The sequence below is a fragment of the Odocoileus virginianus genome, chromosome 3 (genome assembly GCF_023699985.2).
Source record: "Odocoileus virginianus isolate 20LAN1187 ecotype Illinois chromosome 3, Ovbor_1.2, whole genome shotgun sequence".
In the NCBI taxonomy this organism is placed as follows: Eukaryota; Metazoa; Chordata; class Mammalia; order Artiodactyla; family Cervidae; genus Odocoileus; species Odocoileus virginianus.
Genome location: NC_069676.1, coordinates 34,766,173 through 34,880,994, shown reverse-complemented (window position 1 = coordinate 34,880,994; position 114,822 = coordinate 34,766,173). Strand labels below are relative to the sequence as shown.

The following is a 114,822-nucleotide window of genomic DNA, read 5'->3' as shown; positions in this document are numbered from 1 at the left end:
CTTCATCCAGGAAGAGGGGGACTTGGATTCACTATCATCAGGAGATGCCTGAAGCACCAAGGTTCTTTCACCCCAAAAGATGATTCCAAAGCCAAGGGAGAACAAGACAGTTCCACAGATGTTTCTTGCTCTCTGTCGAGAAAGTGTGCTGCATGTCTGCATCTGTGTGATTGTTCCATAAAACAGGACATTGTACTGTACAGCCTTTTACGCCTTTTGAATTGTGTGCTAAGTGAATGAGTGAACTTTTCCAAAGATAAATCGAAGCTGTAAAGTGCACAAAACTATGGCTGATTCATGCTGATGTTTGATAGAAACCAATGCAATACTGTAAAGCAATTATCCTTCAATTAAAAATAAGTGCACGCATGTGTACTAAGTCAATTCAGTCAATTCAGTCCTGTCTGACTCTTTGTGACCCCGTGGACTGTGGCCTGCCAGTCTCCTCTGTCCATGGGGATTCTCCAGGCAAAAATACTGCAGTGGGTTGCCGTGCCCTCCTCCAGGGGATCTTCCCAACCCAGGGGTCAAACCCGCATCTCTTGCATCTCCTGCATTGTCAGGAGGGTTCTTTACCATTAGGGCCACCTGGGAAGCCCAAAAAATAAGTAAATAAATAAAAATAAAAGTACACAAAAGAACACAGTCATTGTCAGGCACCCTAGCTGGGTCCAGGCAGCTTCCTGTCCTGCCCCAGTGTGGCTGAGGCCAGTGGCCTGCCATTTTCCAGAGGAGCCTGGCTCCAAAGCTCCGGGAGAACGACGAGGGAGGGACCCCAACCCACAGTGGACTCCATATGACGGGCCCTCCGTGAGGGGCAGAATGGCTTCCAGAGCTGAACCTTGACCAGAAACCAGAAGGCCTCTCCCTCCCACCACCCAACCCTCCTTCTGAGTTCCCACCTCAGGGACACCCACATCCCCATCACCCTTGATGCCCCCTCTCCTTGATGCCCCCTCTCCTGAATGCCCTGCATTCAATCCAATTCCTGCATCTCTTACATTTATTCTCCATCCTACATCAGGCTTCTCCTCCCCCTGGCTTGGCCCTCCTCAAGGGCTCCCTCCCTTCCTTCTCTTTAATCCAGTCCTCTCAACCAAAATTATCCCTCCTCACTTCCTCTAATCACCTCCCTCCCCTGCTCCAAACCTTACAATGGCTCCTTTTGCCAAACTGCACAAAAAGGCTTCACAGGGACCATCCATACCCTGACTGCCACCACTGCCCCCGCCCCGCTGCCCCCAGCTTCCTCTCGAACCACACCCTGCCTCCCTCCCTCACACCTCTCCCTACAAGAGACCCCCCCACTTCCCCTCACTCTGCATATGAAGAGTCCTCTTTCTGGAATGCCCTTCCTCTCCTTACTGCCTGGTCCTCCCTGGTGAGCAGTTCCAAGGTTATGTTTCCTCCCGACACTCCTGCAATGTTCCAGGAAGGAGCTGAATTCCTGTGCCAGCCCAGAGACCTCACGAGGTGCTGCTCAGATCCCAGCCTGAACCCTGTGGCTCTCAGGGCCCATTAACTTTTTGCAGATCAGCCTCTCCCTTTCAGACCAGGAGAGATGTGAAGGCAAGGTCCAGGTCTGATTCATCTCTCTGATCCCAGGACCGAGCCAGGGATGAGCCCACAGCAAGCTCATGGGGCATTTCTGAATTGAATGAATGAGTATGCCAGTGAATCACTGTAACCCCAGTGGCCTGATGTGGAACACACCTGAGAGAGGGGGCCAGGTGTGAGAGGTAAGCATATAGGCTAGAGAGCTTGGGTGCAGATTCAATGTAATCTCGGGCAAGTAAGTTAAGCTTTCTGGGCCCCAGCTCCCCCATCTGTAAACTGGGAATAATAATAGCACGTACAATACAGGGCCTGTGGGAGGCTCCCACTGTGCCTGGCTCAAAGTAAATGAATCAAAAACGTCAATTTTTTTTAAATTATTATCATGGAGGAATAAAGGCACACCCCATATTCTGCCCTGGCCAGCCTTGGTCACTTCATAAGCCCCTCTCGGTCAACAGCCCTGAGACAGCCAGAGGGACCCTGGCTCCAATCTGGCCACTATCTTCTGGGCTTGGCTTGCTGCAACCTGCCATGAAGTTCCAGCCTGAGCCTTCCCCCTTTAACTCAGAGTTATGTTTGCCCCCACTTTGCCCAGACCTGCTGAGGCATCGACAGGGTCGGTAATTTTACATATCTGCCAACAGGACTTACTGAATGGTCCAGTGGTAAAGAATCCACCTGTCAATTCAGGGGACACTGGTTCAATCCCTGGTCTTGGAAGATCCCACATGTTGCAGAGCAACTGAGTCCATGTGTCAGCACTACTGAGCCTGTGCTTTAGAGCCCAAGTTCTACAACAAGAGAAGCTACCACAATGAGAAGCCAGGGCACTGCAACAAAGATTAGCCCCTGCTCGCCACAACTAGAGAAAGCCCACGCAGCAACGAAGACCCAATGCAGCTGAAAATGTGTATATATGTGGAATAAAGAAGTTGTGGCATACACACACACACACATATATGTATATACACATATATGGAATACTATTCAACCATAAAAAATAATGAAAATTTGCCATTTGCAATAACATGGGCGGACTTGGAGGGTATTATACTAAGTGAAATTTCAGACAGAGAAAGACAAACACTATATGATATAGAATTTATATAGAATTTTAAAAATAAAACAAACTAGTGAATATAACAAAAAAGAAACAGATACAGGGACCAAACTAGTGTTTACCAGTGGGGACAGGTAAGGGGAGGGGCAAGAAAAGGGTAGGAGTACAAACTACTAGGTAGAAAATAAATAAGCTAAAAGGATATATTGTACAACACAGGGAATATAGCAAATATTTTGCAATAGTTAGAAATGAAATATTACCTTTAAAGATTATGAATCACTATGTTGCATACCTGAAACATATAATATTGTACATCAACTATATCTCAATAAAAAAGTAAAAATCCTACACGTTTTATGATTAAGACATCTGGGCAGGTTCACTGACTTTTCAATAGAATATTGATTCTATTGTGCCAGTTTCCAGACCCAGGTCTCATGATATTGGGAGTTTCCCCTTCCTGCCTCTTGGGACTCAGCAGCCATGCTGTACGGGATCCCAAGCAGCTCCGTGAAAAGGTTCATGTGGAGAGGAACCAAAGCGCCTGGCCCACAGGCCCTTCAAGCTCCCGCTGACGGGCAAAGCCCACCTACATAAGCAAGCCATGTGTGTGAACCACCCTGAAAAGGTCCCTCCTCCTCCATGAGCCATCCCTGCTGAGCCCTGTCCAAACGGCAGATTGCTCAGCATAATAAATGACTGTTGTTGCTGTTTGCCAGTGAGCCTTGGTGTGGCTTGTTTTGCAGGAGTAGATAATGGGAACACATCGGGTGGAGTCTCTGAGGAGGTGAAGAGTCAGCAGAGATCTGAGGGGTGAGAAGAGATGCTGTGTGAGGAGTGGTGGAGGAAGGCTCCTGTTAAACAGGGACAGTTCAACACCGTCCTTCCTTAACCCATCAAAATGATGGTAAAGCGTTTAGAACTGGAATGAATTGATGAGAGACTATCAAGCTAATGATAGCTTGATAGACTGATGAGAGATTACCAAGCTAATGGTGGTTCAAACCAGAGTAAGGATGGGGGTAAGCAGCACCCACAGGCAGTGAAGTGAAAGTCGCTCAGTCCTGTCTGACTCTTTTCAACGCTATGGCCTGGAACCCGCCAGGCTCCTCTGTCCTTGGGATTCTCCAGGCAAGAATACTGGAGTAGGGTGCCATTTCCTTCTCCAGGGGATATTCCCAGCCCAGGGATTGAACCCAGTTCTCCTGCATTACAGGTGGAGTCTTTACCTTCTGTGCCCCCAGGGAAGCCCAGGAAACAAGCTCAAAACCACAACAAGCCTGCAGGATGGAAGGTTAAGACGCTCAGAAAGCAGAGGTGTGCAGTGGCCTGAAGGCAGGAAACTGGTTGCATAAGAAGCAATTCAGATTCCGAATATTACTTCCTCATCCCCGCCCTAGAGCACAAAGAGGCTGCTTCCTGGGGAGTTTGAATCAGACAGATCTGGATTCAGGGACCCTTGGCCTGGTGGAGATGGGGGCACCAGAGCAAGACAGGGCGTTAAGTGAAAGAGCACACCCTCAGTGGTGACTCCCTCGTCTCCTCTCCCCCAATCAGTCCCAAGAGCACTGACCAATATGACCTCTCCCCCAACAACCAGAAATAAAAGATTAGAGAACGCTGACCCACCTAAGAGAAAACCCCTACAGATTCTGAAATGTGGGGCCTCTGTTGGATCCTTCTACATCCAGGAAGCAAGTCCTACCCCCAGGTCTCCTGTCAACTTTGTGGAGTCTCCTTCTTAGTCAGGGTGCTGTACTAAAAACTGCCATCTTTTCAGGAATTTTGCAAACTGATTGGGATTATGTCCACAGCTTGAAATCAGCAGGGATGGAAGTATTTACACCATGGAAACAAGCCAACACATCAAATCATTGAAACCCGCTGAAAAACCCAGACACTGAAAAACCCAAACTAAATCAAACAAAAATACGAAAATAAAGCATCCTGAAATGTGAAGTCAATTGGGCCTTAGGAAGCATCACTATGAACAAAGTCAGTGGAGGTGATGGAATTCCAGTTGAGCTACTTCAAATTCTAAAAGATGATGCTGGTAAAATGCTGCACTCAATACGCCAGCAAATCTGGAAAACTCAGCAGTGGCCACAGGCCTGGAAAAGGTCAGTTTTCATTCCAATCCCAAAGAAAGGCAATGCCAAAGAATGTTCAAGCTACTGCACAGTTGCACACATCTCACACGCTATCAAAGTAATGCTCAAAATTCTCCAAGTGAGGCTCCAACAGCATGTGAACTGAGAACTTTCAGATGTTCAAGTTGGATTTAGAAAAGGCAGAGAAACCAGAGATCAAATTGCCAATATCCGCTGAATCATCGAAAAAGCAAAAGAGTTCCAGAAAACATCTATGTCTGCTTTATTGACTACGCCAACACCTTTGACTGTGGGGATCACAACAAACTGTGGAAAATTCTTAAAGAGATGGGAATACCAGACCACCTGACCTGCCTTCTGAGAAATCTGTATGCAGGTCAAAAAGCAACAGTTAGAACTAGACATGGAACGACAGACTGGTTCCAAATTGGGAAAGGAGTACATCAGGGCTGTATATTGTCACCCTGCTTATTTAACTAAAATGCAGAGTACATCATGAGAAATGCTGGGCTGGATGAAGAACAAGCTGGAATCAAGATTTCCAGGAGAAATATCAATAACCTCAGATATGCAGATGACACCACCCTTATAGCAGAAAGTGAAGAAGAACTAAATAGCCTCTTGATGAAAGTGAAAGAGGAGAGTGAAAAAGTTGACTTAAAACTCAACATTCAAACAACAAGATCATGACATCCAGTCCCATCACTTCATGGCAAATAGATGGGGAAACAATGGAAACAGTGACAGACTTTATTTTCTTGGGCTCCTAAATCACTGCAGATGGTGACTGCAGCCATGAAATTAAAAGACACTTACTCCTTGTAAGAAAATCTATGACCAACCTAGACAGCATATTAAAAAGCAGAGACATTACTTTCCCAACAAAAGTCCATCTAGTCAAAGCTATGGGTTTTCCAGTAGTCATGTACGGAAGTGAAAGTTGGATTATAAAGAAAATTGAGCACTGAAGAATTGATGCTTTTGAACTGTGGTGTTGGAGAAGACTCTTGAGAATCCCTTGGAATGCAAGGAAATCCAACCAGTCAATCCTAAAGGAAATCAATCCTGAATATTCACTGGCATAAAGGACTGATGCTGAAGTTGAAGCTCTAATACTTTGACCACCTGATGTGAAGAAATGACTCATTAGAAAAGACCCTGATGCTGAGAAAGATTGAAGGCAGGAGAAGAAGGGGATGACAGAGGATGAGATGGTTAGATGGCATCACCGACTCGACAGACATGAGTTTGAGTAAGCTCCAGAAGTTGGTGATGGACAGGGAAGCCTGGTGTGCTGCAATCCATGGGATGGCAAAGAGTCGGACATGACTGAGCAACTGAACTGAAAGCAACTCAGAGGCTGGTTTTTGTTCTTAACTTTGTAGTATTATTTGGAATGTTTATGATAAATATTCATGTTACTTTGATAGGGAGATCACTGTTACAGGGTTCTTCCAGGTTGTATGAACGATACAAGAGATGGCCCCAGATCAGGTGAGGATGAGCTATGTCCCAGGAATTGAAAGAGGGACTGTGAGGGTGGAGCCCAGAGGCAGAGTGGAGAGGGTGGGAGATGGGGTTGGAGAAGGAGACAGGGGCCAGACCATGCTGGGCCCTGTAAGACATGCTTTGTTTCATTCTAAGATAAACAGAAGCTTGTTTCAGGGAAGCAGGGGAGTGATGGGACTCATTTACTTCTCTTAAAGATCTTTCAGCTTCTGTGCCAGTGGACTGAAATGGTGTCCCAAGGGTGGAGAGGAAAGGTGAGAGTAGGGATATATTTTGGAGACCGGATGTTAGGAAGTCACATAATTTAATCTACTCTGGCAGACAGAGAAACTGGGGCTCAGACTGATCCGCTGAGCATCTCACAGCTAAAAGCGAGAGGGATTCAAACAGAGTTCTCCAAGCTCAAGGTCCCTGTCTCTTTTATGCACAGAGGGAAGGGTGCAGTCCTCACCTTCTCCCAAGATCCCAGCACGAGAGAAAAACCCCTGTTCAGCTATGGACTCAAAATCTTTAAAACATTTGCCCTCTTATACCCAGTAATCTAACTAACCTAAAATAAAGAAACTTTTTGCAGAAAAGTTGTTCCTCACAAGCGATGATTTCTAACCTTGGAAAATGGAAGTAACCTAAACATGAAACTCAAGCAAATACTAACAAAAATGTGGCCAAGCCCTTGGCAGAATGTTTGGCAGCCATTGGACATCACGGTGATGAACAGCAAACGTTGCCACGAAAGAAACAACTACGATGTGCCATACCCTGGGCTGGGTGCTATTTAATGCTCACAATAACATTTCAGGGTAGAAACCATTATACCCACTTTACAGATGGGGAAAGAAAAGCCCAGAGGAGTGAAGAGCCTTGGTTGTGCTTGCAGAACTGAGAAGCTACACAGCTGTGCTGAGCAGTTCACTGAACGTCCCTGAGCTTGCTTCTTCATCTGCAGAATGGGAACGATACCTCCAATAAGTGATAATTTGGGTGGGGGCAGGCTAATGGCAGTAGAACATGCCAGCTCAGTGCCTGGCATACAGTAGGTGTTTGGCAAATGCAAATCCTTCCTTTTGCATCTTGTGGGGCCACCTTCACCTTCTGACTGCTACTCCCAATGCAGTCACTACAGAAACTGCTCCTGTCTCTCCCTGTGCCCACCACCCTGCCCATGCCCTGAGATTGAGTGTAGAGGTCAAGAACAGGGCGGGGCTGTTCTTGTGGATGACGCCAAGGACTATATTTCTGGGTCATTATCTGCAATGGAACTCTAGCCAGTGCCCCTGGGGAAGCCGCTGTGAAAACCCCTGGCTTGCCAAGGTCCCCAAATATGATAGCGGGGGACAACCCATGTGCAGGACAGCAGGGTTACACTCAGCCAGATTGGGAAATGCCGATGGACCTGGTTTCTTGGGAGGAGTTAGTAAGCCTTCAGTCCTCAGACTCTTGTGTGCTGAGCCAGTTATCAGTGAGACAAAGATTATTCCATGTGAGGTGCTGGCATGATGGAGTTGGGACTCAGTTCCAGGTGGTGCTAGTGGTAAAGAAACCGCCTGCCAGTGAGTAACAGACGTCCCATCCCTGGGTCAGGAAGATCCCCTGGAGGAGGGCATGGCAACCCACCCCAGTATCTTGCCTGGAGGATCCCATGGACAGAGGAGCCTCGCGGGCTACAGTACCTAGGGTCACATAGAGTCGGACACGACTGAAATGACTGAGATTGCGCATGCACGCACATGGTAAGGAACGGGTGACCTGGGAGCCGGTTGGGGACAGGGATGGCAGAGGGGACAGAAGTGGTGATGGTGGTAGGGGTGAGGTGGGGATGGATTCAACAGTGACCCTTGTGGTGATGCGGGGGTGGGGAGGATGCAGTTGGAGGTGGTGGGCTGACAGATGAGGACAGATTAGGGTTTTGGTGATGCTGACAGGTTCCTGGCATCCATCGTGTGAGCAAAATTCAGGGCACTTAACCCTGCCTGGATGAAGCTAGCCCCGGCAGCTCCTTGGGGGTATGATCTTGGACTTAACCCCTTCACCTCTTTTTCTCTCTCCATTGCCCTCCTTTAGAGGTGCACCCAGAGCCACAAGACCATTTGCCAGTAAGTGCGCACCTCACCCAAATTGAAGTGCAATTAGAAGATAAGAGATTCCTGCCCTGGGCTTCAGTCCCGAAGGGAAGGGAGCTGGCAGGGATGGCCAATGTGACTAGAACTTTGCACCCATTACCACTGAGTTCTTAGCATACCGCGGTCCTAGACAGGAAGGGGTGTGACTCAGTAACAGGATCAGAACGCAGAGCAGGACCTGTGTTTTCTCCTCTGTTAGGCTTCTGGTTTTCTCTTCCCCTTGCGCCTCGCCCTCCCCACAGGCCTGTGCAAAGCCCCGGGGTCCAGGCAGAGGTAGAACAGTCTTAATCAGGGGCTTCATTCTGCAGGGTCCCTGAGGCCTCCACCCCCACGTCCCCTTCCCACACCCAGCTCTACTCATCTTTCATCAAAACTTCTTCTGACACATCCTCATGGGCCCTGAAGAAGCCTGTGACCCATCCTCAGAGCAGTGTCGTTTTGGGTAGGGCACAAAGTCTTTCCCCTGAGTTGAACCCGCCTCGTTCCCCGGGAGGGAAGAGAGGGCTGTCAAACCCTTTAGGCCTGAGTCCCAGGGAAGTTCCGGCTCCTGCTCAACACGCCACTCCACCCCTCTGCCTCCCGGGTCCAGTGCTCCTTCTCCCCGCCTTGCCGGGCCCTGGGTTTCACCCACTCTTGCCTCCTCCTTGTCATGGGAGACACATGCTCACTATAGAAACACGCTCATCTGATCCTCATGAGGCCAAAGTTCTAACAGTCTGGATTCGGTCACCTGAGAAAAATGCACAGAGCCCATGTGAGCTGGGAAGACACAGCCTGAACCTGCCCCAACAGGGAGCCTTCCTGCGTCACTGGCACGGCCACTCCCACGCGCAAGCCTCCACTGTGGCTCCCGCTGGCTGCGGAACCCACTTCCTGTCTCTCCCCCAGGCGCCAGGGGAAGCGAGCTAGGGCCTCACAGCAGCTGGCTCCATTCTTCCGCCTCCAGACATTTGCATATACCCTCCCCTCCGCCCAGAACACCTTCCCCAGTCTTCTGCATATGTGCAAATTCTGTCTATCCTCCAAGGCCAGGTGGTGTGGAGCCAAGATCAGGCGTTGGGGCCCCTGCACTGGCCCCTGAGCTTCTGGTAGGCCAGCAGGAGTAAGAGACGGAGCAGGCACAGATGAACAAGTGAGTGGAGAAAAACAGATAACCAACAAGGACCTGCTGCACAGCACAGGGAACTATACTCATATATTCTGTAAAAGCTATAAGGGAAAAGAATACGAAAAAGATTATATACATGCGTGTATGCATGCATGCTCAGTCACGTCCGACTCTGCAACCCTATGGACTGTAGCCTGCCAGGCTCCTTTGTCCAGGGGCTTCTTCAGGCCAGAATACTGGAGTGGGTTGCCACTTCCTTCTCCAAGGGATCTTCCAGACCCAGGGATCAAACCCCGTGTCTCTTGCAGCTCCTATATTTGGCAGGCGGGTTCTTTACCATTCAGCCACCAGGGAAGCCCCGTATGAAGATATATGTGTATATATAACTGAATCACTTTGTATATATAGCTGAATCACTTGAGACGAATACAACATTGCAAATACTATACTTCAATTTAAAAAAAAAGGAAGTGAATGGAGTCGCCCACGGGTCTGACTCGGGAGGGGACCCGACAGAGCCCAGGCCAGTCCCTTCCCCAGGCCTCAGCTGTGCGTGGCAGCCCCGGGCGGAGGCCTGAGAGGGAAGGCGGCTCAGCCTTCTTCAGGGCCCAGTCCCTCTATGGCTGAGCCCAGGGCTCTGCTTTGCTCCTCTCTACCTCTCAGTTTGGCCTTCTGAAAAATGGGACTAGGCACATTCTAGAAATTACAGCTTCTCTTCCCCCAACCCCTCTCCCCGACATCCCTCTATGCCTCCCCTTTCCCTCCCCTCAAAAGGTGCTTGAGAAGGGTTCACAGAGGACGCGGAATTAGAGTGACTCTGGCCTCCACTCCCCGAGACAGGCAGGCCGTTGGGAGTCCCGTCAGGTTGGGAGAGGCATACCCACCCCCACGGCAAACAGCTCTCAACAGCCCACGGCTCCAAGACATTTTAGAAGTTGGAGGTACTGGGGATGGGGATCCCAGGACTGCCTGGGGCCTCCAGGAGGGCCAGAGAGAGGTGGCCCCCCCTCGCCCACAGGCGTGTCCCCGCAGGCTGGCTCCACCGCCAGCCGTACCACCACCTCTAACTGACCGCAGACGCCCACTTTCGCTTTCCCAACTTCTCATTCACTTCTCATAGGTATTTCCCATCTGGAAGGAATCCACAGGGCCCAGAGAGGAAACCCAGGCCCAGAGAAGCTCAGAGAGGGATGCCCCAGAGGTTAGGCCTAGACTGATTCCCAAACCAGGATTCCCTGGCAAGCCTAGGTCTGGGGTCCACTTGATGCCACCAGAGCCCTCCTGCCCCAGCTCCAGGCTGCTTCCCTGGCAAACACACATGGAATCAGATGGCCTTGTGTTTTGATCGCTGCAGTTCACAGGCCCCAGGCATGCCCTCATCCTCCTGCCTCAGTCTCCTTCCTGAGAAACAGGGTTTGGACAAGAACCAGAGCCCACACAGGGGTCACAGCCTGTCTCCACCATTTGGATTTCAGTGTTTTCCAGGCCCCGGCCCGGCCCAGCTCTCAGCTGAGTCTCTACCTGGTTCCCCAGGACAGAGATGTGCCAGGGCCTCGGGATGTGCCAGAGCTTGGGGGGAGGGTGCCTGCGGTGAGTAATGGCTGGACACTTCCTAGTCCAGCTGAGGAGGCACCGAGCTTCGTTACTGACCACAGGCCAAGCTACTTGGGGCTCTCCAGGGTCTTTCCTGCACTATAACCATCCCCATTCTACAGATGAGGAAACTGAGGCCCCGAAGAGCCACAGAGCCCACTCAAAGTCAGGATGGAACTGCAGTCTGAACCCAAGCAGTTGGAGTTGGAGCCCAGTCCTTCTTCCTTAAGGGCTGGTGCTGCCTGCCTCAGCCACCCTGTCTTCAACCCCTCAAGCTTCCCTTGAAAGGGGCCTGAGGCAGGTGAACTCACTTCTCTAGGGGACCTGCCTCCCTTCTATCCTGAGAAGACACCTCTTGGATCCAAATCGCCTAAGGCCTTGGAAGGAAAGGGGGCCATCAGGGCCTTGGGAATAGGTGTTACTAGCTCCACGCTGCAGAAGACACCGACGCCCGTGGCCAGGCTGGGACTCGTTCCAGGTCCACCCACCTGGGCCCCAGCGCTCACTTCCTCCACCCAGCGCCCCCACCCAGCTGAGGGGGAGACCCCCCAGAGCTCACCATGGCCCCAGCGACCCCCCTCGGTCCATACCCCTGGCCAGGAGACCCCGCACCCCTGCTGCAGAGAAGCTGTGCCATCCCTACCTGCGCCCCCAGGAGGGGCCCCGGAGGCAGAGGATGTGCGCTGTGGCCAGCTGGGCACCGTCTGGGGCCTGCAGTGGCACAGTTAGCAGACTTTGGCACCATCTCCGCCTCCCCTGAGAAATCATTAACCCTGAGAGTGACCACACCTCCAGGGATGGGAAGGACTACTCAGGAGGCCCGGACCACGGCTGAAGAGGGGGGTACCAGGGCAGGACTGAGGCGAGGAGCCCCTGCTCCCAGGCCCAGAGGCCTAGGTCACGGGAGCCAGTGCCCAGCAGAGCCTAGCCCACGGGAGGTAGGAACTGGGCCCCAGCCCTGGGGCAGGTGTGTGTGGAGGCGGGTGACATCTGGGCTCACCATCTCCTCCCTGCTACAAGATCCCTCAGTGGCAGAAGACCTGTGAGGGAGGTGAGAAAGGCAATAGGTTCTGGGAGGGAAGTAGTAAAACAGTGTGATAATCAAACATGAGGTCTTCCGAGCGCAGTAAAGGCAGTCGTGATGGGTGCCCTCCTTTGAGGCCTCCAGAGGGTATCCACTGTCCCCCAGGGTTCATCCACCCCCCACCCCCAGCTGACTTTAAATATTTTCCCAGAGCCTGTGGTCTCCCAAAAGAGGCAGAACCCTGACTCCTCCTCCAGCCTCTCAGGCCCAACCATTCCCGTGTTGACACTGGAGAAAGGGGATCTTGAGTCCTTGGGGATGGGAAGCTTAGGGAAGTGACTTCCACTCCCTGAGCCGTGCTGCCTGTGTCTGGACCATGGGGTGCTGGGTCCTCCTACCCTAGGGGCAGGTGAGGGCCGCCAGGAAGACACTCAGTCCAGTAGGGGCATTTAGTGAGGCCTGGAGTAACCAAAAGAGACCGTGAGATGCAAATACACTCTTAGTTCCAGAAAAGTCCTGGGGGGGAGAAGGTCATGCCTCCTCAGAGGAGCTAGAATCAAATTTATTGAGCACCCACAGTATGCTTTATCACCAACTCAGTGGACATGAATTTGAGCAAACTCTGGGAGATGGGGACAGGGGAGGCTGGCGTGCTGCAGAAAAGGATCATGGGGCTCAGAAAGGGGAAGTGACCAGAAGCCAGGAACTGGCTCTGACGACAGCACCACAGCCTTCGATGAGGGAAGAGTTCTCCCGCCCGCCTCAGCCCTCCCCACGTCTCCTCGCCCAGCAGGGCCTCCTCCACACTTCCTGACCACCCCCCATTCTGGCCGCTCAGCAGCCCTCCCGGCTTCCCTGGTGACAAGACCCAGTTTTCCTCTGTGGAATCTCCTCACCCAACCCCTCTTACCCCCATGGAGGGCATATGATGAGGCCTGGCACAGCACCTCTCTGGCCAGAGCTTCTGGTTTGGGTTTGGGCATGTGACCAAAATTGGGTCAGATAGAACCGATGAGACTCAAAAGACTTTTGTTGGAACTGTTAAGAATAAGAACCTCATTCCTACCCACTGGGATGTCCAAGCTCTGAGAAAGTGACTTCCAACAGCTGTCTGTCTTACCATGAGGAGAAAGGCTACTGAGAACTAATTCAAGACTGAGTTCAAGCAGAACTAAAAAATGGAGACACATGAATTCCTCATGACTTATGTGGGCCCCTGGATATAGCCATGCCTGAAGCCATCACCACAAGACTCTTCAGTTACTGAATCAATACATTCCTTTTTCTGCTATGTCTGGTTGAATTAATCTGTCCTGATTATAGTGCCCTTAAGGCAGGAAGTTCCTCATCCTGACACCACCCTACCCAGATGCTAAGGAAGGGGTAGAGACAGAGTAAAAGTAAGAGAGAGAAGAGTTTGAACTTGGTTTGGCCAACTCCCTGTTAAGCCTCCTGGAGTTCCCACTTCTCCCCATAGCATGATATTGGACATCTGCATTCATAATTTGAAGACAATAGTATTACTTACTTCATAGGATTCTTGTGAGGATAAAACCAGATCACTGAAATACTGTTCCTGGCATGGGGCCCGGAACACAGCATGGACCCCACCCACCAGTTGTCTGAGCTCCCAGGGCATTGAATTCATAGCTTGCTCAGCACACATGTCGCTGTCCAGTCATCATCCTGGGTGGCCTTCTCCTTGTGGGCTGGAGTCACACTTGACTTACACTCAATAGATATATGTATCAGGCATTTATGATATGACAGACACTTTAACAAATGTTTGTTCCCCAAACCCCCATTTTAAAACAAACTATCAAAATACACATGCTGTGTGCACACCCATGTTCATAGCAGCACTATTCACCATAACTAAACAAAACATGGAAACATTCCAAGTGTCTCTTGACAGATGGGTTTGTTGTTCAGTCGCTCAGTCGTGTCCGATTCCTTGTGACTCCAATGGACTGCAGCACACCAGGCTTCCCTGTCGTTCACCATCTCCTGGAGCTTGCTCAAACTCATGTCCATTGAGTCAATGATGCCATCCAACTATCTCATCCTCTGTTGTCCCCTTCTCCTCCTGCCTTCAATCTTTCCCAGTATCAGGGTCTCTTCCAATGAGTCATCTCTTTGTATCAGGTGGCCAAAGTATAGGATGCATAAGCAAAATGTGGTCTATACATACAATGACTATTAGCCTTAAAAAGGGAGAGAATTTCAACACATTATGATATAAATGGACCTTGTTATGCTATGTGAAATGAGCCAGTCACATAAAGACACAAACTGATTCTACTTATTGGAGCTATTTAGAATAGTCAAAATCGCAGACAGAAAGGAGAATGGCACTTACCAGGGGCCAGAGAGGGAGGAATGCGAAGTAATTGTTTAGTGGGTAGAGTTTCAGTTTTGTAAGGTGGTATGAGTTCTGGAGATGAATAGCAGTGACACACAACAATATGAGTGTTCTTAATACAACTGTATATTTGAAAATGGTTAAGATAGTACATTTAAGATTATTTTACCATGATTTTTTAAAATTGGAAAAATATGTGCCACAACAAGCTTAAAAAGTGAAGAAACCCGGATGAAGGAAAAACCAATGAAAAAAATGAGGACAATTTAGCCCCTAAAGAGTCCATAAAACATTTAAATATTTGCCTTGATGTTCCAGATAATTGTCAGAGGTGGGCCATGAATTGGGTTCTGAGCCTCCAAGCAGGCAAGGCAAAGAGGGAAACATGATCTGAGATCCATTAAGTCCAACATCCATCCAACGCACATACATACATACATAGAAAGCAAGCTCACTAGGATCTGGGAGTTGTGGTGCAATTCCTAATACCTAATAGGTTTTACCTCTTGTGTGTCTCTAAGAAAAGGATGCTACAGGATGTTGGATGGTACTTGACATGACTATTATAAAGTAGTTGCTAAGAAACCAGGTTCTTAGGATCAGGGGCCGAGTTTAATTGTAATGAGGCAAATTACAGAATCTCCTGAATCCTCAGTTTCCTCATCTGTAAATTACGGGTAATGTATGAAGCCTACCTCAGAAGGATGGTAAGGTGGTAAGGATGAAAATGAAGTCACGCACTTAGAGTCCCAGGTACAATGGCCAATGCGGAGAGAAGGCTCACAGAACGTTAGTTCTGTAATAGTGTGGTGAGATCACTAGGGGCCTAATTGGTAGGAGGAGAGATGGGCACCTCTGCCCAAGGTTCCAGGCCCACCCCAGACCAAGGGAGGTAGCCTGGTCTCTCTGCCTAGGACCAGGTAGGGCAAACCCCAGCCCCAGCCCCTGCCCTTGCTCCCTGCTCTGACCCCTGGGGCCAACAGCTCTGAGTCACTGCCCTGGCCCCTACAGGGTGTGTCCTGGCCTTCCCAGACCTTTGGTCAGTGTCTGGATGAGCTGGGTGTGGCCAGATGGTGCCTTTTCCATCTCATGGGCACCTGTCTGCCTGCCACCAGGTGATCTGAGAAGCTCACTGGGCTCTGGGCTGTAATTGAGGGTCTGCGTCAGTTTCAGGAAGTGGCAAGTGGCCAGGCACAAAATAGGCCTAAGGGGTCAGAATATGAACTCAGATGACCTAGGTCCTAATCGTCTCCCCACTGCTTACTAGCTGGGGGCCTTGGGCAAGAGAGTTCATCTCCCAAACTTCAATGTCCTCATCTGTAAAATGGGCACAACTGCAGAAGCCAACCCTTAGGTCTGTTATAAAAAAATAAGCAAGAAATGCGCTAAAGCACTGGGGCTTCCCCGGGTGGTGCTAGCGGTAAAGAAACTGCCTAAGCTATGCAGGAGACACAAGAGACATGGGTTTGACCCCTGGGTTGGGAAGATCCCCTGGAGGAGGGCATGGCAACCCACTCCAGTATTCTTGGCTGGAGAATCCCATGGACTGAGGATCCTGGCCGGCTACAGCCCATGGGGTCACAAATAGTCAGATGTGACTGAGGCAAGTTAGCACACACATATGCACTAAAACACGAGCCTAGGGCAGTGATAGAGAGGAGGTAGCAATCTGGACACACACCAGGGTTCTTCACAGCCACTGTCTCAGGTGCCTGGTTTTTAAAAGCTTTTTTTTTTTTTTTTTTTAAGCTGGAAATAGAACTGCCATATGACCCAGCAATCCCACTTCTGGGCATACACACCGAGGAAACCAGATCTGAAAGAGACACGTGCACCCCAATGTTCATCGCAGCACTGTTTATAATAGCCAGGACATGGAAGCAACCCAGATGCCCATCAGCAGACGAATGGATGAGGAAGCTGTGGTACATATACACCATGGAATATTACTCAGCCATTAAAAAGAATTCATTTGAATCAGTTCTAATGAGATGGATGAAACTGGAGCCCATTATACAGAGCGAAGTAAGCCAGAAAGATAAAGACCATTACAGTATACTAACACATGTATATGGACTTTAGAAAGATGGTAACGATAACCCTATATGCAAAACAGAAAAAGAGACTCAGATGTATAGAACAGACTTGTGGACTCTGGGAGAAGGCGAGGGTGGGATGTTTCAAGAGAACAGCATTGAAACATGTATATTATCTAGGGTGAAACAGATAACCAGCCCAGGTTGGGTACATGAGACAAGTGCTCAGGCCTGGGGCACTGGGAAGACCCAGAGGGATCGAGTGGAGAGGGAGGTGGGAGGGGGGACTGGGATGGGGAATACATGTAAATCCATGGCTAATTCATTTCAATGTATAACAAAAACTACTGTAATGATGTAAAGTAATTAGCCTCCAACTAATAAAAATAAATAAATAATTAATTTAAAAAAAAAATAAAAGCTTTTTTTTTTTCTAATTGTTATTTATTTTTGGCTGCCCTGGGTCTTCGCCGTGGCGCACAGGCTTTCTTTTGTCTGGGCAAGCAGAGGCTGCTGTTAGTTGTGGTGCACAGGCTTAGTTGCTCTACGGCACGTTGGAATCTTCCCAGACCAGGGATCAAACCCGTGTCCACTGCATTGCCAGGTGGATTCTTAACCACTGGACCACCAGGGAAGTCTCTCTAAAAGTTTTGATCAGAAAAACTTCCTGTTGCTTATCTCTTCTGGCAATCTACTCTGTGCACTCACTATATGCTCAGAAATTGATCAAGTTGAAATCAAGCCCTGACTTGTCCTGTGGTGTCTGGCAAGTCATTCCTCTCTGAGCTACAACTTCATCTGAAACATGGAGTGCCCCCCTCGCTCCCCCACCTCAACAGTGTATGGCTTCAGAGGTGACCTGGAGAGCCTGGGCCGAGCGTGTCTCTTTGCTGTGCGTGTGTCCAACCCCTCCTCAACCTTCCAGCTGCACACACCTTTGCAGAATACAAGTTTCCTTCATCACTCTGTCTTACAGCTGAGGAACCAGCCCAAGGTATTAATATATAAACAGCCGCTCGGTGTCAGATTCACGACCTCCCATCCTAGAAAGAACTTGAGGACCCATGAGACCAACTCCTCACCACCCCAGACCTCTGAGCCCCTTCCCAGAGCACACGTTCTCTCTAAAGGACCCCTTCCACAGGGCTGCTCTGCCACAGTTTGCACAGCCCATGATGGGGAGCTCACCTCTTCCCCTGACCTTCACTCCGTGGCCCCAACTGTGTTTGTTTTTATGGAGTTGAGAGTTGCCTGACCACTTCCACTGGGCTTGATTTCAGGGAGTAACAGGCCCCACTTCCCCTCTCTGCTCTGCAACAACGTCCCTAGAGCCTTCCCTCAGGTTCTTCTCAACACCTCACCACCACCATCCCGGGAAGGGGTCACAGCCAGGAAGACCTGTGTTCCCATTCCAGCTCTTCTCAGCCTCAGTTTCCACATCAGGAAAATAGGGGGAAGTAAAACAACACATGGCTGTCTCTGAGACGGAACAGGCCTCTGAGCCCTCCAGGAATGCGACCCGGTGTCACATGGCCCTCCTGGGGTCCCCTGCCTCTTCTGTGTCCCCTCAATGGACAGGGACTGATTGCTCACCTTGTCCAGGCACTGTGCTTGGCGGAGGACACTGGCCGGGGGGGGACAAGCATCCCTGCCCCCACAGAGGGAGTCTCTGCGACAGCAGAGTAGGTCAGGCCACAAGGAAGGAAAGGGAAGCCCCGGTAGAGGGAATGGTGTCCAAAGCCTCACTAAGGAGAGAACCTGGCTCCTGGGAGAATTGAAAGATCAAGGTGGCTGGAACTCAGGGATCATTTCTTCAAAGGATTGGGTTTCAAAAACCATTGTACATTCATACAATGAGTTACTAGCCATCAAGTTAGAAAAGAAAGTAAAACAAAATAACAACAAAACCCTGCCTGTGTTCATTGCAGTATTATTCACAACAGCCAATACTTGAAAAAAACCTAGGTGTCCAGTGATGGATGAATGAATAAACTGTGGTATATACATATATACATATATACACAATGGAATATTCCTCAGCCATAAAAAATAAAGAAATCTTGCCATTTGTAACTACATGGACAGACCTAAGGGGCACCATGCTAAGTGACACATGCTAAACAGGGACACATGCTAAGTGAAATAAGTCAGTTAGAGAAAGGCAAGTACTGCATGATCTCATTGATATATAGGACTTTTGTTTAAAGTCAAATACATAGAAACAGATTGTAGAATGGAGGTTGCCAGGAGCTGAGGGGTGGGGGAAACCAGGAAGTGTTGGTCAAAAGATACAAACTTTGAGTTACATAAAATGAGTAAGTTCTGGGGATCTAATGTATAGCAAGGTGACTATAGTCAATAATACTGTATCTACCTTATACCTGAAAGTTGCTATTGAGAGTAGCACAAAGCAAAACAACAACAAAACAACAAAATGCCAACTATGTAGGTGAAGGAAGTGTTGACTAACCTTATTTAGGGAAACGTTCTGCAGTATATACATGTATTGGATAATACTGTACACCTTAAACTTACAAAACGCTATATGTCAACATCAATTAGATCTCAATAAAACTGGGGGCAAAAAAGAACAGACTAGTGATACCTACCGCAGGTTGGATCTCAAAAAACATGATGCAAAACTCAAAATGGATTAAAGATCTAAATGTAAGACCAGAAACTATCAAACTCCTAGAGGAGAACATAGGCAAAACACTCTCCGACATAAATCACAGCAGGATCCTCTATGACCCACATCCCAGAATTTCAGAAATAAAAGCAAAAATAAACAAATGGGACCTAATGAAACTTAAAAGCTTTTGCACAACAAAGGAAACTATAAGCAAGGTGAAAAGACAGCCCTCAGATTGGGAGAAAATAATTGCAAACGAAGCAACAGACAAAGGATTAATCTCAAAAATATACAAGCAACTCCTCCAGCTCAACTCCAGAAAAATAAATGACCCAATCAAAAAATGGGCCAAAGAACTCAACAGACATTTCTCCAAGGAAGACATACAGATGGCTAACAAACACATGAAAAGATGCTCAACATCACTCATTATCAGAGAAATGCAAATCAAAACCACAATGAGGTACCACTACATGCCAGTCAGGATGGCTGCTATCCAAAAGTCTACAAGCAATAAATGCTGGAGAGGGTGTGGAGAAAAGGGAACCCTCTTACACTGTTGGTGGGAATGCAAATTAGTACAGCCACCATGGAAAACAGTGTGGAGATTTCTTAAAAAGCTGGAAATAGAACTGCCATATGACCCAGCAATCCCACTTCTGGGCATACACACCAAGGAAACCAGATCTGAAAGAGACACGTGCACCCCAATGTTCATCACAGCACTGTTTATAATAGCCAGGACATGGAAGCAACCCAGATGCCCATCAGTAGACGAATGGATGAGGAAGCTGTGGTACATATACACCATGGAATATTACTCAGCCATTAAAAAGAATTCATTTGAATCAGTTCTAATGAGATGGATGAAACTGGAGCCCATTATACAGAGCGAAGTCAGCCAGAAAAATAAAGACCATTACAGTATACTAACACATATATATGGACTTTAGAAAGATGGTAACGATAACCCTATATGCAAAACAGAAAAAGAGACTCAGATGTATAGAACAGACTTGTGGACTCTGGGAGAAGGCGAGGGTGGGATGTTTCAAGAGAACAGCATTGAAACATGTATATTATCTAGGGTGAAACAGATAACCAGCCCAGGTTGGGTACATGAGACAAGTGCTCGGGCCTGGTGCACTGGGAAGACCCAGAGGGATCGAGTGGAGAGGGAGGTGGGAGGGGGGACTGGGATGGGGAATACATGTAAATCCATGGCTAATTCATTTCAATGTATAACAAAAACTACTGTAATGATATAAAGTAATTAGCCTCCAACTAATAAAAATCAATGAAAAAAAAAAACATGATGCAGAACGAAAGACGACAGCATTTACACAGTTATTCCATTGATATGAAGTTCTAAACACACACACAAAAAATCTATCATGTCAGGAACCAGATCCATAGTTATGACTGCAGGAAACTGACTTGGAGGGGGTAAGAGGGAACTTTCCAAAGTGATGAAAATATTCTAGATCTTGATTAGATTTTAGTTATACAGAGGTATACATTTATGAAGAATGTACACATAAGATTTATTTTACTGTATAGCTACAAAGTATATCCTAAATTAGGTTTTAATGTAGTTCGTATTTAAAAAGAAAAAAACAAAACATATGTTTGCTAAAGGATGAACCAGAGTGAGGTAGAAAGCAGGTTCCGGATGCTAGGCCTGGACAGAAATCCTGAGTCTGTCACTTCCTAGCAAAAATCCCTCAGCTCGCTATACTTCAGCTTTTGAATCTATAAAACAGGGACACTAATAATATTCCCTCACTGGGTAGAATTCAACAAATGCAAGCTTTAAAAAGTAAGTCGGCCTAGAGGCAGCCGAGGTGCCAAGTCCTCGGCTGAGGAAAGAGGGCAGCCTCTGAGAGTAAGGTGTGCAGGGACTACAGCCCCCAGCACGACCCTGATGGAGCGGGGCGCGATGGGAGTTGTAGTCCTAGCCGGCTAACTACACCCTAGGATGCAGTCGGCGGGGATGCCCTCTGGATCCTAGGCCTGAGCAGGTATTCCCACTTTGGTCCAGGATGGCTCCAGCAATGGACAGAAGCATTCTTTTGTCACTAGAGTCTCCCTACATCCCGAAGGAGGTATCATCATTCCCATTTCACAGAAGAGGAAACTGAAGCTCAGAGAATGACCCACAGAGAGGAACCGAGATCTGCTGATCTCAGTCTTTGCTCTTTGTATGTAGATCCTTGTTACCTTCTCCCGCGCGCGCGCGCGCGAACACACACACACACACACACACACACACACATTCCGAGGCTGAGGGAGGGGAACAAACTGTCCGCGAAGCAAAGGTTCTTTGAACGGCCACGGGCTCGTATTATCTTTCCTATTTAGTCATTCAGCCAAGGTCACACCGGTAGCAAAGGGGGCACCTGCGGTGCCAGACCCTGTAAGCCTCGCCCTTGCGCGCCCTTTGCCGCCTTACACTGAGTGGGCGTGGCCGAGACACGCTCCGCCTCCTTCCACCCTCCGCTCCCGCGCGCTTGGTGTAGTCCAGGTACTTCCATACGTGCGCGGGAGCGAGGGTGAAGCTACGTAGCTGCTGTAGACCCCGCGCGCGCGCGCGCGCCCGGGTGAAGAGGTCTGTGGACCGTTCCACTACGTCGGGCCAAAGGGGGGACCGCGGCAGGCGGCGCTCGGGCCGCAGCGGGACCAGGACCCCGGGCTGCAGCGGGAGCAACGCGCCGGCCGCCGGGTGGGGTTAGAGCCCTGCTACGGCCCCAGGTAACGCACGGCCTGGACCCTGCGCCGTGCGCTCCAGGCGCAGGGTCAACGAGGATGGAGCGATAGGGGGCGGCAGTGGGCTAGCAGTGTGGCGCAGGGACCTCCAGCAAGGCCAGAGTCCGCCGGGCTGCGTCCGCTGGGCGGGAGCTTGCTGTCCTGGGACTCTGGGCCAGAGCTGCTCTGCCCGCTGTCTGGTGTTCCAGTACGGGGAGCCCCTGGGAACTACTAGTCCCAGAGTGCCCTGCGCTCCACGCATGCTCTGATCGCAATCCCTGGCGAGTCCCGGCTAGAGCTGGAGCCCAGGAGTCCAGGACAGACTGCAGTGCTTTGGCCTCCTTAGCGCTGTCCCAGACACTACCAGCGCTCCTTGTCCCAGCTGCTGGGGATCCAGCGCGACCCGAACCTTGCCCTGGGGCTGCCTCGGGTCGGAAGAACAGACCACTGCACGCCAGTGGCGTGGGTACTGCTTTGAGGGTAAAGGCAGGCGCGGGGGCTCCAGAGGATCTGTGTCTTGCCCAAGGTCACACACTGTGTTGCCTGAGGGCTATGAAGCCCGAGTCGAGATGGATCCAGGGCAAGAAAGACGATGTGGGTGTAGGAAGCTGGCCTTGGTTGGAGGGCAAAGGGGGGATTCAGCTGGACTCATCTCCCGGGAGTTGCCAGGCTCCCAGATTCTTGCAGCGCCCGATTTTCGCCTCTGGATGCTGTGGTGAACCATACCGGCTCCTTCGTTTGCAGACCCTATGGGTTCCACGGATGACAGCTATAACAGGGAGGGAGTCAGGAAGCGGATCCCCTCCCAGTGCCCTACCCACAAAGCTCACACATTCAAGCACGTGGTATCTTCCAGGACCGCGGAAGATGTGCACACAGTGGAAGCCACTGTTGTTGACTCACAGTCACCCCTATTTTCACTGGACAAACTGTGAGCCTCATAGAGGTGGCAGCTTTCTCATAGTCTAGGTGGGCTGGCTTCTGAGACACTGCACTTAACCATCAGGGTTTGCCTGCCCTCTCAGTAGCCTGTAGGAGATGAACAGCAGGGCTACACACCCAGTGCTCAGGAAATGGCATCTGTCACTAGTGCTGTCATCATCCTGGTTTTACAGAAGTGAGACTGAGGAAGAGAGAGGCCACATCACTGACCAAGACTCAGAGCTGGGGCCAGAGTGCTGCAGCCTTGATCCCAGACCTGTGAACACCTTTATAGACACGCCATCCTCCCCCATATGCATAAATGGTCTCTGCTTTTTAGGGCAACCAGAGCTTAGGGCTCAGGTGTGTTCAAGCCTGCCCTAAGCAGCAAGGACTTGGCAGAGTGGGGCCTGTCAACCCCTACCCTGGAATGTGAGGCTCAAGGCTGATGCTCTGGGGTAGCTGGGAGGTCTGTGTCCTGAGCTGGCTTTACCAAGCTGTGCTGTGTGTTCCTGAACCGTCCCTCAATCTCTGTGTTCTGCCAGCTTCACTTGGGAAGGCTGCTGGGCCCTGCATCTGGAGGAGGGCTTGAGGGGTTTTAGAAAAAAGGAGTGGAGTACTTTCTGACCCCTGATGGAGGGAAGGAGGCAGCTAGCTGTCCAGGCTCTTAGGTAGGCAGGTAGAATAGGGGAGGCCCCAGCAGGAACCATCTCCTGCAGAGTCCTGGGGTGGAAGCCGGAATGTAGGTAGCATCCAGTATTTTGCATTTAAGGGACCAGGGTTCAAATACCTCTCTGCCATTCTTCCGGTCTGTGATCTGGAGAGGCTCTTTCCCCGAGGACATCTGTTTTTGATTACTGGACACTTGGAGACCCTGTGTTGGCATTTGCATTGCATGAACCAAACTTAATGTTGGCTTAAAATGTGACCCCATGTTTGCCCCTTGATGGCTGTGTAATGGTGGGTGAGTCATGTCCTCTTTTGCCCGAGCTTCCTCATCTGTAAAGTGGCGCACACAGTGATACCTAGGTCATTGGGAGGACCAATGAGATGATCAGGGTCAGATTTACCCAGATCATGCAGGAGACTCCAGAACTCCAGTTTCTCCACAGAACTTCATGGGAGGTGCTTGGCCAAGCGTGAGCCATCCCCACCAATCATTTCTGGAGCTCCCTGGGCCACACTTTGGGAACTGGGTCAAGGGGAGTCATTTCCTGAGCCATTTTCTTCATCTGTAAGATGAAAGTAACAGAACCTGCCTTCAGAGGGGTGGGGGCGGGGTGGGGTGATGAGGGTGAGGCACACAGTAGGTATGTAGGCATGGGCCCACACTGGGGTTCCAAAGCAGAGGACTCATAAATGAGAGGAAAGTCCAGATTCCTGACTTCCCTGGGAAATAGCGTAAAACTGAGCCTCCTTCCCGTTTGCTCCAGAGTGATTTTGCATGTGCCCAGGAAAGATTTTCAGGTCAGAGGGAGACGTGTTATTGGCCTCTGGTCCTGGGGGCGGGAACCTTGAGGGCTGTGGGGATTCGCTGAGGGCATCCCAGGGACATAAACCAGAGGGTCACGTGTGAGACAAGGCAGGACGAAGATTTCCTGGCCTTGAAGCATCAGGGGCAAGGAAGAGCAACCCAGAGCTCCTTCCTTGGGCATCCACCGTCCACTGTGAGCCAGGCCTTGCTAGGGGTAGAAGGAGCAGCCCCATGAGATGCTTTCTGCTGTCCTGATGCAGTGTGATAACAGACATGCTGCATATTGTAGAAACCAGGAGACAGGTCAGGAGAGGCTCCGAGCAGGCAGCCTTTGAGCTGAGCCCCTAAGGTTGAGCAGAGTTTGGTCAGAGGTGAGTAGGGGATGTTGAGGACACTTTAGGCAGAGAGAATGGCACAGTCAGAGCGCTGGTGTCTTCAAAGGAGTAAGTGGATTATGGAGCAGTAATTGGAGTCACTTCCTGTGTGGGGTGGTGTCCGACTCTTGCGACCCCATGGACTAGAGCCTGCCAGGCTCCTGTCCATGGGATTCTCCAGGCAAGAATACTGGAGTGGGTTGCCATTTCCTTCTCTAGGGCATCTTCCCGGCCCAGGTATCAAAACCAGTCTCCTGCATTGCAGGCAGATTCTTTATCAACTGAGCTATGAGGGAAGCCCAGAGTATTAGTCACTCAGTTGTGTCCAACTCTTTGCGACCCCATAGACTGTAGTCCGCCTCTGTCCATGGAATTCTACAGACAAGAGTACTGGAGTGGGTAGCCATTCCCTTCTCCAGGGGATCTTCCCAATTCAGGGATGAACATGGTTCTCCTGCATTGCAGGCAGATTCTTTACCATTTGAGCCTGGTAAGGATTCCCACACTGTGGCCTCAGGCAAGTTGCTTCCCTTCCTTGAGCCTCAGATCCTCACCTGTAAAATGAGATCCTCACCTGTAAAATGAGATTACCTCTGTGGTGTCTCAGTGAAGGCTGAATGTCACTGCACTTAAAAATACTGAATCTTCTCAGGCAAGGAGATTACTGCGTGAGACATGAAGTGGTCATGACAGGGCTGTGTGCAAATCAAACGGCATGAAGTGAAGGTCAGGGTGCATCTAGGCCTGAATTCAAAGATAGGGAAGTTCAGCACAAGCTGGAGACTTCACAACTTCCTGTAAGAGGTGAGATGGGAGCCAAGCTTCAAGCATTGCATTCTACCAATGCATTCAAGGAATGCATTGGTAGAAAGGAAGCGAGAGGCAGGGAAGGCCAGTGGGAGCACAGCCATGGCTGTGGAAGAGATGCTGGGGAGAAGTGAGCCTGAAAAGTTTGCTCAGGGAAGCTTGTCTTGTTAAGCACAGCCCTGAAAGCTAGGCATTAGGAAGCCATTGCAGGTTCTACCCCTACACAGGCAAGCAGGGGTTGGTCTCTGTAAGCACTTTGAGTGTAGAAGGATTTTCTGATTGCTTTTACAGAGTGAGAAAAATAAAAGATTGGAAGGGATTTAGGGGAAGGGAGAGTTGCTGTTAAGGAGATGGTTAGAGAAAGGCACCCCCATTTATTCTCACGCACCCATATTTTAATTGTGATGGAGAGAGTTTGGCATTCCAGGTAACATCTGTAGCATGCCTCCTGAATTTGATCTCTTGTCCCTACAGGTCTGCCAATAGCACCTAGACACCATTTTCAGTTTTTGTGTTATTGGCTGCACATCCACAGTATGGTGTCAGATTGTTGTTGCGCTAAACATTACTTGGATAGGCATGTCTGTTCCCCAAACTTCCTTCTGGGTTGTTTCTACTGGATGCCTCTAAAGGAACACAAGTTTTAATGACTGGAAATCCTTAAGACATACTGTTTTGCAGTAATTTTCTCTAGAATTTTTGGTAGGTTATACGGTATAGGTTTTTTTTTTTTTTTTAAACAGCAAACATACAAAAGCATATTGAATACAAAGTTTTTCCTTCTGGCCCAGTGCTCTCCCTTCAGTTCTCCATGAGGGCAGTTATTAATGTCTACTGTGTATCCTTCCAAAAATATTCTATTGTGATATTGAATATATTCTATTTTAAAAAACATTGATACTGTTACACTCAGTTCAATATGTTTCAGTTTTGAAATCTGGGATTATGAAATATACCAAAGAAGCATAGACAATCACACACAGGCACACGCCCAGCAGCCCCACTACACAGGCTTAGCAGATGTTTTAACATTTGTGCTGGTATCTCGTGTAGGGCTGATTCAGAAGTAGCCCCGTGTCAAGTGCAGCTCCATCTAGAGGAGTCTAGTTATGGATTATGCGCGTACTTTATATTCGGCCTGTTCCCAGCTCTTGAATATTTTAAATATTACTGATTTTTCTCTCTTCCCCCCGCCCCCCGTCGATATGGAGGTAATACCTCATTTTATATAATGTCCCCAGGCAGACATGGAGGCAAAGGGGAACGAAGCTCGGCTTTGTATTGGATTCAAGCGTCACCTCAGCAGTGTGACCTGGGGTGAATGACGCTCCTCTTGATGTTCTTTACCCCTTTGTAAAATGGGCAGGTTGTAGTAATCTGTGTTATAGGAATATTGTAGGAAACTAAAGACTTCATTGGGTTTAGTTGCACTGTCCACCTAGGCAAGCAGCTCTCCCACGCCTCATCTAGAGCAATTAGAGCGCAGGTGGCCTGGAGAATTCCATGGACCGAGGAGACTAATGGGCTACAGTCTAGCGGCTTGCAAAGAATCGCACAAGACTGAAGGATTAACACTTCCTTTTCACGCCTCCTACTCTAGCTTCAAACTGTTCCCCGCCCCTTTCCCTGGCCACGCTAGGGGCGGGGCGGTTAAATGTGTTTGTGACGTCAGTGCGCTCCGGGCCAATCCCCCTTCCCGGCAAGCGTTAGCTTATTTGCATGACTTGCCCTTTATTGGTTCGTTGAGCAAGCCAGGCCCACCCAACTATTTAAAGTCACCGCGCAGTATAAACAAGGAGATGCGGGGCGGCCAGGCCATGATGTCATCGCGGCGCAGTAGCTCTCGGAGCTGACGTCATCTCCGGGGAGGTTGCCGGCTCAGGGCTGTTAGAGCTTTCCTAACCACTGAGGCTGGCTTAAGGGGCCGCTCTTGCCCCGTCGAAGGTCTGGTTCATTGCACTTCAGTGTCCCAGGCGCCGCCCCGTCCCGAGGAAGGGACCATGACACAGTAAGTCCGGGCTGCGGCTCTCCCAGCGGGACCCGTTTCTCGGGCAGGGAAACCACTTCAGAAGCATGAGTGATTCGCGAGTTTGCAAAGCAAGTTAGAGTTGCAGCCAATTTGTCTTACCCACCTAGAGGGTCTTCCATCTTTAGGTCAGGCCATGTGGCCCCGCCCCTTACTTGTGATGGCTGCGGTCACTTTAAGTGAGGAGGTGGAGACGAGAAGGAGTTTAAAAAAAAAAAAATCTTCCTTCAAGATGGCGACCCGCTAATCACGTGCCGAGTCCCGGCGGGTGATTGGCTCTTAGCACCCCCGAGGGGAGGAGCTCTTGACAAGGGGCGGGGCCCTTGCGGGCAGCTGCCGGCTACTGTTTGCCGGAACCTCCCGGCGCGTCCCCGCGAGTCCCCCTCCCGCCCGGCGCGCGACCCCGCCGCTTCGAATGTTGTGAATCAAATGTGGGGTTTGTTACATTCCGCTGCCGCCGCGGACAGTTCTTAAAGGGCCAGCCACAGGCAGCTGCGCAAACCCGGCCGCGTCCTGCACTGCCTCCTGCTTCCCAAGGGCCTGGGCTGGCCACGCGTGGGCCTCGCGAGGCAGACGCTCGGCGGACAGACAACAAAGAGAGAGGGCCCCGGAAGGATCCGGACAGCCCCCGGACTAGGGGGTGGGGAAGGGAGCACATTGTTCCGCAGGGCGGGGGCTCTTAAAGGGTCCAGGCAGCATACTCCCACCCCCACCTCCGCCCCCTGCCCAGCTTGGCCGTTCTAGATCGGGAACAAAGGAGTCACCGTGAGGCCGAAGGTGAGTCGGGGACTGAGCCCCCAACTCCCGATTTCTGCATCCCTAGAACTCCTGCCCCCCTTCCCCTGGGACTGGGTATTGTGATCTAGCTGGCTCTGCAGGAGTTAATCACGGGCAATTCGGAGTGGGGACGGCGAGGCCTCTAGAATCCGGGACCCCTCCCCACCCCCAGCGCCCCCCAAGGCCGGGCCGAGTCTCCTTCTCCGGAGGCTGAGCGCTGCGGTTGGAGAGGAAGGAGCCGCCCCCTCCCCCTGCCGCCGCCACTTCCTTTGTTGTTGCTTTTGTCTCACGCCGAGCACATGGTCCGGGATCCTCGGTTCTTAAAGTCACAGCGCTCTGGCCCCGACGCCGCAGTCTGGCCTCTCGTCCCCGATGTTCCTCTGAGCACAGCACAAAGGAGTGAGAAGGGGGTGAGGGAGGCCCCGCTCTGGGCGAGTATCCGTACCACGGCCCCCTCCCCCACGCCTGTCCCCTTTCCCAGGGAGGGTTGGTTGAGGAAGCTCCCCGAACCCCGCTACCTGCGTCTGGCCCACATTGAGAAGGGGCTTGCCTTTAGGGACACTGGTTACCTCCCCCTATAATGTGACCACCCGGTTTCTTGCGTCTTGCTTATTGAGGCTTTATTTGGGAGCTCTGGGAAGGAGAGATTTCCACCCCCATTTTACAGTTGTGCCAACTGAGTCTCAGAAGGGAAGATTTCCTTGACCAAGGTCACCCAGGGAGTCTGGGCTGGCGCACGACTCTTACTTAACTCGGAGCCTGGTGGTCCTGCTCTCAGCTGCCACGAGACACCACAGTTGGGTAGCTCTGCTTGTCCTCCAGGCAGTGCTGGGCCCAGCCTGCCTCTTTTGGGGGGCTGGTGGGAGGGAGTAGGGAGGGATGCTTCTCAGCCTGCCTCAGTCTGCTCCTCTCCTCAGGGCCTCACTTGGCTTATCTGCAGAACAGCCCCTGTTCCTGCAAACAGCCGCCAGGCCCAAATTATATGTTAGGGTCTCCCTCGACCAGGATGAGGACAGCTGCTTGGGGCACTGAAAGTGCCTGGGGGGGGAAACGGGATGCAAGATGCAGTCCCTGCTTCTGGGCAGGATTGGATTTAAGGATGGGACCTTCAGGACTCTTTTGCAGAGACCTCATTAAGAGCCCAGCCCAAAGGACGAGTGGTAAAAGAGCAGTTAGGTGGTGGCTTTGCTGTTTGACCTTGAGCAAGTTGCTGGCTCCAACTTTGGGCCTCACTTACTTCTCTCCACGATAGGGCTCATCAGGATGCCTGAAAGAGAAAGCTCTCCTGATCTCCTTTAGGGCCCGCAGTAGAGATTTAGCATTAGGTAATTCTTGAGGGTACTGCTGATAATGCAAGTCAGGGTTAAAGAAGCCTGGGCCTAGGTGACCAGCCAGGACTAATTCTGACCCGCTTTGGCTTTATAGTCTAGAGTAAGTTACTTCCTTTCTTTGGATCCCAGTTTCCTCAACTGTAAAGTGGGTGAGTTCCCCCTGGGCCACCTCTGTTCCCAGTCAGGAACCAGCTGGGCTATTCCCAGAGGGATCCTGTCTGACTTTTTGATAGTGTAAAGCTCAGCTGATAACCTGAGCTTTACAGATCACTGCAGTGGACTTTGGGGAGTTCTTACCAGTCCCCTGGGAGGTGATTATTGGCCTGTTCCCATTTTACAGATAAATAAGCTGTGGCTCAGAGAGAGGAAGCAAAATGCCCAATCCTCAACCAAGACTACCAGGTCAGGGCATCATGTGTTAATAAAATGCAAGGGTTGACACTGCCACTTTTGGCACCATTGGCCACAGCTCGAGGGCTTCTGTCTGGTGGCTGGATTTCCCAGCTCCTCGCCACTTCCCTTTCCTGCGCTGTGGGCGTTTTTGAAGAGGCTGGCCAGAGCAGAATCCCATGGGCCTGGGCCTCTGTGGTTCTTCACCCCGAGCCTTCACATTGCCCAGCCTTCAACAAGATAGCCTAGCAGTTGAGGCCACTACTGTGTCCCTGGGCACTCAACTGTAGCTGACTGGCCTTGGGTCTCACTTCTCTCAGTGAGATCTCATCCTCAGTGTTCCTACTTCTGAGGGTTGCTATGAGGACTTAACTGGAATGGCACATGGAAAGTATTGTAGTTCTTGTTAATAACTCCCCATCAGCAGGACTGAGGTCTCTCAGAATCTCCGAGGTCAGTTAGAACAGAGGTTCTTAAGCACTGCCTGTGCTATAGAAACTTCTGGGGAATTTGGTGGAATTCCAGGCACTTTTGCTCCCCAACCTTCCTAAGATTCTGATCCAAAAAGTGTAGGGTGGGTCAGGAGTTTGTTGTTTCAGTTATTTGGGGGTTTCCTCTGAGTCTTTTTTGGCCTATGTTTGCTCAGCTGGATCATCAGCAGGAATCGAGGCTGTGTGCGTGTGTGTGTATACATGTGTGTTAGGATGTGCACTTGGCCCACACCGGGGGCTACAACCCCAGTCACCTGTGGTGGACAGGCGGGGAATGGGTCTGGGGTGGCCTGGAGAGAAAGCTCATGCTCAGAGTGAGGGAGTCAAGCAGGAATGAGTGACCAGATTTTCTGCTTCACCACACACAGACACACTCACACTCACTCACTCTGAAAGGCCAGATTTTTATGTAATCTCCCAATTTTTAATCATTGGCACTAACTTCACTGCTGCCAGACTGATTACATAGACCTTAGGCCTAGGTTATCAGCTCTCCTGGGTGCATTTACCACATCAGGCCTGCCCTGTGCTGGATACAATCCACTGGGCCTTGTCCACCCTTCTGCCAATTGCTGGCTGGGAGGAGTGTGAATTCCAGCTCTTCCATGGCCTTGGGCCCTGTGCTGTCTTAGCAGGTAGAGAAAAGTCCTCCCTTTCAGGCTCATTGTGAAAGTTAGGGCCCATACACATAAAGCCCAGCTCAGAGGAGAGAAACAAGGAGTTGCAGGGACAGTGCACACATTCCTAACTGTGTGAACAGAGAGGCAGCACTTGAGGCTGTGTGTAGAGGAAGCATAGGAGTCTCGTTCTATGGAGGCGGGGTCCCAGTGGTAGGAACAGCCAAGGGCTGGTCTTGCTAGAGGTGCCCTTTTGCTTTGCAGGGCCTGACAGATTCCAGAGCTTTCCCTGCCAGGGCCTCATTCCAACCTCTGGAGTTAATACCCCCGCCCCCCGAAACCTGCCCCTCCTGGACCCCAGCTCCTGCCCCACCTCGTTCACACTCAGCTTCCTCCCTTAGGTTTAGGTTCTTGCTTCCTCTTTTTTTTTCTCAGCAAACCCTACCTCCGACTTGCGGGCTGTGTTGGGTCAGGTTTGTACCACCCCCTCCAACTCCCTCCAACCCCCTCCTCCTGCCCCAGAGGGCCTGGCTGCTTGCCAGACCCATCAGTCCATCAGAGGTTGACTGCGTTTATCGCTTCATTGCGTCATGCCAAAATTCTTGGCCTGGACCCTTTCCCGTTGGCAGCAGGGTACAGCAAGAGGCTTGTAGTCAGCCCACCTCCCTGCTTTGACACTTCCTGTGGCTCCTTGAGCAAGTCCTTTCTTTTCTCTGAGCCTCAGTTTTCCCTTCTGCAACATGGAGCTAACAGTTCTTTGTTTTAAGAGTAGGTGAAGTCTCACTTGGGTGGGCACTGTGGTAACAGATTATGGAAAGGAAGTATACTGTTGATCCTCTCTATCCATAGGTTCACATCCATAGGTGTAACCAACTGTAGATTGAAAATATTGGGGAAAAAATCCATCAAGTTGCAAAAAGCAAAAGTTGAATTTGCCCTTTAGGTAGCATTTATATCATATTTACTTAGCATTTATATTGTATTAGGTGTCATAAGTAATCTAGAAATGATAGAAAGTCCAGGGGAGGATATGTATAGGTTATATGCAAATATTACACCATTTCACATAAGGGATTTAAGCATTCTCAGATTTCGGTATCATGGGAGTCCTAGAACATGTACCCTATGGATACTGAGGGATGACTCCTGACTTGTCTTGGACTGAGAACCCCCAAGGGCAGGAACCAAGTCAGAATCTCTCATATATAAGTAGTGGAAGGAATGCAGTCCTTCTTGAGCCAAGCAGATAGAAGGGAGGAAGCTGGAATCCCCTCAGAAACCCCACTACCTGTAGGTCATATTTGTAGACCCTTGCACCACGATAGGGTTCCCTGAAGACCCCCCTGGAGCAAGCCTTACACCAGAGCCATCTGGCCTGGAAGCATGTGAGCCAGCCCTCTGGACTTCCTGCAGGCCAAGCCTCTCTGATCTGTCCATCCTGAACCCCAATGCCAGAGTGCAGTGCTTCCAGGGGAGCACAGGGGTGTGGCGGGCGAGCATGAGTGGGCTTCTGGAACCAGGGTGCGGAGGTTTGATGCTCCCTCCCTGACCCCTCGTGGAGCAAGGGACTGGACTTTTCTGTGCCTTAGTCCCTTTGTTGGTTTGCCTCCTAGGGTCGTGTGCCCTGGCCCAGCCCCTCCAGCCCTCTGCCACCCCTGATGCAACCATGGGCTCTGGCAGTGACTAGGTGGGCACCCTCTGCCCTGGGGGGCCAACGGCGATTCCCTGCAGGACCCAGCAGCAGCCCGGGCCAGTTCTGGGGAAGGTAGGAGGGAACCTCCCAGTCCTGTGGATCCTGGAGCCACTGGCGTGGGGGCTGTCAGCCTGGGCTGGGCACAGGGGCCGGGGGCGGTGGGCCCAGGGCCCTGAGCTGTCTTCCTTCCCCAGTGGGTAGTGGACGTTTGGCTTCTTCCGTGCTCTGTGAATGAGCGGCCCTCGTCAGTGCTACTGGGGCCTCCTCTCTGTGGTGCAGCCCCAGCCGCGAGGGCCCCCTGGCCAGCCCGCCTGCCCAGGATGAGCGCTTCCCCTCCCAGCAGCTGCCGCCCCGACCAGCACACCTCCCCGTAGAGGAGCGCCGAGCCTCGGCTCCTGCCGGCGGGAGCCCCCGAATGCTGCACCCAGCCTCCCAGCAGAGCCCGTTCATGGTTGATCTCCACGAGCAGGTAGGCAGAACCCCCCACCCTCGCACTCCGCCTTGCCGCCCTGGCCTCTGGCAAGTCGGTCCAAGGAACAGAGGAGCAATACCCTGACTTCACCTTGCTGAACTCATTGCTCTGTTTGGGGAGGCATATTTAGCCCTGGTGTACAGGTTGGTACATTGAAGCCCAGAGAAGGGAAGGACCTTCCCTGGGGCCACACGGTAGATGAGTGACAGAGCTAGAGAGCCCCTCCTGGGTCCCCAGAGGACTCTCTGGAGCTTGGGGCAGGAGGTAGCAGCCAGGTCTACAGTGGGTAGGCCCCAGCTAGAGACGGGAAGAGAGCTGGCCCAGCGGGACCTTCTCACCTCGGGGGCAGCCGAGTGGCCTCCCCACAGTTCTGGGTCTCTCTCCTGCAGGTGCACCAGGGACCTGTCCCTCTGTCCTACACAGTCACCACGGTGACCACCCAAGGCTTCCCCTTGCCTACAGGCCAGCACATCCCTGGCTGCAGCGCTCAGCAGCTCCCAGCATGCTCCGTGATGTTCAGCGGGCAGCACTACCCGCTCTGCTGCCTCCCGCCCCCGGTGAGTGAGTGCCCCCCCAGGCCTCCTGGCCCACCTCTAGCCCAAGGCCTCGGGCTTGGACCCGTAGCAGAACTGAGCTGCACTTAACGGCCCTCACCCAGGCTCTCAGAGTTCTCTCGGCTCCAGGCCACAGCCTTGTCCAGAAAAGCGTTCATGTATTCATGTCCAGTGGAGGGGCGTTGCAGAACTCAGGGATGGCCCTGCATCCCAGGGCCTGCTGTATGGTTTGGAGTCGTCACTGTGGGCCTTCAGAGCAAGATGTCCTGCCTGGGAGGCCTAGGCCAGGGTTAGATGGTCCAGAGGACTTCTCCCCGGGTGGAATGGGCCCTGGCCCTGGCCCTGATCCCACAAACCTAAGACCCAACCCAGAGCCCAGAAGAACGTTCTCCAGCCTCTGCCCCCTTTCTCAGCAGCTGATCCAGGCGTGCACCATGCAGCAGCTCCCGGTGCCCTACCAGGCCTACCCGCACCTCATCTCCAGTGACCACTACATCCTGCACCCCCCGCCGCCGGCCCCACACCCCCAGCCCGCTCACATGGCGCCTCTTGGGCAGTTTGTGTCCCTGCAGACACAGCACCCACGCATGGTGAGTCCCGGCGACGGGTCCGATGCTACAGGGGATGGTGGGCAGGGCGGGGGCCAGGGGACGCCCCTCGTCACTGACTGCCAACGCCCCTCCCCCCCACTTCTCCCAGCCCCTGCAGCGCCTCGACAATGACGTGGATCTCCGGGGGGATCAGCACCCCCTGGGGAGCTTCACATACTCCACCTCGGCCCCCGGCCCTCCCCTGTCCGTGCCCATGCACTACCTGCCCCACGACACCCTGCACCAGGAGCTGTCCTTCGGTGTGGTGAGTGCCGCCCCTGCTCTGGCTGAAGGTGACTGGGGAGACAGGCCCGTGGCTGACCTGCCCCTGGCCCCTCTCTTGCAGCCATATTCCCACGTGATGCCTCGGAGACTGAGCACCCAGAGATACCGCCTGCAACAGCCGCTCCCCCCGCCGCCCCCACCGCCTCCCCCACCACCGTACTACCCCAGCTTCCTGCCCTACTTCCTGTAAGTACCTGCACAGCTGCTCCAGAGCTGTGGGGCTATTCTCCTGGGGCCTTTAGTGGTTAGACCCAAACAGGGTCCCACAGAGGTCCCAGGGCTGCTTGAGCCCCAGCACCCCCACTAGACCAGACCTGCACACTCACGCTCCCCAATGGGGTCCCTGATGTGAACAGTGCAGAGTTCTGGGCTTGGTTTCATGGCGGGAATCAGGGGACCCCCCCCTCAATGCTCTCTATGCCTGCTGCCCTTGACCCTGGGCCCACGTGCTTGTCTCTCACTAGCTCGATGCTGCCGATGTCACCAACAGCAATGGGGCCCACCATCAGCCTGGATCTTGATGTGGATGATGTCGAGATGGAGAACTATGAGGTCCCGTGGAGCCCGGTCCTGGGAAATGGGGGCCTGGGGGACCTCCAGCCCTGGCCGCCGCTGACTCTCCCCTCCTGCCCGCGTCCAGGCTCTCCTGAATCTGGCCGAGCGGCTGGGAGATGCCAAACCCCGTGGCCTCACCAAAGCGGACATCGAGCAGCTTCCATCATACCGCTTTCACCCGGACAGTCACCAGTCGGAGCAGACGCTGTGAGTGCCCTGGCCACCTCTTACACCCCCCGCCACCCCCAGCTTCTCTGAGAGCACAGATAGGGTTCTGATTTCCGGGGGAGGGGCTTTGTGCCCTGCCCTGAGTCTGCCTTTGCCATCAGGGTGGGGGTGATGCTCTGTAACTCCTCCTCCCAGGTGTGTCGTCTGCTTCAGTGATTTTGAGGCGCGGCAGCTGCTCCGGGTCCTCCCCTGCAACCATGAGTTCCACACCAAGTGTGTCGACAAGTGGTTGAAGGTAAGGTTCCCATGCTGGCTCCCAGGTGTGGGGAGGGAGGAGGGGGACTGGAGGGCTTCCCTCTGCGTCCTCTTTGGCATCCAGAAGTTTTTGGTTCCACGCAGGGAGCCAGGTTCCCACCAGGCAGCAGAAGAGCCTCAGATGGGATGGGGGTTGGGCAGGTATGGAGTCTTGACATACGGCTGCTTCCCCCCAGGCCAACCGGACGTGTCCCATTTGCCGGGCCGACGCTTCCGAGGTGCCCAGGGAGGCTGAGTGAGGCCCCACAGCCGCCCCGGAGAACCCTGCCCAAAGCTCTGGAAACTCGGGGGGTGCCCAGGGAGGGCGTGGTCCCGGCCTGCCCTGCCGTTCCTGCCTGTCTCTCCAGAGCTGGTGTCAGGGTCAGCCCGAGAGAAGCCCCTGCAATAAGCCCCTGCATTTGCCAAGCTCCAAAGACTCCTTCCCCATCTGCCCACCAGGGAGCAGCCTGAGCGTCCGTAACTCAGCCTCTCTCCTGTTTGCCCTCGGGTCTGTCTCCTTTTCCTGCCAGCACTGGGAGCCAGGGTCCATTCCCCTAGTGTGGCCGGTGGGGGTCGTTGGCCCCAGGATGGGCAAAGGGGGAGCTGTCCGGGTCGCCTGGTCTCTTGCCCTGCAGTGGCATGCCCTCTGTGCAGGTGGCACAGACAGGCGTGGACAGATGGTGGCAGGAAGCCCAAGTGGGTCCTTCCACTTTGACCCCAGGCTGACTCAGGCAGCCAGGCTGCTGTGAGGGTGGGGCTGGCTCCCTAGAGGGCCCTCAGCCCAGGCACGACATTTCGGCCACAAGCCCAGGCTGGGGAGCATCAGAGCCAGCCTCCCAAGCAGGCGGGAGGCGGGCTCTGGGCTGCGGCAGATGGGCCCTCTGAGAGGGCCTGGGCCAGGCCAGGGAGAGCGACCGCCTGTGTTGCGGGTGGCTGCCCTCCCTGGCAGTGACGGTGCCCAGACCCGTGCCCGATCTCCCCTTTCTGTCGTTTTGCATGAACGTGAGGAACAGCAGTTTTTGTTGATCATTTGGCCCCAAATCGCGTGTAGGATCTGAGGGTGTGGATTTTTAAACAATCTCTTTTCTTTTGGTTTAATGGGGGGGTATAGGGACCAACCAGGACCAAGTGCCCAGGGGGCAGGGAATGGTCCGCGCTGTACCGCCTGGTCTACATGCATGTGCGCGGCTGGGGCTGGGCCGGGTGGCTGGCGGTCGTGGGTGGGGTTGGGGGGTCTGTGCTCAGCTGATAACTGCCATGCACTGTACTGCACACGTCCCCAGAGCCTACCGGGACCGTACGCTTTTCAGGGCATTTCTCCCTTTCTAGCCAGGACCTGTCTCCCATCTGCCCGGGCGTGTCTCCTCCAAGGAAGTCTGGGAGGACCTGGGTCCAGGGAGGGTGTGGACCCACCTCCAGGGGCCACCTCCCAGCTTGAGCCCTGCCCTCCAAGGTCTGGAGGAGCCCCCATAGGGTCTGGCTGAGTTCCCCATCCTTGCCCTTGTGGTCCCATTCCTTCCCTTCCTCACCCCCAGCTGGGGTTGCTGCCCTGAACGAACCGCGTGTGGGGCCGGCACATCCTAGCAGGCAGCCCCTGGCGCCTGCTGCCTCAGGGATGCTCCAACCACCCTCGTTCTCCAGCAGCGGCCCTGGCTTCCCGCCACCCCCCAGCCTGCCATGGGGCCCCATCAGCCTGGCCCCACCCCGTGGAGAACCCAAAGTCTTACTGTATATAACTCCAGGTGACATTTCTATATTTATAGCAGTGTTGAAAACCCCACGTTTTACACAGAGAACCACCCTCTCCAACCCCCCTCCCTTCCCCACCCCCAAAAAAGGTTTTCAGAACCCTTTCCAGTTCCTGGGGCAGGCGGAAACAGGCTCACGGATTGTGTGTCGGCTGCAGCAGTGATTCCAGCGAGCAGCTATTGGGGGGGAAACATTAAAAAAAAAAATCACTTAAAAAAAAAGATTTATAAGACAATTATTTAGGATGTTTGTGATTTGCCGACCTTGCTATAGATGCCATGTTACCAATGATTTCCTGTGGTGGGGGCTTGTCATTGTTTACTGTTTTATTTACCAACTTCTGGCCTAGGCATGACAGTGGGCTCCATCCCCCAGCCCTGGCTGGGCCCAGCACCTGTGTTGTGTGTTAGAAAGGTCTTTTATATATATATATATAATTACATATATATATATAAACATGTAATTTGGGGGGGCCCTGTTCCTTGCACATTTTACAGTTACCTCATTTTTCCCATGTATGTATTTGAGAAAATGCTAATATATAGAGAAAAAAAATGGTTCTTAAAGCTTAAATGTGTGGTTTTTTCCATTCCATTGGATTCACATTGGTTTGTAGCATTTAACATAACTAGTATGTTGTATTATATATGTGTATACCGATTGAAATTTTTAACAGATTTGTACTTTTTTTAAAATGAAAGTTGCTAGTTCTGCTTGACCAAGTAGTGCAATCATTATTTTTTTTAATATTGTTGCTGATTTCAGAGGGATATTCACTAATAAATGTATGATGTATATCAAGTATTGCCCAAGCTGCTCTTGGCTGCCTGTGTTCTTACTGTTTTAATGTGAAGTAGGGCAGGGGGGCATCAGTCTGAGAGTGGGTAGGGGCCTGGGATGAGAGGGGCAGAAAAGGTTGTTCTTTGCTTTGGAACCTTAGGGGAAATGACCTCTTGATGGAGAGGGGTCTGCAGATCCAGTTGAGTGATAACTTACTCTGAGCCAATCTGCTTCACAGGCAAACTAGGTAGGATTCTGTTGGCAACTGACAAGACTCCATCTCCCCGGTTTGAGGAAGAGGGCACTTACTAGTCTTGTCATTTACATTCTGGAGGTAGGTTTTGCTTCAGCCTGACTAGATCTGGCTCAGTCTCGTCGTAAGGAACCAAGGTCTCACTTCATGTTACAACTTTGTTCTGCATGGTGCTTCCTGGTAGCTCTAGCTTAGTTTAGTTCAGTTGCATCCAACTCTTTGCGACCCCATGGACCGCAGCACGCCAGACTTCCCTGTCCATCACCAACTCCCGGAGCTTACTCAGACTCATGTCCATCAAGTCAGTGATGGTATCTAACCATCTCATCCTCTTGTCCCCTTCTCCTCCTGCCTTCAGCCTTTCCCAGCATCAGGGTCTTTTCAGATGTGTGAGTTCTTCCCATCAGGTGGCCAAAGTATTGGAGTTTCAGCTTCAGCATCAGTCCTTGCAATGAATATTGAGGACTGATTTCCTTTAGGATTGGCTGGTTTGATCTTGCAGTCCAAGGGACTCTCAAAAGTTTTCTCTAGACTCTGAAGTTTGCTCTAGCTCAGTGCCTCCTAATTTAGCATCATCTCCATGCAAAAACTTTTTTTTTTATTCTCTCTAATTAGAATTATTAGTAATTCTAATAATTCCTGGTCTGGAGTCATGTTAGACCAGCAGGTTGTACATGCACTCCTGGACCCTGTGCTACCGTTAAGGAGCTAGAACAGCATGACTGGCCCAGCTGCGTTACATACATCCCCACCCATGGGTCCCACCGAACCTACAAAAATTAAGCTGCTCATCCTCAAGCTTATTGGGGATGAAGGGCCTGAGAGCCACCAAAGGGACCAGACTGGTGAGGTGGAACGTTCCTCCTCTCCATGACGGTGTGTGGTGTTGCAGGGCTGCCTACTGACTTGTTCGTATGTCAGAGCAGCATGGTTGGGAGCAGGAGCAGCCAGCTGGGGACAGGAAATCTGCTGCGTCTGTGATGTCACCATCTGTGACCTTGGTCAGGGCACTTGTCTTTCAGCCTTTGAATAGTTTGCAAATTAGGGGACAGACTCAGTTGAGTGGTTCCCTAAGTGTTTCAGAGAAAGTCCTATGAAACATAATAGGGTTTGTGCAAAAAATTGCCGTGTGATAAGTTTGGGAAATTCCATGTTGAGAATCAGCTTATATCACAGGGCTTCTCTGCGCCTTGTCTGTGCCGTTGTAAATCTATAGCAGTGGACACACTCTGGGCAGCATTTCCTATGTTGGGCTTCTTTAGCCACATGCAGGTCCAGGTTGCATTCTTGAGCACACTGGGGCATGGAGAACTAGACCAGTGGTAGAAGCTGAGTTCCCAGTCTGAGCAAATTGTCAGATGGGGAAGTCTCTAACCTCTTGTTCAGTATTTCAAAAGCCTGTAGGAAACAAAAAACCACAGATAATAACAATTGATGCAAAAAAAATTTTTTTGGACAAAATTCAACATTCGTTCTAAATAATAAAACTTGACAAGGTCATCTATACAAAACCTATAGCTAACATCACTGTTTATGATGTGAAAGACAACTTGCTTACCAATCCTGAGATCAGGACAGGCAAGGATATCTGCTTTCATCACTTCTATTCAACATCATACTGGAAGTCTGAGCCAGCACAACAAGGCAAGAAAAAGGAAATGAAATCAGGAATGCAGAAATGGAAGAAATAAAACTAACACTATTTGTAGATGATATGATGAAGATCTATGTAGAAAATTCCAAAGAATCTACAAATACCTAGAACTAAATGAGTTTGTCGGGTTTGTCAGGCTATGAGATAAGTAAACAAAAAGTAATTGTCTTTCAATATACTAGCAGTGAACACGGGGAACTCAAGAATAAAAACCTGATAATATTATTTATAATCACTTGAGAGAAAAATGAAATGTATAAATCCAACAAGACATAAGACTTGTATGTTGAAAACTACTAAACTTTGATGAAACAAGGCAAGGCCTACATAGAGAAAACTGTTGTATTCTTGGATTGGAAGACTCAGCATAGTGAATTGTCACTTCCTCCCAAATTGATCTCTGAGTTTAATTCAATTCCCATTAAAGTCCAGCAAAGCTTTTTTTCCTGACATACTGACATGCTTACTTTAAATTCTACATGAAAAAGTCAAGAAACCAGAGTAGCTAAGGCAATTTTTAAAAAGAATAAAATGAGAAGAACCACTCTTCCTGATTGTAAGACTTCCCTGTAGAGACACATTAATCAAGACATTTTATCAGGAGAGGGATAGCCAAATAGATCCACAGGACAGAAAAAAAGAATGTAGAAATAGACCTGCAAGCATACAACCAACTGATTTTTGAACATTCAATGAATAATTTTTTTCAACAAATACTCCTGGAGTAATTTGATACCCATACGCCAAAATCACTGTGGATGGTACCAACATCAATTTTCTGGTTTTATACAAGATGTTATTGTTGAGGGAAAGTAAATGTAGGTAAAACCTTTTTGTAATGTTTTTGCAACTTCCTATAAATGTATATTTTTTGCAAAGTTAAGAAAAAGGGAAATTGGATAAAGATTTGACATTATGAATTAGAGTGAAATTATATTAACCTTGGGCTGCAATTCTGTCACTTAAGGTGTGGTCATTCTGGTTACCTCCTTTCTATTAAAAGCTCTGCCTGCCACCAACTACAACAATGCCTGGCCCATGGTGGTGGCCATTTGGGGAATGAATGAATCGGCAGTTATTTTACTAACAGTTGGTATAATTGGCAGCATCCTTTCAAGGGTCACATACTACAAGGTGTCCTTGGAAGGAGGAAGGTGGATCTCCCCAGGACTGGATGTTTTCTCACCATGTTGGGGCTCAGTGTCCTTTGAGCTCAGCCTGTATGCTGACATGTAGAACCTTCAGGGCTCTTCTCTGGGCACAGGGTGTAACAGTCTAGACACTCTATAAAGGCAGTTCAGTTGCCTCTGAGTCCTCAAGGCCTGGTAGGGTTCTTGGGTTGTCATTCAGCAAAACTGGCTGAATACCACTGCCCCAAGCCAAACGCTGTTCTAGGCCTTGGGGAGGCTCCAGTGAATGAAACTTAAGTTCCTGTCACCAGAAAACAGGCATTCCAGGAGAGACAGACAATAAAACAAACAAAGGGAAAAAAACCCCCACTGTTCCAAATACAACAAGGGCCATGAAAGAGAATGGGCACCTCTATATAGGACTTTCAGGAGAGGCAACCAATATTGAGATTAATGAGACCTGAGTGTTGAGAAGGAGCTAGTCAGGAGAAGAGCATTCTGGAGGGAAGGAACAGAATGTGCAAAGGCCCAGAGGCAGGGATGAATTTGGGCAGGATGAAGTTGGAGAGGAGGCAGGGGCCAGCTCCCAGTGTTTCATTTGTTCTTCCACACCCTGAGTTGAGGTATTTATCATCTTTGGCTTTTATTTGGAGGACCTGAAGCTCAGAGAGGACCGGGGCTAGGCCCGGGGAGAAAATGGGAGAATCAAGATAGCCTTGTAGTCTCCACTTGTAAATTCTCCCAAGTCATAGAATACACTTCTGAAAAGCCCAAACGGTGGCCTCTTTGGTCTCTTCTTCCCCTTCTTCCAGACTCCAGGCGGAGCCTCTCCCACCGCCACCAAAAACTTCCTGGATGAACCGGGAGTGGAAGGTTTCTGTCCCTAGGAGGGGGCCTTTGGGGGCTGGCAGCCGCAGGAGGAGTTTTGTTTATGTTTCTTTGCCAACATGCCCTGTTTTCACCCCCTGCTGCTGTGCTGTTCTCTGCTTGGAAGACCAGTCGCACTCAGTGAGCACCCACCACACTGTCGTTTTTCTCTCACGATCCTTCTTCTATGTTCTTGACTGTGAAACTGTTTATACCTTCCTCCCTGGGGCAACTGGGGGCTGACTGAGGCTTGGATAGAGGCGCTGCCCTGTGCCCCCTGCCCCCTTGGCCCCTGAATCACACTAAGATGCCTCGGGGGCTTTAAATTCTTTCCTGCTGGTACCATGCTCCCTTCCCAAAGCCCAGCCTGAATGTCCCCTCCTCAGACCCCTCCCTCAACCAGAGCAGCCCCACTCTACTCTGGTTTCCCCTGCACACCACGCGACTGTCTCACCTGTTAGGAGTCCTGCTGGTTGCCCCATGACATGGCTTCACCAGACCAAGGGCCGTCATATTTGCCACATTCCCGGACCCTAACGAAAGGGCAAAGACACAGTAGGCATTGGTGAGGGTTTCTGAGTGGATGACTGAATGAGTGAATACATGAGTGAGCGGCTGTTAGGAAAAACACATGGGACGTTGACCCCAGCCCCAGGGCCCAGATGATTTTATACAGGCCCTGCCCTCTCCTTTTATGGTCCCAGCCACAGTGAAATTAACTCTTCTCTCTCACATTAGTTTTTGTATGATGATGTCCACTCCCTGGCCTCCACTGATGAGCTGGGACACACCATCATCCTCCAGCGTTATTCTGAGCACAGATGAAGTTTCTGAGAAGTGCAGACTGGGAAAGCCATCTGAACGGCAGAGGCTCACGGCCGGCTGGTCAGATTCAAGGCCGCAGCAGATCACCGGAGGGGCTGGTGCCAGGGCCCAGATCAGCCAGAAACCAGCCACATCTGTTGAGGATAAAAGGATTTCTTTGCAGTAAATATATAAACATTTTAGGTGATTCTAACCAAAGTATAAGCAGGAAAGAAAAAAAACCTGAAGCAGATATGCCAAAATAGCAGTGTTAATTATTTTGAGTGGTAGGAATGTGAACGATGGTTATTTTCTTTACATTTTTCTGCACCATTTTAAAAGAAATGGCTCTGCCTCTGCTGTATGGGGCACAACTAAAAACAAAAACCCCAATCTGCTTGCGTTATGCTCCAAAGGTGAGAGGCTTGACATCTGAATGTGCCTTCTACCTGCGACAACCCCCATCCCACAATTGCACTCCACCCTTTCTGAGACTTGGATCCCACCCTTTCTGAGGTCTAGCTTTCCATTCTGGGACCTACCTCTAGTCTTTCAACACATGTTTTTTCCTTAAATTAGCTACAGTGTGTTTCTTGTAGTTGTTCGCTAACTACAGACCTCTTTAAAGGGCTTCCTGGTGGCTCAGATGGTAAAGAATCTGCCTGTGACATGGGAGACCCAGGTTTGATCCCTGGGTTGGGAAGACCCCCTGGAGGAGGACATGGAAAGCCACTCCATTATTCTTGCCTGAAGAATCCCATGGACAGAGGAGCCTGGCACGCTACAGGTCCATAAGGTGGCAAAGAGTCAGACACAACTGAAGTGACTAACTACTTTTTAACTACAGATCTCTTTAGAGATAGACACCAGAAGGTAAGAACTACATGAGCAAACTCAGGCGTGTGCAGTACTGTGTGTCTAAAATGGCATACTAGGCCAAATATGACTTTCATCTACTCTCCTGCCAGGACCTGGGTGATAATGAAGCCAGAGTTACACAAGAGTCATATCAGTATAATTCTGGAAGACTAGAATCATGTAGTCTAGGTACTTGCCTTCTTGACAATCAGAGGAGTTCGAAAAATTGACAGCATGTCGTTGAAAACTTTTCTATCCTATGTAAGTTGTCTTGGCCTGACTTTAGGCAGGCAAATGCCTGGTGTGGAAATAGTCAAGAGATCTGTGTGTGTTACTTAAGTGTGATCGTATGGAGGAATAGAGAAAAATGAAATTATGAAGTTCCACCAGGGCCCCAGAGTTGAGGCCCCGACTTCTAGGCTGGGGAGCTGAAAGTCTCTGGATATTCCCACATGAACTCTGTTTTCAGAAACCACTTGGCAGCAGTGAGGGAGGTAGACTAGTAAGTTTCATGCCTACTACCACAGTGTATTCTGGTCTTAACTTCGCCTGGGCCCTCAGTTTGCTGAGACAGGCTTCTAAGTCTTCCTACACTCTGTCTTGCTCTCTAAAACAGACTTTTCAAATCTCTCAGTCTAATTAGATCTCTGGCCCCATCACTTTCATCACTCTCCCCAACCTGACAGAGTGAACAGACATCATCACATGGGGACACCCGTAACTTGTCTTCAAACCAACATTCTAGAAGTCAGAATGCACTGACTTTTGCTCCCATCCTTCCTCCTAAGGCCAATGCCTCCCCCACTCCGGTGGCATCTTTCTCTATTGTCCCTCCTCTGTGCATTTTCAACCTCTTTCTCTAAAATCTCTGCTTTTAGCATTTAAACATAACAAAGTCTCTCCTACTTTAAATAACCCTTCCTCAGTCCTGGTTCCTATTTCCCCCCATACTTTTCACTGACAAATTGTTACAGCTGCCTACATTTGATCTTCCCACTTCACCTCTTACGCATTACTTCTGTCTCTGACACTATCTTCCCCCATTGAAATAGCACCTTTGTTCCTAAATTTAGTTTTTGGAAACCTGTAGCTCAGCTGGTAAAGAATCCGCCTGCAATGCAGGAGATCCTGTTTTTGATTCCTGGGTAGGGAAGATCCCCTGGAGAAGGGAAAGGCTACCCACTCCAGTATTCATGGGCTTCCCTGGTGGCTCAAATGGTAAAGAATCCGCCTGCAATATGAGAGACCTGGGTTCAGTCCCTGGGTTGGGAAGATCCCCTGGAGGAAGGCATGGCAACCCACTCCAGTATTCTTGCCTGGAGAATCCCCATGGACAGAGGAACCTGTCAGGCTAGAGTCCATGGGGTCGCAAAGAGTTGGATATGTCTGAGTGACTAAGCACACATAAGCACATTCTCAATTTTTCACTCTCCTTGACCCTCCATATTTAATCAACCTCCTAGTCTTGGCCACTGTTTCTCCTAAATAGTGCTCAGTCCATCATTAGCCTTTCTCCATCCCTTTTCAGTTCAGTCGCTCAGTCGTGTCCGACTCTTTGTGACTCCATGGACTGCAGCACGCCAAGCCTCCCTGTCCATCACCAACTCCTGGAGCTTGTCAAACTCATGCCCATAGAGTCGGTGATGCCATCCAACCATCTAATCCTCTGTTGTCCCCTCGTCCCCTTTGCCTCCTGCCTTCAATCTTTCCCAGCATCAGGGTCTTTTCCAATGAGTCACTTCTTCGAATGAGGTGGCCAAAGTATTGGAGTTTCAGCTTCATCATCAGTCCTTCCAACAAATATTCAGGACTGATTTCTTTTAGGATTAACTGGTTTATCTCCTTGCAGTCCAAGGGACTCTCAAGAGTCTTCTCCAATATCACAGTTCAAACGCATCAATTCTTCGGTTCTCACCATCCCTAGGCCGCTCCTGATATGTAACTCCATCGTGTCACTTCTTACCTTGCCCTCTCCCATCCACTCTCCCCATAGTGAGAAAGTCAGCTTTCTAAAACCCTAGTCCAACCTGCCTCCCTTGTTTAAAGCTCTCAACGGCTTTCAGGATAAAGTGTGAATTCTTTAACCTCTTCACATATTCTGACACCCAACCTGTGGGAATGGAAACAAGGCAACAATTACTGTGTCAAATATCAACTGGGCGACTTCTACATTCCAAAAGGTCTTACAGAGGCCAATGAAAATGGTAACTAAGAGGTCATGGGGGCACTTCCCTGTGGTCCAGTGGCTAAGACTCTGGGCTCTCAATGCAGGGAGCCTACATTTGATTCCTGGTCAGGGACCTAGATTCCACATGCCACAACTAAGACCGGCATGGCCAAATTAAGTAAAGTTTTAAAAAGAGGTCATGGGTGACTATAAGAGATGATAAGTGGAGATGAAAGTATAATTAACAGGAGGTTAACGAAGAAGGGGGGCTGGTTGTGCAAACTATCTTGGAAGGGAAGGAGATAGGGCGGTGATTTATGGGTAAAGCAAGGTTAAGATTTCGTAAGGGAGGAGATGCCAAACAGTTTGTGGTAGAAGATAAAGCAATCCAAGCAATTGAAAAGGGAATAGTTTTCGATAAAGATCTGGTGATCATAACACAGATGGCGTCTGACAAGAGTATAAAGTAACTTTTCTGGACTACAATTTAGAGATAACAAACATTTTAAAAAGTAAAAATTTCCATTCCTTTTTGACTCAGTAATTTCACTACTAGAATTTTTTTTCCTGAGAAAATAAACATGGACATGCATATTTAGCTATAGGGATGTTCATCAATTTATTATCTAGAAAAGGAAACAAAAAGTTTAACAACCTAAATGTCATAAGAGGCTTTTGATCAATATGTGGTACATCTATTCAGGGAAATGCTGCATAGCCATTAAAAAAGATATAGAAGAATGTGTGAAATAGAGATAATTCAATATTTATAATATCACCCCATTTCTGTATTAAAAATGCTTTTATATGCAGTGAAAAGTCTGGGAAGATACACATCACAATATTAACAATGGACATCTCTGGACAGTGTGGTTATAATAATTTTTTTTTTTTTGCTTCTTTGAACTTCCTTAAATTCCCATCATGAAAACAACTTATAAAATTATACAATCGTACATGCATGCATGCTCAGTCGAGGCCGACTCTTGCGATTCCAAGGACTATAGCTCTCCAGGCTCCTCTGTCCATGGGATTTTCCCAGAAGGAATACTGGAGTGGATTGCCATTTCCTCTTCCAGGGGATCTTCCCAACCTGGGGATCAAACCCATGTCTCCTGCATCTCCTGTATTTTCAGGTGGGTTCTTTACCACTGAACCACCTGGGAAGCCCATACACACATAAAGTGAATCCATTTATACAAAGTTTAAGAACAGGCAAAACTTCTATGGTGAAAAAAGTCAGAATAGTTGCCTCTGGAGGCCACTGACTAAGGAGACACACACGGGGACTTTCTGGGGGCGAGGAGGTGTTCTGCACCTTGGTTTTGGAGTACACTTGGGTAAAACTGTATCAAGCTGTGGATTTATGAGCTGGACATTTTACTGTGTTAATTATATCTCTTTTGAGAAAAAGTACACCCACAAGACAGAAGAGAAACAGGAAGCAGGTGACAAAACAGAACAATTTTGAGGTGAAAAGAGATGAGGAAGTTCTGTGACAAGACCTCATTTTCTCAGGAAGCAAGATGTTGCAGTAGGCTTAAGAGTGAGTAGGATGCATGTGGGCTTGGATTTGAGAAAGGGGACACAGTGATGCAGTGCCAGTGGGGGTACAAATACGTGAATTTCCCTGAGCTGAATCAAAGGAGGGGGCACCAACCCCTAGGGCTCCTCAACTCACTGTGATACATGCTAGGATTCTGCAGCTGAAGGAGCAAGAGGAGGGAAATCAAACAGCTGAGTTAACTTTGGGAATTGTGACAGTCACTACTGGGTTGTAGTGAGGAGAGATGTGAAGCCAACATATTCCAATAGGGACACTGAAGCAAGAAGGGGACAGAAAAGCTTTGAGGGCAGAGTAGGGCAGTGCAGTTGGAATAGTAACGGCTACGGTGAGAAGGGTCAGCTCCTAAGTCCTGAGGGTGAGGCAGTTCTGAGTGAAGGCCACACTCGAACCCAGGACCGCTGGCAGAGGAGGGGGAAAGCAACCGCTCAGCTCCATATCCGTGTTCCCAGTGCCAAGCACCCCAGATACCAGTCCCTTCAAATGGCATCTGGGGGCACTGCACTGGCAGTACAGTGGCGAGGACTCAGCGTTTTCATTGCCAGGGGCTGGGATGGTTCGCGAACTAAGACCCTGCAAAATGGCACCTGGACTTTGCAAGGATCCTGCTGTGAGGTTTATGTATGAGGAAACTTGCCAGCAGGAAGCAGTTTCAAATCCAGATTTGACTCCAAAGCTGCTTCCCACAATACTACACTGCCACATAAATTGAATACTATCCTCCACACAAGTGGAGCTGGAATTTTAGGGAATCCACATATGCAGGTGCTGAGTCACCCACATTGCTGGTGGAAAAAGTATCAGTTGCCAACATCTGGAGAATGGCCAGCAGCAACCAGGAACAGGATATAGTAGTCCCAGCACATGGCACATGCTTTGGTAGCTTGCCTTGGAGGACAGTGCATCCAAGTGGCAGAAGAGGCAAGAGGAAGGAACTTGGGGGGCCCAGGGCTTGTGGCTCTATCAAGGGGGAAGCACGCATGGAGTCCCAACAGCAGTGATGGATGTGTCAAGAAAAAAGTGTCAGGCACTCTGCCCATAAGCATAATCTCAACCTCTCCCCTATTGCTCTCCTTCCTTGATCTGCCTGGGATGAATTGCTAGCAATGGGCCAGCTACAAACTGGTAAACAGTAACAGGAGCTTTTACCCAACACTTACTGTGTGCCAGGCACTCCGCAGCAGCAATTTATTGAATCTTCGTGGAAATGCTACACCTGGATCTATCTTACAGATGACACTGAAGCCTAGGGAGTTGAGGTTAGTTGGCCAAAATCACAGCCACAACCAAGATTTGTGACCAGATATACCTGGCATCAGAGTCTGCATTTTCCTTGACTATTAATAAACAAATCCTGTATGTCAGCAATCAAGCAAATCTTGTGAACAATCAACTGTAAAGTTTTCATTTTTAGGGGATTCTGACCTAAGGTGAATAAACTATTATTGCAGACTTAGTAGACTGAGAAGACATTTTAGTTTGCACTTAAGATGTGGGTTAAAAAAATACATATATGTGTCTTTGGGTAAGCAACAGGGCAGACTCTGCAGGTGACAAAAACTTACAGATGAGTTCTTTGCCCAGGACAGATAGTAGGAAAGAGGTGAAGAAATGAGGCTTAAATTTCCTCAGAAATAAAAATAAGAGCAAAAATAGACTAGGAGGGTAGTTCTAAAAGTCAAGAAACCTGTTAGATCCAAAGTGACTCTTCTCCAGCCACTCATTTGCAAGAACATGGGCCTGTGCAGGCAGGAGAAATGACATTCCTTAAGAAACTGATTGTTATTAATGCCAGAAAATATACCTTCAAAATACACTTCCTCAGAGGAAAGCAACAAACGACAACACCTGTGTCAGATGCTTCATATATATATATATATATATATATATATAGTTTCTTTCCCCCTCCATTTATTTGATTTCATCTGCAAGCCCATCCTGAGGCAGATGGTATTAACTTTATTTACATTTGGGTAAAACTAAAGCTCATGGGACCTGAGACACTGAGGTTAACAAGACTGACAAATGACAGACCACAATCTGAACACAGATCCGCCAGCTTTCTATTCACTGCCTGAGCTTCCATTTTCACAAGAACACATCATAGGTCTATTTTAACTCCCTGCTTCTTTTTGACTCTCTTACTTCTTGGCAATATTCCCTCCCCTGATGTTTTCCAACCTTGCCTCCAGACAGAACCACATCTACCACATCTCCCCCAGAGAGAAAGACCCACAACTTGGTATGAAAATTTTGTTATAAAACATTTAATGTTAACCTACAATACAATGTAAACTTTTATGAAAAAAATTTAAAGTACACTAGATTTCCTCAGTAAATTATCACGTAACTTATTCAGGTGCAGTACAAGTTGGGGCACTGCATCCTTTGTGGATGGATTTCTTGTTGCTGCGTCTCTCGAAAGTCCTTAAAAAAAAAAAAGAAACAAAACCAGTTATAAAGTGGAGCTCCTTGTTCAAGCACCAAATTAATACTCCCCTAACTTTGCGTTCTGGGGGTTATCACTCCTTCCCACAGTCATTTTCTGTAACTTTTTCCTTGGCCTTGGCACCATTTGCAATTTTCATAATGACTGTTCAGTTGAAGATTCTAGGTTCCTTTTAGCTTGTTCATAGTTTGTTTTTCTTTTTTAAAGAAGTATTCTCCATTGGCCATTTTTTATCCAAACATTATAGTGAAAGCAACGAGAAAGAAGTGGAAATTCTACAGGCGTGGAGAAAAAACTTGAGGCTGCAGAAATTCAACTGACTCCAATTGAGTATCTTTGCTTGGTCACTTCCTATGGAAATTCAGCTGAATATACAACTTCAGTCTTGGGAGTACAGAACAAAACTGGAAACAAATGTTTTTGTTTAGCTGATGACTTGGCATTTGAAAACAGCTGAAATAATCAGGCGATTTGGAAATAAGAGCAAATGCTTGTGGATCACCAGTTTCTGTTTTCTTGCTTGAAGGTCCCCCATCAAGTTCCCAGAGGTCCTTGGGAGTAACATACAGATTGTACCAGCATTGACAAAACGTGCATCTTTCATGGAGGAAACGAGTGGGATGAGTGGCAGTCTACATCAGCAAGAGGACAGGAACTGCTCTGAGTAAAGCAGCACTAAAAAAAAAAAAAAAAAAAGACAAAAGCAAAACAAAGCAAATTGACAGGCCATCCTGAGAGTTGTACTGACACAAGTAGACTTTAATACTCTGGCACTGGACCTCCTTCACTGGACAGGTTAGCAAAAGGCATAAAGTGCACATTGTAGAATAAGATGCAGATTGAATTATTAAGCAAAAAAAAGTACAACTTCCCAGAGGTGTGGGCAAGATACTTGGTACACCCAGCCTGGCAAAGGTCCTGCCAGGGAAATGCAAATTCTAGGCAGGTAGATTGGTTCTGAGTTAACTGAAAAAATTCCTCTTTGCGTGCTTGTCAGCAGGAAGCAGACTTCTCACATAAGGTGGAGTGGCGAATACAGTTTATCCTGGTATTCACTTCAGATAACATTTTATGACAACAGCCAGCGATTTCCCACTCATCTGGTCATGGGATAGCAGGAAACAAAGTGGAAGAATAACTGAAGCCAGGAGCAGGATTACATTTTCCTGGAGATGGTGTTGTAGACACTTGTGCCAAGGCCACTGCAAAATTCTCAAGGTCCTCAGGCGATACCTATGGGGCTCCCCACTGGCCCTTGGTGTTTACCCCAACCACTGTGGGCAGCAGAAAATAGCAGCCATGTCAGTGTAACTAAAAGGATGGCCCTCAGGTTTTAGCTAAGCGGGAGAAAGCCTCTGGGGACTGCAAATCGAGCAAGTTGTGCTTGACCTCGGTATGAGCCCCTGGCCTCACCACAAGCTAGGAACTGTGGTAACTCAGTAGGTTGCAGCGTTGGCTACACCAGTCTACCACAGAACACTTTGGAATACTTGTCAGCTCTTGCTAATACACGGCCTGACCCATGTACCCACTACCATAAACTCAACCACAGACAAGACATCCAGAGGCTAAAAACCCCTACTACTTCAACAGCAATAGAGAGAGAGAACAAAATGTAGCCACAGCAGGTGGCTACATCAAAAACTGAAATGTGCCCTCCGACAATTTACACAGGCTGAGTTCTGTCTTGGCTTCCTTCAGGCCTATGATTCTTCCAATCCTTAAACCACCACTACCACCACATTCCTACGGAGACGGGCAGGGTCCTCTCACATGGTTCTGTTGGTTGCATCACAGGCCCTGTTAGTCCTTTGGAAAGGCACCAAGCTTGGCAATTCAGGAAGGCTCAGGGCTGGGCAGAAAGAACATGCACATGTCAGAACAGGAATGAACTGCCATCCTTTGGTTCAGTCCCCATAATGACCACCTGATCCAGATTCCAAGGAAAAGCTGCAGTCTTATGTATAGGTAAACTACATGGAGTTCATACCACATATATGGGTGTATTGGTACACACACAACCTTTGCAGGGCTACAAACCCAGACTTCCTCCTATTGCCCCAAGTGGGGAACACAGGTGGCAAGAAAGGACCGCAAGAGTTGGACCAAAAAGAACCTCTCTGGGAACGTGAGAGGGACAATGGCAGAAATAAGTACAAACCAGCCCAGGGCACCTTTATTACACTCTTGTGGGCCAAGGAGCCCAGGGCAAGAATTCATGGGTTTAAAAACTGGTCTTTATCAAATAATGTTAAGGAAAACAAATACACCTATGTCAGCCTCATTCCTTTGGTCATTACAAAGCAACAGAAAAAAATTTAAAATTATTCATAAATCGTAGGAAGTTGAAGGAACATCTCTCTGCTCTGTGCCTTCTCTTCCCTCTCTTCTCTGGAGGTGGGAGAAGCAAGTCCTCAGGAGATGCTGCAGTAGCTGTTTGATGAAGGTTTTCACTTTTATTTTCTATAAAAGCAAGAATGCATGAGATCGAGTGGGAATGTCCCTTCCCCAGTTGGGAGAATGGCTGGGTTGGAGGTGAAGAGTCTCCTCTCACTGGAAGGTGTATGGTGCAGAGGCAGTAGGGAGGGTGGGCTTGCCAGCGGAACGTTCATCGCTAACCTCGCGTGCGCACACAGGTGGTGACTCTTGCAGGCAGCATGGTTTCTGATCCTTCCTTAGGATGCAGCAGTCTTTAAAAAAAATATTGTATTATAATAATAATAATAATATGAATCTCTCTTATTTTTTTGTTTTTTTTTTTTCCATTTCTTTTGGGGATTGGGGTGGGAGAGAAGAGGAAGAAAAAGTGTCATTCGTCTGTTAGGTCCTGAACAAAGAGAACTTCTGTGTGGCTGAGTCCGGCCTCCTGCAGCGTTGGGGGGTTGGGCCACTCCTCTGAAGGGAGGCAGGGCAGCACCCTTCGGGGAAAATTGGCTTCAATCTGAAACTTTTCAGGGCTTTCTTTCAAGGAGAATAAGAAGTCGTGGATTACCTGCAGAGGTCACAGAGAAAAAGGGCAGTGAGAAAACACACACACACAGAAACTATGAAATCAAATACACCTCAGCTCTCTCCAGGATGACTTGGAGATACAAAATTACCACATTACACTGAAATTTCATTTCAAAATCCATCCATTTCACAGAGCAAACATGTAGGGAAGCTCTTTTAAGAGATTTGTTACCCAGTCCTGCTATGAATCGATACATCTCTTTTTTGAAAACTGGTCTGATATAAGCAACAAACCTTGCTGTTGTTGAGTTGCGAAGTCCTAGTCTTTGCGACCCCATGGACTGTTGCCCGCCAGGCTCCCCTGTGCATGGTATTCCCAGACAAGAATACTGGAGTGGGTTGCCATTTCCTTTCTCCAGGGTCTTTCTGACCCAGGGACTGAACCCACGCCTTTTCAATAGGCAGGTGGGTTCTTTACTGCGGAGCCACCAGGGAAGCCCTAAACATTTTTTACTTAGAAATAGTCAAGAGTTACAGAAAAGCTGGAAGCACAGGTATAGAATTTTTTCTTTGAACCCACTGAAAGTGAGCTACCAACTGAATGTCCCATCATCCCAGAATACTTGTGTTATTTTATAAACAGGGCAATTACCTTCATAATACAAAACCCGCAAAATCAGGAAACTGACATATTATTACTATAATAATGTACATTAAATTTTCATTCAGGCCCCATTCAAGTACTGGCAGTTGCCTTTTAGAGCAAAAGCATCCAGTTTAGAATTGTGTGTTGCATTTAGTAGCTGTCACATCTCCTGTCTATTCCTTTAGCCTGGAACAAATGTTCAGGATTTCCTTAACTTTCATGACCCTGACACTACTAAAGGTTACTGGTCAGTTATTTTGCCTCTCAATTTATTTATCTGAAGCTTATTCATGATTAATTCCAGTTATGCATCTTTGGCAGGAGTATTATAGAAATGATGATGTGACCTACTCAATGCATCCTATTCAGGTGGAGTATAATTTCAATTTGCTCTATTTCCTATGATGTCCACTATAATCACTTGATTAAGGTGGGACCTGCCAGGCCTCTTCACTCTTAGTCTTTTCTCCATTGTAACTAAGGAATATTTCGTGGGGAAATACTTTGAAACTCCAGAGACATTCTGCTCCTCAAATTTTCTTCAATTTATTAACATAGAGCCATGCTTTCTTATTTTATTCAGTAGGTTATAGAGTTCAAACTGTTTCTGATGGAGTCTGAGAAGTCCTGTGAAGCTGGCTTCTGTGTATTTTTTCATGTCTCCAATGTTCTCTGAATAATTCCTTGCTTTGTGGCACAAGGTGTTATAGGTGAATCTTGTATTTTCCATCCCAGCCCTGCAATCAGCCATTTCTCCAAGGAGCCCTGATTATTCTTTAAAAAATTTTTTTTAATTTTTGGCTGCACTGGGTCTTCAATGCTGCATGCGGGCTTTCCCTTGTTGTGGCTAATGGAGGCTCCTCTTCCTTGGAGTGCACGGGCTTCTCTTGCGGAGCACAGGCTCTAGGCCCGTGGGCTTTGGCAGCTGCAGCACTCAGGCTCCGTAGTTATGGCACAACACATGGGCTTAGCTGCTCTGCAGCATGCGGTATCGTCCTGAACCAGGGATTGAACCCATGTCCCCTGCACTGGCAGGTGGATTCTTTACCTCTAGGCCACCAGGGACATTCTCTGGTTCTTCCTAATGGACAATGGCATTTAAAAACCATGACCTAGGGAATTTCTTGGTGGACCAGTGGTTAGGATTCCATGTTTCCATTGCAAGGAGCACAGGTTCAATCCCTGCTCAGGGAACTAAGACCTTACATGATGCATGATGTGGCCAAAGGAAAAAAAAAATAAGAAAATAAAAACCACAATCCAGGTACTATAAGTATGTTCACTGCTACTGGGGTGCTGATGTTCTAAGCACTCTCTGTGGAGAAAGCTAGGCAATGTGTACATACATATACACATCTGTATCTTTATTTCCCTCTATATATGCTGAATGCTAAGAATTGATTCTTCTTTCCAAATGTACACCCTGCTTAATTACCTGGTTCTGGCTTTACTATCTACTCTGTTCCCAGGCCACCTGGGCTCTGACTTCTCACAAGTGGATACCTCCTTAACTTGATCGAGAATGGGACCAGCACCCTCCATGTGGACCACTCCTCTGAGAAAGCCCTCTTAACTATGGTCTGGCTCTGATAAGATACAGGTAAACTTTTATTTTCCCCTCTCTCTTAACTCCACCCATTAAGAACACACACCCTGGCTCATCTATGGTCCTCTTCATCTCATATTCCGTTTCTTTTTAAAAGAAATTAACAAATTGAAAGATAAAAACCATATGATTATCTCAATAGATGCAGAAGAAGCCTTTGACAAAATTCAACATCCATTTATGATTAAAACTCTCCAGAAAGCAAGAATAGAAGGAACATACCTCAACATAATAAAACCTATATATGACAAACCCACAGCAAGCATCACCCTCAATGGTGAAAAATTGAAAGCATTTCCCCTGAAACCAGGAACAAGACAAGGGTGCCCACTCTCACCACTACTATTCAACATAGTTTTGGAAGTTTTGGCCACAGCAATCAGGGCAGAAAAAGAAGTAAAAGGAATCCAGATAGGAAAAGAAGAAGTGAAACTCTCTCTGTTTGCAGATGACATGATCCTCTACATAGAAAACCCTAAAGACTCTACCAGAAAATTACTAGAGCTAATCAACGAATATAGTAAAGTTGCAGGATATAAAATTAACACACAGAAATCTCTTGCATTCCTATACACTAACAATGAGAAAACAGAAAGAGAAATTAAGGAAACAATACCATTCACCATTGCAACAAAAAGAATAAAATACTTAGGAGTATATCTACCTAAAGAAACAAAAGACCTATACATAGAAAACTATAAAACACTGATGAAAGAAATCAAAGAGGACACAAACAGATGGAGAAATATACCGTGTTCATGGATTGGAAGAATCAATATTGTCAAAATGGCTATACTACCCAAAGCAATCTATAGATTCAATGCAATCCCTATCAAACTACCAACGGTATTTTTCACAGAACTAGAACAAATAATTTCACAATTTGTATGGAAATACAAAAAACCTCAAATAGCCAAAGTAATCCTGAGAAAGAAGAATGGAACTGGAGGAATAAATCTGCCTGACTTCAGACTATACTACAAAGCCACAGTCATCAAGACAGTATGGTACTGGCACAAAGACAGAAATATAGATCAATGGAACAGAATAGAAAGCCCATAGATAAATCCACGAACCTATGGTCACCTTATCTTCGACAAAAGAGGCAAGGATAATCAATGGAAAAAAGACAACCTCTTTAACAAGTGGTGCTGGGAAAACTGGTCAACCACCTGTAAAAGAATGAAACTAGAACACTTTCTAACACCATACACAAAAATAAACTAAAAATGGATTAAAGATCTAAATGTAAGACCAGAAACTATAAAACTCCTAGAGGAGAACATAGGCAAAACACTCTCCGACATAAATCACAGCAGGATCCTCTATGAGCCACATCCCAGAATTTTAGAAATAAAAGCAAAAATAAGTTTAAATGGGACCTAATGAAACTTAAAAGCTTTTGCACAACAAAGGAAACTATAAGCAAGGTGAAAAGACAGCCCTCAGATTGGGAGAAAATAATTGCAAACGAAGCAACAGACAAAGGATTAATCTCAAAAATATACAAGCAACTCCTCCAGCTCAACTCCAGAAAAATAAATGACCCAATCAAAAAATGGGCCAAAGAACTCAACAGACATTTCTCCAAGGAAGACATACAGATGGCTAACAAACATGAAAAGATGCTCAGCATCACTCATTATCAGAGAAATGCAAATCAAAACCACAATGAGGTACCACTACATGCCAGTCAGAATGGCTGCTATCCAAAAGTCTACAAGCAATAAATGCTGGAGAGGGTGTGGAGAAAAGGGAACCCTCTTATACTGTTGGTGGGAATGCAAATTAGTACAGCCACTATGGAAAACAGTGTGGAGATTTCTTAAAAAGCTGGAAATAGAACTGCCATATGACCCAGCAATCCCACTTCTGGGCAAACACACCGAGGAAACCAGATCTGAAAGAGACACGTGCACCCCAATGTTCATCGCAGCACTGTTTATAATAGCCAGGACATGGAAGCAACCTAGATGCCCATCAGCAGACGAATGGATGAGGAAGCTGTGGTACATATACACCATGGAATATTACTCAGCCATTGAATCAGTTCTAATGAGATGGATGATACTGGAGCCCATTATACAGAGCGAAGTCAGCCAGAAAGATAAAGACCATTACAGTATACTAACACATATATATGGAATTTAGAAAGATGGTAACGATAACCCTATATGCAAAACAGAAAAAGAGACTCAGATGTATAGAACAGACTTGTGGACTCTGGGAGAAGGCGAGGGTGGGATGTTTCAAGAGAACAGCATCGAAACATGTATATTATCTAAGGTGAAACAGATCACCAGCCCAGGTTGGGTGCATGAGACAAGTGCTCGGGCCTGGTGCACTGGGAAGACCCAGAGGGATTGGGTGGAGAGGGAGGTGGGAGGGGGGACCGGGATGGGGAATACATGTAAATCCATGGCTAATTCATTTCAATGTATGACAAAAACCACTGCAATGATGTAAAGTAATTAGCCTCCAACTAATAAAAATAAATGGAAAAAAAAATAAAATTAAAAAAAAATAAATAAAATAAAACATATTTATTTGACTGCGCTGGGTCTTAGTTGTGGCATGTGGAATCCTTAGCTGTGGAACGTGAACTCTTAGTTGAGGCATGCAAACTTTCAGTTGAAGCATCCACTTCCTGGACCAGGGATGGAACTAAGCCCCCCGTGTTGGGAGCCTGAAGTCTTAACCACTGGACCACCAGGTAAGTCCCCTTTTTTTAAAGTTTTTTAAACAAGTATTTATTTGGCGGTGTCCAGTCTTACGGGTGGCATGCAGCATCTTCACTGTAGCACATAGGAACTTTTCATTGCAGCACGTGAGGGCTCAGCAGTGGTGGTGCATGGGCTTAGTTGCTCCTTGGAGTGTGGGATCTTCTGAGACCAGGGACTGAACATATGTCCATGCACTGGAAGACCAGGGAAGTCCCACATGCTCATTTTCTAACAAGACTCTAAGGGATGTGATATGAACGACACTGCATTCAGGTCCCTCACAAAGATCAGGAACACACTATTCAAGTTACCCTTACTTTTTTGAGGGAATCTATTTCTATTTCCTTTTTATTCCACCTCTCATATAAGTGTATTCCCTTTTGGTGAAGCAGTCCTTCCTGCATTTGTCTTAACTTAAACTTACCTCTTTAGAATTTTTAAGGGGCTATAGCTACAAATCCATTTAAAGAGTAAGTTCATTTTCCTCTTACCTAATCCATTCATGATTTTACAAACTTCTCATATTTTGGTACATCAACCTTAATAATTTTCAGTTCCCTTCTGTCTTTGCAATTTCCATTAACATTCATTCTCCTTTACTTTTCTTGAGATGCATCAGTTAGACTTGCACCAAATATTCTTGGTATGAACCCAGTAAGGGTTTTACAAAAGGGCAAAATTATCTTGCTCCTTTTTTCAATCACTGCTTGATAATACTCAACACTAATACAACACTGACATTCTTTATCACTGGCAATGCCCTAATACTATCAAGAAACACATGAAGTGACTCCAGTGGTCCCCTTTGGTTCATAATGGATAAAAAAATGAGTTCTTGGCTAAGTTAGGAGAAAGTCAGGTGCCACTTTGCCCACTCACGGAAGCTGGAGACTCTTGTACATTTTATCCTTTTTTTAATCCTAGCATTTCATCACTGTCAACAGTTGAGCATCATGCGCAAACAGTGCATTTCATGTAACATTCACTCATTCAGAGTATGTATAAAGGGTAGAACTCACAGGAAGATCACAGTCTGTAAGAGCACTAAAAAACTAACTCATTCTTCAGCTACATGCCATTAACACTATGAATGCTAAATGAAAAGCCAACAGGGCCACTACACCTCGTCACACTTCTTTCCTATCTCTGAGCCCTGTCCTCATTTCTCCATCTTAGTTTTTATTTTTTAAAATAACTTTTAGTGTGAATCTTTTTAAAGGCTTACAAGGATTAAATATTTATTAACAAATGGGCTGATTACCCTTTGACTAAAAGTCTATTCTATTCCACAATTCTAATAGATTTTCCTCTAAAACTCTGAGGAGAGGAAATTTTGGTTAGGCTTTTCATGTATGTAATGAGAGTTTGGGGAGTAAAAGCTCCAGAAGAGCGTGGGCATACTACAGGGAAACTGTTAGTCAAGATGGTGGCAAGCTAAAACCTACACACAAAACAGCAGTTAGGAGACACATCAAGGGAAGGGAATGAACATGTAACCATCTACAACATGGTAGGTCCTGTGTGAGGCTCATTCATGTTATTCCCAGATAAAATATCCAAAGTTAGGGATGACGAGTACCTTCCTCCATATAAATCAGTGTGTAAATGAGAGATAAATAAAATGGAGAAGCTATTTATTTCACCAGGATGCCTCACAATGTTTTACTGTGAATTAGCTCTTTGAATCATCTTAACATTCTTAGTAGTCAGTAAGCTCTGTGAATTTCAGAACCACACTTTACTCACCTGCATAACTCACAGGGTACCCAGCACAGGGCCTAAAATACTTTCAGTTTAATGTTATCAGAGGGCAAGTCGTATTTCCATTTTACATTTGCGATATATCTGAGGCCCTGTAAGAGATTCTGTAACTTGCTCAATGTTCTCCAATGAAATAGGAAGAAGTAATCAAAGTGCCACCCAGCCTCACCTAACCACAGAGCAGCCACATTTCTATTATGCGGTTTGTTGTTTTTAGTCACTAAGTCGTGTCCGACTCTTTTTCGACCCCATGGACTGTAGCCCGTCAGGCTTCTCTGTCCATGGGATTCCCCAAGAAGAATACTGTGGTGTGTTGCCATTTCCTGCTCCAAGGGATCTTTCTGACCTAGACATTGAACCCAAGTCTTCTTCATTGGCAGGTGGATTCTTTACCACTGAGCCTCCACAGGAGTTCAATTATGCAGTTTACTCCTGATTATTTCAAGTGATCAGGGAAATGGCAGATCTAGTATGGTTGTAAATTTGGAAAGGCAACATGCCAACACTAAACATAATTCCTTCTGATAACAAATATCAAAAATAGCATTTGAATATTTACTATGAGCCAGGCACAATGTTGAGTACTTTACATACAAACTTAATCCTAATTATCCTATTATAGAGTGACCATTACACTTATTTTACAGATGAAGAAACTGAGGCGTAGAGATTAAGTAAACTGACCAAGGAGAGACATCTATTAACAATGGAACAATGAGAATTTGCTGCTCATTCTGTAAGACTCTGTCTCTGTTTTTAACTACATCCCTATGGAATGACAAATACTATTTACCTATGGACACCAGCTATACAGTGTAGCCCTACTACGTGGGGCTTATGGGTTAACCTGAGAAGAAAGAAAGAGTGACACTGCATGAAAGCTGCACATGCACTTATATTCAGTTGTGTAATTCCAGCCCTTCCAGGGCCATGGGGATAGAGCCTTTTCTAAACAACCAGGGGTGCTGATGGGATTCTGAAACCAATGAAAGCTGAGCAGCAAAGGAGAGCCTCCCACCTCCAACACCTGAGTCTTCTATGGAACTTCTTGGTAAGCTATCTTTTCTTCTTGGCAGAGCTCAAACATGACATAATGAAATCTTAATAACTGCTCTGTGTTGGCAGCTAGACCTGAAGGAACCTACAATAATTCAGTGCCCTCTTCACTTCCACCCTCTTCCTCTGTCCATTAGAGCAGCAGATAAATCAACAACATTCTTGAGAGTCCTTAAAAGCTTTCAGATCTATAGCCCAGACTTTAACACTTCACACAATTGAGGCAGTCCTTACTGTTAGAGACTGTGAAAAGTGGAATCGTCTCTCTACTCGAGAATCATTGGGTAATTTGAAAATGATTTTGACACTTTCAGGGTCATCAGGGGAAGGCTCTGGGGGCAGACACTCCAACTTCCTTTCCTTCTCCTCTTGTAAATTCTGTAGAGACACAAAGCAAAGGTAAGACTATGGTTCCAACTAGGGAACAAGGAAACAAGAAATACAATCATATCATGTAGGTTTACTGGGAAGTATCAGGAAAAAACTTCTTGGCAAGAGTCAGAAACATTTACTTCAAATTATATTTATTTGATTACACACCACTGCATCACATGTATTATTTATTGACTATGTTAAGGTATGCAACTGTTAGAAAAAAGGGAATGACTAAAAGACACTGGCTATAATCAAGCAGCAATATGCAATGATGAAACAAGATCATGAATTAAATGTCAGATGAGCTAACATTGGTACTTGAATGTTTAAACACTACTGCTGTGAATTAGCATATTGAACTGTTTACTATCTGTTTATGCTTCCTTTTCATGGAACAGAGCTGTTTTACATAACCTTTATACTTACTCTTTTTTTTTATACTTACTCTTATATTTGTTTTAATAAACTTTTTAAAAATACTTTTTGTGAAAAATGTAATAAATATTAAACTGGCACGGAGAATTTAAATCATTCACAATCCTATCATCTACTTTTTTCCTTTCACACTTAAGAAAAGACCAGTCTGGGAGTCACCAGAAGCAGAGACAGGCTCCTCACCCGCCGCCGCCTCTCTTCTGCCAGCTTCTGCTGTTGCACCTCTTCCTCCTTCCGCCTCTTCCGTTCTCGCTCCTCTCGCTTCTTTCTCTCTTTCTCCTGGTCAGCTCTGAGAGAGGCCAGGTAGGCCTCATCCTGTTGTTGTCTCAGCACCTGGGTCTGGTTTCGTTCTTCCCTGTGGACAGATCAAAAGCACAAAAGGAAAAGATAAATCTCACAAAACCCTGTGTTTCCTTGAAACTGAAATTTTTTAGGGGGTTAAAAAGGTTGACAATCTCGGCAAATGACTATTTCACACTACCATGATAGAGTACAAAGAAGGCATGCAGAATCTAAATGCACTGTTTCTTGTCTTAATTTAATTTGGCAGAAAAAGAAACAGCGAGCTTTTCCATCTCTCTTCAATTTTTCATGTAAAACTATCCTTTCTCCCCAATCTTAACAGAAGTAACTCAGTATTATTGCCATCAAATGATCATCAATATCATATTTTATAGGTAAATACCTTCTTGGGTAACTGCATTTTTGTATATGTTGCTTTTATAAAATGAAAAAATCACACACATATTTTAGCAGATTTGAAAAATACAGAAACACCTTATTCAGAGTTCTACTAATCAAAAAGAAAACACTAACATTTTGGGATATTTTTCTCTCTGGAAAATTGGGTATGTATGTAGAATGTTATGTGTCTGTGTCTGTAAAATTAAAAGAAAATATCCCAGAATGTTAAAGTGGTGGTAGGATTATGAATTATTTAAAATTTCTTCTTTGTGCTTTTCTGTGTTTCCTGAATTTTCTACATTAATTCCTGTATATTACTTATACGATGAGGTGAGGAGTTATAACCATTCCTCAGTTTTTATATTTAAGTTCTTTATATCATGTTCAGCTATTTTAAATGACACTATTTATAATCCTGAGCACAGAGTCTTATCTTTATTTTGAATGACATCTCCAAGGACAAATGATCTGATGGAGTTATTTAGGTCAAAGTATCAATATACGAATATTTTAACATTAAATGCACAAGGCTTTTGAAGTTGCCTAACACAGAGAAGAAGTCAGGATTTGTGAAGCCCCAGGTAAGGCACCCATGTCTGCAGCTGGTCTCTCAGTTCCAGAGAGGAACTCCCCTGTACCTCTCTAGGCGTTCGGACACCAGGTAAGTCTGATTTGCATCCATGATAAATGTCAGCTGGTTAATGAGGTCATCAGGCTGAATGAGGCCTTCTAGACGTCCTACCACAGTCATCCTCCGATCCTTCAACATAATCATGGCCAGGAATGGATAGGTGTTTTCTCTTAAAGCCTGAGAGACTGACAGAAAGAAGATCCAAAAGATCAAGGGCAGGACTTAGGGATGAAAGAGATTAATTCTTAGAGTTCACACAACAAGCAAGAGATAACTGCTTTAGTCTCAACTGGGAAACAATGGAGGTGTCATTTATTCCCTGCCTACCTTTTTTCCTCTCCTAGTTTCTCAATCTTTTTGTTGTTGTTGTTGTTGTTGTTGTTGTTATATATTCGTGTCCCTATGTCCAATAGGACAGGCTTTTCTGGTGGGGTGTGGCTGTCATGATGATGCTAGAGCAGGCTGCAGAGTTCAAGGACAATGTCTATTTGACAGAGCAAAAAGGATATACAAAGGACTCTGGCTACTGCTTATTATAATAATCTTCCTTTGTGTTTGTTGGGGTCAAGCCTAAAGAGGTCAAGGCTGCAACTCTCCAGTTTTCTGTTACTGGTGATGATCTCAACCATCATCTTCCCTATCTTTTGTTCCTTTTATCCAATCCCTTCCTTATCCCCTTTTCCTATGTCCCATACATGCTACCCAATAAAAAAAGGGCTAGCTTTTCTATTCTGAAGAAGCTTAGAAAGTTAGTCCTTCAAATAACTAAGATTTTACCATAACAGTTTTACCTTATGATTTGAAAGAAGAGATTTTAAGCTTCTACTGAAAATATCCTTAGTCTCCTTCTATCACTGCTCCAAAGCCATATTAGAATGGCAAATATGCAGGGACTTATCAGCTGTTTAAAAACCAATGAGGAACAACAATTTGGATTCCAGGATGCAGACAAACCATCTCCTGCATCTTTGGTTCTCAGGATTTAGCACAGAACCTGTATGCCAATATACTCAAAAGTTGCTGAACAGAAGTAGCTGCAAAGTAAACTATGTTTTCCTTCACTAGATGCCTTTATATCTTATGGTGGTTTAGTTGCTAAGTTGTGTCCAATTCTTGTGACCTCATGGACTGCAGCCTGCCAAGCTCCTCTGTCCATGGGATTCTCCAGGCAAGAATACTAGAGTGGGTTGCCACTTCCTTATCCAGGGGATCTTCCCAACCCAGGGATCAAACCTGGGTCTCCTGCACTTCAGGCATATTCTTTACCGACTGAGCTACCACAGAAGCTGGTGTATCTTACACTGACTTCTAAAGATATTTACCTCCAGTTAAAAGTTAGTTACAGTCAGTAAAGATCTGAGCTTTCTGAAGCCCTATGGGCACTCAACGTACTCAAACAACTATCTCACTGTGCAAGAAGCTCCGGTAAAATTGCTAATGACAAGAATAAACTCTTTGGTAAAAAGCCCACTAAGATTAAAGGCAAGTTGCTGGCTAGGACTGGGTATTTTAAAAAATAAAACAGGTGCTGGCAATGGTTAACTGTAATAAGTGGGTTAGAGTCTGACAGACCTGAGCGTGCTCCAAAACTTGCTAACTGTATGATCCTGGGCCAGCAGCTGAAATGCCTAAACTATACAGTGGAGGTAATACAACCCCCACCTCTTATGACTGCTGAGAGGATTGGTTGGCCACAGAATGGTCATGTGTTAAATGTTATGTCCGTCCAGATTATTTGAAAGATATTCTAACAATTTCAATAAGGGAAGAAAAAAACCACAACTCACCCCTGTATCCCTCAGGTTTGTTTGTGGAGCACGCCCAGAAGAGCATCCTGGTGTTTATCAGTGAAATAACTTCAGGTGCGCAGAGTGTGTTGCTGTGGAGAGGGATGAAAATGACATGAGAAGAACTTGCTTACCACAACCATCAGCAGCTAAGATCAGAAAAGAGGGAGAGAAAAAAACAATCCACTTACCGACAGAATTCATCAGAGTCCTGGTGATCATCTCCATGAAGATAAACCAAAAGAAAGCGAAGCTCCCGTTTAGCATCATTAAGTGCCTGTGAGAAACAGAAGATCACTAATTATGATGATACTGTGCCTCAAACTTTTAATTAGGATATGGCTCCTAATGGATACAGCTATGTATTTAGAACAAAAGAAGAAATAAGGAAAGAAGATAAGCAAGAAAAAACTCCTGGACTTCTATCTTCACACCCTTGGCATTCCTCTCCCAATAGAAAGTCCATATGCTAATAAGCTTCAATGAAAAGGTTTTTAGTGTTGTTAGGATTTAAATTGTATTAGGCAAGTGAGAATAAGCAGGCTGACAGAAAAAAGCCCCATGCAACCATAGAAAAGTCAGCTGTTCCCACAGTCTAAAGGAAGATAAAAACAGGAGAATCTGACCTGAAAAGGGAGATGAGAATTTTGCCACTTTACAGCTACTGCATAATAAATACTGTGAAGATAAGCCTGATCCCTGGCCACATGCCAAACAGGGATGAGAAAATGAGGGGCCCAAAGGCATTTTAAAAAGCATGAGTTTTAAAAGATCTTCAAAAACAAGGCAAGTGCCCAAGATTCCTGTGTGTGCTTTTGCATTTGTAGAATCCTGCACATATTACAATTCAATTAAGATTTCCTGAATGACCAATAGGGGTCTACCCTCAGGATCACAGCAAAGAGGGTGTATGAGAGGACCCATCTCATTCACGACTGTATCTCTAGCATTGAGCACAACGTGTGGCATATAGCCGGTGCTTAAGGCTTACTGAGTGGGGTGGGAGCAGCCAGTGAGAAAAAACAGATGTGGGAGAATCACACAGGAAGCAAGAGTTAGCATTTTTCTCCTTTTCCAGATAGATTCAGGAATCCTGGAGGCTGCAGAATAGAACCACCCTTAGAAGAAGCCCACAGTGCTACTTCTACATTTTTTTCTGGTAAAGTAGGGGTATGCCCAACACCCATAGAACTCCTACTAATTTTCGCCCCCTGAGAGATAACAGTCAAAGGTGTGTGTTGCTTGGGTTAAATGAGATGTGCTGTCTTGAGTCTATGGTCTATGGCCTCATTCAGTTCTGTGAGGGATCCAAGAAGACTTAGGCTTTGCCTATAAGGAGCTTATAGTCTGTATAGGAGATAAGACATGAACACAAACATCTGTAAAATAAAATAAGGAAGACTGAAATTGCTATAACATAAAAAAAAAAACCACTATGAAAGTACAAAAGACTACTTTAGTCTGTAAGCAGGCAGGGTAGAATGCAGCAATCAGGAGAGGTACAAGAGGGGAGAGACATGAGCTGAAGGATGGGCAAGATTTCAGTTAAAAAAATGTGAGGAAGGCATTCCAGACAAAGGAAACAGTAAAGTAAAAGAAAGGCACAGAGGTGGGATGTTACAGAGTGTGTTAAGGGGACTGTTTAGCTGGAACCTATGGTACAGGCAAACAAGTTATGTGGGAAAGACCTCAAAAGGAGGTTGGGATTAGATCAAAGGGGGCCCAGCTAAAGGGCATGTGTGTGTGTGTAATAAAAAGTCATTTAAAGTTTTTGAGTAGTGATCTGTGCTGGCCTATGCTTTCCTTTGAGGACAGAACCATATCAATAAATTGGCATCTATATGGTTTGTGGCACTGACCTGGCTGTACGTTCCCAGGTAGAAGACAGGGTGTGCCCTCCCATATTTCTCTTCAAAAGAGTGCATAAATGAAACAATGTCCCCAACGGGATCAGTGACCCGGCTGCGAGGGTCAGGCCGTATAAAACGAAGAGCAAACCTGGGGAGGAAGGAATAAATATCACATGAATCGGCTTACTGTAGTGCATACGGAATGGGCCAGTTTGTAAAGATTCCTATAGCAGAGCCACAGGCATGGCAGAAAAGGGAGGTGAAACACCTGTGAGTGGACCATCAAACCTGAGAATACAGTCTGGCTCAAAAGCCACAAAGCAGCAAGTTGTGCCACTGCCTGTTTAAGAAGAATGCAAACTACTAGGATTATAAATTTCAACACTGGTGTAAACAAATCTTAAGTGCTTTTTGCAGAAAAATTTAGGGCTAAAAGAACTGGGAAAGGAAGACACAATATCCACAAAGGTCATGAGTCAGGCTGTGCACTCAGACTCTCGTAATGGCACTGTCTAAAACAGCAGCAAAGAGCCACATATGGCTATCTAAATCATCAAGGAAATTAATACAATAAAAAAATTTAGTTCATCACTCACAACAGCCATATTTCAAGTGATCAATAGCTTCATGTGGCTAATGGCTTCCACACTAGACAGTGAAGATACAAAACATTTCCATCATCACAGAAAGTTCTATTAGACAGTGCTGTTCTAGAACAGAGCTGTCTCTTTCCAGTTGTTCTACTTGCCTCTCCCTTTTCTTTCTGTTCTCCTGGAATTTTGAATTATGAATCCACATTCCCAAACTATTCAGATTATGGGCAAGAACTTCAAATCCAAACTTGCAGTCATGATTTACTTGCTCATCAATGGGGCAAGTAAATTCTGCTCAGTGATTTATGGTTGACAGCATCCATAGAGGAAGTTATAAAATGGATCTAGACAGCACTTGGCAGAGTTGGAGACTTGGCAGTTACTTAAGTTTTAAGATGGTACTTCTGTTTCTGAAGAGGCCATCTTATCACATTTGTATAGTACCATTTATTTATCCTTTGGGTTTCCATAAAAGGCAAAGGGCTTGATAAGTCAAGGTGCTACATAACATTAAACAAGTTGCTTGGATGATACAGTTGCATTAAAATTAGTAACACATGCCATGCATATTTTTTCCCAAGGAAGCGAACAATATTCATATACTTGAAGAAATTTCAGCATAGAAAAGCTAACTACACTATGATACTCTCCTTACCAAATACTAAACCAGTTCTTTATCCCCTTAACAAATCCCCAATATACACACAAGGTCACTTGGAATTTCTCCTGAATAATCAAATCTAACTCATTAACACAAACATTCCAGAGCAAATTAAAAACAAAAGAAAGAAGCTGTGTATGTGGATGAGTGACTAGAAATCCTTAAGATTAATGTTTTGATAACTTTCTCTGAAATCAAGTATTTTAGGATTATCTTATTACTCCAAGTTTTCAAATTTTATGAATGAATGAATAAAGGTTTTAATTATTTTTTGTTGTTGTTCTTTCTCATCACAATATATTCCAATGGCCAACACAATTTAGGACAATTAGCTTATAAAAAACAAAACAACAGAGATATCAATTCAGTCTTCATTATGATTTTGAAGATTTTTACATGCACCTCTGAAGCTGGTCAGTCCATACCTTCAGGCTCTGTTCCCTAGAGTAAGGTAAAGATTAGCCTGTATTCAGAGGCAGGTACAGGTTGTGCTGTATGCACACAAGGCTACATCTCTTGGCCTGGATGCCCATAAACATTCTAGTTCTCCATAAAGTTTAGGTGTGGATTCATCTATTACTGAGTTCCAGATCAGCCACTCAAGTCTGATGTGCACCTTGAGTCCCCTGACATTTTCCAGTCTTTCTGTAGCTTCCTGTGCTGAGCTCTCCAAACGATAAAAGGAAGTGAGAAGAAAAGTGAAGGTGTGAAGCAAGGGTGTACACACTCGTGGAAGCGTTATAGTGCCAGCAAGCTATGGGTTGCCAAGACAGACGGAAATGTACAGAAAGGGTGTCTAGAACAGTGAAACTGTTACAGGAGGAATGTGGAGGAAAATGGGTCATTTCAGAGCAAGTCAATCTGTTGGAACTATGAAGGTGTAAGATGGTTTAGGGTGAAAGCTAACAAGGAGTGTGAAGCTAGTAAAGGTAACAAAGGTTGGAACAGAAAGTGTGTGAAGACTAACTAGGGAATGTAGGGGGAAAACATGGTGGGATAGGGAGGATACAATAAATATAGGCAGACTCATTTGTGAAAATGGTAACATCTGCTGTTATGTTCGAAAAACCAAAAATATTTTCATGCTATATGAAATACTTCAGGAAGAGTATTCAATATGATGATAAACTGGCAAGTCAAAATTGGTAAGAGCATAAACCTTATTCTGATCTCTTTCTGCTCCAAAGTCTACCCTGTTGCTACTAAACACATGGATACAAAGGTACATACCTAAATATATCAAGTATTGTATAATAGGTAAACCGGAATGGAAGCATTATCAAGTAATAACCCCATCCAAGCAGCCCCTGAAATTCCAAAAACAAAGTTAGATATCATTCTCTCAACCCCTAATACCTTAATTGCTAGTTAAGATTTTCATTCTTTTTTGTCCTTTACATGATTTCTCCTTCTGTCACATATGGTTCTCTTTTCCTGGACCACTTCATCTTTCTTAAAAAACCAACTACTTTTGACCTCATTTCATCTAATACTATCATAATTTTTGTATTAAATCTGCTTGAACACTTTTTGTGCAGCTACTTATATTACTTGTCAAATTCAATTCCAAGTTTTCCTCCTCAAATCATAAATATTCATTCTTTCATTTTTAGAGTTAACACATTAAAATGCAGTACACAGAAATAACAAGAAAGATAACCAATATTAGTACCTTGGACCTCTGTATATAAGTGATGAATAATTATACTAATCACAATTACAAATCTCCAAATAGCTGCTAATCTCAATAATAGTGTTAATTATTTTAACAATATTGATTATTGCTGCTCTTATTATTAACTAATAAATTCACAGGGCTCTATAGCTTACAACGCATTTATTATATTGGGTTAATTTGATATCCTCTTTGTGTCCATGGCCAGGCAACTCCAGAGCTCTGGAACTCCATTAGTCGACATTAGGGTCTCAAACACAAGTCAAGCCCAAAACAAACTGGAGAAACACTGGGCACATATAGAAGGACTCTTCTTTTTTCTCTCTCTCGTTGCATTGCACAGCTTGTGAGATCTTAGTTCCCTGACCAGGGATTGAACCTGGGCCCTGAGCAGTCAAGTGCAGAATCCTAAGCACTGGACTGCCAGAAATTCTTTGAACTACTCCTTGAATCATATAATCCTCTAAGATTCTGTGCTCTTCTACTGCAAAATACCCTACAACAGCTACTTAGAAACTCTTTTTTTAAATCTCACCAAGTAGTCTGCAAAAGGAAAGATGGAATACATTTTAAATTCAAGTGTAAGAAGTGAGTGTTAACTCTTAAGAATAAGAGAAACTCTAAAAGTTCTCTGGAGTTCACTGTGAGTATACACACCTGACTTCCCTAATCTGACTGTGAATAATCTGAAGAGAGAAGAATGCCTCTTTATTCACCTCTAGATTCCCAACAGCAAAATATCAAGTACCCTGAAACACTCTTAAATGCCAACTGAATATAACTGAATCACCTCCTTGCTACTACTAGCCCTGAGATTAATTTCAAAGACATGGCCAAGGCTCCCACAGAACTTCCAAGTATTTCCCTAGAAGTAGCTTCAAATTAAACAAAATGAAACGGCAAAGAATTCAGTAAACATTTTAGCTTAAAAGTACAGGATCTACTAAACATAGAGCAAACATTTTAAGACATGTAGATACATACAGATAAAGTGTCATAAACACAAAACAAGGCATAGAAAACTCTTCAAGTAACTGGTGTAGAAAAGGGAAAAAAAGGATAGTTACTTTCATTGCTTCACTAAGGAATCAAGAAAAAAATGATAAACCCAATAAATCTACCAAGGAGCTACGTCAAGCTAACAGGTTTATATTCTCAATATTCCTTTTGCTCCTACCATACAGAGATCAACATAACCAAGTAAAAGAACTTTAAAAATAAAAAAGGGAGTGGAAAAAAAAAAAAAGAAAAAAAAGGGAGCAGTTCGAGCTGTGAAATAACTTGCCCTTGGTTGCGGTCTTGAGACGACATAGCTGTAGATCCTGTGGTCAGCTGTGTTCACTTGCAAGGGCCGAGACGGTGGTGGGTTGAAAACACTTGGTACACCCTCCTGCTCGTTCAATCTGTCCTGTACGGCAGCCTGAGAAGAAAGAGCAGGAGCGCTTCAGTGATGCTCAGATCAACCTAGAAGAGATGACTGCTGCTGGTGTGTCAGAATAGCTCACCAAGGAGTACATACTCATGAGCCTTTTTTTAACTTGCTAAGGTGGGAGGCAATGTGTGGTGATGGCTCCAGAATGCATACACAGAGGAGTCCCAACGAACTTGTCTGGAAGCTCACGGCTTTTATTCAGATGGTATATGCTATTTAGGGTGGCCGGGATACAAGGTGTTTCACTGTACAAGCAGAAGGAAAACCACCCACAGAGCACACAAAGTGTAGACAGTGCAATGGAGCCATCTTGATCGGTTGGTATTGAGGGAAAGCGTGGCTTTGGAGCAGAGAAAGTTAGGTCTGAATCCTAGCCCCAGCACTGAGAAAAGTTGCTCGGCTTATGTGCCTCAGTTTTCTCACATGCAAAATGAATAAACAATACTTTTCAGGGTTACTTTGAAAATTTAATGAGATGATCATACAAAATTCTAATATAATTCCTGGCACAAAGATGATATTCAGTAAAAAAAAAAAAAGTCTCATTCCTTTTCTAACTCTGCCCCTGAAACTGGATATTTGTCCCAGTGTAGTTGAAAAATCTGGCTTTACCCAAAGGGAAGTTTGATCTCTACCTTCAACTTCTGGAGGTAATCTATGTCACAACTGGTAAGAGTATCTTTGCTATGGGATTTTATGGTGGGGCTGAGCACCCTAGAAAGACCAACCATGTAATTTAGGCTGGGACGAAGTCAAGTGGGCCTTATGAAGCATCACTATGCACAAAGCTAATGGAGGTGATGGAATTCCAGCTGAGCTATTTCAAATCCTAAAAGATGATGCTGTTAAGGTGCTGCACTTAATATGCCAGCAAATTTGGAAAACTCAGCAGTGGCCACAGGACAGGAAAAGGTCAGTTTTCATTTCAATTCCAAAGAAAGGCAATGCCAAAAGAATGTTCAGACTACCACACAACTGCACTCATCTCACACTATTAAAGTAATGCTCAAAAATTTCCAAGCCAGGCTTCAACAGTATGTGAACCAAGAATTTCCAGATGCTCAAGCTGGAGTTAGAAAAGGCAGAGGAACCAGAGATCAAATTGCAAACATCCTCTGAATCATAGAAAAAGCAATAGAGTTCAGAAAAACATCTACTTCTGCTTCATGGACCACACTAAAGCCTTGAACTGCGAATCATAACAAACTGTGGAAAATTTTTAAAAAGATGGGAATACCAGACCAGCTTACCCGCCTCCTGAAAAATCTGTATGCAGGTCAAGAAGCAATACTTAGAACCAGACATGGAACAATGGACTTGCTGAAAATTGGGAAAGAGGTACGTCAAGGTTGTATATTGTCACCCTGCTTATTTAACTTATATGCAGAATACACCAAGTGAAATGCCTGGCTGGGTGAAACTCAAGGTGGAGTTAAGATTGCCAGGAGAAATATCAATAACGTCAGATATGCAGATGACACCACCATTACAGCAGAAAGCAAAGAGGACCAAAAAGCCTCTTGATGAAGGTGCAAGAGGAGAGGGAAAAAGTTGGCTTAAAACCCAACATTCAAAAAATGAGGATCATGGCAACCGTTCCCATCACTTCACGGCAAATAGATGGGGAAACAATGGAAACCTTGATAGACTTTATTTTCTTGGGCTCCAAAATCACTGCAGATGGTGACTGCAGCAATGAAATTAAAAGATGCTTGCTCCTTGGAAGAAAAGCTATGACCAACCTAGACAACTTATTAAAAAGCAGAGAAATTACTCTGCCAACTAGTATAGTCAAAGCTATGGTTTTTCAGTAGTCATGCATGGATGTGATAGTTTGACCATAAAGAGGGCTGAGCACCAAAGAATTGATGCTTTTCAACTGTGGTGTTGGAGAAGACTCTTGAGAGTCCCTTGGATTGCAAGGAGATTAAACTAGTCAATCCTAAAGGAAGTCAACCCTGAATATTCATCGGAAGGACTAATGCTGAAGTGCCAATACTTTGGCCGCCTGTGCAAAGAGAAGATTCGTAGAAAAACCCTGATGCTGGAAAAGACTGAAGGCAGGAGAAGGGACGACAAGAGGATATGAGGATTGGATGGCATCACCAACTTGATGAACATCAGTTTGAGCAAGCTTCAGGAGGTCGTGAAGGACAGGGAAGTCTGGCGTGCTGCAGTCCAGTGTCACAAAAAGTCGGACACGACTGAGTGCCTGAACAGAGCAACAACACGGTAATAAACAGCTACAGCCTATATAAATAAAAGCTCTCTGGAGAACAACATATATATTTTGGGGCTTGCCTGATGGCTCAGACAGTAAAGAATCCGCCTGCAGTACAGGAGACCCAGGTTTCATCCCTGGGTCAGGAAGGTCCCCTGGAGAAGGGAATGGCTACCCACTCCAGCATTCTTGCCTGGAGAATTCCACAGACAGAGGGGCCAGGCAGGCTCGTCTATGCGGCCACAAAGAGACACAACTGAGCAACGAACATTTTCACCTTTAACACATAAATATTTCTAGAGAGGCACAAAAATATCTGGGAAAAAAGCAAAAGAAATTGTTAATACTTCTATGTTGGGAATGTAGGACTTCGAGACAGTAGTAGGGAAGTGATCAAAGCCAGATTTTTTTCATATTTAATCTTAGGATTAGTTTGAACTTTTTAAGCTAAATTTTTTCCTTCTATTAAGTGATCTTTAAAAATTGAAGTATAATTGATCAATTTCTGCTGTATAACAAAGTGACTCAGTTATACACATCTATATTATTGTTCTTCAGTCGCTCACTCATGACCGACTCTTTGCAACCCCAAGGACTGCAGCACACCAGCTTCCCTGTCCTTCACAATCTCCTGGAGTTTGCTCAAACTCATGTCCATTGAGTCGATCATGCCATCCAACCATCTCATCCTCTGTCGTCCCCTTCTTCTCCTGCCCTCAATCTTTCCTAGCATCAGAGTCTTGGTCGACTGGTTTGATCTCCTTGCAGTCCCAAGGACAAGAGTCTTCTCCAACACATCAATTCAAAAGCATCAATTCTTTGGCGCTCAGCTTTCTTTATAGTCCAACTCTCACATTCATACATGACTACTGGAAAAATCATAGCCTTGACTAGATGGACCTTTGTTGGGAAAGTAATCTCTCTGCTTTTTAATATGCTATCTAGATTGGTCATAGTTTTTCTTCCAAGGAGCAAGTGTCTTTTAATTTCATGGCTGCAATCACCATCTGCAGTGATTTTGGAGCCCCCCAATAAAGTCTCTCACTGTTTCCCCATCTATTTGCCACGAAGTGATTGATGGGAATGGATGCCATGATCCTTGTTTTTAGAATGTTGAGTTTTAAGTCACTTTTTTCACTCTCCTTTTTCACTTTCATCAAGAGGTTCTTTTTTAGTTCTTCTTCACTTTCTGCCAGAAGGGTGGTGTCATCTGCATATCTGAGGTTATTGATATTTCTCCCGGCAATCTTGATTCCAGCTTGTACTTCCTCCAGCCCAGCGTTTCTCATGATGTACTCTGCATATAAGTTAAATAAGCAGGGTGACAATATACAGCCTTGACGTACTCCTTTTCCTATTTGGAACCAGTCTGTTGTTCCATGTCCAGTTCTAACTGTTGCTTCCTGACCTGCATACAGATTTCTCAGGAGGCAGGTCAGGTGGTCTGGTATTCCCATCTCTTCAAGAATTTTCTACTGTTTGTTGTGATCCACACAGTGAAATGCTTTGATGTAGTCAATAAAGCAGAAATAGATGATTTTCTGGAACTCTTGCTTTTTTAATGATCCAAAAGATGTTGACAATTTGATCTCTGGTTCCTCTGCCTTTTCTAAAACCAGCTTGAACATCTGGAAGTTCACGGTTCACGTACTATTGAAGCCTGGCTTGGAGAATTTTGAACATTACTTTGCTAGCGTGGGAGATGAGTACAATTGTGTGGTAGTTTGAACATTCTTTGGCTCTGGAATGAAAATTAACCTCTTCCTGTCCTGTGGCCACTGCTGAGTTTTCCAAATTTGCTGGCATATTATGTGCACCACCTTAACAGCATCGTCTTTTAGGATTTGAAATAGCTTAGTTGGAATTCCATCACCTCCATTAGCTTTGCTCATAGTGATGCTTCCTAAGGCCACTGACTCTGAATTCCAGGATGTCTGGCTCTAGGTGAGTGATCACACCATTGTGGTTATCTGGGTCATAAAGATCTTTTCTGTATAGTTCTGTGTGTTCTTGCCAACTCTTCTTAGTATCTTCTGCTTCTGTTAGGTCCTTGCCATTTCTGTCCTTTACTGTGCCCATCTTCACATGAAATGTTCCCGTGGTAGCTCTGATTTTCTTGAAGAGATCTCTTAAGTCTTTCCCATTCTATTGTTTTCCTCTATCTCTTTGCATTGATCACTGAGGAAGGCTTTCTTATCTTTCCTTGTTATTCTTTGGAACCCTGCATTCAAATGAGTATATCTTTCCTTTTGTCCTTTGCCTTTAGCTTCTCATCTTTTCTCAGCTATTTGTAAGGCCTCCTCAGACAACCATTATGCCTTTTCACATTTCTTTTTCTTGGGGATGGTACTGATCACTGCCTCCTGTACAGTGTCACCAACGTCCATACATAGTTCTTCAGGCAGTCTGTCTATCAGATCTAATCCTTTGAATCTATTTGTTACTTCTACTGTATAATGGTAAGGGATTTGATTTAGGTCATACCTGAATGGTCTAGTGGTTTTTCTTACTTTCTACAATTTAAGTCTGAATTTGGCAATAAGGAGTTCATGATCTGAGCCACAGTCAGCTCTCATCTTGTTTTTGCTGACTATATAGAGCTTCTCCATTTTTGACTGCAAAGAATATAATGAATTTGATTTCAGTACTGACCATCTGGTGAAGTCCATGTGTAGAGTCTTTGAGAGGGTGTTTGCTATGACCAGCATTCTCTTGGCAAAACTCTGCGAGCCTTTGCCGTTTCATTTCTTCATTTCCTACTAAAAGGCCAAATTTGCCTGTTACTCCAGGTTTCTCTTGACTTCCTACTTTTACATTCCAGTCCCCTATAATGAAAAGCACATCTTTTTTGGGTGTTAGTTCTAGAACGTCTTGTAGGTCTTCACAGAACTGTTCAATTTCTTCAGCATTAGTCACTGGGGCACAGACTTGGATTACTTTGATATTGAATGGTTTGCCTTGGAAACGAACAGAGATCATTCTGTTGTTTTATTTCACTTAGTACAATATAATCTCTGACTCAATCCATGTTGCTGCGAATGGCATTATTTCTTTTTTTCTTTTTTTATGGTTGAGCAGCATCCCATTGTATATACACATACATCACGTGTTCTTTATCCATTCCTCTGTCGGGGGACATTTAGGCTGTTTCCATGCCTCATCTATTGTGAATAGTGCTATAAACATAACAGGGGTGCATGTATCTTTTTGAATTACAGTTTTACCTGGATACATGCCCAGGGAGTGGAACTGCTAGATCATATGGTAATTCTATTTTTAGTTTCCTGAGGAACCTTCACACTGTTTTCTACAATGACTGCATCAACTTACTTTCCCACCAACAATATAGGAGTATTTGTTTTCCCCACACCCTCTCCAGTATCTGTTACTTGTAGAACTTTCAAGGACGGCCATTCTGACTGTACATGACAGCCCCTCACTGTAGTCCTGATTTGCGTTTCTGTGCTAGGTTAAGTGATACTGAGCATCTTTTCGTGTAACTTCAAATGAAAGTTACCTTTATGTATTATTTTTATGAGTTATTGACAGTGAAAAAATGTAAATATGGCATAATTCCATTTATGTAACAAGAAAATTATATACAAATCTACATAGCCATATAAACAAACAAAAAAATGTTTCTAAATAACTTCTGGACCAAAGAAGAAAATAAAACATTTAAAATAATAGTTTCAGAAGATAATTCACAGGCTTAAATATAAGTATGCTAACTAGGTTTCTCAACCCATTTTATCAAGTCAGTCATTTTTTTTTTTTTTTAAGTCAGTCGTTTTTAAAAGCCAGCATATGCTTGAAATAAAAGTCTAACAAGGAGACAATACCAAAGTATCATACAGAGCAACATCATGCCTTCTTCCTAAAATGCATTCCCCCTAAAATTTCACATTCATTACTCCTTTTCATCATTCAGGTGTCAGCTCAAATACAACCTCCCTAGAAAGGCCTTACTTGACCATCCTATTAAAATGACTTTCCTTATCCTCTTTATTCTATTTTCTGTACTCATCTTATTCTCATTTATTACAAACTGAAGCTCCATAAGAACATAAGTCTTATCTGCTGGCATAGTGCCAGAGCCTAGAATTGCTCAAAAATAGTGCTGAATAAATAAATACCACTTGTAATCCAGTACTCTATTCAAATAATATACCGTAATTAAACAGTTAAGTTCAACATATATCAAAAGCATGCTTGATTAAACTCAACATCCACTAACAAGCAAGAAAAGAACAGTCAACAGATATTTGAGAGTCTATGATATACTAGGATCAATTTTAGATGCTGGAATACAGCAATCAAAAAACCCAAAAACACTCTGCTCTCATGGAGTTTATTACATTCTAGCGGCTCTATCTCAAAACAATAACTAGCATTACACTTTAATAACAGTGAGGACAAGGTGTTTGCTATTACCATTGCTAACTGAGATTATTCTGAAGTACTAGCCAATTCATCATCAAATAAAACAAAAGATTCATATACTAAAAAAAAAAAAAAAAAAATCAAGTTGCAGGTAACATAACCAAATAGAAAATTCAGAAGAATAAATTTTATAATATTTAATAAAAAGGTTCAAAAAATAAATAAATAAATAAAAAGGTTCACATTATGGTATCTGGCTGTAAATCAAATATATAAAAACCAGTATTTTCCCCAAAGAGTCATTAAGAAAAAATAAAGAGGGAGGGACACTATACTGAGGGATTTGGTCACAATCTTTTCTGTGATTTTATAAACTCTGATCATAATCTTCACCTTTCATACAAATTTAAAGACTAAAGAGCTGTAAATTTAAAAAAAAAAAACTATTGAGAGAAGATTTTTGCTGTGAAAAGGAAAAAAAAAAGTACATGTCTTTGAGATCTATTATCAGAGCAGGGAATAAGAAATAAGTACACTCATAATGAATCCTATAATACCTCTATGTTCCAGTTATGCTGTTCCAAGGTATGGCGACATTGATCCATAGATTCTATGCCAGTCAGATCCTGAAAGATAAAAACAAAAAGTTACTTAGGGAAAACCAACAGTACATGGTGAGTATTTTTACCCCAATAGAATACTTATAAATACTGCAGGGGGAATACTCTATAAAGTGCTGAAGGCAAATAGATATTCAAGTATGGTAAAACATCACTATTCAGAATTCATTCAAATGGTTATCATGTATGTTAAAACAAAAAATTTCTTGTCTTAACCTCAAGACTTTTAATTAAAAAGACTACTTGACTATATTCTCTCAAATTCAAGTCTAAAAAATGAAAGATTTCTTCAACCTCTACATTCAGCAAAACAGTCTTTACTGTTAAACATCTATTCTGTTTATAATACATACTCACATAATGCAGGTTTTCTGCAAACATGCCTTTTACTAACTTACATATTTTACCTATTAGCATAAGACTTAGCTTACAATACAAACTGTGAAACTTTTTATTAAAAAGAATCTGTAATTCAGATGTTTCCCTCCTGTAAGTACTCTCCCTACTCCCTTCTCCTTACACGAGTCTTAGGTTTCACTTTGTCTATGATCAAATAAATCTGCGCTGACTCTTCTTTCATCACCCTCTAAATGTAGAAAATTTCCTGAAGATGTATCTTTGGCTTTTGCCTCTTCTAGGCAATCTCATTTAATCCTCAGCCTTCAATGATCCTTTCCATTCAAATGATTCCTAAATGTATTTCTTCTCTTCTGAAGTTTGGCAGCACATTTCCAATAGCCATTTCCATCTAGATGTGGCACAAGTACCTCAAATACATCATTTAAAACTACTGTATGCGTTAATGACACCACCATCTTCCAAACTATAGAGGCAAAGATGACATCTGGAACCTCAGTCGCATCTGAGTACTCTATACATTGAAATACACACTTCATTGATAACCAAGTTCTGATGGTTTTTTGTATCTAGAACCGTATTTCCATTCCCATAGCTGGCATCTTCAATCAAGCTTTTATGATACCTCAAGTGAATGCCCGGGTCTCCCCGCTCGTGTGTGTGTGTGTGTGTGTATGTGTGTGTGTATTACTTCTCTGCTCAAAACTTTTCAGCTAACTGGATAATAAATTCCAAAATTCTTAGCTTGGTATTCAAGTGTTCCTACAATGTAGCCCCAACCTAGACTTCTGCATTATTTTCTATTTTCCTTTAGGTATCCAATACTCAACAAACCTAACAGCTTCTGTGTATACCAAATGACCAGAACTTCCACAAAGCTAAATCCTAGCCTTCCTTCAAGGTTTAAGAGAGAAACCAAACCTACCCGTCTATCCTTTCATGCAACATATGTCTACTGTTACTGTCTATTCTGTGTTGTTACTATGTCCAGGGATACAGGGATACATACGCAGTCTCTATCCTCAACAAATCCTTCTTAATAACCAGCAAGCAACTGGAAAAAAGAAATTGATCTCAACCTGACAAGAATGTGGTAACATGCACTGGTGAGTCAGGAGGCTGAGATTCTTGCTTTGGTTCTGTAACCTACGATCAAAGTGAAGTGAAGTGAAGTTGCTTTTTCGTGTCCGACTCTTTGCAACCCCGTGGACTGTAGCCCACCAGGTTCCTCCGTCCATGGGATTCTCCAGGCAAGAATACTGGAGTGGATTGCCATTTCCAATCAGACATAATTGAATTCCAGCTTCCTTTATGTACAACATGAGGGATTTAATTTGGACTGAATATCCTTTCCAGAGCTTAAAAGAACAAAACAAAAACCAAAGTTTGCATTCTTTAGATATGTAATTGTTTTTTTTAATTACACAGAAATTAAAAAAAATTAAATTACACAGTATAGAAACTGTTAATCTATTTTTATGTTTAAAATACTGCAAAATTTTCAATACTGAAATTAGAAAGCTCTGTTAAGAACTCTAGAGATCTATTAAGAACCGATGGCTATGACAGCTCTGACCATCTTTAATTTTGGTTCCTGACCATTCTGAGCCTCTTACTAGCTTGGCTATTCCCTCCTGGCTTGTACTATGTTGCTGCAAAAGTAACTGCAGTTTTTCATTGTTGAACTTTGCTGTTTGGTATCGGAATACATTCTTTTTTTTTTCCATTTATTTTTATTAGTTGGAGGCTAATTACTTTACAATATTGTAGTGGTTTTTGCCATACATTGACATGAATCAGCCATGGATTTACATGTGTTTCCCATCCTGATCCCCCCTCCCACCTCACTCCCCATCCCATCCCTCTGGGTCTTCCCAGTGCACCAGCCCTGAGCACTTGTCTCATGCATCTAACCTGGGCTGGATATCTGTTTCATACTTGATAATACACATGTTTCAATGCTGTTCTCTCAGATCATCCCACCCTCGCCTTCTCCCACAGAGTACCAAAGTCTGTTCTGTACATCTGTGTCTCTTTTCCTGTCCTGCATATAGGGTTATCGTTACCATCTTTTAAAATTCCATATATATGCGTTAGTATACTGTATTGGTCTTTATCTTTCTGGCTTACTTCACTCTGTATAATGGGCTCCAGTTTCATCCATCTCATTAGAACTGATTCACATGTATCCTTTTTAATGGCTGAGTAATATTCCACTGTGTGTATGTAACATAGCTTTCTTATCCATTCGTCTGCTGATGGGCATCTAGGTTGCTTCCATGTCCTGGCAATTATAAACAGTGCTGCGATGAACATTGGGGTGCATGTGTCTCTTTCAGATCTGGTTTCCTCAGTGTGTATGCCCAGGAGTGGGATTGCTGGGTCATATGGCAATTCTATTTCCAGTTTTTTAAGGAATCTCCACACTGTTCTCCATAGTGGCTGTACTAATTTGCATTCCCACCAACAGTGTAAGAGGGTTCCCTTTTCTCCACACCCTCTCCAGCATTTATTGCTTGTAGACTTTTGGATAGCAGCCATTCTGACTGGCATGTAGTGGTACCTCATTGTGGTTTTGATTTGCATTTCTCTGATAATGAGTGATGCTGAGCATCTTTTCATGTTTGTTAGCCATCTGTATTTTTTCTTTGGAGAAATGTCTGTTCAGTTCTTTGGCCCATTTTTTGATTGGGTCATTTATTTTTCTGGAATTGAGCTGCAGGAGTTGCTTGTATATTTTTGAGATTAATCCTTTGTTTCTTCGTTTGCTATTACTTTCTCCCATTCTGAAGGCTGTCTTTTCACCTTGCTTAGTTTCCTTTATTGTGCAAAAGCTTTTAAGTTTAATTAGGTCCCACTGATACCGGAATACATTCTTAAATAAATGTGGTGATGTTATATACCATTTTAATGTGCATTTCACACTTTTCTTTTTTTGCTAATGACTTATTACTTGCTGTTTATATTTATTTTAAACTAGGGAAATGACATTAAACAAAAAGCAAATTTGAGTGATTTTTAAATTTGAGCTCACTGGGTGATAAAGCAGGGAGACAACTTGCAACATTCACAATGCATCTGGCCCAGGAACTGCTAATGAACATACAATGCAGTGGTGGTTCAAGAAATTTTGCAAAGGAGACAAGCACCTTGAAGATGAGCATAGTGGCCAGCCATCAGAAGTTGACAATGACCAACTGAAAGCAATCACAGAAGCTGATCCTCTTACAACTACACAAAAAGTTGCCAAAGAACTCAAAGTCGACCACTCTATGATCATTTGGCATTTGAAGAAAGCTGGAAAAGTGAAAAACCTCATTAAGTGGGTACCTTATGAGCTGACCACAAATAAAAAAAAAATCGATTTGAAGTGTCGTCTCCTCTTGTTTTATGAAACAATGAACAATTTCTCGATTGGATTGTGACGTGTGACAAAAAGTGCATTTTACGCAGCCAGTAACGCCCAGCTCAGTGGTTGGACCAAAAAGCAGCTCCAGAGCACTTCTCAAAGACAAAAACTTGCACCAAAAAAAGTCATGGTCACTGTCTGGTGGTCTGCTGCTGGTGTGACCCACTGCAACTTTCTGAATCCTGGCAAAACCACTACATCTGAAGTATGCTCGACAAATCAGAGAGACGCAGAGAAAACCGCAACACCTGCAGCTGGCATTGGTCAACATAAAGGGCCTAATTCTTCTCCATGACAATGCATGATGCAGGTCACACAACCAACACTTCAAAAGTTGAACGAACTGGGCTACGGAGTTGTGCCTCATCCACCATATTCACCTGATCTCTTGCCAACCGACTACCACTTCTTCAAGCATCTCGACAAATTTTGCAGGGAAAAAGCTTCCACAACCAGCAGGATGCAGAAAATGCTTTCCAAGAGTTCATTGAATCCCAAAGCATGGATTTTTATGCTACAGGAATAAACAAACTTATTTCTTGTTGGCAAAAATGCATTGATTGTAATGTTTCCCATTTTGACTAATAAAGATGTGTGTGAACTTAGTTATAATGATTTAAATTTCACAGTCCAGGGACTTCCCTGGTGGTCCAGTAGCTAAGATTCCCTGCTCTCAATGCAGGAGGCCTGGGTTCAATCCCTGGTCAGGGAACTAGATCCCACATGTCACAACTAAAGATCAAAGATCCTGAAAGCCGCAACTAAGACTTAGTGCAGCCAAATAAAAAAATTTTTTAAATTCAATTTTTAAAATTTGAAGCTACAACTACTTTTGTACCAAGCTAGTCACAGAATCTCCTTTAACTTTTTTTTTTCTTTGCTGTCCACTGCAGAGAACTGGGATGTCAGGGTTCCACTTCTCTATATATTCTCTTTAAGAACTGGACTTTACTTTTACCTTCTTCTCAGGGTATGAATGACCACTGTGTCTTTACCAAAAGTATTTTCTACCTCCCTTATACACCTATCATTTTCTATCATCTATTATGACTATTTACACTCATTCTATTGCCTTATTAGAGGATGCAGGGTCCTTAAGAGCAAGGAATGTGATTCATCTCTATATAATGCTCCCCAGTACCTTGCACACAAGAGATGCAGTTTAGATCCCTTGGTCGGAAAGATCCCCTGGAGAAGGAAATGGCACCCCACTCCAGTATTCTTGCCTGGAAAATTCCAAGGACAGATGAGCCTGGTGGGCTACAGTTCATGGTGTCTCAAAGAAGTCAGACACAACTGAGTGAGCGCATGTGCACACACGTACACGCACCCCCCCCCACTCCTATCTGCCCACCCCTGGCACACAGTAAGGGCTTAAAAGGTTACAGAAAAAGGCTGGTAAAGTTAAAAAGACCTTTTAGGATAAGCTTCAATAATCATAGCTATTAAGTGAAATCCTCTAGACATTTTCACCAAAATTCACTGTACATTAATACCCTGAATTTTTTTGAAAAATTAAACCCCAAATATTCTAAATAGAGGCTAAGCTAGTAGTTAAAAATACCTATTTGCAGAATATTCCCTTATGAATTAATGTTCATAATCATTTTAATTGTCACATGTCAATTGGCAAAAACAACTGACATACAGATGCTATAACTGCTTCTCATTTTTTGCTATTAAAATAGCACTTTCACGAACACTTCTGTTTATAAAGTTTCTCTGTATTGAGGATTTCCCCCCTGAGGATCCAGCTAAAAATTATAGGCCAAGGAATGTACATATTTTTATGTTCTTGATACATACTGCTAAAATGCACTTTAAAAGGACCATTCCAGTTTACATTGATTAGGGTTGGTTTCAGTGTGAGTCAAAAGCTAAGTATGTCTCAAGCCAATAATCATTTCATGCCAATTAAGTTTCGCAATGCCAGTTTTCTTCAAAAAGAAAGACTATAACAGGTATAGCCTGAGACACTACATAAGCTTTGCTACCAATTCTCTCCTCACCCCCAACACATTTAGCTGTAAGCACATAAAGAAAAGTAAAACAGAGAAGCTGAGGGAACTTAATAACTTCAGTTACTGTTTCAAGCTCCTCCCAAACTAATTTCTTTAGAACTCAACAGGCTGTAATTCTTCTGTTTAAATTGTATTTATTTATTTACTATCTTTGGCCCTGCCGGGCCTCCGGTGCTGTGCGGGCTTCTCTTCAGTTGCCACGAGCTGAGGCTACGCCCTCGCTGCAGTTCATGGGCTTCTCGTCACAGGGGCTTCTCCTTGTGAAGCGCGGTCCCTAGGCACACAGGCTTCAGCAGGTGCAGCATGTGGGCTCAGCAGTTGCGGCACACTGGCTTAGGTGCTCAGAATCATGCGACGTCTTCCTGGACCAGAGATCGAGCCCGCTGTCTCCCACACTGGCAGCAGATTCTCTACCACTGAGCCACCAGGGAGGCTCCTGTAATTCTCTCTTGAAGGAACTGGCACAGAGCGTAAGAATCTGCCTGCCGATGGAGGGGACACGGGTTTGATCCCTGGTCCGGGAAGATCTCTCACGTTGAAGAGCAACTAAGCATGTGCGCCACACTATTAAGCCTGTGCTCTAGAGCCCGCAAGCCACAACTACTGAAGCCTGCGCACCTGAGAGCCTCTGCTCTGCAACGAAAGAGGCCACCACAATAAGATGGCACACCACAAGAAGAACAGCCCTGGTTTGCCACAACGAGAGAAAGCCTGAGAAAAGCAATGAAGACCAAGTGCAGTCAAATAAGTAAATAATTTTTAAAAAGGAACTTTCTTTTGAGAAGAGAACCCACTTCTCTCTCTATATTCCCTAGATCCAGTGCAGCACCTTAACATACAATAGAAAATATTTAAATGAACACTCTGTTCTCAAGTCAATGATCAACTTTTACTTCATCTCTCTCTAGTTTTTAAGTATTGTTCTTTTCATTATTACTTTGTGTAAGGAATTATATATTTTCCTCAACAATCCTATGGGTATCATCATACCCAGAATCAGTTGAGAATATCAAGACTCTTTTAAAAAAGAATTATGTGGAAGACACCTCACACTAATTCAGGTACACAGGAAGTGCTCACTGAAGGTCAACTAAATCTGTAATCTCACCTAACTGGCTTGCTCCTCAGAATTTTGCTTTTACATTCAGATCTACTGACAAGTGAGGTGACATGAGATGGCATTAGGGTAAATAGCTTCAATACGTAGAAAGTTTTAACTTCGGCACCCTCTAATCTTTCAGGACCAAAGTCACCACAAATCCCCTTCTCGGGCAGGCCCAACCAAGTGTGTCTTACTGAGAATCATCCCTGGTTCCAAGATGGTCTCTCCCTTCCTCCTCCCCCCAGAGCTAACTCCTCTTCCAGGAACTGCCCCCGCAAGGATGTAGCACAAATGCTACACTTAGGTTCATTAATTTATACAAGTGTAACAGAAGGTGGCTCAGTAGTAAAAAAATCAGCCTCCAGTGCAGACCAGGGTTCCATACCTAGTTCAAGAAGGCCCCCTGGAGAAGGAAATGGCAACCCAGTCCAGTATTCTTGCCTGAAAAACCCAATGGACAGAGGAGCCTGGTATACCAGCTATAGTCCACGGGGAAGCAAAGAGTTGGAGAGGACTTAGCGACTCAACAACAGTAACAACAGACTGACAGCATTAGTAGGAGAAAGGCATTATTTATTAGGGCAAAAAATAACCTGAACTCCAGTCAATCTCTAAACAGCAAAATGCACAAGGGAGATTAGAGGGAAGTGTGTGAACTATTTGATATCCTCTACTCCAGCCTTGGTCTAATTTCCTCCTTTCCCAAGTCAGTTGATAACAGGATGTCAACATCACTTGGCAACCTACCTCTGAAATATTCTGATCCTTGATCTCTGGCTTAAGCGTAACTCAAGGAAGGTATCACAACCAGATATATCATTCAACTACTTGGAAAGGGACTGCGCAACTTGAGTTAATCACTCTAATGTAATCACTAGAGTGTTTTCCTAAGAAGTGTTTCCACATCTCATCTGTTTATGACTAACAAACACTGTAGGAGGTTGGGGCAAAATCTCAGTTGAAATCTAAGTACTCTCTAAATTTCACTTGGCTTGTTGGCTCTTGCTTGTTGAGGATACATTAAAAAAAGGTATTTATTTTAACTGGAGGATAATTACTTTACAATATTTTAATGGTTTTTGCTATACATCAAATCAAACTGGCCACAGGCATACGTGTCCCTTCCCTTCTGAATCACCCTCACTCGCCACCCCACCCCACCAGGTTGTCACAGAGCTCTTGCTTTGGGTTCCCTGTGTCATACATCAAACTCCAACTGCCTATCTATTTTACATATGGTAATTTATGTTTCAATGCTATACTCTCAAATCACTGCACCCTCTCCTTCTCTCACTGAGTCCAAAAGTCTGTTCTTTATGTCTGTCTCCTTTGCTGCCCTGCACATAGGATAGTTGTTACCATCTTTCTAGATTCCATATGTATGTGTTAATATGATATTTGTCTTTTTCTGACTACTTCACTCTGTATAATAGGCTCTAGGCTCACCCATCTCATTGAAACTGACTCAAATGCATTCCTTTTTTATAGCTGAGTAATATTCCACTGTATATGTACCATGACTTCCTTATCCATTCATCTGCCAATGAACATCTAGGTTGCTTCCATGTCTAGCTATTGTAAATAGTGCTGCAATGAACACTGAGGTACATGCGTCTTTCTCAATTCTGGTTTCCTCAGGGTATAAGCCCAGTAGAGGGATTTGCTGGGTCATGGTAGTTTTATTCCTAGTGAGGATGCATATTTTAACTTTTGTTTTCAGTTATTCCCAGAGAGAAACTTAGCAAAAAGCAGAGATCTCTGTTCTCTCCTTTCTGCAACACAGATAGCTTTGCTTTATACAATAAGCAATATGCCCTCTTTGGTAGCAGAAGGAGAAATGGAAAGTGAAGTCCTTTCAGGAAGTGAAAGGCTAGGCTTTCAACCTAGGCTCTAATCTGTAACTAAAGCTCTTATACTCAATCTTTATTATTTACATTTAATTACTGATTTACCAAATTAAATACCTGCAGACTCCACTTACTAAGCACCTATTCCTATGTAATAAGCACAGTAAGTAATAAATCCCTCATTTTCACCACTGAGAAACCCAAGTATTCAAGAGGGTATGTACTCTGTGTAAGAATATCCTTATTTAAGAATAATAAGTGAGACAGCCAAGATTGAAACCTGGAGTAACAATCTCCAAAGTCCAAGTTGTCTCCTATGCTATACTGCACCCCATTATTTAATTAATTCATGTTAGAAAAACAATTTTTCAATAAATTCTAAATTTGGAAATTTTCAACAAAATTTTTGTTCAACTGAGAATAAAACATCTGGAATTTTTTTTTCATTTTCACATTAAAGAAATGATAAATTGAACACAATATTTCAACCCCCTTGTTTTGCATAAAAGGAAACTAAGGCTTAGCAAAATGAACAAGCTTTCTCAAGTCACAGAGCATGAGAATGGCAGAACTATCCAGTCTTATTCCCAGTCTCTTCTTTCTTCATTGTATCTACAGGCAGCTAAGTAACAGCTCATAAATGTACATAAGATTATTTTCCTTTATGCCTAGCATCAACAGATAATCAGTATAGATTTGTTCTTTGAATATAGTTTGGTGTCAAGTAAGACTGGAAAATGCTACTTATCAAATCTCCTTTCTGGAAATCCCCAATACATTTTTTAAAAGGCTTTGAAAACTCCTGCCTTCAGTTAAAAAGAAAAAAAAACCTTTAACTTCACATAAAGGAAGTTTTTTTTTAAGAACTCAAACTAATATCTGTTTGAAGAGTTTTCCTACAGAACTGTTTGTGAACCACAGGTATAGACCATCAAGAGATGTCAAACTAATGTTCCATGTGAATCAAGAGCTAACCATACCCACACAGTAGCTTCTTAAACAAACCCATAATATTTATCCAAGCAATTAAGAGTAGGTGGAATAAGGGATGGAACTTTGTTGGAAATTTCACTCCAGTCTTCAACAATCCTTCATTATCTAACTCTATGATTCACTAGCTTGGTGCCCTTAAACATTTTTGAGTTTCAGTTTCTTTACTGGTAAAATGTAAATAAAAATACTCATTAACTCACTGGGTTGTAAAGAGTAAGTGTACAGTGCTCAATTTAGCTATTATTTTTAAGATACATGAAGGAAACATTAAAAGTGAGAATGTTATCATGAACCTTAACTTAGCTTATGAGGACAATAAAGACATGTGTACATCAATTAAGATAACCATGTGGATTTTTCCCCTTCATTTTTTAATGTGAAGTATTACATGCATAGTTTCATCTATCAAACCACTTGTGCATTCCAGAGATATATCCCATTGGTCATGGTGTATACTCCTTTTAATATGCTGTGAATTAAGTTTGGTAGTATTTGCTTGAGAATTTTTGCGTTAATGTTCCTAAGGGATATTGGTCTGTAGTTTTCTAGTAGTATTTGACTCTCAAGCTAATGCTGGCCTCAAAGAATGACTTAGAATGTGTTCCCTCCTTTTCAGTTTTTCAAATGTTTGGTACAATTCACCAGTGAAGCTACTGGGTCCAAGGCTTTTCTTTGTTGGGAGAGGTTTAACTATGGATTCAATCTCCTTACTAGTTACAGGTCTATTCAGATTTTCTATTTATTTGTGACTTAGTCTTGGTAGGTTTTATATTTCTTGGAATTTGTCTATCTCATCTAAGTTATCTAATTTGTTGGCATTCAATTATTCACAGTACTCACTTCAAAACATTTTTTTTTTAACAGAATTGGTAATGTCTCCATTTTCATTTCTTTTTTTTTTTTTTTTTTTTTATTCTTTTGGCCGAGGGACATGTGGGATCCTAGTTTCCCAACCAGGGACTGAACTCGCAACCCCTTCAGTGGAAGAGCAGAGCCCTAACCACCGAACACCTGGGGAAGTCCCCCCACTTTCCTTTCTGGTTTTAGTAATTTGAATCTTCTCTCTTTTTTCCTCAGTTCCACCTAGCTAAAAAGTTTGTCAATTCTGTTGATTTCAAAGGACCAATTTTTTATTTCACTGATTTTCAGTCTTATTTTTCTATTCTCTATGCTGTTTACCTAGGCTCTCTCCTTTATATTTCCTTCCACTAGCTCTGAGTTTAGTCTGTTCTTTCCTTTCTAGTTTCTTAAATTATAAAGTTAGGTTGCTGATTTGAAATCTTCTAGGACTGTACTGTACCATACTACATTGTATTTTGATTCTTGGCAGCATGCAGGATCTTAGTTCCCTGATCAGGGATTGAACCTGTGCCCCATGCACTGGAGCATGGCATCTTAACCACTGAACCACCAGGAAGACCTTTTATTATTACTTTTTAAAATTTAAGACCTTCTGTGCTTTTTAAGATTCATGTTTAAAAGCTACAAACGCCCCCGACCACTCCCCAAGCACTGTCTGCTGCATCCTGCAAGTTCTGGCACACTGTATTTTCCTTCTCATTTATCTCGACGTATTTTCTAATTTCCCCTGTGATTATTTCTTTCATCCATTGGTTAAGTGTGCTATTTACATAAATTCATGAAATTTTCAATTTTATTTCCGTTATCAATTTCTTTTTTTTTTTTCCGTTATCAATTTCTATCTTAATCACATTGTGGTTTGAGAAACTACTTTGTATAGCTATCTACTAAAATCATTTGAGACACAACTTCTTATATACAGAAACCCTAAAGATCTCCCCAATCCCTGTTAGAACTAAAAAATGAATCAAACAAAGTAGCATGAACAAGTCAATATAGAAGTTTCAGTTGTATTTCTTTACACTAACAATGAATACTCTAAAGAGGGAAGTAAGAAAACAATTCCATCTATAATAGCATCAAAAAGAATAAAATACTTGAGAATTAACTGAGGAGGTAAAAGACTTATACAATTAAAACTACAAAACACTACTGAAAGAAATTAAAAGACCTACATAAATGGAAAGACACCTAGTGTTCATGGACTGGAAGACTTAATACTGTTAAAAGGTCAATACAACCCAAAGTCGGCTACAGATTCAAAGCAATCCCTATCAAAATCTCAATGATCTTTTTTTTGGGTGCAAAAATAGAAAAACCAATATCCAAACTCATATGGAATCTCAAGGGACTCTGAAGAGCCAAAAATAATCTTGAAAAAGTAGAACAAAGAGGACTCACACCTCCTGATTCCAAAACTTACTATAAAGTTACAGCAATCAAAATAGTGTGGTACAGACACGAAGACAGACATAAATATGCATTGCATGGTCTCCGGCCCCCAGTTCCTGACACAGAGTTTGTTGCAAATATGACAAGACTCTTGTTCTAACATTTAGTTTTTGATCCCAGTTTCTGACTCAGAGTGAACAAAGTGACCAGAGTGACCAAAACTGTTGTAATTTCCTACGTGATAAGAACACTAGGAGCATCTTGTATTCTAGTATTTGTTTTTTTGACCCTGATTCCTGAGAGACATCCTAAATCCCTTGGAGTTTCATGGATGACAACATTGTATTTTGTTCTGATGAGGTAACTCTCGGATAGGGACTGGTCATCAGACAGAAAAACCACGATTAGAAACTTCAATTTTCAGCACCAGAACTTCCCTAGCGGTACACTGGTTAAGAATCTGCAGGGAACGAAGATTCCATATGCAACTGATAAGCTTGGGTACACTAGAGCCTGCCCACTGCAACAAGATCTGAGGCAGCCAGATACATAAATAATTTAAAAAAAATTCTTATCCCCACCCCCGAATCTCCAGAGAGGAGCTGGAAATGGAGTTAATAGTCAGTCGTGCCTAAGCAATAAAGCCTCCATAAATAATACCCTAATAGTATGAGATTCAGAGATGAAGCCATCTACATGCCAGGAGGAGGGTGTACCCCAGCTTCTCTGGCACAGACACTGCCCTGTACTTGGGACCCTTCTGGACCTTGCCCTACATGTCTCTTTATCTGGTCATTTTTCTGTATCCTTCATTATATCTTTTGTAATAAATCAATAAACAAAAGTGAATCCCTGAGTTCTGTCAACCATTTTAGCAAATTATCAAACCCAAAATGGGGGTCATATGGACCCCAATTTATAGGTGGTAAGAAGTTCAGGTGACAATGGAAGTGAGGGCGGTCTTGTGGGGCTGAGCACTTAACTTGTGGGATCTGATGCCAACTTCAGGTAGACAGTGTCCAAAATGAACTAAATTGAACCTGGCAGAACTGCGTGATGTGTGGAAAACCCACACATCTGTTTAGAGTAAAGGAGAAACACAGAGGAGGTGCTTTTCCTACTCATTTACCCAACACCATGTGCTGAGTCATGTCTGACTCTTTGCGACCCCATGGACTGTAGCCCACCAGGATCCTCTCCTCTGTCCATGGGATTCTCCAGGCAAGAATACTGGAGTGGGTTGCCATGCCCTCCTCCAGGGGATCTTCCCCTGGGATCGAATCCAATAACCTACACTGCAGGAAGATTCTCTGCCATCTGAGCCACAAGGGAAACCCATCTAACACCATATATAAAAATTAACTCAAAATGGATCCAAGACCCAAAAGTAAAACCTAAAGCTATAAAACACTTAGGAAAAAACATAAGCTAAAACTTCCTGACACTGGATTTGGCAATGATTCTTCTTTTGTTTTTTTAAATTGGCTGCATGGCATGAAGGATCTTAGTTTCCCTGCGGCCCCTGATTTGGAAGTTCGGAGCCTTAACCACTGGACCACCAGGTAAGTCCTAGAAATGATTTCTTCAAAGTGACACCAAAGGCACAGGCAATAAAAGAAAAGAGACAAAATGGACTTTGAGACAATTTTTAAAATTTGTACAACAAAAGACACTATCCAGAGTAAAAAGACAACTCCAGAATGGGAGAATATATCTGTAAATTATGTATTTGATAAGGAATTAACATTCAGAATATAGAGAACTCTTAAAACAACAACAAAAACACAACTTGATTAGGCAAAGGACTTGACCAGACATTTTGGCAAAGATACACAAATAACCAACAAAAACATGTAAAGATGTTCAACATCACCAATCATTAGGGAAATGCAAATCAAAACTATAAGGTACCACTTAACACCTGTTAGTATGGCTACTATTAAAAAAACAGGAAATGAAAAGTGCTGGCCAGGATGTGGTGAAACTAGAATCCTTGTGCACCACTGGTGTGAATGTAAAATGTTACAGCAACTGTGGAAAACAATGTGCAGCTCATCAATAAATCAAAAATAGAACTATGATATGACACAGCAGCTTCACTTCTGCATATATACCTAAAATACACGCAGTCTTGGAGCGATACCTGTACACCCATGTTCACAGCGGCACGGTCCACACTAGCTAAGATGGGAAATAACCCAGTGTCCATTAACAGACAAGGCAAACAAGTAAAATGTATGTATATGTAAAATGGAGTATTTTTCAGCCTTTAAAAAGAAGGAACTTTTGCAATATCCTACAACAAGGATGAACTTTCAGAATATTATACTAAGAAAAACAAGCCAGTCATAAAAAGACAAATACTACATGATTCCACTTCTATGAAGTATTTGGAGTATTCAAAATCACAGAGAAAGACAGTAAACTGGTGGCTGTCCTGGGCTAGAGGAAGGGGGAAATGGGAGTTATTGTCTGATGGGTGTAATTTCAGTTTCACAAAATGAAAAAAAGAGTTATGAAGATGAATGAAAATGGTCACACAACATCATAGATGTATTTTTTATTACTAAATTGTATACTTAAATTGCTAAGATAGTAAATTTTCTATGTATTTTACCATGTTTTAAAAATTGGAGGAAAAACACATTTTTAATATATTGTGAGATGAACTTGAACTTGATTAAAAGGTTCTGAAGTACTACAATCAGATTACTTTGTTTTCTAGGAATCAAATAAATTGATTTGGGGGGGGGTTTCCCTTCCTCCTAAAAAAGGGATACTTAAAGCCGCAAGAATTGCTTTAACAAAGAGAGATAAACATCAGGAACAACTGCACTGGGACTTCCCTGATTAAATCCCTGGTTAATTCAGTGGTTAAGAATCCACCTTCAAACGCAGAAGACATAGGCTCGATTCCTGGTCAAGGAACTAAGATTCCACAGGCCTTGGGAGATAAGACTGAGCACCACTAGAGAAGCCCACCACTACAATAAAACCCCTCTGGGAAGTGAAATTTCTTGTGAATTACTAAATTCACTCAGCAAATAATAACTGACATCATGTGGCAAGCACCACAAAGAAATCACAGTTCTGATCCCCAGTAACTCTGTGGAGTAAAAAGACTTGTAAATAATTAAATTATTATGACCATATACCAGTAGAAAGCAAATCCAAGTGTTCCAGGGGACTCAAGATGATATCAAAGTTCTGAGCTGAAAACTAGTGGAAGGAGGTGTTTCAGGACAATAGAAGAGTATGCATGGAGGCACAAGGGAATGAGAAAGAACGTCATGTTAAGGAAACTAAAAAATATCACTGGAATAGAAATAGACAGGGTAGAATATTATAGAGTTGAACAGTGAAATAGGAGTCAGATCATGAGAAGCAAAGAAAGATTTCATGCTGCTTTAATCAATATAAAGCAAATGAAAACTCTTAAAGAGTGACACAATCAAATCTTTGCTAGAAAGATTATTCTGGGAAAACTAAGGCGGCTAAATTGAAGAGGAGAGAGACTTGAAACCAGGAGCACTGGTATAGTTACTGAAATAGTTCAAAGTATATTGAAATGTAAATATAAACTAGGGTAGAGGCAATGCAGATAAGAGTGGACGGTTAATTGAGTGTGGTGGATTTTTTGGTTTAACTCCACTGCAGACAGTGATTATGGCCATGTAATTAAAATATCTTTGCTTCCTGGAAGGAAACCTATGACAAACCTAGACAGTGTATTAAAAAGCAGAGACATTAAAAAAAAAAAAAAGAAAAGAAAAAGCAGAGACATCACTTTACCGACAAAGGTCCGTCTAGCCAAAAATATGGTTTTTCCAGTAGTCATGTACAGATATGAGAGTTGGACCATAAAGAAAGCTGAGAGCTGAAGAATTGATGGTTTCGAACTGTGGTGCTGGAGAAGACCCTTGAGAGTCCCTTGGGCAGCAAGGAGATCAACCAGTCAATCTTAAAGGAAATCAACCCTGAATAGTCACTGGAAGGACTGATGCTGAAGCTGAAGCTCCAATAGTGACACCTGATGCAAACTGCTGATTCACTGGAAAAGACTATGATGCTGGGAAAGAATGAAGGCAAAAGGAGAAAGGGGCAGCAGAGGATGAGATGGTTGGATAGCATCAGTGACTCAATGCACATGAGTTTAAGTAAACTCTGGGAAATGGTGGAGGACAGGAGAGCCTGTTGTGCTACAATCTGTGGGGTTGCAAAGAGCTGGACATGACATATGAACTGAACAACAACATTCAACTCCAACAGGAATTTATAAACATTAATACATATACACATGCATACATACTGAAAAAAAAATTCCCCAGATACTTAGCATGAAAACATTTTTTCTTCTAAATTTATTCCAAGAAACTGACACTCTCATGAAATAAGAGTTTAAAGACACACATATACAACTGGAAGCATTAACATCAAATCTTCAGTTTTATTACTTATTTTTTGCTATTCATTTTAAGAAAAAATATAATATGGACAAATGGCCACTAAGATTTCCTCAATATATTAAAAGACTGTCAACTGGCCCAAAAGAAAATTGACAAAATTAATCTTTACCAATATTCACCTCAAAGACAGGCAGGGTTTCCCCAGTGGCACAGCAGTAAGAAGTCACCTACAATGCTAGAGACGAGTTTGATTCCTGGGTGGGGAAGATCCCCTGGCGAAGGAATGGCAACCTACTTCAGTATTCTTGCCATAGAGAGAGGAGCCTGCAGGGATATAGTCCATGGGATTGCAGAGTCAGACACGACTGAGCACGCACGCGCGCGTGCACACACACAGATTTGCTTCTAAAAGAATATCTGCAGTACAGATAATTTGAATTTATACTGCTCTGCCAATTACACAAATGTTATTCCTGAAAACACTTAGAGGAATGTATAAACAAACACTGATGGCCAGCTCATTCTGAAGAAACAACCCCAAACTTTTTTTGGGGGGGATCAGAATATGAAATCTTTTTTTTTTTTCCATTTATTTTTATTAGTTGGAGGCTAATTACTATACAACATTGCAGTGGTTTTTGTCATACATTGAAATGAATTAGCCATGGATTTACATGTATTCCCCATCCCGGTCCCCCCTCCCACCTCCCTCTCCACCCGATCCCTCCGGGTCTTCTCAGTGCACCAGGCCCGAGCACTTGTCTCATGCATCCAACCTGGGCTGGTGATCTGTTTCACCCTAGATAATATATATGATTCGATGCTGTTCTCTTGAAACATCCCACCCTCGCCTTCTCCCAGAGTCCACAAGTCTGTTCTATACATCTGAGTCTCTTTTTCTCTTTTGCATATAGGGTTATTGTTACCATCTTTCTAAATTCCATATATGTGTTAGTATACTGTAATGGTCTTTATCTTTCTGGCTTACTTCGCTCTGTATAACGGGCTCCAGTTTCATCCATCTCATTAGAACTGATTCAAATGAATTCTTTTTAATGGCTGAGTAATATTCCATGGTGTATATGTACCACAGCTTCCTCATCCATTCGTCTGCTGATGGGCATCTAGGTTGCTTCCATGTCCTGGCTATTATAAACAGTGCTGCGATGAACATTTGGGGTGCACGTGTCTCTTTCAGATCTGGTTTCCTCGGTGTGTATGCCCAGAAGTGGGATTGCTGGGTCATATGGCAGTTCTATTTCCAGCTTTTTAAGAAATCTCCACACTGTTTTCCATAGTGGCTGTACTAATTTGCATTCCCACCAACAGTGTAAGAGGGTTCCCTTTTCTCCACACCCTCTCCAGCATTTATTGCTTGTAGACTTTTGGATAGCAGCCATCCTGACTGGCGTGTAATGGTACCTCATTGTGGTTTTGATTTGCATTTCCCTGATAATGAGTGATACAACCCCAAACTTGAATCAACTTGATCACAAATGCCTGTAATTGTTACATAAAGATGTAACAAACAAAAGCCCAACAAGAACTACTGAATCAGTCTGTCCAAAAGCTTACAAGACAATAATTGTGTTCTTGAATAACAACACTCAACAACACAAAGATGTTAATCACATCCCCTCAAATTCCTTTATAAATTTAATAAAATTTCAATTTTATGAAGCTGATTATAAAGTTCGTTTGGAATAGCAGGTAAACAAGAAAATCTGTGAAAATCCTGAAAAAGAGCAACAAATAGACCACCTCTTCAGATTAAAATATATTATCTGTCGTTGTTCAGTCGCTCAGTCATGTCTGACTCTTTGTGACGCTATGAACTGCAGCATACCAGGCTTCCCTGTCCTCCACTATCTCCCTGAGTTTGCTCGATACAGTTATGAGTAGTATGTATAAGATGAATGGAACAGAAAAGAGAATTAAGGAACTGACTTAACTGCATACAGAATTTTGTACTGAGAAAAGTATTTCAAAACAAAGAGCAAAGGAAAGTTAAAAAACAAAAACAAAGAAAACCCCTTGTAGACCCTATTTCTTCGCTTAACGTTCACAGGGAAACTGTCCAGGAAGTATGGAGAGTTCCTCCACTCCCTCCCCGACACCCACTCCCCTGTCACTGACATCTTGCAGTGTTGTGCACATGTTGTAACTGCATCAATATTAACTAAAGCCCACAGTTTACCTTAGGGTCCACCCTCTATCGTACACTCTGTAGGTCTTGTGAAATACATAATGTCATGTATTTGTCATTATGGTGCCATAAGGACGAGTTCCGTTGCCCTGAAAGTTCCATGCTCCATTTGTTCTCTACCCTCTAACCCCCATCCCTGGCAACCACTGATCTTTATACTACCTCTATAGTTTTGCCTTTTTCAGAAAGGTATATAGTTGGAGTCAGGTTTTTTCTGACTGGTAACCAGTCAGACTGGTTTCTTTCACTTAGCAATATTCATCTAAGGTTCCTCTGTGTCTTTTCATGACTTGAGAACTCATTCCCCCCCCCCCCCCATCCCCACGGAATAATACTCCATTGTACGAATGTACCAGTTTGTTTATTCATTTATATATTGAAGGACACCTTTATTTCTTCCACCTTTTTGGCAACTGTGAATAAGGCTGCTATAAACATCTGTGTGCAGGTGTCTGTGTGGACGTAAGGTATTTTTATTTTACTTGTATTTAATTTAGGTAAATATTGCTGGATCATATGGTTAAGACTATGTTTACTTCTTATTTTTTGGCTGTACAGCTTGTGGGATCCTCATTCCCTGACCAGGTATTGAAGCCAGGCTGTTGGCAGTGAGAGCTCAGAGTCCTAACCACTAGACCACCAGGGAATTCCCTATGTTTACTTTTTTAAGAAACTGCATAACTGTTCCAAAGTAGCTGTACTATTTTGTATTCTCACTAGTAATGGATGAGTTTCTGTTGTTCCATATCCTTGCATTTGGTGTTTTAGGTTTTAGCCATTCTAACAGTTTATGGGGGTTATCTCAATGTTTTAGTTTGTAATTCCTTAAATGATACTTGATGTTCAGCATCTTTTCATGTTTCTTTATCATCTCCTGTATATTTCTTCAGTGGTGTGGTATTAGATCTTTTGCCCACTTTTTAACTGAGTTGCTTCTTTACTGCTCAATTTTAAGAGCCTAACCATACAATTGTTTAGGAGAAAACACAAGTGAATTCTTCTACTGCCTAAGTGTGGGGAAGTCTTTAACCATGACTCAAAATTCATAAGCAATAAAGGAAAAGATTTTGCATTACACAAATAAAATTCTGTGTGTAAAAAAAAAAAACCCACAACATGAGTGTGGACAAAAAAACAGCATCATACAAAATGAAAAGAGCCGAGAATGACATCTGCAACTTATGTAACAGATGAAGAGTTAATATTCCTAATGTATACATTAAAAAAAAAAAATACAGAAGAAAAAGGATGGGACTTCTCTGGTGATCCAGTGATTGGGGCTCTGTGCTTCCACTGCAGGGGGCATGGGTTCAATCCCTGGTCAGGGAACTGGGATCCCACATACTTCAAAGTGAGGCCAAAAAAGAAAAAAAAAAAAAAAAAAAAAAAACAGAAAAGGATAACTTGCTACAAGAGTGGATAAGTGGACTATTCATAGAAAGATAAACTCAAATGGTCCTTAAAAATATAAAAGTTGATCAACCTCACTTATAAAGAAAAAGTAGATTAAAAACTACACTAAATTTGACAACATCCTCTTGTTAGTGAGGTTGTTGGGGCCCTCAAACATGGCTAGTGGGAACATAAAATGGTACAGTCCTCAGAAGGAAAATTTGGCAATATCTAGCAATATTACATATTTATATGTATATATATGCATTTAACCCTTTGACCCAGAAACCCTAGCAAAAAATAAAATGTTAGTGCACAAGGCTACTTACCACTATGTTATTATAGCAAATGATGAGAAATAACCCAAATATCCATCAGTAGGGGGCTAAATTATGGTATGTATACAATAGAGTATTACACAGCTGTAAATATATATCAAAGAGAGAATTTCCTACATTGCCATGCAGTGATCACAAGAAAATAATAAGTATAAAAGGCAGGTGGAGAAAAGTATGTAATAAACATCACCATTTATCTTTTTTAGAAGGGGAGAGTCACAAATATATTTACTTAATACTTATATTTTTAAGTGAAAGGGTTCTTTATTTTTTTTAATTCTAAGCTTATATAGGAGTAGGAGAAGGCAGGGAACAGAACAGAGTATAAGGGAGAGTAATAGGAGTTAGACTTCTTTAAATATATTGCTACACATAGATTTGACTTTGGAATCATATAGCTGTTTTATAAAACAAAATTTAAAAACAGCAGCAGCAACAATCCCTAAACATCATAAGTGTTAGCCATGTCTGACTCTCAATCCCATGGACTGTAGTCTACTAGGCTTCTCTGTCTTGGATTCTCCAGGCAAGAATACTGGAGTCCGTTGCCATTTCCTCCTCCAGGGGATCTTCCCAACCCAGGGTTTGAACCCAGGTCTCCCACGCTGCAAGGAGATTGTTCACCAGCTGGGCTACCAGGGAAGCCCTATACATACTATAACTTAGTGTAACTAAATAGGTGAGTGAACATACATCTTTACAGAAGACTCCCTATTAACAAAGAAAGAAAGAAAGAATCAAAATGTCATCATATTGCATGTGAAAAGACTAGGTAAAAGCTAATGAAATATAGTGTATTAATGTTAAGCTTATAGAAAATGTATCCAAGGATACTAAAACTAAGCTAAATTTGAATTTTCAAGTGAAAAAACTTCACAAAGTTTAATTAACACTTTTAATTCCCAAATAAGAGTTAATTCTGTATATGTGAAAAATACCAGACAAGTCTTCTGTTTAAAATACTTTCTGTATGTATTCTTTTTGAAGAGGACTTGCACTCCTTCAAGTATACATTAGGCTACTTGATAACTGTTTATCTTCTAATTCCAATTTTTAAAAAGGACACATACTTTCAAATTCTCAATTCTACTCATTTATCAAATATTCCCTGGAAAAATACAGAAATGTAAAAAAAAAAAAAAAAAAAGCCACGTGCAAAACTGAACAATCTCCCAAACAGCCTCTTTTTGGATAGAGCCCTAGTATTTATCAGGTACTTTACATGCACTATCTCATATAACCCTTTAAGAACCCAAGACACCCTTTCATGATAAAAATTTAACTGGGAATAGAAGGGAACTTTCTCACCCTGATCCAAGAACCATTCATAGCTGACACAGACACAGGAACACACTTATGGACAAGGCGGGTGAGAGGGGAGGAGGAGAGAGAAGGTGGACTGGATGGAGACAGTAACAGGGAAACAAGCATCACCATCTGTAAAACAGACAGCCAATGGGGATTTGCTGCATGACTCAAGGAGCTCAAACCAGGTCTCTGTAACAACCTGGAAGGGTGGGGTGGGGAGGGAGTGGGAGGGAAGGTCAAAATGGAGGGGACATAGGTATACCTATGGCTGATTCACGTTGATGTTTCGCAGAAACCAAAATAATACTATAAAGCAATCATCCTTCAGTTAAAATAAATAAATTTAAAAAAAATACAGCTAGTATAATAATAGTCAAAGACTAAATGATTTCATCCTATGATTACGACAAGACAAAGATGTTTGCTCTGGCCATTCTTATTCTACATTATATTAAAACATTTGAGCAAGAAGGGGGGGAAAGGCACCCGGATTGGAAAATAAGAAGTAAAACTATTCACAGATAACATAATCTTTCATATAGAAAAAACTAAAATTTTTTAAAAAAATGAATAGAGAACTAAAAATGAGTTCAACCAAGTTGAACAATACAAAATCAGTACACAAAAATCAGTTATATTTCTATATTTCTATACACTAGTAATGACCCTGAAAATAAAATTAAGAGAACATTTCCTTTCCCAGTATCATTAAAAAGAATAAAATATGTAGGAATAAATTTAATAAAAAGAAGTGCAAGACCCAGGTTGGATGCATGAAAGAAGTGCTTGGACCTGGTGCACTGGGAAGACCCAGAGGGATCAGGTGGAGAGGGAGGTGGGAGGGGGGACTGGGATGGGGAATACATGTAAATCCATGGCTAATTCATTTCAATGTATAACAGAAACTCCTGTAATGATGTAAAGTAATTAGCCTCCAACTAATAAAAAAATTAAAAAAAAAAAAAAAAAAGAAGTGCAAGATTCATACAGAAAACTACAAAACATCGAGAGAAACTAAAGATGACTTAAATAAATGGGAAGACTCATATTCCTGGACTGAAAGATTTAGTATTAAGATAGCAATGCTCCCCATATTGATCTAGAGTAAACAGCAATTCCTATCAAAGCCCCAGCTGATAATTCCTATCAAAGTCCCAGCTACCTTTTTTGCAGAAATTGACACAAGTGATGCTACAATTTATCTGGAAAAGAAAAAGATCCAGAATAGCTAAAACAGTTCTGAAAAACAACAATGTTGGAGGACTCCTACTTTCTGACTTCCACTTATTACACAACTGCAATAGTCAAAGACAGTGTAGTAACAGCATAAGGATAGATACAGACCAATGGAATAGAAATCAGAGTCCAGAAATAAATTCTTAGTTATGGTCAACTGATTTTAAACAAGGGTTCCAAGGTTATTCAATAGAGAAAGAATAATCTTTTCAAGAAATGGTGTTAGGAAAACTGGATATTCACATCCAAAAAGAATGAAGTTAGACCCCTATCTAAAATCCATTAACTAAAAATGAATCAGACCTTATACATAAGAGCTAAAACTACAAAAGTCTTAGAAGAAAACAGGTGTAAATCTTTGCAGCCCTGGATTACACCATGGTTGCTTAGATATGACTGCCAAAGGACAAGCAACAAAAGATAAAGCAAGTAAATTGGACTTCATCAAATTAAAAAACTTCCAAGACACCACTAAGTGAAAAGACAACTCACAGAATGGGAGTAAATATTTTGCCAATGATATATCTGACAAAGGACTTGTACTCAGGATACATAAAGAATACTTACTACTCAACAACAAGAGAAATAGCCCATTAAAAAATGGGCAAAGGACAGAAGTAAACCCACTCACCTACAGTCAATTAATGACAAAAGAGGCAAAAATATGTAACGGAGAAAAGACACCCTTCAACAAGTGGTACTGGAAAAGCTGGACACTACAATGAAATCAGAAACACTCCCTCACACCATACACAAAAATAAAAATGGTTTAAAGACCTAAATATAACACACCAAGCCATAAAATTCCTAAAAGAGAACAAAAAAAAATACTTGGACATAAATCATAGCAATGTTTTCTTAGATCAGTCTTCCAAGGCAAAAGAAATAAAAGCAAAAATAAACAAATGGGACCTAATCAAAGGTGAAGGCTTTTGCACAGCAAAAGCAAGCATCAAAAAAGGAAAAAAAAAAAAGCAACCTAAAGGAATGGCAGAAAATATTTGCAAATGATACAACCAACAAAGGTTTAATATCCAAAATATTACAAACATCTCATACAACTCACCATCAAAAAAACCCCAAATAATGGAATAAAAAAATAGGCAGAAGACTGAAACAGACATTTCTCCAGAGACACACAGATGGCCAACAGGCACATGAAAAGATGATCAACATCACTAGCTATTAGAGAAATGCAAAGTCTAAACCACAATGAGTTATCACTTCACACCTCTCAGAATGGCTATCATAAAAACACCACAAATAACAAATGCTGGCAAGGATACAGAGAAAAGGGTAACCTTGTACACCATTGGTGGGAATGTAAATTGGTGTAGCCACTGTGTAAAACAGTATGGAGGTTTCTCAAAAAACTAAAAACAAAACTACCATATGACCCAGCAATTCCACTCCTGGCTATATACCTGAAAAACACAAAACAAAAAAGGTCAAAATTTGGACTCCCCTGGTGGTCCAGGGGTAATTTGATCCCTGGTCCTGGAAGATTCCACATGCTCTGGGGCAACTAAGCTCACGTGTCATAATTACTGAGCCCAAACACCCTAAAGTCTGTGCTCTGCAACAAGATAAGCTACGGCAATGAGAAGCCAATACACTGCAACCAGACAGTAGACCCTTAGTTGCTTGGCAACTAGGGAAAGCCTGGTGCAGCAACTAAGACCCAACACAATCAAAATAATTAATTTAAAAATTTTGATCTATTAAAAAAGGTTAAAAATAAATAAATAAATAAATAAGGTGGCACTTTGCCATTTGCAGCAACATGGAGAAGCTGGGAGGGTATTATGTTAAGCTAAGTAAGTCAAAGAGAGAAAGACAAACACTATACAGTATCACTTACATGTGGAATCGAAAAAATACTATAAACTAGTGAATATAACACAAAAAGAAGCAGACTCACAGATACAGAGAGAGAAAACTAGTGACTACTGGTGGGGAGAAGGAAGATGGGAGGAACGACATAAGGACAGGGGTTAAGAAGTACGAAAAAACTGTGTGTAAAATAAGCTACAAGGACATACCATACAACACAGGGAATAAAGCCAATATTTTATAATAGCTATTAAATGGAGTATAACTAAAAACTTGCAAATCACTATATTGAATACCTGTAGCTTATATAATATTGTACACCAACTATACTTCAGCTAAAAGATACAGTGTATACACACACATGTACAATGAAATATTACTCAGCCATAAAAAAGAATGAAATATTGCTATCTACAGCAACACGGATGGGCCTGGAAAATATCATACCAAGTAAGACAGAAAATCAATCTGATTTCTGTGTTGACCATCCAGTGATGTCCATGTGTAGACTCTTCTCTTGTGTTGTTGGAAGAGGGTGTTTGCTACGACCAGTGCCTTCTCTTGGCAAAACTCTATTAGCCTTTGCCCTGCTTCATTCTGTACTCCAAGGTCAAATTTGCCTGTTACTCCAGATGTTTCCTGACTTCCTACTTTTGCATTCCAGTCCCCTATAATGAAAAGGAATCTTGTTTGGGTGTTAGTTCTAGAAGGTCTCGTAGGTCTTCATAGAACTGTTCAGCTTCAGCTTCTTCAGCATTACTGGTCGGGGCATAAACTTGGATTACCATGATATTGAATGGTTTGCCTTGGAAACAACAGAGATCATTCTGTCCTTTTTGAGACTGCATCCAAGTACTGCATTTCGAACTATGCTGACTATGAGGGCTACTCCATTTCTTCTAAGGGATTCTTGCCCACAGTAGTAGATATAATGGTCGTCTGAATTAAATTCACCCATTCCAGTCCATTTTTGTTTGCTGATTCCTAAAATATTTATGTTCACACCTGCCATCTCCTGTTTGACCACTTCCAGTTTGCCTTGATGCACAGACCTAACATTCCAGGTTCCTATGCAGTATTGCTCTTTATGGCACTGAATCTTGCTTCCATCACCAGTTACATCCACAACTGGGTGCTGTTTTTGCTTTGGCTCCGTCTCTTCATTCTTTCTGGAGTTATTTCTCCATTGATCTCCAGTAGCATACTGGGCACCTACCGACCTGGGAAATTCATCTTTCAGTATCCTATCTTTTTGCCTTTTCATACTGTTCATGGGGTTCTTAAGGCAGGAATACTGAAGTGGTTTGCCTTTCCCTGCTCCAGTGGACCACATTTTGTCAGAACTCTCCACCAAGACCCATCCATCTTAGGTGGCCCTACACAGCATGGCTTAGTTTCACTGAGTTAGACACGGCTGTGGTCCACGTGATTAGATAGTTTTCTGTGATTGTGGTTTCCAGTCTGTCTGCCCTCTGATGGAGAAGGATAAGAGGCTTATGGAAGCTTCCTGATGGGAGAGACTGACTGAGGAGGAACCTGGGTCTTAGTTCTAATGGGTGCTCAGTAAATCTTTAATCTGATTTTCTGTTGATGGGTGGAGCTGTGTTCCCTCCCTGCTATTTACCTGGGGCCAAACTATAGTGGAGGTAATGAAGGTAATGGGGACCTCCCTCAAAAGATCCCACGCATGTACTACTACACTCAGTGCCCCCAACCCTGCAGCAGGCCACCACCAACCCACGCCTCTGCCGGAGACTCCCGGACACCCGCAGGCAAGTCCAGGACAGTCACTTGTGGGGTCACTGCTCCTTTCTCCTGGGTCCGGTGCACAAGGTTCTGATTACTCCCCAACAGTGTATTTCCCAGTCCTGTGTAAGTTCTGGTAGCTCTATGGTGGGGTTAATGGTGACCTCCCCCAAGAGGACTTATGCCATACCCACACCCAGACCCCTGTCCCTGCGGCAGTCCACTGCTGACCCATACTCCACAGGAGATGCTCAAACACAGTTCTACCTCAGTCTCTGTGGGGTCCTTGGGACCTGGTGCACACAAGGTTTGTTTGAGCCTTCTAGGAGTCTCTGGCGGGAATGGGACTTGATTCTAAATGTGAATTCGCCCCTCCTACCATCTTGCTGGGGCTTCTCTTTTGCCCTTGGGTGTGGTGCTATCTCCTCACAGCCACTCCAGCGCCTACCATCTTACTGGGGTTTCTCTGACCTTGGACGTGGGGTATCTCCACACGGCCGGAAGGACTGATCATTGAAAGGACTGATCACTGATTACTGTTCATTGGAAGGACTGATGTTGAAGCTGAAACTCCAATACTTTGGCCACCTGATGCGAAGAACTGACTCATTTGAAAAGACTCTGATGCTGGGCAAGATTAAAGGCGGGAGGAGAAGGGGACGACAGAGGATGAGATGGTTGGACAGTAACACCGACTCCATGGACAGGAATTTGGGTAAACTCCGGGAGTTGGTGATGGGTCTCGCTCTCTCTCCCGAATGCGTATGCTCTTTCTCTCTCTCCCGCATGCTTAAGCTCTTTCTCTCTACCCACGCCCCCCACCCCGCACTGGCATGCTCCTCCACCCTATTCTCTTCTTCATGGATGGATTCTCCTGATATCTTCTAAATAAAATAGAGCTGTAACACTGATTTGTCTAAGAGCTATGACACTGTTTGTCCAAGACCCAAGAGCTGTGACGCGCCGAGGGCTTTAATGTCCATCACTCCAAATCATTGTTGTGGCAAGGCAAGAACCGAGGAGCACACACCCATCTGACATCTATGGTCGTGCCTCGGGTTTAACCTGGCTGAGACAACCTCTGCGCGGAGGAAGCCAAGCGCAGCAGGAGCCCAACTTAACGACACTCCCGCGGTAGAAGCGGAACACGAAGAAAACCCAGAGCACGGGAAGTGACAAGAGGCCCAGCGTGCTGGAAACCAGAACAGCGATAAACGAGCTCAGCAGAAAGCTCATGTGGCTCAGCCTCAGATTCCAGAAGACCTCTGGTTAAGGTAGGCGGTCCTCGCTCCTATGGCTGGAGGGATATGCCTAACAAAATCTTAATTCCTTTACAATCTCTCATTTCTTGTTTCCTTGAACACCCCACGAACAGTGGGTGCAATTGAGGGACTCTGGAGAGGCTACTCTTCGGTATGTCCCAAAGGCACTATCTGCTGGGCCCCAGTAGCTGTTAACCAAGCCTGTGGGGGTTCTTTTGTCCTTATTCTTCTCTGTGCCAAGAATCAGGCCAATGGAAACTGTGAGCGCCGGTCAGGTTATCCAGCAAATTTTCTGACAGGCTATGATGGGGATTCCTTGGCACGTTTTTCCCACTGCTTTTTCCTCCTGTCCTTCAGCTCTATCCCGGGACTCAAGCCCGGCCAAAAAGTAAGAGGTGGATTTGTTAGGATTCAGAGAGAAGCCATGCTTCAGGGTGTGGGCTACTGCGGAGGGCAAGGGCTCAGGCCATGGAATGTGGTCTGGATAGGTTTTGCGAGTGAATTCATATGCTAAAGAGCGGGAGGATCATCCCAGCCATTGGGGAGCCACCCACTCCTTTTGACAGTGCCTAGGGCTTCCCTGGTGGTTCAGAGGGTACATCTGCCTGTAATGTGGGAGATGTGGGTTTGATCCCTGGGTCGGGAAGATCCTCTGGAGAAAGAAATGGCAACCCACTCCAGTATTCTTGCCTGGAGAACCCCATGGACAGAGGAGCCTGGTAGGCTACAGTCCATGGGGTCACAAAGAGTTGGACACTACTGAGCGATTCCACTTTCACTCACTAGGGAGGCCTGGCGTGCTACAGTGCATGGGGTCGCAAAAAGTCAGACACGACTGAGTGACTGAACTGAAGACCGAAAAAGATAAATATCATATCCCTTATCTATGGTATTTAAAAATAATACAAATGAATCTAGATACAAAACAGAAACAGACTCATGGTTACCAAAAAGGAAGGGAATAAGAGGAGAGATGAGGGATAAATTAGGAGGAGAATGGGATTAAAAGCTACAAACTACCATACATAAAATAGACAAGCAACAAGGATTTACTGCGTTAACACACGGAACTAAATTCAGTATCTTTTTTGTTTAGTTGCTAAGTCCTGTCCGACTCTTTCGCGACCACACGAACTGCAGTCCGCCAGGCTCCTCTGATCATGGAATTCTCCAGGCAAGAATACTGGAGTGGGTAGCTATTTCCTTCTCCAGGGATCTTCCTGACCCAGGGATGGAACCTGGGTCTCCTGCATTGCAGGCAGATTCCTTACCATCTGAGCCACCAGGGAAGCCCTAAATGGCCAATAAGCTTAAGAAAAGATGCTCATCATTATTTAAGTCATTCAGTTCAGTCAGTTCAGTTCAGTCGCTCAGTCGTGTCCCATTCTTTGCAACCCCATGAATCGCAGCACGCCAAATGCAAATCAAAACAACAAGACAACGACTCACACTTTTAGGAAGGTTTCAAAGATGAATGATTAACAAATGTTAGTAAGGATGTGGAGAAACAGGAACCTTCACATACTATTGCTAGGGAAAATGGTATAACTGCTTTGAAAAAAGTCTGGCAATTTCTCAAAAAGTTAGTTACCATGTGACCTAGCAATTCTACTCCTAGTTGAAATGAAAACATGTCCCAGTAAGAACTGGTATGCAAATTCGTAGCAGCATTTATAAGCTGAAAAGTGAAAACAATACAAACGGCCATTGACTGAGGAATGGATGAACAAAATGTGGTTTATCCACACGATGAATTACTGGCCATAAAAAAAAAAATGAAGTAGTGATACAGGCTACAATATGGATAAATGTTGACAACATTATGCTAAATGAAAGAAGTGAGGCACAAAAGGCTGTGTAGTGTATGATTCCATTAATACCAAATGCCCAGAACTGGCAAAAATCCAGAGAGACAGAATATAGACTAGTGGTTACCAGGGGTCAGAAGGAAGAATGGGGAGTGACTGCTCATAGGATTCTCTCTGAGGAGACAGAAGCGCTCCGGAAGTGAACAGTGGTAATGACTGCACAGCTCTGTAAGCACACTAAAACCAATGAACTGTCTACTTTAAGGGATTAATTTATGATACGTGAATTAGATCTCAATGAAACTGCTAGTAAAAGAGCCCAAGACATATAACTACAAAATTATCAGTTAGAAAACTAGTATAGAACAGACTTGTGGACTCTGTGGGAGAAGGCGAGGGCGGGATGTTTCAAGAGAACAGCATCGAAACATGTATATCTAGGGTGAAACAGATCACCAGCCCAGGTTGGATGCATGAGACAAGTGCTCAGGCCTGGTGCACTGGGAAGACCCAGAGGGATGGGGTGGAGAGGGAGGTGGGAGGGGGGACCGGGATGGGGAATACATGTAAATCCATGGCTAATTCATTTCAATGTATGACAAAAACCACTGCAATGTTGTAAAGTAATTAGCCTCCAACAAATAAAAATAAATGGAAGAAAAAATAAATAAATAAATAAAAAGAAAGAAAACTAGTAATGATCAGAAAACATGATAAGAAACTGGAAAGAAGATAAAGTTAAAAAAAATCTAGATAAATATACAAAATTCCAGTGTTTCTATTGGTAACCACTTAGAAATAAACAGGTATCCCATTCACAGGGTGACCAAAACTACAAAATACCTAGGAATAAGTTTAATAAGGAACGTACAAAAATCTAAAAGTTACCAAAAATATTTTAAAGGACATGTGACATCTGAATAAAGAAATGTACATGTTCCTGAACTTCAACCAGTCCCAAATTAATATATTAAGCAATTTCTGTAATTCCATGGCTGCACAAAATGATTTTTAAATGTACATGAAAGAACTTGCAAGAATTACCAATAATTTAAAAAAATAATAGGGAAAGAGTCCTGTCCTCTCAGATATTAAAACTTGATATAAAGCTGGTATTATTAATTCAGTAATGCTACTAGCAAATAGGTTATCGAGAAAAATGATAAACAGGACTACTCAAATCAGTTGGGGGAAGATCTGACTATTTAGCTAAACTACAGTCTTTACTGGAAAAAAGTGAAGTTGGTTTCTCATGTCATATATACAGAAATTAATTCCATATGGATTAAAGACCTGATTTTAAAAGTAACTCTGTAAAATATTTTGAAAACAAGAGAAAACATCTGTATAACCTCATTAAGTGGAAGGCATTCTTACACAAAATAGACAATCAAAAGGCCAGAAAGAACAAAAAGGCAATCGGACGACAATTTTAAACACTTGTTTAGTGGAGATAAAAGCAAAGATAAATGATGTCATGAAAGAAAATATTTGCTATACACGTCCAGTATAAAGAACTTGTACAAACTGATAAGAAAATGTCAAATAATCCAAAAGAAAGTGAACAAAGGATAAACAGGGAATCTATATAACTAACCATAAATAGCCAAAAGAACTTCAATCTCAGCCACAATCAGGAGTTTATAAAACAATGAAATTGAAAATTGGCACATTTATTTGGCAACCAGAAAATGTAACTTCCATATAACGTGGGACACAGGCATTATCTCTATTTTTTAAAAACAAAGGCTGATAAGCCAATCCGTCACTCTTATGTCCCTACTCTTTCCAGTTTGAAATAGCTTAAAACAAGTGTTTGCATTAGCTGTTCAAACTCAAGTGACTGCAAAACAAAAATCAAGAATTATAACTACCACTATCACTAGAAATGCAAATTGAGATAAGGACTCTGAAAATTTAATCAGATTGACAAAAACTGAAAAGATACCATCCAATGCTGGCAAGGATGTGGAGAAACAGGTCATCTCACATCCTCTCGGTGAGACTGTGGGCTGCCAAAACTTCCTGGAAAGTAGTCTAGCACATATTTAGGATTCTGTTTAGAATTAAAAGCCCTGTTTATCAGCTATATCCCTGAGATCCATCCTTAAATTCCCTGAGCACTTCCTTCACTTTCATGTTCTAACTGAAGCTTGGCTTTTCCCTGAAAATACTCCCTCTGAAGCCCTCTCTCCCATTTTCTCTCTCATACCTGTGGGTATGGAAGTGAGAGAATGGTGCTCCTTGTTCATTTCCACTTTGGGGAATTCTTCCCTTCTCTTAAAGAGTCCACATCTTCATGTAGAGGAGATTAAGAGAATTCATATTAGCGATGATTTCCAGGATTGGAATCACACCCCTGGACTTTCTTTATTGTGTTCTGTCTTAAAAGTGTCCCATACTATTTCTACTGGCCCTACTCACTCACCTGTAATTGAAAACAAAATCAACACCTAAAGCCAGAGACGTAGTGTTAGGTGACAGGAAAGAGAACCAGACTTCTGGATTCTAAGCTCATCGCTAACCTTAGGTAAACTATCTCCTGATCCTAGTTTACTCACCAACACCAGAACCTACACCTTGCTTATTGGGAGGACTTAATGATACAACACATCTAGAGCACTTTGGATAAAGTAAATGTTCAATAAGTGTATGTGTGTGTGTTAGTCACTCAAGTCTGCCGTGTATGACTCTGACCCTATGGACTGCAGCCTGCCAGGGTGCTCTGTCCATGGTATTTTCCAGGCAAGGATACTGGAGTGGGTTGCCATTTCCTTCTCCAGGTGATCTTTCCAACTCAGGGATCAAACCTGGGTCTCCTGCATTGCAGACAGATTCTTTACCATCTGAGCCACCAGGGAAGCCTGATAAGTTTTTAAACAACATAAAAAGAAAAACACCTTCAAATCTCAAATTTCATACTCCTGTATACTCTTCCTCTCCTGGCCATGCATAGCTCCTTTAGTCCCTTCTCTTCGCCCATGTCACTCTTCTCCAGGTGTTCAAACAACAACCTAGAGGGAGTATACCGGGAAGTCTGCTACACTTGGAACTTTGGAAAAATCGACTTCAATACACACGACCTTCCCCATATTTGCATTAGCTCCTCTAAAAACCCATTATTTCCCATTTGAAGCAGCCTAAAACAAATACGGCATCAGTTATTCATATTCAACTAGATCCAAAATAAAGAGAAGTAAATAACTAGAAAAATCTTAAAAGACATAAGACGGACTCAGAACCTGCTATATATACCCTAAGGAGTTCCAATCAAATCACATGTCACAGAAACGGTGAAATAGAAGAAACCTGAGATTTCCAAAACATTTCGCTTTTTGCTAATTTCAATATACAAAATGAAGCAACATATTAAAAACTGACTCCTAGCAGTGTCGTCCTGTTCTGACCCCTGTGGAGAGTCCAAGCACATGCTCCATACTTTTAGTGAAGCAAGCTTGAAACCCAGTGTTATTTCACTCCAGAGTTAGAAAAAACCTTTGGTGGCTCCTCACGCCTACAAATGAAAGTTTAAACCACTGAACACTGCTCTGAAAGGCCTCCAAAATCTGGCTCTAATTTACCTTTCCAGTCTTATTTTCAACTTCCAATTCTCCAAATCCATCACAACAAATACATTCCACATTATTTCATAGCCATACCTCAGCTCTGAACATATTCCTGCCCACCTCCAGTTATTTCATTCCGAAGTGGCAAAGAACAGTGGAAGGAGTCCAGCCTTTAAGTTCAGATCCAGACCCACTAGATTTCCAATTCTAATTCCATCCCCACTACTTAATAGCTTAATTATCTGGAGAAAATACTTCAATAGACCCATTTCCTTACCTAGGAGGCATACCTCCTGTGGCACCTTTACAAGGCTATTGTGAGAATTAAGCATAATGGTTATAAACTATCTAGCACCATGCCTGAGGCACAGGAGAAACTTAATGGTAACTGCTAAGCCATCTTCTTTACCCCTCCCACCTTCATCAGTACTACTATTCCCTAAATTTCCACAGCACTTGGTTTATACCACTATGTTTATTATACTTATGAGCACTAATATACTGAAAAATATCCATTATTTATGTATATATCTGGCTTCTCCATTAGCTTATAGGCAAGATGGCTATGGTTATGGATTTCTAAATCTCTGTCACTTACTACTTCAGCAAGTTACCTGACACCATAGAACATGTTTCTTCGTTAATAAACTGAATTGGGGTTAACACCTTACAGTGTTACGAAAAGGTTTAAAAGAGTTAATGTACATCAAATACCTGGTATAATGCTTGACACCTAGTAAATTTCAGAGTGTTAATGGTAATCCGGATAATGAACCTGGTCCAAGCAACTGCTTAGAGAACACACAAATGTAAAATGTACTTGCCTTATTAAATAAAGCAATCAACACAATTCTAACCTGCTACTCACCTCTCTTACTGATAGAAATATCCAGTGAAGACAAAAACAGAGGTTTCCATGCATTTTATCTCAGAAATGCTACCACGTATTCATGTTCTTCCAGGACTAGACTTAGTACTTCAAGACTTATGGTTCACATCACCTCATTACACTTTAAAACCATACGGGGGCTTATCCCTCAAGAGTTGTAAGGAATAAAATGATCTGCCAAAAGTTAAACAAAACTCTGGAATTAGTGGTCTACCAGGAAGTGGAAGCAAGTTGTCCGCTCTTTATTCATTCTAATTCTAATCTGCTGTGTCATTAATTTCTCTACTCAGACCTCCAATCAAATGTCAACTACTTCTGACAGTATTTTCCAATCTATATGCTTCCAACCCACTGCTTGATTTAAGAGAAAACACTTCAAAATTAACTGCAGTGAAATCAAGGAAACCACAGAAAAGCCAGAACTTACAAAAAGGAAAAAAAAAAACAACAGTATTAGAGCACAGGCATTCCACTTTCAGTTGCACACTGCTACTTCCACGTGTTGCACAGGAAGAACCTCAAGAACTCAGGAAACGCTGAGGAAATTCAATGGACGTGGTTTTAAATCTGACACCATAGCCTCCAACTAATAAAAATAAATGGAAAAAAAAAAATAAAAAAAAATAAATCTGACACCATACCCTACTAGTTGTGTAAACTACGCTTGTTACTTCTTAAGCCTCATATCCCTCATCTTTAAAATAGAGATTGTAACCATATGAATCTCATAGGGCCATTGTATTAAATACAATTGTTGTATTAAACAATTAAACTGTTGTATAAAATACATTAGTATGCTAAGTGTTTTAGCAAAGTACTTACAACACCACACTCAATAAATGGTATTCTACCCATTTGGTGTTATCGCCTGAGCACTACAGTTCTTGGTAAACACCGCGGAATTAATGAATACTTAGCACAGTTTATATTAGGAAATAAGTGTACCACTAACTTTAATTCTACCCTAAGTTAAATAAGGATTAACAGTTGCAATACTGTTTGAGAGAGGTTTACTGTTTATGAAGTCCTTTAAACATCCATAAACTCACTGTGATCTCCACAACGTCCTTAGGGGGTAAACACTTAAGATATGTACTGTAGAAATAAACTGGTACCCACTAGGGTAACACAGACCCAAAGAAACCTAAGTTTCCTCCAACCGGATTCTCCAGCTCAGGGATAAGGTGCTTAGTGTCAAAAAAGTTTTTAACCTACACATCCACCAAAACGAGGCCGACTGCAGCAAGTGTACCATCCATCCTCCTCAAGCAGAGTCAAGCCCGAGAGTCCAGGAATCAGCTCCAGGAAATAAACCCCGTCAGAAGGCACAGATGACATTTACAATGCTGCATTGTTTCAACACGAGGTGTCCTCCCACACCTTTAGGGTGGGGGCCCACCCTACCAAAGCGCCCAACACAGGACCTGGCACCTAAAAAGTCCTCAATAAATGTTTGTAGGAATGGCATGGGAAATTGGTGAAAGGCTCTAACAGAGACCCGAAACGAGGCCAACTCCACGGTGGGGATTAAGCATCTCAGCGGATCCAGAGTCGTGGGCGGAGAGGGTCCAACCGGTATCCTGGTTGGAAAGGATGGCTGAGGACGGGCACCGCTAAGGAGAACCTGGAGAGCTGACCCTCTGATGAGAGAGAGCGAGAGCAGGTCTGGCCGCAGCCATTCCTGGAAGGCCGGGGACAGACAGAGGTTCGGAGGCCGGGGGCACCTAGCAGGGCAGTTGGCGGCTTGGGGGGAGGGGGCCGTCTGTTGGTTTGAGAAGAATCTCGGGCCCAATCTGAGCAGGGTTCTGGGCTCCTCTAGGGACCCACTCCCTAGCCCGCGGCAACATTCGTTGCACCGAGTGCTCGCTGCTACCTGAAACTGCAGCAGCTTCTCTGTCTGCTCCTGGGTTAGATCCCGCTCCTCAGGCGCCGCCATTTTGCCGCCGCCTTTACGCTTCTGACCCGTCCGCACCGTCACCCGCCGGAAAGTGACCTCAGCAGCAACCACATCCGGTCTGAAAGGCCGCCGGCGCGCAACTGCGCCTGCGCGTGCCGGCCCAACCCGGGGCATGGGGAGGGGTGGAAATGGTGACAATTTCCGCCGCCAGAGGGCGCCTTCTAGTGGGACGACCCCGAACACTTCCGAAAATAGTCGAGGAACTGCGTGGGCATGGCGCCCTTGGGAGTTAGTCAAAGGCAGGATAGATCCTTGAAAGAAACGTTATGACCAACCTAGACAGCATATTAAAAAGCAAAATCAGAGACATTACTTTGCCGACAAACGTCCGTCTAGTCAGAGCTATGGTTTTTCCAGTAGTCGTAGGGATAGGAGAGTTGTGAGAGTGAAAAAGTAGAAGAGTAAAAAGAGAGTAAAAAGCTGAGTGCCGAAGAATTGATGCTTTTGAACTGCGGTGTTGGAGAAGACTCTTGAGAGTCCCTTGGACTGCAAGGAGATTCAACCAGTCCATCCTAAAGGAGATCAGTCCTGAATATTCACTGGAAGGACTGATGCTGAAGCTGAAACTCCAATACTCTGGCCCCCTAATGTGAAGAACTGACTCATTTGAAAAGACCCCTATGCTGGGCAAGTAATGCTCAAAATTCTCCAAGCCAGGGTTCAGCAATATATGAACCATGAACTTTCAGATGTTCAAACTGGTTTTAGAAAAGTCAGAGGAACCAGAGATCAAATTACCAACATCCGCTGGATCACTGAAAAAGCAAAAGAGTTCCAGAAAAACATCTATTTCTGTTTTATTGACTATGGCAAAACCTTTGACTGTGTGGACCACAATAAACTGTGGA

The 114,822-nt window shown here is 44.1% G+C and overlaps 2 protein-coding genes across 6 annotated transcripts; one reads left to right on the top strand and one right to left on the bottom strand.

The window, feature by feature from the left end:
• The first annotated feature begins 28,249 nt into the window (after positions 1-28,249).
• On the top strand, positions 28,250-48,768 carry RNF44 (ring finger protein 44). Of its 3 annotated transcripts, none has more exons than XM_070465143.1 (11): positions 28,250-28,649; positions 32,682-32,833; positions 33,041-33,230; positions 33,623-33,790; positions 34,201-34,377; positions 34,487-34,642; positions 34,724-34,848; positions 35,127-35,214; positions 35,303-35,424; positions 35,581-35,680; positions 42,851-48,768. In XM_070465143.1, the coding sequence occupies exons 1-11, from the start codon at positions 28,539-28,541 to the stop codon at positions 42,935-42,937; spliced, it is 1,476 nt and encodes a 491-aa protein (XP_070321244.1). In that variant the 5' UTR covers positions 28,250-28,538; the 3' UTR covers positions 42,938-48,768. The 3 variants fall into 3 exon arrangements, with proteins under 3 accessions (XP_070321244.1, XP_070321245.1, XP_070321246.1); XM_070465144.1 differs by lacking the exon at positions 42,851-48,768 and adding an exon at positions 35,877-38,229 and having other exon boundaries at positions 28,254-28,649; XM_070465145.1 differs by lacking the exon at positions 42,851-48,768 and adding an exon at positions 35,877-38,229 and having other exon boundaries at positions 28,255-28,649; positions 34,204-34,377.
• A 988-nt stretch (positions 48,769-49,756) lies between these two features.
• Positions 49,757-114,002, bottom strand: FAF2 (Fas associated factor family member 2). Of its 3 annotated transcripts, XR_011486812.1 has the most exons (12): positions 113,233-113,370; positions 77,983-78,051; positions 70,675-70,809; positions 68,945-69,021; positions 66,470-66,608; positions 64,802-64,887; positions 64,611-64,702; positions 62,831-63,008; positions 61,692-61,863; positions 60,933-61,076; positions 51,728-52,946; positions 49,757-49,932 (listed from the first exon to the last, which is right to left on the bottom strand). XR_011486812.1 is itself a non-coding variant. In XM_020910315.2 (11 exons), the coding sequence occupies exons 1-11, from the start codon at positions 113,951-113,953 to the stop codon at positions 52,764-52,766; spliced, it is 1,338 nt and encodes a 445-aa protein (XP_020765974.1). In that variant the 5' UTR covers positions 113,954-114,002; the 3' UTR covers positions 49,757-52,763. The 3 variants fall into 3 exon arrangements, 2 of the variants coding, with proteins under 2 accessions (XP_020765974.1, XP_020765973.1); XM_020910315.2 differs by lacking the exon at positions 113,233-113,370 and adding an exon at positions 113,891-114,002 and having other exon boundaries at positions 49,757-52,946; XM_020910314.2 differs by having other exon boundaries at positions 49,757-52,946.
• Between the last annotated feature and the right edge of the window lie 820 nt (positions 114,003-114,822).

Excerpts from the sequence above, each read along its gene's own strand:
- RNF44 (XM_070465143.1), top strand. The coding sequence starts at position 28,539 with ATGGTCCGGGATCCTCGGTTCTTAAAGTCACAGCGCTCTGGCCCCGAC. Across the intron at positions 34,378-34,486 it reads AGACACAGCACCCACGCATG|CCCCTGCAGCGCCTCGACAA; the intron begins GTGAGTCCCGGC and ends CACTTCTCCCAG. Across the intron at positions 35,681-42,850 it reads GTGTCGACAAGTGGTTGAAG|TTTTTGTATGATGATGTCCA; the intron begins GTAAGGTTCCCA and ends CTCTCACATTAG.
- FAF2 (XM_020910314.2), bottom strand. The coding sequence starts at position 113,355 with ATGTCATCTGTGCCTTCTGACGGGGTTTATTTCCTGGAGCTGATTCCT. Across the intron at positions 69,022-70,674 it reads TCTCAAGACCGCAACCAAGG|GGGCTGCTTGGATGGGGTTA; the intron begins GCAAGTTATTTC and ends TTGGAATTTCAG. Across the intron at positions 61,864-62,830 it reads GTGTCCGAACGCCTAGAGAG|GGAAGAACGAAACCAGACCC; the intron begins GTACAGGGGAGT and ends ATCTGTCCACAG.